The following is a 121,519-nucleotide window of genomic DNA, read 5'->3' on the forward strand; positions in this document are numbered from 1 at the left end:
TCCGAGTGTGTGGTTCTGCTTTGCGGTAGGGACCTGGAGGCTTAGATAGCTGAGGTGATCCTGATACTGTCCCATCAGCTAAAGAAGTTCAGCTGGTGGCTTCATGAGAGGGCCTTTTCCGTGGCAGTCCCATGATTATGGAACAGCTTCCCTGGCAGGGGGGGTGCGTGTGTGTCTGGCCCCCTCACTGTGCAATTTTAGGAGGCAGCTGAAGATGGTATCATTTAGGACTGCTTTTAATTAGTTTTCTCTAGTTACTGGCAGCCTTAAACTGGTTTTTTTTAATTCTGAGTTTTTACAATTTTTATTAGTGTTATTTTATTTACCTTGTAAGCCGCCAACTTCCCGAATGGTAGCAAGGCAGCAAATAAATGTTTTAAATAAACAGAGTCAGGCTAGGATATGGGAAACCTTGATTCAAATACATTCAGCCATGAAGCTCACTGGATGACCTTTGGAATTATGAGGTAAGATGGTGGGCAGTGCTACAAAATGGCTGCCACAGGAGGCAGCGTCAACTGTGTGCACTCGTACACACACGAGGAACGGGCAAGGGGAATATGAACACAGAAGAAGCCCCAGGGGGACTAACACGCACACAGAAGACAACCAAGGGCCAAAGAGAGATTAAACACATTCTCTCCTGGATGTATCTAGAAAACGGAGTGTGTTCATTTTGTGAGATGGCGAGTCCTCTCCTCAGCAGTTCTAGAGGGGAGGTATAAAAAGACTCCTATGAAAGAGACAAGCTGTACATGCGGCACCGAAGAGGTGGAATCAGTCAAACATGTACTGTTTTATTGTCGTTTTTATCAGGAAGTTTGGTCAATATAATCTCCCCTCTGCTTAAAATTTTTACAGGATATTCCGATGCCGATATTTCAAAGAAACTTTTAATCAGTGTTAACCAACAGGTCACTATTAGCTGTGCTAATTTTTTCTCAGTGGCCTGCAAAATTTGTTGTGAAATTTTATGTACAGATTTTAAAATTTAACTATTGGTCATTGGTTGAACCAATTCTATTTTCCTATGACTCCACTATATAGTTATTGTTTCTGATTTGTACTGGTTAACAGGCGGATAAAGAAATTGATTGATTACCATGATAAGGAGTACTCTGGTACTCCCCACCCCACATTGCCTCACAGCGTGATCCATCAATCCTGTTTACAGGATCCTGGATCCTTCTCCAGTAAGCAGAGGGGAGGATCCATGTGAGAAACCCATTTGTGTGTGTGTGTGTGTGTGCGTGTGCGCGCGCGTGAGAGAGAGAGAGAGAGAGAGATGGAAAGTGCCAGCAAGCCATAGCTGACATATGGCGACCCCTGGTGGAGTTTTCAAGGCAAGAGACTAACAGAGGTACTTTGCCATTGCCTGCCTCTGCCACTCTGGTCTTTTTAGAAGGTAGGGTTGCCGGTCTCCAGGTGGTGGCTGGAGATCTCCTGGAATTACAACTGATCTCCAGGCCACAGAGACGAGCTCCCCTAGAGAAAATGGCTGCTATGAAGGGTGAACTCTATGGTATTATACCCCACTGTGGCCCTTCCCCTCCCCAAACCCAGGCTCCACCCTTAAAATCTCTGGGAATTTCCCAACCTGGACCTGGCAACTCTACCTCCTGCGGAAGTGCCTGTAGGCCCCAAGGCACCCACGGGCACCACGTTGGGAAACTTTGGCTTGCTTCCGCCTGCCTCAACCCTGCCCTGGCTGTGTGGGTGAAATGGCAAAAGATTTATGCGATCTGAAGAGAATTTGAGTTACCTGAGCTATCACCAGCTGCAAAATAAGGATAAAACACGGTCGGCCTTCCCTAATGGCATTCCATCTTGATATACCATCCCAGATGAATTACTCCAGCCTTCGGGAGGCAATGTTGACTTAAGGGAATGGGTTTACAGAGAGGATGCCCTAACTGATAAATTTTTAATCGGTAAAACAAAATTTGTCTCATGGTATAAAACCTTCAAAAAAGACCATACTAGAGCATGTTACCTGACTGACATCGCAGTCTATAAGCTCAGGGTAGCATTTACTTCATTACGCTTCCAGTCCATGCCGAGATGCTACTTGGCCGATTCCAAAAAAAACCCATCGATCAGCGTATATTTATCAGTGGAACCTCAATTGAAGATTTACACTATGTTTTACACTGTCCCCTATACCAGGAACCAAGAGGAAATTTCTCACGAATATTTTATCTGGTCTCCATCTTCTGTCCGAGTGTGATAAACTCCCATTTTATAATGGTTGTTGTGGGTTTTCCGGGCTGTATTGCCGTGGTCTTGGCATTGTAGTTCCTGACGTTTCGCCAGCAGCTGTGGCTGGCATCTTCAGAGGTGTAGCACCAAAAGACAGAGATCTCTCAGTGTCACAGTGTGGAAAAGATGTAGGTCATTTGTATCTACTCAGGAGGGGTGGGGTTGAGCTGAGTCATCCTGTAAGAGTTTCCCAGGGTGTGGAATGCTAATGGCGGGAGGCTTCACTGTATCCTGAGGAGGTTCTTTTGCATATGGATTGGTACTTGATGTGCTAATCTTCTCTGCAGGGCTATTGTCAAGGATAGAATGTTTTGTTAGCCTGGTGTTTTTCAGAACTGGCAACCATGCTCGGTTCATTCTTAAGGTTTCTTCTTTCCTGTTGAAGTTTTGCTTATGCTTGTGAATTTCAATGGCTTCCCTGTGCAGTCTGACAAAGTAGTTGGAAGTGTTGTCCAGTATTTTGGTGTCCTGGAATAAGATACTGTGCCCTGTTTGAGTTAGGCTATGTTCAGCCACTGCTGATTTTTCAGGTTGTCCAAGTCTGCAGTGTCTTTCATGTTCTTTTATTCTTGTCTGGATGCTACGCTTTGTGGTCCCAATGTAAACTTGTCCACAGCTGCAGGGTATACGGTATACTCCTGCAGAGGTTAGGGGGTCTCTACTGTCTTTTGCTGATCGTAGCATCTGTTGTATTTTTCGGGTGGGTCTGAATACTGCTTGAAGGTTATGCTTTTTCATAAGCTTTCCCATCTGATCAGTAATTCCTTTGATATATGGCAAAAACACTTTTCCTGTGGGAGACTGTTTTTCTTTGGTTGTTTGCTTCATCCTGGGTTTGATTGCTCTTCGGATTTCATTTCTGGAGTAGCCATTTGCCTGAAGTGCGTGGTTTAGATGATTAATTTCCTCATTTAGCAAGTGCGGCTCACATATCCGTCTTGCACGATCCACTAATGTTTTCATTATGCCTCTTATTCCACCATTGCCTGACAACCAGTTACTTCCAATGGGACAACGAATTCTATGAACAGATGGATGGGGTGGCCATGGGGAGCCCACTCAGCCCAGTTATAGCAAACTTCTACATGGAACATTTTGAAAAAACAGCTCTAGAATCAGCACCCCACAAACCTAGTGTATGGTTCCGGTTTGTGGATGATACATTTATCATTTGGAGCCATGGGGAGGAAGAACTGATGTAATTGGAGTCCAGTAGCACCTTTAAGACTAACCAATTTTATTGTTATTTTATTGTATGCTACAATAAAATTGTAGTCTTAAAGGTGCTACTGGACTCTTTTTGATTTTGCTACCACAGACTAACACGGCTAACTCCTCTGCACCTATGTATGTAATTATATATGTATATATATATATATATATATGTATATATATATATATATTGCTTTTAATGGTTTTGGATTGTGAAGGCCTAAGGCCATACATAATAATTAATTCATTCACTGTATTCATAATAGCTGGACTTAACTGTCTGTGACGCGAATTGGTGGGTAACATGGAGGGAAAGGGGAGGACGCCGCATTCCGCCCTGAGCACCCGGCGGGCTGAAAATTTGGTGGCTGCACAACCCGCCTCTCCTCCCTGGGCGATCAACGCCAGCGGGTTGGAGGCCCTCCAAGGAGGGCCCTCCATGGGCGCCAATGCGCCTCCCGGGATGTTCGGGTTGCTGGGAGGGCCCGAAGGCCACGGCAAGGACGGCGCCCGCCTCTCCGCCTTGAAGGGATCACCTCCCAAAGGCCCCTCCGAAGCCGCGGCCCCCTCCCGCGGCCCCCTCCCGCACTCCGGCTCTTTCTCCCGTGCCTCCGCCCCGCCCCAGAGGAGGGCCCGGCGGAGGGGGCGGCGCCTGCAGGGCCGAGGCCGGCCTCGCCTGGCGCTGGTCCTCCCTCCCTCCCGCCCCGCTTTGTTCCCATTGTGCGCCGGCGAGCAGGAGGGCGGCGCTGCGTCGGGGCCGGGCCGGGCCGGGGAGGGGGCTGCGCGCCGGCTGGCTGGCGGGCTGAGAGGCGCGGCTGCGGGCGGGCGGGCGAGCGCGTCCGGCCGGCCATGGAGGCGGCCTTGCTGCAGCCCCTGGCGGTGGCCGAGGTGAAGGCGGCGGCGGCGGCGGCGGCGGGGCCGGTGAGCGCCGAGCTGGAGGTGAAGAAGCTGCAGGAGCTGGTGCGCCAGCTGGAGAAGCAGAACGAGCAGCTGCGCAGCCGGGCGGCCGCCTCCTCCTCCGCGCCGGCCTCGGCGGGCCCCGGCAGCCCCCGGCAGCCGCGCCTCCTCCCCTCCGCCGCCGCCCCGGGCCAGCCCGCCATGGCCAGCCCGGCGGCCGCGCTCCTGTGCGCCGCGGAGCCCTTCGTCTACTTCAAGCCCTCGCCCGGCCCGCAGCAGCAGCAGCAGCCGCCCGAAGCCGCCGCCAGCGTGCCGCCGGCCACCGTCCTGGACGAGGTGGAGGTGCTGGACCTGCTGCAGGGGGAGCCCGGCGGCGCCCGGCCGGACGAGCAGGAGGCCGAGGAGACCTGGTGGGTGTCTTCCGCGCGCTGCCGCCCCGGGGGGCGCTTCCCGGCCACCCCGCTCCCGGCGCCGCCTGCGCCTCCCGCCTCCCTCCCGGGAAGGCTCCGCCGGCGTCTTCCTCCTCCCCCTTTGGGAACCCTGACGGAGCGATCCTGAGCGGAGTTACTCCAATCTAAGCCCATTGAACGCATCGGGCTCCGACTGGAGTAACTCAGCCTAGGATCGCGCCCTGAGGCGCTTAAAGCGTCTTCGGGGCTCGCGTCCCGCTCGGGAGAGTGCCCGGACCATTACGAGCGGCTCCAGGCTTCTGCTTCGCTTTTGAGTCCGGTCGAGGCCCGCTGGTCTGACTCCAGGCAGCCGGAGGCGCCCCGATCCGCTTTCCTTGCAAGCAGGGCCCGCGGGGCCCCGGAGGCGCGCGTTTCAGCAGGCGTCAAAAAGGAGCGAGGCCAGCTTGAAAAGAAACCCGACGGTCCCTTCTTGCAAAAGGCGGGCGGGGATTTCAGGACTGTGGTCAGCGCCCGGCGGCTGGGCCTTCCCCTCCGCAGCCGCTGCCGGGAGCAGCCGTGATTTATACGTTGCAGTCGGCTGCGGAAAGGCGGACCGTCCAGAGCGCTTCCCAGAGCGGCCAAGGCTGCAGCCCTGATCCTCTGGGAGTGAAACTCTTTCTTCGAGCCCAGCCCCAACCCAGGGTCTGCCTTTGATTTTGGACATTATGCGCCTCAGTGTACCCTCTCAAGGCTGCGCATGATGCACAAATGTCTGTAACCCCTGGAAGCAGCGGCTGCTTCGGCCCTGGAAAGGCAGCTTTGGGAAGGGGTGCTTATTCCTTCTGTCACCTGCCACTGTACTGCTGCAAATCCCCCCCATTAACCATGACACCCGAACAGTTTTCCAGCTATGTGTTTGCAAAGGTAGGGAAGTGTTAGCGAGGGGAAGGTAGCAGAAAAGCAGCTTAGCAGAAGGAAAGCTTGGCTTGTTTGTCATCTGGGAACCTCTCCTAGAAGCAGCCGCTGTTGAAATCTTGGCGCCTCGGTTCCAGCCTCGCTTGTAGATCAGGATCCATTTGAGACAGACGGGTTACAGGAAGGAATAGTGCTGATGTTTAAATGAAACATTTCACGTTGTTTGCAATCATCCAACGTTAGCTCCCTTTCTGATGTGCTTGAGGGTTGTGGGGGGACACACGCTTTTTGGTATCCTAACAATATTTTTATGAATCCACACTACAGCTGTTGCCTGTGAGAACAGTCCTTGTAAAGTTCAGCGCATTTAAACCGGCATTGATTTCAGTGGCATTTGATTGACTTTATGGAAACCACTGGCATTTGTACGTGCTTGTTTTTGGCTGGCTCATGCGCAGTGTGATTAAAAACCATGAATGTTCCCATTGATTTCATTGAGACCTTTAGGTGGCTATTTAGGCTCGTAAAGCTAAGCAATCCTGTAATTGGTGGCGGACTTGGTAATCAACCACCTCTGGAGCATCTGTCGTTCCATTTTTATCCCACCCTTCCCCCATTTTATCCTCACAGGAGTTCCCATGGGATGTTGACTAGAAATGTAACGTTACTAGAAATTTTGAAGCTGCGGGGTGCACTTTTTCCAGAAGAAACACAGGCATCTTGACTGAAATATATGCTATTCATACTTTCTTATGAAACCTAAATTTACCTTGCAGTTTAATTACATAAAAGGCATCATTATGAGTTAACCTATAAAATTATACTATTGGGCATATTTATATAATTTTGAAGAATCAATGCCTTTGTTTTCTACAAGCAAAATTGCAAATATATTGAACGTGTGTGAGCGAGCTGCAAACGGCTGCACTGTTTTGTCTTACACTGCAGCAAAAAAAAAATTCCTTGGGAGTAAACTACATTGAGTATACTTGAATAAGATCTGAGTAGACCTACTTAGGGTGGTGCTTTAATAACTTAGTTTTTGCTACCTGAGAGGTAGGGGGGAAAGAAAAGTTGAAAATAGAAAATGCAGATTTTGTAGTAAAGAGTGTTATTTGGACAGAAACAGTCCCATGCATTTACAACTGGACTGGCAGCACTTTTTTGAATATCATTCCATTTTATAACATCATTGTCTTACATTAAAATCTTCATATTGGACATTTTGAGTAACACCTTGTTTGAAAAAAAAAACATTTCAGTCATTCCACAAGGGAAAAAATAATTTCACAGGCTGTTTTGTTTTCAGACTCTCCAAAATTTCCAATTTTCCCATTGAAAGAAAAAAAGTGTGGGGTGGGGGAGGGAATCAGGAAAAAAATATTTCCTGAATTTTTCCAGTTTTTTTCCTCTGAGCCTTCCCTTCCCATCACAATAGAACTAGCATTTCAAAAGTGGGGGAGGGCGAGTGTTTTGTGAGGGTTATTTTTCTAGTGTTGCCTAAAATTTATAATATTTCCCTTAAAAACTAGGGGGAGGGGAGTCCTCTGGGGAGCAGGTTTTTTCAGGCCCTCAAATCTCTACTAGTGACTGACTCCAGATCATCCAGTTTTTTTATGGCAGAGGAGGATTTGAATCTTGATCTCTCTAGTCTTAGTCTGACACTAACTGCTACACCATACTGCTTGTCATCTGCTTGAAGCTGTGTCAATAAATGATGAACTGAGGTAATGCCTTTAATTTTGAGTAAAAGCTGAATGGGCCATCAAAATAATAGGCCAGGGATTCTCCGTGTGCTTAAGCGATCCATGTATAAAGCTACATGCCTATATACTTAGAGGCAGAGTCTACGTAGAGTTAGGCAGCAGCAGATAGTCCTGGAACTTGGTCTCAGTGGCAAAACGCCGTCCCTTTTCTCCCAATCCCTTTCCTTCTCTACTTACCCACAGTCTGCCTCTCTATAAGCTTGTGTTGGAAGCCCATCTCCAGGTGAGCATGCCGCAATACAGGTATACATTGGAAGAGAACTGAAATGTTGATGGTTTCTCTAGCTGTGTCCTACAGATGACTCTTGTCAAAAAGAGAGGGCCCATTGGTCGAGCATGTCCCTTGGATGCAGAAGGCAGCAGGTTCAATCTTGGGCATCCCCAGTGCAAGGAACGTGGGGTCACAGGGCTACGAACAGGCCCCATGGAGTCTCTACCAGACAGAGTGCATAGCTAGATGGACCAGTGGTGGAACTCTGTATAAAAATACCAAAGGAGAGGGAAAGAAGATGCCCCCAAACCTGAGCTAAAAATAAAGGTGAGAAAGACACTTGCAAGAATACCAAGTTCAATGGATTAGAATGCAAAGATATCAAGTCCAAAAGAAGTATTTTTAAAAAGATATTTATGCTCCACTTTTCTCCTCAGTAGGGACCCCGAAACAGCTTACATCATTCTCCCCTCGCTCATTTTATCACCACAGCAATAACCCTGGGTGGGAGGTTAGGCTGAGAGAGAGTGGCTGGATTAAAGTCATCTAGTGAGCTTCCATGGCAGAGAGGGAATCGAACCTGTGTCTCCCAGATCATAGTCTAACACTCTAACCACTGCACCACACTGGTGCTGGAGCACCTTGCAATCCTCCACCATTAGTATGTCCTCCTAAAGCTCTCAGACCTGGAGTAAGTGACAAATGGCATTCCAAGGATCCTGTCGGGGCATTATTGGCTGGTTCAATTCCAAAATTATGTTTAGTTCAGGGTGTTTTTTTTGTTTTGGAAGGATGTCAGTGTGTCTGTAGTATATTGTGAGGGTCCTCTCACCTGTCCCTCCCCCCAGCTCTATGTTAGGGGGCTTCATGAGACCAATGTAGACATTATGTGAGAGCAGAGTTGTTGAGTGGGCACTAATAGTTTCTGGGGGAGGGGATTTAATACAGTGGTCCATGCCCCTGAGATTATAGGGGGAAGCTTCCACATCAGGAGGTACCACTTCTATCTCTGGCCTTCTTTTTTTAGAATACCAGTAATACTTGGTATGTATATTGCACATTTCAAGAGTTTGCATGCTTTCTTGGTAATTCCTACAAAGCCCTTTATGGCAAGCCAGTGGTATTATCCCAGTATAATGGGAAGGGGGCTGACGTGGAGGGGAGGAGTGAATAATTTAAGGATGCCCTGAAAGTTTGTGGTTGATGAGACTTAAATGGAGAACTGCCTCTTACAGTCCCATCCTATGCGGAGTTAACCCCTTCTAAGCCCATTAGCTTCAGCGGACTTAGAAAGTTGCAACTCCGCTTAGGATGGCACTGTTGGTGATGCCAGATCTCCAGTTTGGCACCCCTTGGAAGTGACTTTCATTGAAATCTGTGGGATGTACTTCTGAGTAAACAGAGAGTGATTCCCCACACGTTGGATAATGCACTTCCAGTCCTCTTTATAGATCATTTGGAATGGATTTTTTTGTGCGCGGAACAAAAAACCCACCTCAAATGATTGATAAAGTGCATTGAAAGTGCATTATCCAACGTGTGCGGAATCAGCCAGAGTCAGGATCAAGCTATAAGCGTGAGGGTCTCTGTCTTTTTCTGCACAGAGGAAGGTGCACTCGATGCTTGCTTGTAACTCAGAGCAGTTCCTCCACTTGCTCACTGATGTGTTCTGTTGATTTCTGTGACACCTAGGGAGTGACCGCCTGGTGCCATTTCATCTTTAAGCATGGGTGTCTTGCAAGGGGACAACATAATAATACTTTCTAAATATAATAGTTGTTAAGGGAGCTTGAATATGAAGAGTTGATCTACTAAATATATTCTAGACCCTCAGAAAGGATTGCAGGCAGAGGATATTTCTGTCTCACATCTGAGCTCTTTCTTTGCTTAAACGTTGTAATTTTGATAGACTAGATTTGAAACAGCTGAATGTCTTCTAGGACGGCTGTTTGATTCCACATTGAGGCCTCAGCATTAAACCTTAGAGAATCATCTCTGATTTTATATTGCTGATTGACTTTTGTTTATCTCAAAGGGTTATCAGTATCTCTTCACAGCAGCTGGTTAGAGCACGGCATTCTTTGCTGTGCTGAGATCTTAGTCTCTTAGACTGTCGTCTAACCTTTATACGCTAATGGGGCTTGCAGCAGAGTAGACATCTAGGTATATCTGAGGTAAACCTAGAGCTTACATTTTTAGTTGATTAATCTAACTAAACCTTTAGTTGATCAATCTAACTAAATCCAGTTAAAAAGGGGTCCTTGAGTAAACAGATTTTTTAAAAAGTTGTTTTAATCTAAATGCTTTTAAAAAATGGAGATAAATAACATCCCATTTAAGGGACAGGGCACTTTTTCTCCAGGCCAGTTGGCAACTCTGTTGAGCAGAATGGTAGTTATAGGCTAGTGTCTGCTAAAGTCTGTATATGCATCATCAAAAAGCATTCCCTTTATTTTTAGATCTATTGTTGTGCTCCTATGCAGATGTAATTGCTTTATGTTCTAGTAATTGTATGAATGCTAATTGATAAGATGTCTTAAGTTGCATGTAGCTCTAGATGAATTCAAGGGTGGATTAGGGGGAGGTGAACGACCCTAGAAAAGGCCCAGCCCCCCCCCCCGCCTCACCATCCTCAAAAGAGGGAGGGAGGGAGGGCCTGCTTGGCCAGCTTCCGGCAGGAGGTGCTGAACTAAGCTGGGCAGTCAGGCAGGATGGGGTTGGGTGGACCCGTTTTGTCCCTCTCTATAGTGAGCCTCTTAGAGTCTCCTCTACACAATACTTTTGACTCATGTTCTGCACATGTCAGGAGGAGACACAATGTTAGCTGGGAAGCATAGTTTTAAATGACAGAGCCTGCAGAGATCACTCCAGAGGGAATAGATTCCCTTAGCCCTCCACTGCCTTTGGTGTCTCCCCTTCCAGAGCCTTTGCCCTGCCGAGGCTTGGTTAATTCAGTTTTAAGCCGCAAAGGCGGCAGGCTAAAGGCTCCGGAAGGGGAGACAGTCCAGCATGCCAGAGACGGTGGAGGGCTATGAGAGAATCCGTCCCCTGTGGAGCAGTCTCCGCTGGCTCTGTCTTTCAAAACTACGCTTCCCAGCTAACATTGCATCTCCCAACACTTGATGGACACACGCCATGGCATCTCGTGTAGAGAGATTTTGAGGTTCACACCCACCCCTCTCTTCCGGTTGGGGTGACCCTGGCAGGTGGTGACCCCTGCGCTCAGGTAACCCCAGTGTGATGGGTTGACCCCCCCCCAAGGCCATCAACCCACTGGGACTCTTCCTGGTGGCCTTAATGGCCAACCCACCCCTGGATAAATCCGTTCCTAACTGAAGATTTACACGAACTGCCCAGATGGCTATTTCTGGGCCTATATGTGACTTACTTGCTCTGGTCTGTGTGACATCCGGGTTTTCAAGTGATGGGATGTCAGGAAGTTTCAGAGTCTAAGGATGGGGCAAGTCATTATAAAAGTATGGAGGCTGCCACTAAACACAGAAGCCCCACAGGAAGTATTTTCCTAGTGTGTAACTACTTGCCTCGCCTGTTATTGTACTGAATGTTTTCCCCACGGGCAGTAACCAGTCATGTGATGAAGTGATGAGAAGGTCCTGAGTAGGGTTGCCAGCTCCACATTGGGAAATTCCTGGAGATCTGGGGGGTGAAACCTGGAGAAAGTGGTGTTTGGGGAGGGAAAGGGCCTTGGCATGGCATAAGTCCATAGAGTTCACCCCCAAAAGTAGCCATTTTCTCCAGGTGAACTGATCTCTGTGGCCTGGAGACCAGTTGTAATTCCAGGAGATCTCCAGCCACTACCTGGAGGATGGCAACCCTAGTCCTCCTGAGAGCAATTTTGTCCGGATCTAGGTTGAGTTGTACTAAGAGAAGAAGGAGAATTGACAAAGGGCTGTAATTTTATGCAGCAGTTCTGCGTTTCTTGTAGCAAGTGGTTCCGTTCTGAGGGAATCCTGAGGCAGAGGGAAGTGGAGCTATCTCCACCTGACCAGACAGCACTGCAGCTGCAATATCAAAGAAAGCTTGCCTTTGAGCATGTGCAGATTTCTTTCCCTTACCATTGAACTGGCTTCCCTTCCCTTGGCTAGGTATCAAGAAACATAACATGATTTTCGGATTGCTTATCATTTTAGTAATTTAAGCACTTGAGAAGTATCAACTCAACTGAGGTGCAGGACAGAAAGGAAAGGACTTGGAGCGCTACACCCTCTAGTGACGACTGCCAGTTCTTATTGACTGCCTTCCTTTGGATGGAGTGGTTAATCTCCAGAGCTATGCTAAATCCTTTGGGGAGAAAGACTTCCTCCAGTGGATGATGGAGGAAGGCTAACAGTGTGAGAGAAAAGTCTTTCTTCATTGAAAGAAGTCTTGGTGGAAGGGAGTTATAGGATCCAACCCCTTCACTCTGGGGACCAAACTACACAATACGCCCAACATGAGTGGACGACTGGTCTTGCTGTCAGATGTACAACTGAGGAACTCACCTTAATTAGCATTCATTTGCTTGCACCGTGGGCGGTAAGAGGGGGTTTAAGGTTTTCCAACCACCCACTTTCTACTTTCACCACATGCCAGGGCAATAAGCTCTGTCCACCTTCTGTCTTTCAAAACTACGCTTCCCGTTCCTAAGGTGAAACCGGCGTGCAAGGGAAACCAGAAGCTCCTTCTTGCCCTCTCGCAGTCAAACGAAGGAAAGCTTTTTAAGGTGACTTCCCCTGAGGTACTTCGGACTACAAGTCCAGTTGTGCACCTGTGACCCAACATGTATTGGGCATATCATGTAGTTATACCCTAAGTTAGGCATACCCAGGTAGCTGTTGGTATTGTTTCCTGAGGTGGGCTGGCTCGATCTTCACACACGGTGCTTGTAAATGAACATCAAAGACTGATTTATTTTAAAATATACACCTAAAATATTTTATGTGAATGGATCATGTGTGAGTGAATTCCGCTTTTGTGATTGACAGAACTCTGCATTGCAGACTTGGTCATGAAGGCCTCTTCATTGTCTTTAAGGAACAGAGGTGTTGGTTCTTCTACATTAGTAGCTATAAATATTCAAAATTCCTGCTGGAAATTATTTGCAAGATGTCGTATGTAATGAAATTATTGCTTGGGGGATATAGAAAGGCTTAAGCTACTGTGAATAGTAAAAAAATATTTGAATATTATTCTGTATAATTTGCAAACCATTAAACTCATGGGGAAGTGATGCAGATTCCATCCTTTGATTTTAGGCTGCAACCTTAAACATACTTGTTAGAAAATGGACAGCGCCATCATAAGCAGAGTTACACCCTTCCAAGTCCATTGAAGTCCGTAGGCTTAGAAAAATATGATTTTGCTGAGGATGGCACTGTCATACCTAGAGTCTTGCCGTAAAGATTGTGATAGGTGTACATCTTTATAAACTCTTAACAAACATAAAACAAAAAAACACCATAAGATAATTTTTTGAAAGAGAAAGAAGCAGAAAACACACAACCTGAATGAAAACTCACACTTATGAGACAACTATCTTAAACTGGATGTAAGATTATTTCTTTGTGTTGCTAAAGGCATTGAGGCAGCATCAGTTTTAGACTCTGGATTCGCAGCTGGAGAGACGGCAGCTTTTAGGTGCTCTGTCACATTTTAGGTGTAAATGAATCTACCAGACCACTGTGGTCATCTTTGGAGGCCCTGCTTCAAGAGCCCCCACCTGCTGAAATTTGGTGAGTGACAACCCTGGAGAGGGCCTTCTCTGTTGTGGCACCAAAACTCTAACTCTCTCTCCAGGGTAGAGATCGGCACAAACCGAAATACAAACCAAAGTTCGTGACGAACCGGGCCAGTTCATGGTTCGCGAACCAGCGGTTCGTCAGAGCCCATTTCTGACGAACCACCATGAACTTTAGGCTGGTTCGTTTGGTTCGTTTTTTGGTTCGTCACTGCAGACAGCCTGGTGCCGATCAATCAGTTTCCAAGGCAACAGGGGATAGACTTCCTGCAGACCTTCTGCTGGCCCAGAAGCGACCTTCTGCTGACCTAGAAGTGACAGTTTGCTGATCTGGATGTGATGCTTTCACGAACCAAATGAGTTTGCAAACCGGGGAAGGTTTGTGAAAGTTCGTGAAATGCGACGAACCACACGGTTCAGTTTTTTCCCCAGTTCATGCCCATCTCTACTCCAAGAAGATTGGCCTGTCTCCTTCTGTTGTCATCTGCTGGTGGGTGAAGACTTCTTGGCATTCTCTCAGTGATCTCCCCTCCCTCCCCAAAGTTTTACTGTTGTTTTTATCTTTTGTATTTAGTTTAAGCTCTGGTTTTACATTGTTTTAATGATGCATCTGTGTACTGGTTTTGATGGTTTTTAAGACAATTTTAATCTGTATATTTTAATTTGATAACTGTCTTGGTAGCCCTATGGGGGCAGAAAAGCAAGATAAAAATCTTGTTAATAAAAAAATATTAAATAATAAATGTCCGCATGGATTTCATTTCTAAAACATTAAACATAGTTGGTAACCTGCATTCAGTTATATTACATGGCATGTATTCAAGCATATAATGAAATCTTATGCTTCCCCTTTGGCCTGTAGACAGTAACACCAAGAATATAATCATAGACCCTATCCAAGATGCATCTTTCATTTATTAATATACGGTGGAAATGGCCATCCTTACAGTGCCCAAGCAGGCATGAGTGGAGCTGCAGCGGGAAGAAACTCCACTCTGTGTCCCAGTTTGCAGTTTCTTTAATCTGTCCTGGAGAATGGAGCATATAACATAACTTAACATTCGATTTATATACCACCCTTCAGGACAACTTAAGGTCCACTCAGAGCAGTTTACAAAGCGTGTTATTATTATCCTCATGACAATCACCCTGTGAGGTTGGGGGGGGGTGAGAGAGCTCTGAGAGAGCTGTGACTGACCCAAGGTCACCCAGCTGGCTTCAAGTGGAGGAGTGGGGAATAAAATTTGGTTCTATTGTCTGCATGTCTATTGTTCTCATGTGGGAGTTTCATCACACTAGATTGAGAGCTACTCCTGGAATTAGCACTATTTATGCCAGTCAGAGTAGATCCTACCCTTATCCTGTTTTTCCACTGAGCAAAGTTTGAAGCCTGCCTCCATCTTAAGGAACATTCCTCCAATGGAAGAGCCAGTTTGGTGTAGTGGTTAAGAGCACGGGACTCTAATCTGGAGAGCCGGGTTTGATTCCCCACTCCTCCATTTGAAGCCAGCTGGGTGACCTTGGGTCAGTCACAGCTCTCTGAGAGCTCTCTCAGCCCCACCCACCTCACAGGATGATTGTTGTAGGGATAATAATAACACTCACTTTGTAAACTGCTCTGAGTGAGTGTTAAGATGTCCTGAAGGACAGTATATAAATCAAATGTTGTTATGTTGTTGTTAAGGTGGAGGAATCCTCCTTGCAGGATGGATAGTTGGATCCACCTTAGAATCTGTAGGAAGCAACCGGTAAAAAAAGCCCCCCCAAAAAGGTATTAGTTCTGCTTGTGTGCAAATACACAAGGAGTTTATTTTGAATAATGAGTTTATTTTGCATTCAAAAGTTACCTCGTTTTTGGCATGGAGAGTAACAAGAACAGAGGGGATAAAAGCAGATTGGCTGCTCTGGGAATGGGTTCAGAAGTCTCTGTTTCCAGAACCAACACAACTGCCCAGATCTATGTTGTTGTTCTGACTTGGCACCGTTTTGCCTGGAAACATGCTTAAACATTGCTTTGTAGGTAACCACCATTGGTGTCGGAGACCAGAATTTGTTCAGAACTGATTTTGCCACACCTGTGCAGGAAACACACTTGTATTGTGATGAGAAAGGGAGAGGAGGGAGAACCTGATGCCATGGAACATTTTAGCTATCCATGCGGGTGCACAAGCCCCTGGCTGGAGCCAGAAAACCTGTGATCTTCCTGTTGCAATGCCCTCGCATCACTTATTTTTCAAATCAACTAAGCTGAACACTGCAGACCTACCTGCAAGAAGTTAGAATGATTTTTTTTAAAGCAAATGTGAAGGGACACGTGAGACAGGTGGGGCAGGACTATATCCTTAACTTGAGAATGTAGTCAGACAAATTCCATTGGGCACCTAGAAATGCACGTGAGGAAAGCAAGCGCTTTGTCCTTAGTTCATGTGGCGGCTCTAGTCCCTACCTTGCTCCAGGCTCTAAACTGCTGTTACGAACCTGGTGTCAGTTAACACAAGGTAAGGAGAGGTGCTCCTCCGTGGGCATTTCGTCACAGAAATGGATTGTGGAGGTAGTTTTAGATTGTTTTGAATGTTGCCATCCACAGCTTTCCCCATCTTTCTTTTGTGCCTCTTACAAGGGGAAGGCACAACATGGCTCACTCCTCTGAGCTGTCTCACCACAAGTAAACTTTCAGGGTTGCATCACTGCACCTGGCTTTTTACACAGTCGAGGATGAAAGCTGTGTTTAAGAGGGAAAGTCCTAATCACGTATGGGCCCTTTACTTGGCAGAGAGATGGAAAAAAGATAAGTTAACTGGGAATTTTATGCCCAGAATCCTGGGGAAACCCATTGTCCTACTGTGCTGGCTTTGTTAATTTCTCAGTCTGCTGTTTTGGCTAGCAGAGGCACAGCAGAGAAAGTGGTGTGCATCTCAGGTGGCTTTTTACCTGTCAGGGATGCTGAACCCTCAGTCTTAGTTAGGCCCTTGGTGGTAGAGAGCACCATCGAGTCATAGCTGACATATGGTGACCCCTAGTGGGGTTTTCTTGGCAAGAGACTAACAGAGGTAGTTTGCCATTGCCTGGCTTTGCAACCCTAGTCTTCATTGGAGGTCTCCCTTCCAATTACTAACCAAGACTGACCCTGCTTAGCTTCTGAGATCTGACAAGATCAGGCTCTCCTGGGCTATCCAGGCCAGGGCAGTTAGGCCCTTAATTGAAACCAAAGTAATAATTAGCTATCCTCAGTTGTCAAACCAATAGCAATTGTTGAAGGACACATGAAACCTTTGATAGTTCATTTTCCCCCCATTAGACTGCAGTCAGACAAGCCACAGTTTTTATGACTTAAGATGCAGTTAAGGGCTTTGTAGAACCTGTACCCAACTTCCACCTTGCTGACTTGTTAAATTGCACTCTGGCTTCCTCTGCAAGTCATTTATTCATGTACAAATCTATGTACATGGTGTCTCCATATGAAGCAATTTTAGTTCCCACTGTAAAATTACATTTGTAATACACATCTCTGGTAGGAAGAAAACTAGCAGTGGAAATACACATTACTAAGTATCTAGGGATGCTCAAGTGAGATTCATTTCACATGTATCCCCTCCAACTTTCCATGCACTCACTCGCACAGTCACACTTCAATTCGCTCCATGTGAATACATTCATGCATTCAATATCCGTTCCTCCTCAACTGCTAAAAGGGTTGCAGTTTCCCTCATATCCATTCATTGAAATGCAGATCTTAACACTTTCTCACATCTTAAATAAATGCCAATTGGCAAGTCAAAGGAGCCTACAGTGCTTGTTCTTGCAGTGAAAACAGCTGAATTGGCTCTTTGCCCTCTGGAGTCACGTGCAGATGCAGTCACACAAAGGGAACTCCCGTGGAAGCGGCATTCGTATGCACCAAGTAAGAACAGCCTGCACGTGAATTGAGGACCACATACAGTCCTGCACTTGAGCATTCCTAAGCACTTTAGCAACGTGTATTTCCACCCTATGATTGTGAACTATGATTTACAGTGAATAACAGCAATTTTGGCCTGAGATGAGCCGTGAGTGTTGTTGTCACACCTGAAGTGGAAGATGAAAATGTGTGCTTCAGATCAAGTATATAAATAATGCTAAAGATTTGTGTTTGTTCTGTTTAGGTTGTATGTTGCGCCTGCTAAAAGTGTCCTGACCCAAGAAAAACCCCTGAGTCCTCTGCAGTGGTGCCGACATGTTCTAGATCACCCGAGCCCTGAGATGGAAGCGGCAAAACGCTCGCTGTGCTTCCGACTGGAACAAGGTAATTGAAAGTATTTGTTCAAGTATTTTGTCAGCTTTTGCAGCTGTTCTTACTGGCTGACCTAAAACCAGCTAGCAGTATGTTGTACTGAGACTGAAGAATCCACTTGGTCTTATACTGAATTGTTTTAGATGCTGTATTAGGGATGTGCAAAAACTGTCCCTTTATTTCTGCAGAGTTTTTTCCTTTTCCACCTCATGGTCTCAGCCATGGAAATGCCACTTAACGTGTTGGATATCCTGGCTTTTCAGAACTGTGGGTATAAAACGGATGCATATCCAACCTTGGATGCTGCCCTTTGCTATCAAGTAGATGCGCACTTTTGGAAGAGTTTATGCGTCCGGCCACTGTGTGTGTATATAGAAGTTGAGTTCTGGATAATTGCCTACATTACGGCTGAGCTGTAGAGCCAGTGTGGTATAGTAGTCTGAGTGTCAGACTAGGATCTGAGAGAACCAGGTTCGAATCCCCATTCTGCCATGGAAGCTGGCTGGGTGACCTTGGGCCAGTCACACACTCTCAACCTAACCGGGCAGGGTTGTTGTGAGGAGAAAATAGAGAAGAAGAGAACGATGCAGCCACTTCAGGTCTACACGAGAGAGAAAGGTGGGGTATTAATGAAGTGATAACAATTTTTAAAAGCTAGAGGGAGCCATCCTAGGCAGGTCTCCTCAAAAGTAAGTCTTGTTTTATGTCGTAATTTTTACTCTCAGGAAGATGTTCCTAGGATTGCAACCACCGTATCTGAATTGCAAATCAAACCTTCCAGATTACCACAGCGTCACCCCTCTCCCCAAATGATAGGAAAATAGGAGGGTCCAGGACCAATTCCTTGAACTAGTTTAGGGGTTTGTTTTAATTAAAAGTAGTAAATTATCAGATAGTTGTACCTAACATGTAGGAAAGCAGAGACATGGCCAACTGTTCCTAGAATAGGAATTTGAAACTGAAGAGCTGCCAAGCAGTTCTCTAACAGATTCTTCACATTGAAGTGGAGATCATTTTACTTTCAAATTTCTTTTGATATTTAAGTGAGTCGGTCTCTTGTGATAATTTTTTTTTTCAGCAATGTCTGAGGGGGTTGGAGCCAATCATGGTGTGCTAACATTCATTGTTATTCAAGTGTTCCTGTTTCCCTATGTCACTTTTTTTTCTTTTTCTTTTGGCTTTCATAGTCTATATTTGCCTCTTACCCCCAGGATGCTGATGTTTCAGAAGCAATTACGGAGCATGAATGCCTCTAAGCTCATTATGAAAATGAGACAATCAAAGGGGGAAATACTCCACTGAGGGGTTTGGGGGCCCTCCCCCTTTTGGTTGTTTAGGTATTCTGACACTGAGTTGTTGTGTTACTAAATAATTGGCATTGTTTGTAGATAAGATAGATATCAATATGGGGCGATAGATCATAAAAAAATAGCTGACTGAGGGCATGAAGTTGCCTTACGTATGGCCCTGTGGGCTAGCACAGTCTTCAGGTAGCCATCTGCTGGCAATCCTACCTGTCGAGGTGGCCCATCCGGCATGGGCCAGAGCTCGGGCCTTTTCCGCTGGGTCCCCTGCTCTGCGGAATGAGCTCCCTGGAAAGGTGAGGGGAGCTTCTACCTTGGAGCTCTTTAGGAGATGCTGCAAGGCCCGTCTGTTTGCCAGGGCTGTTGAGGGGGGATGAAAGGCAGATACCTTTAATGGGGAGCAGGGGAGGGAGGGATTTGGGGGTTGTTATTTTATTTTGATTTTAACTCTAAAAGTTTTTAATCTATTAATGTAAACCACCTTGAACCTCAAGAAAAGATGGGATAAAAGTATTATTTAAAACAAACAAATAAATAAAGCTGAGCCTCCAAACTCAGTATTCTCTCCTCTGTCTGGCAGTAGTTTTCCAGGTCTCAGGCAGAGAAAAGTCTTTCTCAACCCTCTACCTGCAGAGGCTGGGATTTTCGGCCTGTAAAGCCTGTCCTCTGCCATTGATATGTGACCCTAATGAGCGACACTTTACTGTTTGGCAGCAGCAGAGGAACAATGTACTGGCCTGGTGTTCACAACCAACTAGCATTGCTCTTATAGTGTGTGACTCCTTTTCACACTGCCACCCACCATAAACCTCCCTGCTTCACAGGCAGTTCAGGGCAGTCACCATTCACCGCCTGTCTACTCCCTAATGACCCGCCAGAGAGCCCTGGCCCAAGTCTAGAGAGGATCTCCTCTCTCCTCTTCCCAGGGGTTTCACCAGACAGGGCAACTAGTTGCCCAAATTCAACATTCCTCCCCGGCTACTGCCCAGGAGTATTGGAAAAGGGGAACTCTGTGTCTGTTATTGTTATTTATTATTTATTAACAATATTTTTACCCTGCCTTTCTGCCCTCACAGAGCCACCAAGGCAGCTAACAAATTTAAAATATGCTATGAAGGAAATTCATCCTTCCGAGGTTTGTAAAATGAGTACCCAGTTTCCTGGGGGTAAAGTGTAGATGACTGGGGAAGGCAATGGCAAACCACCCCATAAAAAGTCTGCCAAGAAAACATCATGATGTGACGTCGCCCTATGGGTCAGTAATGACTCAGTGCTTGCACAGGGGACTACCATTACCTTTATGAAAGAAATTAAAGAGTAGCCTGGCTGGATGGAGGGAACTCATCACAGGGGTCTAGTAAGAAGCATTGCTTTGTGCAGAAATGATAAGCGTGAAGAGTTTCGAGGATACAGGGCATTTAGCCTCAGACTGGCACTCATGGGCATTATGGCACCTGCCAGCATTTTTCTTGGTGCCCAGTTACTTCTTACTCAAGGCAAAAAGCCAATCATGACTTTCCTCCACTTCAGAGGTGCGTCGCAGGAGCTTCAGAAGAGTCCAGACTATTAGAGTCATCTTAGAGTCTGCAGAGAGCACCATTTGGAAACAATTAGCTCCATCACAGGAGGATGCTTGTCTTGGAACCTCTTAACACTTTGTTGAACTTTCCACCATTTTGCTGTTGGACCAAGTCCCTGTAGCAGCCATTTTGTTGTGGTGTCCACTACCTGTTCTCGAAATTCCAAGAGTGCCCATGGGTTCACAAAGGTTTACCTTGAAGTACGGAAGAGGCCTCAAATGAGCAGGATTACTGAAGTAAGAGCAGAGTAAGCAGGGTGCTAAGAAATGGAGACATGAGGAAAGGAGAGGGTGGAGGCAGCTGAGCACTGGGTAATGGCAGGCTGGATAAAACTCTCAAAAAGTGCTGAGGGACAGGAAAGGGTCATGTGTGATTTATGGGAAACAGATGAAGTGTCAGGGCAGCCAAGGAAACAGCAGACACAGAATTTCACATATTGATTTGAAATAATCACTATGACATTTGGCTGCAGGTCTGGATGGCATTTTGTCCTTATCTGGAAAAAAAAAGCAGTGCAAGATTATGTAAGATTTCAGTTCCAGTCAGACGAAGTAAACAACTTGAAGTCCAAAGTGCAAATGGCAGCAAAGGAAAATGGCAGCAAGGAACTCTCCCAGCATTCCAGGAAGTCTCTTCAGAGGTTGTTAGCACCTTTAATGACATCTGAACTTTAGTAGGGACCCTGACATTTCTGATAGTTATCATTTGCTGCTTAGGGAACCATTACACACTACAAAATCCACGTGTTTTCTGTCATGTCGTATCTCTTCTTTAGCAGACGTAAGAGGTGATCTTTACATATTCACATTAAGAACCTTACAAGAGCAGGAAAACTATATTCCTTATTGTCTCCTCTTATAGATATGGAAATTGTTTGCCAAGCTGGAGCAAAAGCAGTTTTTAGCAGCAGATTTAAAGATACAGAGATATCCAGCGATCACATACAGATATGTTTTAAAAAGCTGTTCTTTTTACATAAGATGATATTTTGAGTCCAAGAAGTAAGACCTATGATAGGCAAAGAGGGTCGGGACGATTAAACTCCATAGCAACAAGTTCCCTCAATGTTTCTAACTACCATATAAACCACTGGTGATTAGAGGGTAGTTAAAATGATGGCCCCATCAACTGGCTAATATTCCATTGCTAACCAAACATAAGTACTGCATCTGATCAGTCATTATAAACAGAAGGCTACATGTAACACTAAGAACAGTCTCACAGTTAGAAAGGATGAGGCAGATCCAAGGGGTCACAGCCCTACATCTTCCTACATCTGCTGTTTGTTACTCTGAGAACTACAATCTTGTAAGTAATGCAAACATTATTCACAAAGTTTTGATTCTGTATAAACTGGAACACACATACATGGACCCCCCCCCCCACAGACACACAAAAACTACAAATGGTATGCAAGTGAAAATGGAAGGTAAAAGAGACCATTCCAAGACAGTATTTTTGGCCAGTAGATGCTTTAATTCTGGTTTTGTGTTGTTTTTAAGTCAACTACCTCCCCAAAAATAATTGCACAGGGCAATGCGTAAGAAAATGAAACCAATACTATAAAACATAATAAAACCGCACAAAAAATCTTTCAATAGAGTATACAAACCAGTTCACAGCCTCAACATTTGCCTAGATGCCACACTGGAGAAATTTGTTCTCCTGATCCCCGTCAGATTTGCATCTAGAATGGATGGAACACAAAGCTAAACTATCTTTGTTGACCCAGGGAGGTAGGCAGCTGTTCATATGGTGAATGATGAAGCTTTAGTTGGTGGATCAGTGAGTGCAAACCTGTTTTACACACAGAAGGTTTCAGGTCCGGGTGGAAATGATTTTAATAACAAGACTGAGAAAGACCTGTCTAAAGCCTTGGAGGGCTGCTGTTATACAGAATAGGCAATAGAGGTCTAAATGGATTCTATGTAAGGCAGAGCTAAATGAAGGATGGTGCACAGTGGAACAAAAAAACACACCCTCAATTAAAATATGTGCTGATAGGAGCTGAACTGGGCGAGACCGAAAGGGAAAGCGATCTTGGGATTGTAGTGGATAGTTTGATGAAAATGTTGGCGCGGTGTGTGGCAGCAGTGAAAAAGGCAAACTCCAAGCTGGGGCTTAACAGGAGAGAAATTGAAAATAAAATGGAGGATACTGCAATGCCTTGTTTTGATCAATGGTGCAACCCCATTTAGAATACTATGTACAGTTGTGGTTGTCATATCTCGAAAAGGATATTGCGGAGCTGGAGAGAGTAAGAAGAGGACAATCAAGATTGTTAAATTGTTGAGGCACTTTTTTATGAGGAAGGGCTAAAAAGTCTGGGACTTTTCAGTTTAAGAACAACACAGCTAAGGGGGAACATGATAGGGGTTTCTAAAATTATGCACAGTGTACAGAAAATGAATAGAGAGAACTTTTTTGGGGCACCCAGTGAAGCTGATTGGCATCAGGTTCAGGGTAGACAAAAGGAAATACTTCTTTACTCAATGAGTAATTAAACTGTGGGATTCATTGCTAGTTAACATCTAGTAGTTGGCCATCCAGCCCCCCGGATTGCTGTTTGGGTCATACAATATGTGTGCTGCTGTCTTTTAGAAGTGGAATTGTTGTATTTATTGACATTTCAATCTGGTTTTAAATTAACATATTTATGTATTTTATATATGTTGTATTCTGCTCTGAGCATGTTCGCAGGGAGAGCGGATTAGAAGCAACAACAGCAGCAACAACAGATGTACTCAGGGCTTTTTTTCTGGGAAAAGAGGTGGTGGAACTCAGTGGGTTGCCCTTGGAGAAAATGGTCACGTGGCTGGTAGCCCCAGCCCCTGATCTTCAGACAGAGGGGAGTTGAGATTGCCCTCCGTGCCGCTTGGCGGCAGGGAGGGCAATCTCAACTCCACGCTGTCTGGAGATCAGGGGGCAGGGCTACCAGCCATGTGACCATTTTCAAGAGGTTCCGGAACTCCATTCCCCCGCGTTCCCCCTGAAAAAAGCCCTGGATGTACTAATAGCCACAAGCATAGATAGCTTTAAAAGTGGCTAGACTGATTCATGGAGCAGTGCTCCATCAATGGCTACTAGCCATGATGATTAAAGCCACCTTCCGCATTCAGAGGCAGTAAACTTCTGTCTACAAGTGCTCGGAGGCAACCTCGGGAGAAGGCATTCGCCTCTATGCCCTGTTTGTTGGCCCTGTTTGTTGAAAAAAAGGTGTCCAGTACTCAGTGCCCAAGAATTAGTAGATGGTGTTGCAGTTCTGATGTATTCTGGGCAGTGGGCAGTATGCCATAGCTGTGGTAGAGCACATGCTTTGTGTAAATAAATGTCTTTGTTGAACCTCTTCTAATTATCAGAAGGGATTTGTACTGAAAGTTCTAATGTAGGAATGTCTGCTTGGTGTGTTGGAATGTTGCTGCACTCGGGTGTCCCTTATTGGAGTGTATCTTCAGAATTTAAAAGAGGGAATGGGACAGAAAGAGCAACTAAGACAAAAGAGCAATTAGAGGCAGTGATGGATACAAAATGACTGGGGATGTGCGTGAAGCCGCTGAAATGTGGCTTTGTTTACTTGGGTAGCAAAATGGGGCAGGGAAGTGCTGTCATAATTATGTAACCACTTTTGGAAAAAAAAACTGGTGAAACAAAGATGGTCTATCACCTCCTTCCCCTGGCAAACATCTTTTGGATATAAAGGCAAATAGGTCGTTCTTCCAGTCCCTTCTAGTACCTTAATCTGAATTAATGTGCATATCTACCACACTCATTCGTAACTGGCAGCAGGGAAATATCTCCAACGCCTACATCGATTAGACTTGTTTCTTGTGGTGCCAGATATCACTGAAAAAAAATCTTACAACTATTACTCTTAGATTAATGATAAACACTTTGCAAATATTTACTTCATTTATACCCTGCTTTTCTCCCCAACAGGGATCCAAAGTGGCTTATATAATTCTCCTCTTTATTTTATCCTCGCAACAGGTCCAAGGTCACTTAGCATGCTTCCATGGCAGAGTGGGGATTTGAACCCATGTCTCCCAGATTCTAGTATGATATTCTAACTACTACTCCACATTGGTTCCTGGTGTAGTGCTTCCATTCTAACTCCGTGGTCATCCGGCATGGTTTAGAATGTGGACTAGTCTTTAATTATGTATTTTTAAGTGTAGCCAAATAATTGAAAAGATGTGCCAGGATTGATGCCTGAATTGAGTGAAATTTTACATTAAGTGATGGAAGACAAAAATCTGAAGCACAGCCACCTAGACTATATGGACTCCCCAAAATACATAAGGATTCAGTCCCACTCCGACCCATTGTGAGTGCCATTGGTTCACCGACATATGAATTAGCTAGACATCTGGCAGATCTCCTGCAGGACCACATCGGGAAAACCTCGTCTTACATCAAAGATTCAGCAGATTTCATCAACAAAATCAGTTCTCTGAAACTCAATCCACAAGACATGCTTGTCAGTTTTGATGTTGTATCCCTGTTTACCAAGGTTCCAGTAAAAGACACTATTGCACTTATTAATCAGATTTTCCCAGAGGATGTAACAGCCTTATTCCACCATTGCCTGACAACCAGTTACTTCCAATGGGACAACGAATTCTATGAACAGATGGATGGGGTGGCCATGGGGAGCCCACTCAGCCCAGTTATAGCAAACTTCTACATGGAACATTTTGAAAAAACAGCTCTAGAATCAGCACCCCACAAACCTAGTGTATGGTTCCGGTTTGTGGATGATACATTTATCATTTGGAGCCATGGGGAGGAAGAATTGATGGGGTTTTTGAATCATCTCAACAACATCCACCTGAACATACAATTCACCATGGAGAAAGAAATCGAGGGAAAACTCCCATTCCTGGATACCTGGGTCATCCGCAAAGCAAACTTTCAGTTAGGTCACAAGGTCTACAGGAAACCAACTCACACTGATCGGTACCTACACAAAAACTCCAATCACCATCCCCGACAGAAAAGAGGCATAATGAAAACATTAGTGGATCGTGCAAGACGGATATGTGAGCCGCACTTTCTCAATGAGGAAATTAATCATCTAAACCACGCACTTCAGGCAAATGGCTACTCCAGAAATGAAATCCGAAGAGCAATCAAACCCAGGATGAAGCAAACAACCAAAGAAAAACAGTCTCCCACAGGAAAAGTGTTTTTGCCATATATCAAAGGAATTACTGATCAGATGGGAAAGCTTATGAAAAAGCATAACCTTCAAGCAGTATTCAGACCCACCCGAAAAATACAACAGATGCTACGATCAGCAAAAGACAGTAGAGACCCCCTAACCTCTGCAGGAGTATACCGCATACCCTGCAGCTGTGGACAAGTTTACATCGGGACCACAAAGCGTAGCATCCAGACAAGAATAAAAGAACATGAAAGACACTGCAGACTTGGACAACCTGAAAAATCAGCAGTGGCTGAACATAGCCTAACTCAAACAGGGCACAGTATCTTATTCCAGGACACCAAAATACTGGACAACACTTCCAACTACTTTGTCAGACTGCACAGGGAAGCCATTGAAATTCACAAGCATAAGCAAAACTTCAACAGGAAAGAAGAAACCTTAAGAATGAACCGAGCATGGTTGCCAGTTCTGAAAAACACCAGGCTAACAAAACAGTCTATCCTTGACAATAGCCCTGCAGAGAAGATTAGCACATCAAGTACCAATCCATATGCAAAAGAACCTTCTCAGGATACAGTGAAGCCTCCCGCCATTAGCATTCCACACCCTGGGAAACTCTTACAGGATGACTCAGCTCAACCCCACCCCTCCTGAGTAGATACAAATGACCTACATCTTTTCCACACTGTGACACTGAGAGATCTCTGTCTTTTGGTGCTACACCTCTGAAGATGCCAGCCACAGCTGCTGGCGAAACGTCAGGAACTACAATGCCAAGACCACGGCAATACAGCCCGGAAAACCCACAACAACCAACAAAAATCTGAATTAAAAAAAATAGTTTCAGGTGGGTAGCCATGTTGGTTTACGGTATAAGAGCAAGATTCCAGTCCAGTAGCACCTTAAAGACCAACCAGATTTTTAGGGTATAAGCTTTTGAGTGTCAAAGCATGAGTATCTGATGAAAGAAGTGTTCATTCTTGAAAGCTTATACACGTGTTGGTCTTTACGGTGCTACTGGAGTTGAGTCTTGCTCAAGTCTAATAGTGTTTCTTCCAGAAGCACAATCCAGGACTAAAAATAAGCCCTTTTCTTTGACCAAACAGGGTCACCAAACATCCTGGCATAGAAAGCTCTTGCATTGGCGTAGCTTGTACAGAAGAAAGTCCAAGATACATCTGGATAGCAGCTGTCAGTTCACCAAAGAGCACAATCCTCTGTAGAGTTATAACCTTCCATGTCCTTTGACATCAATGGGCCTAGGAGCATGTAACACTGCTTAGGATGGCACTGTCAGTTACCTAATGTTGCTCAAGAACTATTACAACAGCTCTGATCTTTTGTAATCCCAGGGCACCATTTTGTAGCTTACACTGACTCTCTGTATGGTATGGTGGCTTTGTATTCATAGAAATCTCCTCTGAGTTTGTTCCCAATATCTCCTGTTCCCACTCTCTTTCCTTTGCCCTTTTCCTGAAAGACCTGTGCGTAGATCTGAGCAAACTATCAGGGTAGGGCTCACAGCATGCCTATGAGACAGTGCGCTCAAGCGATACGTACAGCTGCTTGCCATATGATTTCAGTTTCCAATGAGAAATGTCTCTTTATGAGATGCTAGATCTTTTTAGACACAGCACTACAAGCACTTGATCTTTTTTCTCTTGTTTTTGCCCTGCCTGAGTGTCTTTGCAAGTTATATTTTCATTGTCACACTTCCATGCTTGAGCTGCCCCATCAGTTCTCATCAAATGTTAACTTAGCAGGAGTCAGTGCGGCAAAGATCTTCCTGATTCCAAAGGTTCTTTTGCTTTGGGGAGAATGGATATTTTACGCCTTTGCCCTTTTTGTATGAGAAACTATCAGGAGCATTAGGGAGAGGTGATGTTGCCTTGGTTTTGCCTTTGGGTTATCTTTCCAGCACGCAAAGCAGCGTTCCATAAATTAATGGAGTTTGTAGAAGTTTCAAGAAGTGCATCTCCTATAATAAGTATAGAATACAGTACACAGAACGTTATGGTACAGATTCACCGAAAGAGAATCCTTACATTGGAATATGCCTGAGTTAGGCAAGAAAGTGGTTAAACTGGGATCCTGACATCTGTGGTTAAGATCAAGCCCATTGGGTGGATTGGTTTTAACTCATCATTAAGGAAAAAGGCTGATTTAAATGTTAAAATATATATTTTTATTTTTAGTTGCTGCCTAAACATGCATACTAAAACCCTAAGAACAGTGATTTAAAACTAAATAGAGTTTAGTTTACAGCCACAGAGGATATGCTGTAGTAGTGCATCCTAAGCAGAGTTAAACCTTCTAAGCCCATTGACTTCAGTGGATTTAGAAAGTAGTAAGTCTGTTTAGGATTGCATTGTAAAAAAAATTGTAACATTTTGTAAAAATATGTTTGTTGTTTTTGAAAATTGTAAAATGTGTTCCTGTTAGTTGCTACTGAGTAACCACATGGAAGATACTGTTTGTCAGTCTAGGCATGCTCCTCCTGAGAAAGGTGGGGTGAGCTTAGGCCCGGATTCCAAGATGGATGCCGGCCTTGTGTGCTACAGTTAAAATACAGCAGGCTTATTATACCCTTGACCTTAGGGTTGTGAGGCCAAGTCTAGCAACCAGAGGCACGGTTGGGATAGAGGAGCAAACGTGACGAGCTCACTTCTGAGGAAAACCCAGAAGTGACAGTGGGTAACTCTAGGAAGCGCCAGAACTATGGAGTTTCCTGCAATTTCTAGAGCTTTAACTGTCACTTTTAGGTTTTTTCTGGAAGTGACATCATCAAGCTTGTGTGGGGTTGCCAGCTTCCAGATGGTGGCTGGAGATCTCCCAGAATTACAGCTGATCAGGCCACAGAGATCAATTCCCTTGGATAAAATGGCTGCTTTGGAGGGTGGACTCTATGGAATTATGCCCAGCTGAGGTCCATCCCCTCCCCAAACCCTGCCCTCCCCAGGTTTCACCTCCCAAATCTCCAGGAATTTCCCAACTCAAAGCTGGCAACCCTGTGATTGGGCCACTGCTTTTTAAATATATATATTTTTCTCCACCACTTTGTAAACTGCTCTGAGTGGGCATTGAGTTGCCCTGAAAGGCAGTATATAAATCGAATGTTGTTGTTGTTGTTACTGGAGCGGCAGCAGGCAATGGGAGCTTGGAGTAGGGGGATCCCTGGCCCCACTGGAGGCACGGCAACCCTACTTGACCTGCTAGTGTGGACTTCAGACTTTACAAAAATATTGTTATAATAATAGGTTAGTTTTAGATATGGCGTTCCTTGCAATTTGCAGCCTTGAGAGTTTTTTGTAGACAGGTGATTGGACCTAATGCTAGAAAGCGTTTTGACTGTCCATTGTTCTTTTCTCCTTTAGGCCTGGTTTGTACATGCAAGAGAGAAAAGCAGTGGAATGAACTGCACCCTTTCAGATTGTAGGTGGAGGATTTGAAATACTCTTTGTCAAAAGCGCCATTTAAAAAAAAACACTTGTATGGCAAGCAAAGGTAGAGGGTGAATGCTTTCTGTACCACTTCTCTATTGGCATCGAGGGTTTTCATGCAAAGAAACACTGAAAATTGGACTCTGTTACCTGCAGACTTAAGCCGCAGTCCACTTTGCTGCCTTGTTCTCTTGTATGTGTGAACCAAGCCCAAGTCTGCCCTGCGCTGATCCACAAAAGTGATTAAGCTCAGTTGGAAGCAAGAGTTGGTAGTTAATGGGCAGGTGAGTGAGATGGAAGGGAAATGCCCATGGTAGGCAGAGTCATGAAGATTTATGATGAGTACAGAGCTAGTTCCAGATACTACGTAGTTACTAAATACAAAATACAGTAGAAGGTGACCAAAATGGATCAGTGGATGACTTCTAAGGTAATTTGTCAGTCTGTTTCCCCCTCAAAGTAGAGCCAGTTTAAGGAGATGCCCACTGGATCTCACCAGTGTACAGTTGCCAGTCCCCCAGTGGGGACGGGGGATCCCCCCCCCCACTGTAGCTACCTGGAGTGATGTTGTTGCGCAGCCCTTGGGAGTGCTCCGGCGCTTCAGGCCAATTCGGGGCAGGGTGTGGGAGTGCTCCCGGGGCCTGTGTGAAAGTGTCACTCCTGGAAGTGATGTCATCACATTGCCATCAGGAGCACACGGATGCTTTGTGCGCATGTGAAGGTCTGCTCAAGTTAAGTGGCACGTACCCTCCCCTCACCAGGGACCTACACCAGTGTACCATCTAGTCCAGCATCCTGCCTCACACGGTGGCCAAGCCATTGCTCTGGAGGGCCAACAATAGGGCCTAGAGGTCAAGGCCTTTCCCTGACGTTGCCTCCTGGCACTGCTATTCAGAGTTTTACTGCCTCTGTGGAAGTTATGAGTGCTTGAACTATTTTTGCTGTCTTATGTTTTCTCCATACAAAGAAAAGCAGTCTTTTCATAAGAGGGCAATTAGTTCAGTTTTGACATAAGGTTGTTTTTTAAAAAGATAGCTGAAACATAAAACATTAAAACTTCCAATTTAAATTTTTAAAATCCTATTGGTTGCCAGTTTTTATCCACCCAGTAGTGTGGGGTTGCCGTTTCCTTAGTGGGAGTGGGGGATCACCTGTTCCGACCTTCTGATCCCCTCCACCACTCACCAGGCTAGCAGAGGGGGGGGGAAGGTGGGGAACAGGACTCTCGGGTGCACTCCCAGGGCTGCACAATGATGTCACTTCCGGCAGTGACATCATCACACTGCTCCAAGAGCATTCCTGTGCTTCACAGTGGGCCAAGATCAGGCCGCTGAGAAGCACACATGTGTGTCTGGGCCTGCACGATGACATCAGTTCTTGGAAGTGACTTCATCCTGCAGGCCCATGAGCACACACCCACAAAGAAGAGTAAGATGAATGCCAGGTCCCACCCCCTTCTGCCAGTAGGGTAAAGAGACCTGGCAACCTACAGTAGTGCCATAGTCATCTGTGTGTACTAGGCCTCCCATTTACTCACCCAAGGCAGGGAATTAGTCCCCAGCACCGATTTCCTGCTCCTGAGGAGTGATAGAAAAACAGCCTCCACATAGCGACGCTATAGGAATTGCCGCTAGTCTCTGTGGTAATGAGCATAGAGACTAGGGGAGGCAGCCTAGAGCACCACCCAGAAGTGTTGAGACAGTGTTGGGAACCCAAGTGTATTCTCAGGATCTCCAAGCCCTTTTCAGGCACAAAAGCAAGTTTGGATGTTTTGCGGGTGCCAGGACCTTTGGCTTGGTTTGCTCATAAATGCCTTCTTCCTGCTACACTTCTAGCTACAGTATTTGATGACAGGGGTTGAAAAATGCCCGTTCTATCTCCAGGTTAAGGTACAGCCTGGGGAAATCGAGTCATCATAAACATTTCAAGCAAATGTGGAAGAAAACTGGGTGGTCACGACTGGCTTTGATCTTTGACCAGGGTTGGCATTTGAGATTTGAGTCAAGAAGGGTACAAAGAGTAGAGATGTGGCAACAGGAGAGGTCAGGATTCAACAAAGACCTGTTCTTAGATCTATTTTGTAGTAAATGTTATTAAAAAAAACCTCGCAGTGTATATTGAGAGCTTAGGGCCAAGCTACAAGCGACGAATGACACTTGAACGGCAAGTGAACAGACTCGCATGTATTCCTCCCTGTTCACTTGCACTCCACTTGCACTCCACTCGATCACGTAGTGCAAGTGGAGCTCAAGTGGAGAGCAAGCGGAGCAGAAGTGAACAGGGAAGAATACATGTGAGTCTGTTCACTTGCCATTCAAATGTCATTAATCGCTTGTAGCTTGGCCCATAGTGGCTTGGATTCACTTGACTAGTTGCATGGATGGAAGGATTTCTGCCTGTGGAGCACAGCTTTCTAGCCAGTCCTTTCCGTCTGCAGCCCAAAGGGACCCCTGAAATGCTGCTCATGAAGGTCCCCTGTCTCCAAGGAGCAACATTTAGGAGAATGTTATTGGCTGCACCACAGCAGGCACTTGCCCCAGTATGGCACCCGCCCCATGTTTCAGGAAATTGAGCAAGGCCCTTGCCCAGTGGGGTGTGTGGTTGGCAAGTGGTTCCAGCCTTGGAACAGATGCCCCCAGAGTAACATGAGTAAGCTGTGAGTTTAGGTCTCATTCCAAGGGTGGAAGCAAATACAGTTTTTGGTTGATGGTGAGTACTGCTATAAAACCAGCCTTGTGTAGAGCTAATAAACTAGTCATACATATTGGCAGGACTATTTTTAATGGTGGTGCTAACTGGTACTGAGTACTATCACCTTTGTGCAGGGCGGGGGGATGGACTTCCCAAAGTCCTGAGGGAGGAAATGGTGGAAATCAGTGCAACCTTATATATCGGTACTGGCATCTTTAAAAAACAAACAAACAGCATTTCATATTGGTACTCCTGATCATTGCCCAGGTTGCATTGATAACTAGGAGAATTCGAGGGGCAGGGAAATCTCTTTTGGTGCAAAACCAGAAGCATTGCTGTTGTGTCAAGGTGACACTTTAGAATTCAACCATAAAGTTTCGGGTAAATCCTAGAACATCATTCTGACACAACAGCATCACTTCTGGTTTTGTGCCAGAAGTGACATTGCATGTTCCTTTGATGCCAAAGAACGCCCCCCCCCCTTTCCCCACTACTGGCCTTTTAAGCAACTGCAGGGAACAGGGATTCCCTGGGCTGCCCCCCCCCACTAGGAATAAGACTGAAACTCTTCTACCCCTTCTCCTATTTGTTCAAAAGACTCGTGGCAAGCTTGTGCCAGCAATGAAAACTTGCACCTTTCCTAGGAATTGATGATATTTCCATGTCTGATACCCATGGCTCTAGGGTATGTTCTCACCTCCTTCTCTTCTGCTTCCTTTGCCACAAATACTCTCTTTCTTTCTGTGCCCCCTTCGTGTCATTCTTAGTCACAGCTGCAATAAGAGGAGCTTTGTTCATAATGGCTGTTCCCACAGTAGTTATTGTACAAAATAATGAATGCTCCTTTGGGCTTATATTGTTGACCGCATCTGTGGGTGAAAGCATGCTGGCCATTAACTGGCCTGGGCAAATGATCAAACTGTTACAAAACAGCATCTATTTTTTTAAGAAAAGAAAGAAAGTGGGATCATAAAGGCTTTTCTAAAGCAACCATGTTTGCTATTCCACAGTGACTTATAATAAAATTGTGAGTGCGAGTTTCCCTATGCATTTTCTTCGAGGACAGGTTACCACCTGCCATTTATTAAAAGGCTAAACTGTTTGGTTAATTCTTCCACAATGCAATCCTAAGTAGAGTTCTGCTCTTCTAAATACATTAAAGTTAATTGGCTTAGAAGGGATGTAACTTTGCTTTGGATTGCGCTGTAGACATTGACTGAGCTAAAATGGACCTGTACAACTTGAGAGCTGCTGAGCTGCAAAAAAACAGGAAGTGTGCAAGCCCCTGCATGGGCTGTGTTCTGCCTGATGCCGGCCAGAAAGTAAAATATGATCACTGTTGTTGTGTTATAGTGATTGTACATTTCACTTGAGGGACTGCCATTTCAAAACTCGGTGGAGCTGCAGTTTCCCAGTTCTGTTGAGCTGAACTTTCTAACAAAGGGAATATCCGTCATGGCTGCAGCATTCCTTCTGAAATAAAGTTTGTGTTGTCATCACTTGAGTACTGGCATATTATGGAACCTATCACTATAGAAATTTTACAGGCTCAGGAATTCTCATGTACTTTGTATGGATGGTACATGTATACTTCAGTGTTTTATCAAAGACATGCTATTTATCAAAACTGTGTATTGTCGAAGGCTTTCACGGCCGGAGAACGATGGTTGTTGGGGGTTTTCCGGGCTGTATTGCCGTGGTCTTGGCATTGTAGTTCCTGACGTTTCGCCAGCAGCTGTGGCTGGCATCTTCAGAGGTGTAGCACCAAAAGACAGAGATCTCTCAGTGTCACAGTGTGGAAAAGATGTAGGTCATTTGTATCTGCTCAGGAGGGGTGGGGTTGAGCTGAGTCATTCTGTAAGAGTCTCCCAGGGTGTGGAACCACAAAGCGTAGCATCCAGACAAGAATAAAAGAACATGAAAGACACTGTAGACTTGGACAGCCTGAAAAATCAGCAGTGGCTGAACATAGCCTAACTCAAACAGGGCACAGTATCTTATTCCAGGACACCAAAATACTGGACAACACTTCCAACTACTTTGTCAGACTGTACAGGGAAGCCATTGAAATTCACAAGCATAAGCAAAACTTCAACAGGAAAGAAGAAACCTTAAGAATGAACAGAGCATGGGCTCCAGTTCTGAAAAACACCAGGCCAACAAAACACTCCACACCCGACAATAGCCCTGCAGAGAAGATTAGCACATCAAGCACCAATCCATATGCAAAAGAACCTCCTCAGGATTCAGTGAAGCCTCCCGCCATTAGCATTCCACACCCTGGGAGACTCTTACAGAATGACTCAGCTCAACCCCACCCCTCCTGAGCAGATACAAATGACCTACATCTTTTCCACACTGTGACACTGAGAGATCTCTGTCTTTTGGTGCTACACCTCTGAAGATGCCAGCCACAGCTGCTGGCGAAACGTCAGGAACTACAATGCCAAGACCACGGCAATACAGCCCGGAAAACCCCCAACAACTATCAAAACTGTGTTTATATATAGTAGCCACAACACACATAACAACATGTTTTTATGTCTACATCTCTGGCAGTTCTGACTGCTGTTCCTTAACAGGCAACTACAAGCTCTCCCTTTAAAACCTTCAGTCTGCTCTAAAATTCAAAGGTGTCACAGTTCCAATATCATCACAGTGAACTGTTATCTTGTGGATCTTATTGAACAAGATGTGATCACAGCACATCTGCTAAGCTTTGCCCCTTCACAAAATGCAGAATTATCACAAAGAGGAGGCCACACTGAAGTTATATAACCAACAGGTAGCTTTTGTTACAACCCACAAAAGGAACATCAGGAGGAAATTGTGAAATGAACTGACAGTAGAGTTACCAACCTCCAGGTGGAGCCTGGAGATCTCCCAGAATTACAGCTGATCTTCAGACTACAGAGATTAGTTTCCCTGGAGAAAATGGCTGCTTTAGAGGGTGGAGTCTATGGCATTACCCCTCTGAGGTCCCTGCCTTCCCCAGGCTCTACTCTTAAATCAGCAGGAATTTCCCAACCTGGAGTTGGCAGCTCTGTGTTGAGGATATGGCTCGGACTATAGGAGGACATTTGCTGGATGCCTTTGCACACAGAAACTGGTCTAGCCCGGCCCCTTAACTAGACAGGCCACAAAGGACATCTAGAAGCCTAGAACAGAGCAACCTTAGAGAGTGGCATGAAATGATGGAGTAGCACAGTTGTATGGCCACATGTAGATTAGAAGAGCCATTTAACTGTATAGACAGTGTACTAAGGCCCAGGTGCAGAAAGTGTTTGAGAATGACAGGGAATATCTAATTTCATAGAAGCCAGAAACAGAATTCAAAGATGGGTGTGTTGGTGGAGGGCCAAAAGATACTCATATGTGTGAGAAACCTGTAATCACTAATTTTATATAGTTAAGATAAGAGATAGCAAGAATGAACTATTTTTATATATTTTAAGAAGATGTTTCAAATATGGATAACCTTGTCTGGTATTTGAAGTTCTAAGTTAGCCAAGAACGTGAGCCTTTGAAATGTGGCAGATAGCTATTATAAGCAGACGGTTCTGAAACGGTATACATATGACAAGCTGGATCGATCGGGAGCTTCCTCCTAGAAGGGGCTCCTTGCATGTGACCTTCATATCTTTGGGTAAGATGCTTTTTTGGACTCCTCGATGTGCTGTCCTTAATGGTCTTTGTAGTTGTTATAATGAATGGTATGATTGAGTGGATGTTAAGAATTCTAAATAATCGTCTAATAATTAAGCTTAGAATGGAAGCAAAGATTCTGTGATAGTATTACATGTGTACGATACCCAGTAATGAACCTAAAATGTTATCTTTGGTGTACTTCTTTCCAGGAGTTAAATGATTTGATACAGAAAAGCTAACTAGAATATTAGGGCTTCTTAACTGTTCTCTTATGTCTAAATCAGGCCTGACCAGAGTCATCCAGAACACCTAACTGGCTGTTAGCTGCAGTCATTGAACTGCGAAGTGAAACTCCTCTTCCTAAAAGCACTTCAATCCGGGATGGCCAATAAACCACACACACCTCCCCTAGCTAGGGCTGCCAAGCTCCCAGTAGTGCAGGAAATCTCCCATCCTGAGCTCCCATTGCCCACCACCTCTCCAAATGGTGGCAGGGAATTTTTTTTTAAAAAAACCCAGCAGCATTGTGGGTGCAGTCACTTACAGGGAAAACCCACAAATGACAGCAGGTAGCTCTGCGAATCAGTGGAAACTCTGTTTTTACCTTCTCGCTGCAGTCCCTTTGACCTTGAAAAGCAATTCCTGAAGGTTGGGGGACTCTCCAGAACAGAGGATGTACTATGGGGAGACTGCAGGTGGAGGGGGGAATTGGTGGAAACTGAGGATACCTGCTCTGTCAGGCAGTACTGGGACAGGTAAAGAGGCAGGCCAGTTACTTGTTTGTTTGTTTTATTTGTTCGTTCGTTCGTTCGTTCGTTTGCAATCCATTCGCAGGACTGGCTGACTTTAGATCATTTCATTCCGATTCTGCTGGGGTTGACTAGCCTCTAAATGCAACTCCACCATTTCTTTTAAATTGAAGCATTTTAAAAAAAACCCTCACTAACAGCTTTCTTAAGTGGAAAAGGCCAAGGCTTAGAGGTAAAACATCTGCTTTGAATGCAGAAGGTCAAAGGTTCGATCTCTGGAAACGCCAGTTAAAAAGGGAACAGATGGTGTGAAAAACCTCAGTCCAAAACCTTGGAGAACGGCTGCCAGCCAGAGCAGGCAATACTGACTTTGCTAGACCAATAGTCATTGTAAGTAGTATGTTCATTTTGGTGCATAGAAGGACTCTATCATGCTCTTAAGAAAAAGCATTCTGTGTCTTTATGGATGTGACTTCGATCGAATGCATCTTGATGGAACATATTTCCCAGAAATCTAAGATGCCCCTCTCAGAGTGTACAGATATTTGTTGAAAATATCCACAGCTTATGTAACTAAGAATTTTATGGTGGTCAGAGGAAGAAATATTTATGTCCAGTGGCTTAAAGGGAGATTATGAAGGGGATTAAGTTTGTTTTTAGCACTTGATGAGTGAGCCAGTGTCCTGTGGTACTGAACTCTCAGTTTGGCAACTAACCAAGTCTGCACATATTCTGTGAAAAATCTGGTCAGCAGCACCATTTAGTAGGCACAGTAGCTACTCAGATCCAACTGCTTCATATTTTCTAGTGTCCATTCATTTATTAACACTTTCATTTTTATATTTTAATGTGTTCGCTGTCTCTTCCAGCTTTGAGGGGCTCATAGGACAAACAGGAGAACATTATTGAAAAAAGATAACCTTTTAAAAATCATTGCAGAAAAAGACACAAATTGTGTAAATTTACATCCTGTCTCCTTTTTGTTTTTCTCTCTAAACTCCAGCTTTTTTTGCCCTTTCTTGTTTGCAGCAACCAAAATACTTACATATAGGTTATTGTGTGATTTACACCCCCCCCCCTTCCCCAGCACTCTTTAGTAAGTGAACATTCTGTTGCCAAATATAACCTGAATTCTTCCTCTTCTGTGTCCATTAACAGCTAGCCGATGGCGGAGTCTCTTCTCTTCATCTGTCTCCTCGGCTTTCCCCTATAGCCCTGTTGCAAGGCTCACTCCGTATAGCAATGGCTTTAACACTCCTGCCTTTTCTAAAACCTTCAGTAAAGCAATATTAACACCTGAAAAGACAGGTAATGCTCGCCTTACTAATTTCTAGCGCTGCAATAAGGCTTATCATAAATTCCTATGGAATGTATTCCTGCTATTAGGATGCGTATAACCTGTTACCTGACTGGCCTAGTTAAGATCCACACTTCGCTAGTTATTGTGCTGTCATAATTGCTCATCTCCAGGATTTCCCATAATTTTTCCGTGCCTGGGGCTGAATCACTCTTGACCCTGGTAGAAAATCCTGATTTGTGGAGACTTATCCCTGCATTCTTTTATATGAAACTGGTTCTTTTTCCATTTCCTCATATCAGTTCAGAAATGATTAGCTATGGAGAACGCGGGGAATTTGCTTTCCCTGGGAACCAAGAGATAAAAGACTTATTACTTCAGTGGTAAAATGTTCACCCACATTAGGGCAAATTATTTTGTTCTGTACCAGTAACAATCTGAGCAAGAATCTTAAGGTATGATTGTGGGCAGGCTTTGTGTATTTGTTATCCCAAGAGCTGGGTACCATATGGTAACCTTTTTTAGTCTGGAGAATAAAGATCTTGCTGTTTATCTATTGGAGGAAAGGTATGGCGAACAATAAAAAGCTTTTGCAGATAAAATGGATTGTCGTAAGATACAGGATGGCTAGAATGATACTTAAATGCACAGAAATGCTACCACTGAAATAAAAGTGTTATATGCTGTTTCTAGAGGAAAGAAGAGCCCCGGGGCAGATCACCTTTGATAGGAATGGAATGGATGTGGCCAGGGGTCATTTCGTAGAAAAAGAGCTGGAGGAACGCATTAGCATAACTCATTAGCATATACGCCTCTTGCCATCACCGGAAATGTGTCATTGGCATAGCTGATTTGCATATTCCACACCCCTTGACATCACCTGTCCTGGCTGTTTTGGACCCAATCCTGGCCATTCAGGGCTGAAATTGGGCCCAAAATGGCAAAAAGGGGCTGAAAATGGCCGAAAAGGAGCCCAAAATGTCAGGATCGGGCTGCTGCTGAGCAGGAGAGTGATCCATCACCCATCAGAGGCCTGATCCAGGCCGTTTCAGACCCAATCCAGGACGAAACGGGCCCAAAATTGCCGAGAGTCAGGTGGGCGGGGCCACCTGACATGTGACCTCTTCGGGGAAAATTGTGGGAAAATGCCATTTTATTTGGATAAAACAATCTGGTTCAGAAATTCATATGTCAGGTTGAGCCTCTTGCTTCTCTTCAAAACTAACAACCAAATCCTAAGCAGAGTTACTCGAGTCTAAACCCACTGAGTAACTCTGCTTACGATTTCACTACAAATTTGCTAGCAAATCACTAAAATTAAATTGGCTAACAAACCCAGCTTTTAGATATAGAATCTTTTAAAAAGCTATTGATGATTTTAAAATATCGAATTTAGAAATATGTCTTCAAATGTTAAAGGTATCCCATAGGGTCATCTAGTAGCTAAAGGATATACTCTGTTACTTTTGAACAGGTTGTATTTCTAGAAGCTCCCCTCTCAGCCCACAGTCATCAATAGACAGTGAACTCAGCACCTCGGAGCTAGAAGATGACTCCATCTCCATGGGATACAAACTACAAGATCTCACGGATGTCCAGATCATGGCTCGGCTGCAGGAAGAAAGTAGGCTGCCTCTCCCCTCCTCCCTTTTGCAGCTGCATGTCACTACTTTCACCTTAGGAAAACCACTTGTTCATGACCACATGAAAGTTGCTCAGTTCACACTAAGAGCTATTGCACCTAACTGCAGATGGATCTTCCAAAACGCCCACTATTAAATGTCCTCAAATACTGGTGAGGGAGCAGGCTTTTTTTCAGCAGGTTCTCCCGGGATGTGAGATCCGGCACCTGTGAAAAAAGATCATGTGACTGGTGGCCCCACCTCCGGCGCCCAAAGGCCAGTGGGCCGTCTCCCCGGGTGGAGCTTCTCCCGGGCCACCTGCTTCCCCAGCCTCTTCCCCGGCCTTTCCCTTCCTCCCTCCCACCCTCCCTCCCTTTTTCTTTCCTTCTTTCCTTGCTTGCTTCTTTCTTTCCCTCCCTCCCTTTCTCTTTCCATGTCTTTTCTTCTTCCCTTTCTTTACCTCCCTTCCTGAGGTAAATCTGCTTGGCTGGCTGAAAGGCAGGCTTGGAGGGAGAAGAAAGGAAGAGAAAGCTGCCCTCCTGTTGCTCTTCCCGCTGCTGCCACCACCGCGCCAAACAAGGGGCAAGAGAAGGAAGGAGGTGCGCAGCTGGCTGGAGATGGCAGCGAAGGAGCAGCTTGGTGGGGCGCTGTCCCCTCAGCTGCCCTGCAGGGAAAGGGTCCCCGTCCTGCCCACCAACTTCACAGTGGAGCTGGTGGAGGCAACTGCTGATGTTTAAAGGGCCCTGTTGCTGCTTGCAAGCAGTGGCGAGGCCCTTTAAACTCAGCCCCAAAGCTTTCCAAAGCTTTCCAAAAGCTTCAGAAAGCTTTGATTCGGGATTTCTGAATCATGGCCAGCATGCTGGCCCTGATTCGGATATCCAGAATCTTTCCAGATCGGGTCCGATTTGGGTTATTTACCCAAATGGGAAACCCAAAGTGCACAGCCCTACTCACAACACTGCACCGCTTAGAGGGAACATTGCGCCGGGTAAGGAGTGGGGAGCAAGCCTGAATCGAGGGAGCACTCCATGGGGTGGCTGCACCCTGCGCAATGGCCTCACTTCAGAGAAGCGAGGTCACTTCTGGGAAGCGAGGTCACTTCTGGGAAGCGAGGTCACTTCTGGGAAGTGATGTCACTTCTGGGAAGTGATGTCATTGTGTGTTTCCGGCAGCACATGCTTTGGACACACACATGTGATAATAGAGAGATCCGCCACCTCTTCCCGCCCCAAAAAAAGCCCTGTGAGGGAGTATTACTGCATTGGCACTAGATGTACTTCAAAGAAAAGGAACCTCAAGAGGGCAAAGTGGGATATGGGGTTGTCTCATACATCAGCTAATACCATCTTTTTGGTTTTTTATGGGGGGGGGGGTGAGATTATGAAATCACTAGAAAGGAATGCTGAGAGAGGGATGAAAGATGTGGTATGAGCCTGTGCATCACTCAAATGTCTTTTTTCCTGCCAACTGTTCAGGTCTAAGGCAAGACTATGCTTCCACTTCAGCATCTGTATCCAGAAACAGCTCCAGCGTCTCTCTTCACTCGGGCAAGAAAGGCACCAACAGTGACCAGGAATTTGATCGCTACAGTCTTGAGGATGAGGAAGAAGAATTCGACCACCTGCCGCCCCCACAGCCTCGCCTCACTCGTTGCACCCCGTTCCAAAGAGGAATTCCCCATTCACAGACTTTTTCCAGTATTCGGGACTGCAAGAGAAGCCCAACCTCCCCATATTTCCCTTCAAATAATTATCAGCAGCAACAGTGTTATTCTCCTCAAGCCCAAAGTCCTCTTGAACAGCAACCAAACAGGATTAATGGAGGTAAGACAGGGTACCTTTTCTGGCCCAGGGATCCCCCACCCCAATACTATGGAATCTTCTATATTTTACCTCAGAGATGGCCAGATTTTGTATTCTCATGGGTGCAGTAAAGCTTCACTGTTAAGGGCTTTTGCCTTTGGGCATCAAAGAGGGAAGTAACATGAAGGTGTGGAATCATTTGCAGACACACAAAACACACTCGGCCTTTTAAAATAACTTTATTTTTGTGACTAGTGAAACTGTCAGCAAATTGTATGCCATCCTGTGATTAAAATTAAAGTTGGTGAGGGCCAGAATCAGCTCACAGGCTCCCAGCTGGCCATCCTTAGTTTTCCAAAAATCCCAATATTTAACCTATAGATTTACATTGTCTTTCTAAAAAGAGTATTCAAGAAAACTTACAAAGGCAATTTAATATGAAAAAAATAATGTAAGGACTAATACAAAACCCTGTGTAATTGTGAAAGGTAAAACACCATCAGTATTGCTTAAAAACCTTCCTGCCTTAGCCCTGAGCCTGAAACAGAAGAAAAAGTTTTTTGGACAAAGTAGAAGCCTTAGAATCATTTAGAAGTTGATGTCATCCAGGGCTTTTTTTTCTGGGAAAAGAGGTGGTGGAACTCAGTGGGTTGCTCAGCGGTGTGGAGGGCCATCTAAGCTCGCCTCTGTCTGGAGATCAGGGGGCGGGGCCACCAACCATGTGACCATTTTCAAGAGGTTCCGGAACTCAGTTCCACCGCGTTCCTGCTGAAAAAAAGCCCTGATGTCATCGATGATATCGTTCTTTTTGCCACTATCTGTTGAATTAACCCAATGCAAAGTGACAAGATTTTGGAACCATTTCTCTCTCCCTCCCCACTTTCCTTCCACAGAATCATAAGAGAATGGGTCTGATAAAATATTCATCTGGTTCCAGCATATTATTTTAGTAGCGCGTGACCAGATGGCTCTGGAAACTCATGGAGGCAACAGCCCTTCCCTGTTTTTTGGCCCCAGTATCTGAAAATAGAGGCTGCCTTTGGCTGGCAAGGCTTCCTTTCCTAATCTTTTTCTCATCTCATCTCCTATACTGATGTCTATTGGTCTTTTTATAACATTTTTTAAAAAAATAGTACAGTGATATTTAAATTTGTATGCCTAACAAGAATAAAGAGTTGGGTAGCAGGTTGAGAAGGTGGATAACGAACAATGAATGTGTCTAACCATTAGGGAATGGGAAAAGAAGAAAGAAAAGGGGAATGGAGCTCTGTATAGTGAGTTTCACAGTGTTTCAGGCATTGGTTCACTCAGGAAAATGTCTCCATCTAATGTGTCATTGAAGCATGACTCCATCAGAAGTTGAATTCGAGCGCGATCCTCGAAGCCGGGCCACCTCCCCTGGACACTTCAGGCTCACAGACACAACAACAGCAACAGACATCCACTGACGTTACACCACTGCAGGCCCGAACTCCCGAGTTCAAGTGATCTGCCGGTCTCAGCCTCCCATACTCAGGCTGGGATTACAGGCGCGGCCACCGCACCCAGCTGATGTTGTCTATAATAGCTAATAAGTTGTACATTGAGAGGAGAATTAGATCCTCCGTCAACTGGTGTATAGAGGCAGGATCTTTTGTAGTGCTGTAACTAGAGGCATGACCCAGATTGATCTAACATAAGACCAAATTTGCCAGGACCCTTGAAGCCATTCCTGTGCGATGGACACGAATAAGATGTGCACATTTTCTTCTCTTTACTTTTCCATCCTGCTTCAAGATGATAGGTATCCACTTCCAGCAAAGTTCTTATTTGTGTGTCAGTATCTCTTGGGAAAGAAAATACATTGCCCGCAAAACAGTTTGTCTATTTATAGTTGTCACAATGGTTCTGCGTTTCTGACAAATAGATTCTGGCAGGGTCCTGGCTCAAGTCTGTGCAGTTAAAACTGACTCCAGTATAACAAATGGAGGATTAGGTAAGAGAAGGGATAAGGACGAACGTTTGCATGTCATGTGGCAATAGTGCCCCTTGTTGCTGTGCAGCCAAGCACATCATATGTGGCAAGCTCACCAAACTCATAATCCACCAAGATGAATGCTAACTATCAGGTTCATGCAGCAGATGCATAATACACTTTGTGTGCTTACTGCTTCCCTGAGTTGCAAAACAGGGCGGAAGAGCTGGCGAGCACTTGACAAACACCAGTACATAATGAGCGTGGATGCTAAATGTTGGGCCCACATCCTGGACTCATTTTCCTCAGGCCAAAATCATAGGGGATAATAGAGCTGGGATGCCACCACTCACAGATGATCCTATGATTGGCAACTGGCTTCAGAGTTTTGGGGAATAGTTCCTTTCCTCCTCACTGTTTCCCACAACATGTTTGCAAAGAGTTCTTATTGGTCATGATGGTTCCTAAGAAAGGATGAAAAGTTGCTTTATAAAAGGACTCCCAAAAAGAAAATAGAAAAGAGTCCAGTAGCACCTTTAAGACTAACCAACTTTACTGTAGCATAAGCTTTCGAGAATCACAGTTCTCTTCTTCAGATGCATCCAACCAAAAAGAAAAGAAGGTTTGAAGGTGGAGAGAATGTGTGGCATTCAGAACTTAATGCTTATACATGAAAGGTGATGTTTAATGTGCTCTTCTGTAATTTCCAGAACCTTTGACTACAACAAGGGGTGTGCACCACTAGAGAAAAAAAATCAGGTTTCCTACTTCAGGTTTACCTGAAAGATCAGGAAAAACCCATGTTCCAAAGCAGAAAATGGCTTAATGAAGCGGCAAGCCGAAGCTTAACGAAGCATTCTGAAGTGCTTCTGTTACCTTTGCTTCGGCATTCCCAAATTGCTTCAGCAAATTGGGAATGCCAAAACATCCTGAATCAGGTCCGATCCAGGTTAAAAACCCGGATCTGTAACCCAAAGCGCACATCCCTAACTACAGCTGTTTTCCACACTGATGTTTGCAAGGTCAGAAATTAGTGTGGCTCCCTCAAGCCTTTGTTTCATGCCACTGTCTAAACACTGATGTTTAGGTGAAGAAATATCTGAATCTCAGCCCTTTTCCATCCAGTCTCCTCTTGAGGCAGAACCCGGGGTGGAAAAGACCATCCTGTTGAGTCCTGGCAGGAGAGGTGCTTTCATCTCACATGTCTCTTCCTATATATAGTGAGGAAATAATGTCCATGTCTTGGGAGGACTATATTCTTATCAATTCACTTTGAACCATGCCTGTTTGGAACAAGGGATTGAATCGTGTCAGAAATGGGATGTCTGAAAGCCGCTGTGGAGCTCTCCCTTGGTACTCCCAAAGGTTCTCTGTGAGCAGATATTTTAAAATATTTAAATTGGGGTGCTTCGAAAAAGGTAGAAAATATTATCTTTGCTTATCACTTGCAGTGCTTTAGTGATCACAGCAATAGACAAATGTTAGTCTCAAAATGCTCTGTGTGATGTTCTTTGAAGAACTTACTCCTGCCCAGCAAGCTTGGCATCACTTTGTCACAAAAGAGACAGCGGTATCATTATGCCTACAAAAGTCTTGTCTGAAGAAGGATGCTCTGACTTTCGAAAGCTTACACACACTGAAAATCTTGTTGGTCTCTAAGGTGCCAGTGGACAAAAATCCTGCTATTCTATTGCAGACCAACACAACTACCCATCTAGTTATGCCCAGGGCTTTTTTTCAGGGGGAATGCGGGGGAACGGAGTTCCGGAACCTCTTGAAAATGGTCACATGGCTGGTGACCCCACCCCCTGATCTCCAGACAGAGGGGAGTTGAGATTGACCTCCACACCACCAAGTGGTGCGGAGGGCAATTTAAACTCCCCTCTGTCTGGAGAACAGGGGGCGGGGCCACCAGCCATGTGACCATTTTCTCCGAGGGCAACCCACTGAGTTCCACCACCTCTTTTCTCAGAAAAAAAGCCCTGATTGTGCCTATATGGTCTTCTGTTTGTTTGGACCCTGTTCACATGATTTAACTTTTGTACCAATGAGGGTATCTTCCACAGATTCCAGAGAATTGTCATTTAGTAAGGCGCTGTGAACCCCCCTGAATGCCAATTCTCAAAGTTGTCTGCAAAGACAGAATGCTTAAGTCAGCCATGTGGATACATCTTGTAAATTTTTGAAACTGCAATACCACAGGGAGAGGAACCAGAGAGAAAGATGTTGCTTTTATGTGTGCATTTTTATGTCAAGCCTGTATTTGGAACAGTGGCAGATACAGCAACGAAAACCTTGCTGTGAGTAAAACAAGAAAAGAAAAAGATGCCTGAGTATTGTTCAAAATACTTTCGCCTGGCAAAACGGAAGCTGTAAACACTGTTGATATTGTCTCCAGTTAGTGGATAATTATGCATGGAAGATTTTTAGATAAATATGCTTAGCTGAATCTTTTGTGTACTTACAACAGCTTGTTACATCAATCCTGAGTCACCGAGCTGCAGATATAGTCAACATTATGACTGAATAGCTCGTTATGAATAATTGTATATACAACACAAGCATAATAGCAGGAATACAATGAAATAATTTTTAATTTTTTTTAAAAAGGAAATTGTTCTAATAATCTCAGTTGTGAAGATGCAATAATTCTTAATAATGGGCTACGACAGATCTTGTTAGACTTCTAATGAGTGAAATGTATTTATTCATTTACATGTTTATGTCCCGCTTTTCTCCTTCTCATTTCCTCCATTTTAATCTTCAGAGCCACCCTGTGAGGTAGGTTAGGCTGATATAGTGACGGACCCAAAGTGAGGTTTCACAGCAGAGTGGAAATTTAAACATGGGTATACCAGATCCTAGTCTAAAAATGTACCCCTTCCTGACAGAGGGGAATGTGTGATTTTTCCTCTTACCACAATAGCCAGAAGTGCAAGGAATTATGTGTGGGTCACTACATCTTCTCTCACTGTTTCCTCATAATGTGAATAGCTCTCAAATGGCAGGAAATTTTGTTTTCAAATAAACTGTGTGACACTTCCACCCTAGCAGCGCATCGCCACTCCTTGGATCCAAAAGCGTGAGGGGTTAAGGAACAGAAGGAGATGGGGTGACTGAAGGGAAAGTCTCTGAACCCCCACTTATCACAGGGTTGGGGAGTCACGAGGGATTTCCCTCACTAAAAACAACTTTCAGGGCTGCTCCTCTTTTGCTTGCTTGAGGGCCATTTGCCTCAGTGAGAAGGGCCTACTTGGGCGGTGGGGGGGAGCGTCACAGACCAAAAGTCACTCCCAAATTACAATTACTGCTTTTAGACATCACATGACGGGACTGAGGGCCAAGCTACACATTATGCAGACTTCCATATAAATTTTCCTGGGTCCCTTCAGTGAGGAGAAGTCACTGGAGACAGCAATTGGGAGTTGAGAACCTGTGTGATTTTTCCATATTTTGAGGGAGTATATCAGGTGAGGAGAAAACTGCTGGCACAGAAAGGGTTAAGCATCCCCTCCTCACCTGCTGCTCCTCTGAAGCAACTGCTTTTTGTGGAGACGGGTCACGAAGGTCCTGGCAGGCCCCCATGAATGACTCGCAGTCTGAATTTGACTTGATAGTCACGAGTTGTGTGGGTCTACATTGAAGTGAAATCCATATTATGAGACTGCAAAATTAGCAGACTGTGGACCAATTCTTGTCTCCCTGCAGTGATGCCATTTTGGTACCGTCTGTATGTCAGAGCCATGTAGGTATGGCTTTTCCACAGTTATGGTTCTGTCTTCGGGTATTTATCTGATGTCAAAGCTATTTTGTCTTAATTTTGAGTCTCTCTACATGAGAGATCTGACACATGAAATTGCATCGAGAGATGCAATGTTAGCCAGGAAGGGTAGTTTTAAAAGACAGAGCTGGAGGCTGTGGCTATACACTGGAGCTGTATGAAGGGGCTGGGAAATGCCAGAAGGGAAACTTCAGTCCATTATAACCTCTCCAGGTCCATGCCTGGCTCTGGAAGGCAGCTCCAGCCCATTTCCATTCCTCATTGCCCTCTGGTTGCCATCCCACATAGTTTTAGACTGGAGAGTTGACATTAACAGAGCCTTTGGGAGAGACGAAGATGAAATTAACAAACCCTCTGAGGAGCAACCTCCACTGGCTGTGTCTTTTTAAGCAACACTTCTCGGCTAACATTGCATCTCTCTACACTTGACAAATACACGCCAGGGTGTCTTGTGTAGAGAGACTCTTTAAAAGGTAAAGGCACCGAGTCATTAATACTGACCCATGGAGGGACGTCGCATCACGGCGTTTTCTTAGCAGACTTCTGTTATGGGGTGGTTTGCCATTGCCTTCCCCGGTCATCTACACTTTACTCCCAGGAAACTGGGTACTCATTTTACCGACCTTGGAAGGATGGAAGGCTGAGCCAACCTTGAGCCAGCTATTTGGACCCAGCTTCCGCCAGGATCAGGTTGTGAGCTTGGGCTGCATTGAACCCGGCTTCCAGTCAGTGATTATTTAGGCAGAATACCTCTTAATGTTTGAACCAGAATTATTCTTAGATTCCAGTCCAGGGGTTATGTGACCATAACCGCTTCCTGACATGGGCAATCATTTGGTTTACTACAGACAAACTCCGAAGAAGCATGCCCAACTTAGCCCGGATGCCAAGCACGCCCACCATCAATACCAGCGTCAACTCTGCAGTCACTGTGAGGAACAGTCTCAGCTTCGACTCTAACTTGCATGGCGCTGGTAATGGGATGTCAAGAATTCAGTCTTGTAGTAAGTGTGAAATCTTTTTTAAAAATTTTATTCAGCCTGCTTTTCAACCAATAAGTTTGGTTCATGGCATGAACCTTTACTTACTTACTTACTTACACTTACTTACTTACTTACTTACTTACTTACTTACTTACTTACTTACTTACTTACTTACTTACTTACTTACTTACTTACTTACTTACTTACTTACTTACTTAATTTATGCCCCACTTTTCTGCCTGATCTTAGACTGAAACTCTAAACACTCTAACTAAAGTCAGGGCTTTTTTTCAGCTGGAACACGGTGGAACGGAGTTCCGGAACCTCTTGAAAATGGTCACATGGCTGGTGGCCCCGCCCCCTGATCTCCAGACAGAGGGGAGATTAGAGTGCCCTCCGCGCCGCACGGAGGGCACGCTAAACTCCCCTCTGGAGATCGGGGGTGGGACCACCAGCCAGGTGACCATTTTCTCCCAAGGGCAACCCACTGAGTTCTACCACCTCTTTTCCCAGAAAAAAGCCCTATCTAAAGTACTAAATAAAATAAGAGAATAACTATGGTTCTTGTTATTGTTATAATAAAATAAAACATTAAAAATAAAAAATACTAGAAAAGCTCCTAGCTTTTTTACCACAACTTCTGGGCATGGCTTATGTGGAAGTGCTTTGATGTTGTCTAGGAGCAATCCTAGGAAGGTCTACTCAGAAGTAACTCCAATTTTTCACCAAGAAAGTGTTCTTAAGATTGTGGTATCCCAATCTAACCTACTTCCCAGGGTTACTGTAAAATGCTGCTCCGTTCAGGAAGGGCTGGGTATATAAATAAGCGACATGTGGGCAGAATACTTGAATCAGCTCAACGTGAGTTTCTCTTGCATAAAGTTCCGTAACTCTGTGTTTCTTGCCCTCCTCTTTTAGTCCCTTCTCCAGGACAGCTTCAGCACCGAGTTCACAGTGTGGGACACTTTCCAGTCTCCATCAGGCAGCCTCTGAAAGCCACTGCCTATGTGAGTCCGACAGTTCAAGGAAGCAACAACAGCAACAGCAGCAGCAATAACACGCCATTGCCTGGCACCTTACAGTTACACTCAAACTCTGGCATCCCGATGCCAAACAAGACTGCGAATGCAGGGGTTATAACGCGCAGTGGTCTTCCAAGGCCCTCCTTGGCTATAAGTGGGAGCAGCATACCCAGGAGTAAGATTGCACAGCCAATTCGAAGGTAAGAGTGGTTTTGTTGAAGCAAAGAGGGCATCGTTGTGCGGTGGTCGTGCCAATGTTATCTTGGCCAAGGAATCCTGGGAACTGTAGTTCTCCAAGGAGCAGTAGGGATGTCTAAATGTTCACCACCCTAGGCAAAAGCCAGTTCCTAGGCTGCCTTGGGGGATTCTGGCCAATGCAAGGAACAGGGAGGCTGTAGAGTGAGAAAAAGCATGGAAGCTCAAAGCGACACAAACGTTGGTTCAACTAGATTCGCCAAACGGAGCAAACCAGTCGGTTCCCAGGGAACTCAGCGGCTGGGTGAGGTCGCTGCTCCGCTACCTCTGGTTTATCCTCAGTGGAGACTTGATGGAGCATGGTTCCAGAACCCCACAAACTAGAGAGCCAGTGATGTGTAGTGGTTAGAGTGTAGGGCTAGGATTGGGAAAACCACGTTTGAATCCTCACTCTTGCTATGGAAGCTCGCTGGGGACCTTGGGCCAGTCACACACTCTCAGCCTAAGATCCAGAGGAGTGAGCCATGTTAGTTAAGACTAACCAACTTTATAGTAGCATAAGCTTTCGAGAACCACAGCTCTCTTCGTCAGCCTAAGCTATCTCACAGGGTTGTTGCGGGGATGGAAAGAAGCAGAGGAAAATTATGTAAGCCACTTTAGCTCCCCACTGGAGGAAAGGGGGCATATTTATAAATATAAATATAAATACATACATACATACATACATACATACATACATACATACTTCCAGCTTATGGGCCCCGTGGCGCAGAGTGGTAAGCGGCAGTACTACAGCCCAAGCTCTGCTCATGACCTGAGTTCGATCCCGGCAGAAGCTGGGCTCAGGTAGCCGGCTCAAGGTTGACTCAGCCTTCCATCCTTCCGAGGTCGGTAAAATGAGTACCCAGTTTCCTGGGGGTAAAGTGTAGATGACCGGGGAAGGCAATGGCAAACCACCCCGTAACAAAAAGTCTGCCAAGAAGACGTCGTGATGCGACGTCCCCCCATGGGTCAGTAATGACTTGGTGCTTACACAGGGGACTACCTTTACCTTTACCTACTTCCAGCTTCTGGGATGTTTTTGAAAGTCCATAGTTTGCAGAGTCTGAGACTGGCCACGCCCTTGTTAGTCTTCACATGGGATCTGCTGGTATGTTGTGTTATGACAGTTTCATCAAGGGAGAAGTTCAGGGGTCCATTCTGAGTGGCAATCTAGCATGTGGCCCCGTGGCAGAGAGTGGTAACGCTGCAGTATGGCAGTCCAAGCTCTGCTCACGACCTGAGTTCGATCCTGGCAGAAGCTGGGTCCAGGTAGCCGGCTCAAGGTTGGCTCAGCCTTCCATCCTTCCGAGGTCGGTAAAATGAGTACCCAGTTTCCTGGGGGTGAAGTGTAGCTGACTGGGGAAGGCAATGGCAAACCACTCCGTAAAAAGACTGCCAAGAAAAGTTGTGATGCGATGTTCCCCCATGGGTCAGTAATGACTCGGTGCTTGCACAGGGGACTACCTTTACCTTACCTAGCGTGGTAAATTGGTTAGAGTGTCAGACTAGGATCTGGGAGATGCAGGTCTGAACCCCCAATATGCCACGTAAGCTCACTGAGTGATCTTGGACCTTCCCTTCCCACTCTCTCCACTTAACCTACCTCACAGGATTGTTGTGCAGATAAAATGGAAGGGGAGAGCACGTCAGCCCCTTTGGGTCACCATTGGGAAGAAAAGCAGAGGATAAATAAAATAATAGCATCCCTTTTTTCCTTCCTTTCCTTTTCAGAGCTTCTGTGATCAAATGATCTTGAGCAATGACTGATTGAATAATTAATAAATTAATTTCTAAAGGAAACTACGCTAGAGAGAAATTTAGCAACCAACAAGGTTATATTCAGATCACTGTTTAGCATTAGATAGGGAAGAATCTCTCCCTGAAAATTATTAAATGGAGCACAATTTTAAAGAGGTAAAACCCAACAATTCCTAAAAAACAGTACAAAGAGAACGTTCCAATATTTTATGGGACTTAGGGCCAAGCTACAAGTGACGAATGACACTTGAACGGCAAGTGGATTGAGTGGAGTGCAAGTGAACAGGGAGAAATACACTTGCCGTTCAAGTGTCATTCGTCACTTGTAGCTTCGCCCTAAGTGTCAATTTTGACCCTGACCACAAGAACAGAGGCGATCTGAATATGGAATATGATAAAATCTACCATCCAGTACTTCAGAGAGGAAATGAATAGCATTATAAATGTTAAGGGTTTTGTATTCAACACTGTAAATCCAAGTTAAAGGCACCAGTAACAAGCAAAGAATATGCAACCTGAAAAGGAAATGCAAGCAAAGAGGAAATGCTACAAAACTGCATGTTACACTTTTGAGGAGGGAGTCTTTTTAAACATTGTTTTGTTGAATTTGTACCACACCCTTCTTCCAGAATGTCGTTTTCTCTTTCCAAAAAGCTTGTGGAACTGGATTAACTCATCAGTCTGGCTTGTCTAAAACCACACACTGAGCTTTGTAGCTGAACAAGGATTTGAACTCGGATTTCCTTTATCTAAAGCCCCGGCTCTAGCCAATGAGCCACGCTGCCATCAGCAAGCTGGGATCTTCAGAGGAAGGGGAATGGATGAAGGATCCCACTCTGTAGTCAAGGAGACACCGGATTTCATATCACTGATTGGACAATTTGGGAGTTGGAGATGTCTCTCAGTCGGTTCTTGTGGGAGAAAATTTGGGGATCTGCCCATATCACCTCAGGTTTTTCACCGCACGTGGGAATTCCAGTCACAGACTAGTGAGGCATGACAATATTATCCAGTGATGCAGTGATCATGGGAGGGGGGGCTGTCCATGTTGGGATCAGAAGGTCAGGAGGGAAGGAACGCTGTCACATACTCTTGAAAAATGGTGCCCTCAGCCATGTTCTGAGCCAAGAGGGAAGCCTTGGTAGTGCACAAGCAGGCCTTATGTGAAAAGCCTCAGAAATAAATTATCTTCTGTATGGTGCTGCTCTGGGGCCTAATATTTTATTTTTTATTTATGTCATTTATAGTCCACCTTTCTCGCTAAGACTCAAGGCGGATTACACAGTGTGTGATTAGTACAGTCTATTTCCATAATGCTATGGGGTAAATAAACACAATTTTACAAAGGCGTAGCATTACTAAGAATCCAATAGAGAGCTGAAACAGAACATAAGCAATTCTAGGGCTGACATTAGACCACATAAAGCACAAGTAGCTCATAGGAGAACATATTTAAGACAGCAGGTAGTATATAGGGCAACATAGTGGTGAAGTCTACAGTCTTTAACTCATTAGCAAAGCATCTGAGAGCCCCTCCCTACAATACAAAAGCCTTTTTGAATAATTTGGTTCTGCATCATTTGTGGAAAGCTAAAGAGTGGGGGCTCTACTGACCTCCTCAGGCAGGCCGTTCCACAGGTTAGGGGCCACCACAGAGAAAGCCTGTGTGTGGGCTGCTGTTGATTTTACCCATGTGCAGGCGGGCACCTGCAGGAGACCCTGTTCTGATGAGCTAAGTTGCCATGGAGGAACATAGGGAGGGAGACGGTCCCGTAGTTATGCCGGGTCAAGGCCATGAAGAGCTTTGTATGTGATAACCAATACCTTGAACGGAGCACGGTAGCTGATAGGTAGCCAATGAACTGACTGCAGAATGGGGGTGATGTTCATGCTCCTACTCGCTCCTGATAGCAGTCGCGCCGCAGCGTAATACTGCTAAGGTTTTACCTGAGTACCTGAGACTGCAAAATAGGAGGGGGAGGGGGATTTATCTCCTATAAAACAGGCTATGATGCATGGCCAGTAGGCTCTATGGTTTGGTGGGCCCTGCAGTTTACAGGCTTATCCACAGCAAGCATCTTCCTGATACCCTTGGGGAACTAACTGCACTGCTTTTCCATCTCTTGCCCTTCAAGAGGTGTTGAGAAGCCAGCCTTGCTCCTTCAATGTGTCTTTGGTGCTCAAGTGTTGTAAATAATGCAAAAGGAAGAGAGAATAAAAGAGAATCTAAACCAGCCTGTTTGTGTCCTACAAAACTTGATGCAACCTGACAGCTACGTGTATTGCTGCCTGCCAGGTCCTTGACAGTTGCCAACCCCCTTTTCCAGTCCAAAAGAGGGGGTCCACTCGCAGACCTCCATATAGGGATGATGTGTTTAACTTTGAAGATCACAAGTTGTGTGGGCCAGATTGTTAAAAAATTCAACTGAGCTGGCACACCATCAACTGCTTCCGTGTGATTTCCCTGGAGAGAACTCTGATTAAGTGATTGGTTTCATTCAGCCAAACGCCATTGAATAATTTCACATCCATTTTTAATTGTGTTGATAGCATGATAATTAAGTGCTGCTAATAGTTGGGCTTTGTAATTAAAGCTTAAACCCAAAGGCTAAAATCCTAAATGTTCTTAAGCTGTTTTAATAACCAGGGCTTCCGTGGGATTTGAATGGCTTAATTACGCTCCAGGATTGCCACCAAAATGGGTTCAAGCATTCTTCAGAAAAATTATCTACATCTTCCTTAAAAGAGTAACACGGAGGCATACAGGAGAAGTTTTTTTGGAAGGGCAAGAATTCTTTTAGGTTTTTTATTGGGTTTATTGATGATTTCTAATTGGTTATTTTCTCTTATTGTTTGGGTTTACTGGTTTGCAGGTTGCTTTTAGCTTGGAAATGTTTGTTCTTGGTAGGCTCGTGATTATTATTATTGTTATTGTTATTATTTTCAAGGCTGGTTTAATATAAGAAAGGCTCCTGTTTTCCTTTCTTTTCTCTTTTTTTTTCTTCCTCTTCAATTTGGTTTTCTTTTGTTCTTGTCTTTCGACTGTGTTGTTTTGCTGGTGGCACCGTTTTGTCTTTCTCACTCAGTTGGCCTGATTGGAATTGGGACAATTGGGATTGGGAATGGCAATCAAAAGCCTTCTATGCTGCTGTGGATCTATTTTACAAAAGAAGATATAAGTTTATAAGTTTGTAACTTAGTTTAATACAATTTTAAATTATATTATTTTTAAGCTTTTTCGCGTTACTTAATTTTCTACATTAATAATATTAACTCAATAAGATCTAATTTAAATGTTAGGATAATATAGGAATATATGTAGGGTTTCTTTATATATTATTTTATACCCACACACACAAATATATACACTGGAGGGAAGGTGGCATGGTATAGCCCAATCTTACCAGATCTTGGAATTTAAGCAGGGTCAGTAGTTAGATGGGCAACCTCCAAGGAAGTCTCTGCAGAGGAAGGCAATGGCAAACCACCTCTGCTTCTCATTTGCCTTGAAAGCCCTTTGCTGGGATCACCATACGTCAGTTGTGACTTGATGGCACTTTATACACACAGATTTTATGCTCTTTAATCTGGGGTAAGGTAATGCTTGCTTGACATGCAATCCAAACCCCCTTCTAAACCTATTGACATCAGTGTACTTTAGAAGGGTGTAACTGTGTTCAGGATTAACTTTGAAATCTGCAAAATCATTGGAAATTTTCCCTTGAGGTATCGCAACACTATGTAATATGTAATATAATAATAATATGCATCATGTAATTTGAAATGTCTCAACATCCCCATACCTTTTTATTTAAAAGGAGCAAAAAAACATCAACATGGTTTGATGATAAAGGCAAACATCATCCTTCATTTGTTTATAATGTAAACTAGAAATGCAGATTTGTTCAGAAACAGGGATTTACAACATCAGTGAAAAAAACCCAGAGATCATAGGGGTGATACACACATTGTTTTAAGCATGGACATACAGCATGTTTGATAAACTGTGTGAGTATTGAAAGAAGTGTGTGTTGAAAGTCTTGCATGTTTGCCATTCGGCCTGGGTGATAGATCACAACCCACAACAGTAGGGACTAGCACCTTAACATACTGGAAAGTACAACACACAATTATGGTAGAAATTACCAAACACTTTTCTGAATAATATTTATTCCACTAGGGGCAGTGACCAGCCCCTGGTTGGCGCAAGCTGAACCCTGTTGAGCGCATGGTGGCTTTCCATCCTCCCGGCAGGCTTGGCGTCCTTTCTGCGGGGTCTCCCAACTAGGGGCTGGTCACTGGAATGTGTTCATCGATTGACCACTGCATTTAAGAAGAAAGGAGTGATGCTTTCTCATTAAGAAACATTCTCGGGACGCCTTTCCCTTGGGGGAGTGCTGGTTCATTGTTGTGCATTCCTTGTGTTTATTTGGAATTGAAAAGTAGTAGGCTATTGGCCTTTTGTGATAAATATTATTCATAAAAGTGTTTGGTAATTTCTACCATAATTGTGTGTTGTACTTTCCAGTACCTGTGTTTAGGTGCTAGTCCCTGCTGTTGTGGGTTGTGATCTATTACCTCTGTTACCACACAGTGTTCCCTTCTGTAATGAATTCTAATTTGGCCTGGGTGCACAAATGTTCAAAATGCATTTTTTTGTTTCCCATAAGGAGGGAAGCTGCCCTTGAACATTCGGCGAAAGAAACGGGATGCAGCATTCTGTCCTAGATCAGCGGTTTCTAAATGTCTAAGACTTAAGAAGTTGGCCTTGAAGGGGCACTAGTGTGGCAGCCAAAGGATCTCTGTGGCAAAGGATTCTGGGAGGCCGTTCCAGGATGCACTTCCTCGTTGCATGGCTGGCCGGGCGTGCTGAGCATTCTTCCGAGGCTGTATCTTGCCAGGAAAGATGCCCAATGGCAGACAAATTGCCCTCCCAGTATCTTCTTGAGAAACCCTGATAAGCTTCTGAAGAACCTTAGAAACAGTCGGACAAGCATGAACTCCCAGGGGATAGAATAGGCAAAGTGGAGCAGGGGCGACGCTAAGGAGAAATGTCCTTGGAAGACTTTGTGACTGTTGTAGGCCTTGTTATACACTGCAGAGTACACAGGTCCTGGTGTCCCATTCAGATTGTGGCTGTGGTAGACGTGGAGAAGGGCCTTAATTCTCCCCATGGCTTGCACCATTTCCCCAACATGTCGTGGGCTTGGGTGAAGCTTGCTGGTATGTTGGGAAAGCCCGCAAGCATACAGGCACTGTGTAATGTCCCCTCGGGGTTTGACATTATAATTAAGTCTGAGCAAAGGATAGTCACAAAAGCTATTTATCCCACATATGTACAGTTCATCCATAAAACTCAGATGGGGGTGGGGTTTGGCATTGGGGTCATGGTAGAACATCCGCTTGGCCTGCAGGTCTCAAGTTCAATCACACGCAGCGTCTCAAGTGAAAAGGATCAGGTAGCAGACCTGGAAATGCTGCCAGTCAGAAGAGACTATTGACGAATGGTTGCCTGTGTTGCTGCTCACAGGAGGACGGAGAAAGTCCTTTGCTTTCGTCCTGGCTGATACTAGAGTCAGTCGGTGGCCAGAACCGACGTGTTATTTATTTATACCCCATTTTTCTCTCCAATGGCAACCGAAAGCAGTTTACTACATTGTTTTCTCATCTTCGATTTCATCCTCACAACAACCCTGTGAGGTAGGAGAGTGACAAGTCCAATGTTACCATGGCAGAGTGGGGATTTCAACCTGGGTCTCCCAGATCCTAGTCTAGACTCTACCCCAGGCAGTCTTCAAAAGGGACCTTGTAGCTCACCAGTTGCTGCTGCGTAGCTAATGTATCCCCTCAAAGACCCTGGAAAAGATGGCAGAAATATCTGCTTTGGATCTTTTAGAAGAATGATTAAAGCTTTTATTTCATAGGACTTTTCTCTGTGCTACACAGCAGAGAACTTCACCTCTGGTGCTCTTCCTGGTCTATGTTGTGTTTTTAGGAGTGAACAAAAATCAACATCGTCATCTTAATTTATACCCTGCCTTTCTCCCCAGTGGGAACCCAAAGCAGCGTACATCATTCTTCTCTTTTTATTTTGTCCTCACAACAACCCTGCAAGGTAGGTTAGGTTGAGAGTGTGTGACTGGCCCAAGGTCACCCAGCCAGCTTCCATGGCAGAATGGGGATTCAAACTTGGGTCTCCCAAATCCTGGTCTGATACTGTAACTACTATACCACACTTTGGACGTTTTCACACGTCTTACCGGCCATGCAAAATCACGCAAAACTTCCAGAACGACAACGTCTTCCTGGTGCAATTTCCCGTCATGACTCCAGTTTGTGGCGCGATTCGACGAAAAATCGCGCCAGGAAGATGCCGTTGTTCCAGGAGTTTTGCCTGATTTTGTGTGGCTGGTAAAATGTGGGGAAACGGTCCTCTCACAACAATTAGTAAGATACTGGAGGGTAAAGAATAGCTTGGGCTATTTTTCATCACTCAGAAGTAGCTCTCATTAAAGAAAAGGGACCCCTGCTGTACCCATTACAGACCATTGGCTATCATAACTGCCCTTTATCCTGAGCTCAATCAAAGTTAATACATCTTGTTAAAAATTAGCTGCTAGCCATACATGTTCCATAATAATAGTCGTTCTTGAGGTCAGACCTAACCCAAATGGATGGTTTTTTAAACCGAACAACAGGAAATCAGATAATGTCTTCAACAAAGCGGTGTTCTGTATTTTTCTGGATTAGGGTTGTCTTCTGTACTTCCCTTTATAATGTGGCTTGTTTCTTCAAACAGTTTCCTCCAGCCGCCAAAGCCGCTTTCTTCACTTAGTACTCTACGGGATGGCAACTGGAGAGATGGCTGTTATTGAACGTGAAGAGACCTGAACTGCAGGCAAGAAAGAACGCTGATCCTCTTACCCAGCTGGCTGGGTAACTTGACTGTGGGTGGGGAGAATTGGTCACACGGCAGTTTCTTTTTCTCTGTCACTGATTACCGAACATATGCAAGCCTACATCTTGCACTTCTGTCGTTTGCTTGGAAAAACCACAAGTGTTGTCAAATTAACATTAAGAGTTATTATTTTGACCTTTTAAAATACATCTGCAAAGTATCAGGGGTAGCCCACTTGGGGGCGCCAACATGTGATTTCTGAATGCTTTGTCATAAAGAAGTATTTTTCTGAACAGTTCATCTGTGTACTTCTTTAAAAGGTGATGTTTTAATAAGTTTGTTTTTTTCTTGCAAAGTTTACAAGGTGGATTCTTCTGCTACCTGTGTGAACATTTTTAAGCTTTCTAAGGAACGTTGTTTTGTATTTAATGTGTTTTACATTCACTTGGGCCATAGAATATTAAAATTTTGTCTGTGCCATAAATAATTTTTTTTTAACGCTAAGCACTCGGAATACATCTTAAACATATCTGCCCCAGTTCAGCCAGGGCCTGTCTGCCACAGAAATGGATGTTTTTGTATGAATCCCTCACTGTCTGAGGAACTGGGTGTGGAAATGTGTGCAGTTATTGATGCTGAAAACCTCTGTGGCGGCGGCGGCAGCACAAGGGTGTGTGGCCTTGGTGCTTCTCGGCCAGTGCTTGGGATGACCAGGGGCTTTTTAGCATTAGAAACTCTGCCCCATCTTGAGGATGCAGATAGCTGGATCAAGGCCTCCCGCAGGTACTATAACAGCTACGCTGTATGTATATGTTTTCATAATGTATATGCGTGCTCTTGCACACGCACACACAAATATTCACTTGAAACTGCCATATTTGGAGGGGGGCGGGTTGACCTGAGTCTATTTTCTCATCTTCTTGTTCCAATGTTAATTTATTATCATGGTGGTCTTGAATTTATAAGGAGGGCATATGTTACGTTGCACTTAAAAGAGGCAGTGGTCACGAAATGATCAGATTTCAATACTTTATTATGAAGAATAAAATTGGGGCGTTTTATTAACAATTATGTAGGGGGAGGAACTAATGGGTTTTCACGGAGGTAGATCCTGTTTTTATAGACCTTTTAAAAAACCCAGTTGCACTAATCAGTGATTTCTTATGATGGGCTATGATTTTAATACTTGATTACCACTTGTATTCTACTGATCTGGAATGTTTCAGAAATAAAGAAATCTATTTCAGCAGCCTCATGCTATCCTTGGATGTGCCATATAAAGAGTCTTGTGTTCTTTGTTGCTTTATTTCTTTGGTTGCCTATAGAATCCTAGTGGTGGCATAAACCCATTTTGTCCCAGGGAATAAGATGACAGGCTATCTTAGGTGGTGGGTGGTGGCCTAGATTCTCCATCTGCCCCACTTCCTGGAGCAAAATCATAGGCTAAGCCTTGTTAATGACTCCTTCCTACTTGTGTTGAACAGAGGCAGGCAATGGCAAACCACCTCTGTTAGTCTCTTGCCATGAAAACCCCACCAGGGGTTGCCATAAGTCAGCTATGACACGAGGGCACTCTCCCCCACCACTTGTGTCAAAAGACAGCAATGTCAGGGGCCTAAATATGACACAGGCATTAAAACACATACAGGTGAACAACCTCCCAAGTAGTGGCTGGAGATCTCCCAGAATTACAACTGATCGATGGACTACAGAGATCAGTTCCCCTGAAGAAAATGGCTGATTTGAACAGTGGTCTCTATTGCATTATACCCTGCTGAGCTCCCTCCCCTCCTGCCCCCAAGGCCCAACCTCCCCATGCTCCACCCCCCTCCCCCAATCTCCAGAAATTTCCCAGCCCGGAGTTGGCATCCCTTTGTACATTAGCCTGGCCCATTCAATGCCGCTGGACCCTGACGTGCTAATAACGTCGTACACCTAGGCACTGCCAACTGGTTTAACTGTCCTGCTCAGCATATGGAAATGGAATACTGCTTCGATCAGGTTTTTTTTCTTCACCTCTAAAACTGGCCAGAGATCTGCAGAAAAGGCCTTCAGCCACTCGGCTGCATTTGTGTAAGATAGCTAAGAAGAGCTGGGTTCTCTCAGAACCTCTGTTGCTACTTACTAAGGCGGAGGTAGTTGAAAATCTTGTGTTTGAGTGTCTTCCAGTTCCTTGATTTCAGTGAGTTTAGACTGGAGTAACTGCATGGGATTATAGTGTGTGTGGATTTACAAGGCACACAGTGACAGGTTTTAAAATAATCAACTGAGGCGTGCATTTTTCAGTCACGTTTGCACCCGGAACATTTGGACCTCACACTGGTTTGTGCCACTGGTGCAAGCAGACATGAGCATGGCAAGAAGTATTTTAATATCTGCAGGAGTAACGAGTATATATGTGTCTAGCATTCAAATGTTACCTGCCCTTTAGAAATTCAGAAGTCCCAGCCTCTATCTTAAACACCGAGCTTCAGACCTGGACTATTTGAAATCCTAGTGAATCTTGGAGCACGCAGAGAGTGAGAGCCTTTTCCTTATTATTGAATAACAATAACAGGCTCAAGGAGCTGGTCATACAGGCCATCTGGTGTGGCTTTCTCAGCGGGATTTGGCTGTCCCAATCACATCTCTTTTTGGAACTTCATCACTGAGGCCGTTTTCCCTCCTAAAATTCTGTAGAAGCAACGCATAAGCATTCATAAGTAAAAAGAGGCATGCGTAGGAACTGCTGCTATGGCCAAATTATCCCCACTGGACACACACGACTGTTGTGGGGGAGGGAACACCCACATGCACCAGCACCTGCGTGCCCATAGATTTTATTTTATTTATACTCTGCCTTTCTCCCCAGTGGGGACCCAAAGCAGCTCACATTGTTTTCCTCTCCTCCATTTTCTCCCTCACAACAATCTTCTGAGGTAGGTTAGGCTGTGAGCGTGACTGGCCTAAGGTCACCCAGTGAGCTTCCGTGGCCGAGTGGGGATGCGAACCTGGGACTCCCAGATCCTAGCCTGATACTCTAATCACTCGAGATCTGCTGAAGGTCAACCAAATTAAAATAAATATTGCAATACAATAAAATGTGCACACACGAAACAAAAACAAGGCAGAAAGGAGGGGAATCATTACGGGAACGCCAGTGATTTTCTAATCAGACTGTGAATTTGAGAGGAATTTCAATCTCCTGAAGTCCATTCAGCAAAGGAATTAAGTACAGGATGAGAACCCAGATGCTCTTGCTAAATATGAAATCTCCCACCAGAGTCTGAGTTATTGTGAGATGCTTGGCTTTGGGGGATTGTTTGTCACCCTCCAAGCAACCCTGCAGTGCCAACAGGCAACAGGCAACGGATCCTTCCCTCTGCTTCATGCAGATGAATTGGCCACACATGGAAGTTTCAAATGCTGACAAGCTTTACTGAGTAGAGCTTCCACAAAGACAGAGCAGGAGCAAAGAATGCATTCAAAGTACATTCAGCTTTGCCCAAGAGGGCACTCCCTCCTAAGTACCCAGTTTGCCTGCCTCTGATTTTATTCCAGGACTCAATCAGACAAATACTGAACACAGCACACACACAGTTGGCTAGCATTGTGGGGTTTAAAGGTCACATTCACACAGGTAGCTGAGCTCTAACTCCCTAGGCTGTGTGCTATAATTTTATACCCTCTGAATTCAACTCTCCACTCCTAAATGTATTTTATTTATTTATGTCATTTATATTTCACCTTTCTCACTGAGACTCAAGGCAGATTACATAGTGTGAGATTAGTACAATGGCAAGGACAAGGGCAGGCATTTCCATACAGTGTCAAGAACATTTCCATAAACAATGTCATAGGGTAAATGAATACAAGTTTACAAAGACATAGTATTAGCAAGGATCCAATATGGGGATGAAGAATTGCTGGAACAGAACATAATCAATTCTAGGACTAACATTAAACAACATGAAGCACAGGTAGTATATAGGAGTACATATTTAAAGCAACAGATGATATGTAAGGCAACATAATGGTGAAATCTATGGTTCCTAACTCATTAGAGAAACATCTGGGACCCCTTTCCTACAATACCACCCTCTTAGCTGAGAAAAAAGGCCTTTTTGAATAATTCAGTTTTGCATCGTTTGTGGAAAGCCAGGAGGGTGGGGGCTCTCCTGACCTCCTCAAGCAGGCCATTCCATAGGGTAGGGGCCACCATAGAGAAAGACCGTGCACAGGCTACTGTTGATTTCACCCATGTACAGGCTGGCACCTGCAAGAGACTCTGTTCAGATGAGTGAAGCTGCCATGGAGGGACATCGGGAGGGAGGCGGTCCCGTAGGTATGCCGGGCCAAGGCCGTGAAGAGCTTTGTATGTAATAACCAATACCTTGAACTGAGTACGGTAACTGATAGGTAGCCAATGGGAGTGATGTTCAAGCTCCTGCTCACTCCTGATAATAGTCGAGGCACAGCATTTTGCACCAATTGGAGCTTCCTAGTTAACTTAGATGGGAGACCAATGTATAATGCATTACAATAGTCAAGTTTCGATGTGACCATAGCATGGATCCAGGTGGCCAGGTCAGCTGTGTTGAGATAAGAAGCCATTTTCCAGGCTAGAGTGAGATTGTAGTAAGCGTTTTTTGCAGCTGCCTTAACTTGTTTTTTCTAGTAGTAGCACTGGATCCAGTATAACCCCTAGGCTCTTAACTGAGTCTGCAAGGGTCAAATGAACTCCATCGAAAGTGGGGAGTACAATGTTTTTCAAGATCTCTGACTTCCCAACAAACATCTGTTCAGTCTTGTCTGGGTTCAATTTTAATTTGTTGTTTTTCAACCATTTCACCACAGCTGTCAGGCGGTGATCTAAGATTTCCACTGCGTCCTGTGGGGACCTAGATAGCGAGATATAGAGTTGGGTATCATCTGCATATTGATGACATCCAACTCCATAGCTGCAAATGAGTTCTCCTAAAGGTTTTATATAGAGGTTGAATAATATGGGAGATAAGACTGCATCCTGCAGAACCCCACAAGATATTTCCCGTTCTGGAGAAAGCTGATCTCCAACTGCAACCTTTTGAGTCTGCTCTATGAGAAATTATTTAAACCAATCCAGGGCACATCCTTTGAGGCTCACTTTTGTTTCTAAACGCCTCAACAGGATGCCACGGTCTACTGTGTCAAAAGGCTGCAGATAGATCCAGGAGGAGCAATGAGGAGGCATGGCCTTTGTCTATATTCAGACGGAGATCATCCAGTAACACTACTAGTGGATCTGCAAACTGATCTGCAAACCAGGGCAGGTCCTTGAAAAGTTCATGGTCCGTGGTCCATGAAATGCAACAGACCACGGTTGACAGCCCGTGTTTTTTCCCCAGTCCGTGCTCACTCCTAGTCATCACTTAGCTAACCGCACATAAAAATTTCATATTAGCTAAAGCAGAACTTTTCAGTTAAGTTGGTTCACAATTTTTAAAAAATATTAAATACAAGGAGAAAAAATTATTGCATATCTGTTCAAACTAAAAAAAAATTACACATAAATCATAGTAATCTAAATACATGTAAAAGGTCTCCTTTGATTTGTATTCCAATATTCAATAAATATCCACATATTTACATAGGAATGTTCAAGTTGGTGTACAAGTTCTAGATTATTTGGTTTATGGCACTGAAGTTTGTGTGAATATATAGCCTGTAATATAAATTTGGTTGGTTTCTAATGCTGACAGTGAGATCTTAACACCCTGGTAAGCCTGTTGAATTCACTGGGACCAAAAGGGTCTAACTTTGTTTAGGATTGCACTGCGATGTACCTAAATATATATATTCTTTAAAGGGATGAGAAGCTCCACTTGGAAAACCTGGAAGCTGACAAATGGAGACATTCCAGGAAGAGAACCATTCTTAAAAATCTGCAAATTTTTAGCTATATCGTTCAAGGAAATTAACTCTGCTTGGTCTAAATACTCTCATTAGGATGTAGCCACACAAACATGTTTTTTGCAGGGTGAATGCGCCCATCACGCATTATCCAGAGTTCCAGGCCATCTAAAACTTTATCCCTTGCCAGCGTCAGCCTTGATGAGGAGAGACTTAATAGAGGGGAAAAGGCCAGCGGCCTGTATGAGCTATGGTTGCCAACTTCGGGTTGGGAAATTCCTGGACATTTGGAGGTGAGGCCTAGGGAGGGACCTCTGTAGGGTATAATGTCATGGAGCCCACACTCCAAAGCAGACATTTTTCTCCAGGGAAACTGGTCTCTCAAGCTTGGAGCTCAGTTGTAATTCTGAGATATCTCCAAGACCTACCTGGAGGGTGACAACACAAGTTATGAGCCCATACTAAAGGTATCCGCAATCATTATTTTTTCCCTGCAAGCAAAAACTCTAGTATTTTGAATGATTCATCATGAATGCCAATCATAGGGCAACCCAAGCTGAGCCACTGCAAGGGCCCACATGGCTCAAGCCATAATGAGTGAAGTACAGCGCCAACATTAGTTTCTCCCTTACAAAAAGAAAGGCAAAACTCATTTCTAACACCAGCCTGCCTGCCTGCCTGCCTATCTATCTATCTGGCTGGCTGGTACTGCTCATATGACTATTGCCTTAAGCAGAGATTAAAATGGGAAGAACTTTACTTGATATCATCTCTCTGATATTTAATTATTGTCCCTATATATTTTGCCACAGAAAGAGTAATGGAATCATTTGTATCCCATATTAGGTCGTTCCATATTTTTAAGTAGAAGAATGATTAAGCTAGCTCTCAACTCATTAAATATGGGACACTCTATAATAAGATTTTAATGGTTTCAATTTTATCATATGAGCATCTGCATGTTCCGTTAGCGTATGGTACTTTCTTGTATCTACCCTCCAAAACTGCCGAGGGAAGGGCATTCATTCTTGCCAGTGTAAAATCTATTCTGAGCTTTGGTACTGTCAGATGATAAGAATACTTGGGCAGTTGCATCAGGAGGGCAATTCCTAGAGTTGAACATACCCTCAGTGCCCTAACAGACGTACTAGTAACGTCCAGCTTCCTGACACACATTTCTATTTGCCAATCTTGGCCACTAGATGGCCCCCTTTGCATGTGTAAAGTTGAGCTTCCTCCGTCTGCTGATACGGGAGGATGGCAGGTTTGCAAAGAAGCCAATCTATCGACGCGTGTTGACGAAGGAGCCCAAAATACCACCTCTGCATTTACCTCTAAAGCAAAGTTCTTTCTTCTCATTCCTGGTTTTGCTGCAATCAAGCAAATCACACTAAAGGCAATTTGATGGTGAAGTAAATGGTTCAAAATAAAGCAATACATGTGCTTAAATTAGGCTAAATCATGCCAACACATGTAGCAATAATAAGCGTGCATGCGAATGCAGGAAAAGTATATTATCTATGGTTTAGTGATCATTTTGCTAGAACATCAAGTTGGCAACCTCCAGGTAATGTCTGAACTCCTGGAATTACAACTGACCTCCAGACGACAGAGATCAGTTCCCCTGGAGATAATGGCTGCTTTGAAGGGTAGACTCTATGGCATTAAATCCCACTGAGGTTCCCCCCATCTCATCCCTCACTCTCTAGTTTCACCCCCAAAATCTCCAGGAATTTTCCAACCTGGAGCTGGCAACCCCAGCTTCAGGTTTTGTAATTCTTGGAGATTTGGGGGGTGGACCAAAGGAAGGACCTCAGTGGGATATGATGCCATACAATCCACCATCCCAAGTAGCCATTTTCTCCAGGGGAACTGATTTCTGTAGACTGGCAGTCAGTTGTAATTCCAGGAGATCTCCAGCCACTGTATTGTCGAAGGCTTTCACGGCCGGAGAACGATGGTTGTTGTGGGTTTTCCGGGCTGTATTGCCGTGGTCTTGGCATTGTAGTTCCTGACGTTTCGCCAGCAGCTGAGGCTAGCATCTTCAGAGGTGTAGCACCAAAAGACAGAGATCTCTCAGTGTCACAGTGTGGAAAAGATGTAGGCAGGTCATTTGTATCTACTCAGGAGGGGTCGGGTTGAGCTAAGTCATCCTGTAAGAGTTTCCCAGGGTGTGGAATGCTAATGGCGGGAGGCTTCACTGTATCCTGAGGAGGTTCTTTTGCATATGGATTGGTGCTTGATGTGCTAATCTTCTCTGCAGGGCTATTGTCGGGGATAGAATGTTTTGTTAGCCTGGTGTTTTTCAGAACTGGAAACCATGCTCTGTTCATTCTTAAGGTTTCTTCTTTCCTGTTGAAGTTTTGCTTATGCTTGTGAATTTCAATGGCTTCCCTGTGCAGTCTGACAAAGTAGTTGGAAGTGTTGTCCAGTATTTTGGTGTCCTGGAATAAGATACTGTGCCCTGTTTGCGTTAGGCTATGTTCAGCCACTGCTGATTTTTCAGGTTGTCCAAGTCTGCAGTGTCTTTCATGTTCTTTTATTCTTGTCTGGATGCTACGCTTTGTGGTCCCGATGTAAACTTGTCCACAGCTGCAGGGTATACGGTATACTCCTGCAGAGGCGAGGGGGTCTCTACTGTCTTTTGCTGATCGTAGCATCTGTTGTATTTTTCGGGTGGGTCTGAATACTGCTTGAAGGTTATGCTTTTTCATAAGCTTTCCCATCTGATCAGTAATTCCTTTGATATATGGCAAAAACACTTTTCCTGTAGGAGACTGTTTTTCCTTGGTTGTTTGATTCATCCTGGGTTTGATTGCTCTTCGGATTTCATTTCTGGAGTAGCCATTTGCCTGAAGTGCGTGGTTTAGATGATTAATTTCCTCATTGAGAAAGAGCGGCTCACATATCCGTCTTGCACGATCCACTAATGTTTTCATTATGCCTCTTTTCTGTCGGGAGTGGTGATTGGAGTTTTTGTGTAAGTACCGATCAGTGTGAGTTGGTTTCCTGTGGACCTTGTGACCTAACTGAAAGTTTGCTTTGCGGATGACCAAGGTATCCAGAAATGGGAGTTTTCCCTCGATTTCTTTCTCCATTGTGAATTGTATGTTCCGGTGGATGTTGTTGAGATGATTCAAAAACCCCATCAATTCTTCCTCCCCATGGCTCCAAATGATAAATGTATCATCCACAAACCGGAACCATACACTAGGTTTGTGGGGTGCTGAACAGTCTCCTACAGGAAAAGTGTTTTTGCCATATATCAAAGGAATTACTGATCAGATGGGAAAGCTTATGAAAAAGCATAACCTTCAAGCAGTATTCAGACCCACCCGAAAAATACAACAGATGCTACGATCAGCAAAAGACAGTAGAGACCCCTCACCTCTGCAGGAGTATATTGCATACCCTGCAACTGTGGACAAGTTTACATCGGGACCACAAAGCGTAGCATCCAGACAAGAATAAAAGAACATGAAAGACACTGCAGACTTGGCTTTTGTGGCAGCCGTTTTGTGACCCCGTGTCAGAATTCCAGAGGTGGCCACAGGCTCAAAGAGTTGGGGCCTCTGTTCTATGATGCATCATAAACAATGCAGAAAGTGAACTATGAAGGTAGGTAAAAGACAATGTAGTAAAAGTAAGATGATACGCTCAGAAATACAGAAGGCAAAAAAATGCATTGTGCCTGCAAAAAGCGACATCAGTTTTGTACAGTGCAAGGATGGTTCATTCTTCTAATATTCCAATATTCAAAAAGGCTTTTGTATTGTAGGGAGGGGGTCCCAGGTGCTTCACTAATGAGTTAGGGACCATAGACCTCACCACTGTGTTGCCTTACATACTATCTGTCGTTTTAAATATGCGCTCCTATGAGCTACCTGTGCTTCATGTGGTCTAATGTCAGCCCTAGAATTACTTATGTTCCGTTTCAGTATTTCTTCAACTTCTTGCTAATACTATCTCTTGTAAACTTGTATTTATTTACCCTATGGCATTGTTTATGGAAATGTCCTTGATACTGACTGTGCTGATCTCATATTGTGCAATCTGCCCTGAGTTTCAGTGAGAAAGGTGGACTATAATTAACATTAATAACAATAACAATAATGATAAAGAATTGTTAACATTGTGCCATACATATCTTCCTTATGTTCTCACAGTGTATTCTTTATTTTGAATCTTCTTCTGGCGGCAGCATTAGGTCTCATTAAGTTCAACGGGATACACAGTAAGCGAGCCTAAAGTCTTCTCAGAAGATGTCCCGTTTGTCATGTCTGTACCCCTACATCCATGTCATTGTTCTATGTGGTGAGCCATTGCTAATGCTGTACCTTAATGTCATTTTGCAAATGCTCTGACCATCACTTTCGTTTCTCAAGCATCCTGAGAACACAGCTGTCTTATCTCCTTCCTTTGAAGCTCCCAGAAGTGACCTTGCACTGTCTGAAATGTGACAGTTTACTCTTATGCCTTTTGTCCTGTCTAAGCTGATGTATAAACCCTGAAAGAAATTCCCAGACCCTTTCCGGCGCAAACCTGTGGTCTAAGTGGGAGGGGGGAAATGAGTGGGTATTTAGAGATGTACTTTCTTCAAGTTTCTATTCCTATCAAGGAAGCGTGTACTGCTTAGATGCTTTCCTGCTTCTGAGTAATTCTATGGACATATATATGGAAATGATTGGATTTCTGAATAAAACCATTTAACCAAGAGCTTGGATTTCTTGTTGCAATGGTACGGAGATCTGTCTACCATATCCTGTCACCTATAGCCTGACACTGTTATTCATTGGCCTTACTCCCAGGAAAGTCTCCTTAGGATTGCAGCCTAAGCAAACATTACTGTGATTCAGTAGTTCCGACTTAAAAGCTGAATGAAGGTTACTATTTTGTGTCAGACAAATTTAATTTTGTTTAATTCACATATAAAAGTGGGTCATAACAAAGGGAGCCTTTGTTTGATAGCAGATCTTACAGTGTTATTTGATTGTACAAATAGCTGGCAAACATCACATAAGCCCTATGGGAGAGATAAGAGTCAGAATTGTAATAAGATAGACACACTTGTTATCAAATAATTCAAAATCTACCATTGTCTTCAATAAACAGCGGCTTAAAAGGTTATGAAGCCATAATCTGCAGCCAAGAATGACTTAATTGTTATGCACACACACACATTCTAGAAGGCAGTCTAAACAAATTAACATCGTAACCCTGACCAAGGTCACTTCCACACGTCCTTAATGAGACAGCCTGCCAACGGAACTCTGGCGGATTATCTCACTCATTACACATGTCATCGTTTCCCATACACAAGCAGGTCATGAATGATGATCTCGGTTTTCAAACATTTTTTGTGAGACCTGTTTTAGTCTGTTTTCATTTTTGATGCCACCTTTTCTGCACGGTTATCTACTGTATCAATGCATGTAGAGACTTTTTTGCGCTTTTGAAGCGCCCTCCCACAAATCTCCAACCCCTCCTCTCACCATTACCCCTCCCACACATGCGTCTGGCTCACATGCGCAATTGTATAATCCCCCCCCCTTTTTTTAAAGGTCCTTGAGCTATTAATATCTATGTATATATATTTTTTTATAATATTTTTTATTTTTCAATATCTAACATACAAAACTACTACATACATACATAACCTACAAGACAGTAACTACAAAAGACTACAATAGCACAAGGGATGGGAAAGAAGGGAGAAGAAAGAGAAAGGGAAGGAGGGGTGGAAAAAGGGGGAAGGTGACCTACAAACACTAAACACTACATTTCAATGCTTTCCCTTCATACTGCCATAGTAAAAAATAGCTTAATAAAATAGTGACGGAGTGGTTGATCATACAAATTACAAATTACAGTTCAAATTAACTTTTTCCCTCCCCTGGGCCTCGGGCGCAATTCCCTCTGCGCAGCTACCGCCGGAGCGCTCATTGCCTCCCCCCTCCCTTCAGGCTTCAAATCCTCTTCTCTTTGCTTGGTGTCTTGTCCAAATTCTGAATTTTTATCCACAAAATCCCTTAGCTGATCTTCCGAATTAATCTTGTAAGCTTTATCTTTATAACTAAACCCAATTCCTTCCGGGAGTAGCCATTTGTACTTTATATCCCGTTCCCTCAAAAGAGCTGCCAACATCTTGTATTTAAATCTTTTCTTCCGCACTTAAAATGGAACGTCCTTCAATATCTTGACTTTATTTCCCAAAGTCCAATTCCGCATTGTATGAATTATATAGGATACTGTCCCGGACCCTCCTAGATGAAAACTAGATAACAATCTCGCGAGGCAGCTGCCGCTTCGTTGCATATTTTGAAGATGCCCGACGGACTCCCAAAATGGCGCTTTTCACTTCTTCTTTAGTTGCCCTTGCGGGTGTCGCTAAAAGTTCCGAGGCAAGATCCCATAAATCCTCTTTTTCCTCCTCTTTAACATTCTGGAGACGCAAAATGGTTTGTGTTCGCTCCACTTGCAATCTGATCAGCTGATTTTCCACCAACTTTAATTCCCTGTTCGCTGCTCTCGTAAGTGACGCACTTTCCCGGGCAGACTTCTCTGCCCCCCCGCTGCTTCTTTAATGGCTTTCACATCGCTTTCAATTAAGCCCACCCTTTGATCTGTTTCATTCAGCTTGTCAACAAAGGGTTTTATGGCTTCCATAACCGCTCTTTTAACCAGTTCCTCAAGCGTCTCGCCCCTCTGCAAGGCCGCCGTAACTGACTTGCCAAGAGAAGGACTCTGCTTTTTTGCTGCCATTTTAGGGGGGGGGGGGAACCGCCAATCTTCCGAGACTCTATGAGGGGGGAAAAATCCGAGTCTTCTAACCTTCAGACCCCACCACTCCTCACATGCGCTTGTAGTAACAGAAGGGATTAGCTTACTTGCAGGCTTTCGCCTAATCCTGCTCCTTGCCGTTTTCCATAGCCCGGCAGCACACTGGGTGCCGCGCTCGTCTGCCGGCCTCCATAGGGACAAACGGGCGATTTACCCCCTGCCTCGATCTGTCAGAGGGCTCTTCCCGCCGCGTCCCGGACTCAGACTCCCTGCCTGAGAGTCTGGGGGCTAACCTTTGCAGATCAGCCGCTCGGCCAGGTGGCTCGGCCGCTTCCTCTCGGACCTGCCGAGAGGAGCGTCCGACATGGCTGTGAAAACGAAAACGAATCCTGCTATTAATATCTATGTATACAAAGGGACTCATACTGGCGCGTGAGCACCATGGGCCAAGGCAGAAATTAACAATTCAGAAGAGAGTTACAAGGGAGATAAAGTATCTTGAGGCAAAATCATATATGGAATGGCAGAGACAAAGAGCTATTTCATTGAAATAAGGAAAGAGATTGCAAATAATTGAAAAGATGTCAGAAAGAAGAGGCAGGGGAAATAACTCTTCATCTCATTTACTGAGGACAAAACAAAGATAACTGTTTTAATTAAAAACAAAATATATTTAGGCTGCACTACAAGCCACTGTAGTCAATGAAATTCCCATTGTTTTTAATGGTGTTGGATTGTGTTCTTGGGAAACACGTTAGTTACATTTTAAGCAGGACTTAGGAGGCTCAGAACTTTTTACAGTGAATTTTTCAAGAGAAATGTTGGCAGTAATTGGCTGGGCATTGCTTTAGGAAAGGGATAGAATAATAATAGACCCTGCCAGAGTCAGATATTAGACTCTGGCTGTTTCCACGTGTCCTTAAAGGGACGGCCCACTCACCGAACATTGGCAGCCTTTCCCCTTGACTCCAGATTCCTGTGACAGCAATGACAAATGCATTTATGTAGTTCTTTCTCCTATGTATTGTAATCCCTGAAAAGAACTGAGAAATCATTTTAACAGTAATTTGGGGTGTGAAGTGCCCCCTTCTGAATGTGCAGCTCTTTGAGTTTTCCACATAGGAGGGAATGAATCACATGCCTCCTTCTAGTCTTTATCAACATTTATATTAAACAATTAATTTGCTCCACCTCCACCATAATGCAAACTGCAGTCCTTGCAAATAGACCCTGAACATATACCTTATGTGGCAATTTCAATGGCAGGCATTCAAATCTTCTTTGACGGGCAATCTCTCTTCATTAAATAAATACATCCATGAACAAAGCCACCTGAATAAATTATTGACTAAATGATTTTTTTTTAAAATTCATAACTTCTCTGGCCCACCACAAGGCTGGCTGTGTTGCAGAAATCATGCTATAGTCTTTGAGAAAACAGGAAGCTGTGGTTAACCAACTAGTACAACCACTCAGCAATTGACTGCTGAGGCACAGTGGACAGAAATTCAAAATAAACTAAGTGGGATGGGAATCTGAAGTGTATAGAAGTGTTGCCTTCCAGTGTTCCTACCCTGAGGGCCAAACTAGACCGTGCATAAAACACATGCCTGCCCTAGTCCTCTCCAAAACATCTAAGCAGGGCTTTTTTTCTGGGAAAAGAGGTGGTGGAACTCAGTGGGTTGCCCTCGGAGAAAATGGTCACATGGCTGGTGGCCCCGCCCCCTGCAGCGGGGAGGGCAATCTAAACTCCCCTCTGTCTGGAGATCAGGGGGCGGGGCCACCAGCCATGTGACCATTTTCAAGAGGTTCCGGGACTCCGTTCCACCACGTTCCAGCTGAAAAAAAGCCCTGCATCGAAGACATTTACCTGGATCCTGACAACACAATATCATGTTTCTTTTTCCCTCCCTGGCAAAACCCAAAGCAGTTCAAGCAACAGTGGAGGAACGCTGACTGTAGTGAGATGAGCACATAGGAAAGCTGTCCTAGAGAAGATGAAGGAGAAAATGGACATGCTGTTGCTGTTTTGGTTTGCAACCATAGTTATTTCTTGACACATTTAATGAATGTATATCTTGCCCTTTTAATTACAAATAACACTTGGCTAATATGGACTGAAAACCTCTTTCTGAAGGTTAGTTCATATATATCCCCTTGATCTTTCATAAGCTGATTAGTCAAGTGAAAATTTGCAGTCAAACGTGTGAAAGTGTCTATTGGAAATTACTATGGTCGATTCCAGATGAGCAGAAATCGCGTTTCTTTAGCGATTATATTCGCTTACCGGCCATCCGTTTCGTTTCGCGTTGCAGTGTGTGGTCCCATCGTGTTCCGTGTAGTCCCGTGTAGTCCCGCTCCCGGCTGCTCACACGGGCAACTGCAGTCGCCGGGCATTGGTTGCTTTTTTCCCGTCACAGTTGACGTCGGGGGCCCTCGTTGGCCCGTGTTTGTTTTTTTTTTATTTTTTTGTTACGTATTTTGCGCAGCTGCGCAATTGCGCAGCTTTGCGACCACGCTACGTCAACTGGCTGGCGATTGGCCGGTCAACTCGACCCACAAAGTTCTTAGGAAGAGTATTGGTTGCCGATTCTCTTCTGGATTCTCTATCATTGTCTTAGTGCGTCGTGAGCAGTAGAAGCTGACATGGCGCCCGAGAGAGAAATTTTTCTCATGATGGCTCAGCTGGTGATTCTCCTGCTCCAGAGCTCGACAGCGCTGTGCCAAGCACATCTGTGGCACATTATGCGGAGAAGAAGGGCTGCCACACTACTTTTCCATTGTGGCAACCCGGCCAGAACCGCTCGAAGGGCCGCTTTGCGAAGATATCAGCTTCACCAGCGGTGGTATGCACTTGCGCACATTAGAGAACCGCGGGACTGTTGGGTCTATCCCCGCAGCTGGGACTGGTGGGAGCGCATAGTGTTGTGTGTTTGGGACGACCAACATTGGATCCAGTGCTTCAGAATGAGCAGGGGGACCTTCATGGAGCTTGTGGGTGTGCTTCGACCAACCTTGGAACGGCAGAGTACCAACATGCGTGAGCCCGTCTCCGTGGAGAAGAGGGTGGCCGTGGCAGTATGGTGCCTTGCCACTGGAGCATGTTACCGCGTCGCGGGGGACAACTTCGGTTTGGGGTTATCGACTGTTTCGGATGCTGTGCTGGAGGTCTGCTTCGCCATTGAGAAGGAGCTGCTCTCCAAGCTGGTTTGCCTCGGGGAGGAGGTTGGAAAGGTGAGTGTCATTGCCAAGTAGGCTGTTCCCTAATGAAATCTTTTTTTTTTATCTGCATTTGCGCAGTAGCGATATTTAGAATTTCGAGCCATCGCAACAATGATTGGCCAGTCCACGCCCGCAGAGATTTTTTGGGTGTGTGTGGTTTGGTCATGTCGTGCGTGGCCGACTCGGGGTCTAGACTGATCCTCTTTTCCTTGCGTTTCAGATCATGGATGGGTATTCCGCGCTGGGGTTCCCCCACTGTGTCGGGGCGATAGATGGAACTCACATTCGCATCGGTCAGCCCCGGGGGAGGCCGGACCAATATGGAAATTGCAAGAACTTCTCTTCCATCTTGCTCCAGGGGACAGTCGACCACACCGGACGTTTTGTGGACGTGGAGGTGGGCTGGAGTGGCAAGAATCACGATGCCTTTGTCTTCCGCAACTCGGCCATCTGTGCGGCAATGGACACTGGAGTTTTTGTCCCAGGAAATCCGACCCTGACTGTGAACGGTGTATCTGTGCCACCACTGATGATCACTGACGGTGCGTATCCAATGCGGCGATGGCTTATGAAGCCTTATGGGAAATTCGCCATCACGCAACAGCAGAAGTACTTTGACCGGTGCCTGGCACAGGCTAGGAATAAGGTGGAATGCAGTTTCGGACGTCTGAAGGGGCGCTGGCAATGTCTCCTGCATCGACTGAGGGCCAGAGAGGAGAACATGGTGACAATTGTGACTGCATGCGTGATCCTGCACAATTTGTGTGAGGCCAAAGGCCATGGCGTGCTGGGTTCATTGCGGGATCCCACGCCTTTGACAATGCCCGGCGATGGTCTGGAGTTCGGGGAGAACAACCGGGGAGTGTTGGAGGAGGGGAAGGAGGTCCGTGATGCGATGGCGGCATTCATGTATGCAAGGGACAGGCGGTGATGCTCTGGTTTTCCTTGTGGGCCCCGGGAATGTGTGACCAGCAACGGTATCTTTTGCAATGCAGACTCTTTGGTGACAATAAAGATTTGATTTATGAAATGATGGTGGCCTCGCAGTTATTACCAGTGACCAACTGAGCGTGTGTGGGCAGCGGCATTCTGGGGGTTGGAAGGGGGCCCCATTGCGGGGATCGTTTCTGAAGCGGGAAAAGGGGGGGCATTTCATCCATCTCACGCAATTGTATTATTCGCACAGACTAGGGGGGAAGCGGTCTCGTTTGGTGTTGTTAAGCGTGCGGGAGAATATTTGCGGCTCCTGCGACTTTTGAGTTCAGAGGAGTGATGGGCGGTCGTATATAGTGGGGCTGTTGGGCTGACGCATTTGCGCAGATACGAAAATGTGGTCAATGCCAGTGGCACGTTTCGACCCCGCTATATGTCTGAACAAAGTTTCAGCATTGGCGAAGGGTGTTCTACCCCCCTGATCGCAGGATGGAGGGTGTCGATTGCATGATGTGTGGGTTGGCCGAACGGTAATGTGAGACAACCAACTATTAACATTAAAAGAGTGTGTATGGGTTATGCAGGGATGGCCGTGTGCCGCCTGATTTTCACCACTTCGATAAGCCACAAAATGGCACCGGATCATTTCCGCTCCCCGTGAGATGGCGGCATTCGATCTCCGCATAATAACCCCCCCCCCCGCGCCTGTGGCGTAGAGGGCAATCCGGTGCCTACACGATATCTTTGTTTGCTGTATGGCGTTATCGGACAAAAAGCAGTTTTGGGATAAAAGAATGTGGTCGAATTGTGCAGGGTTGGCTGTGCTAATATATGTTCGCCGGTGCGAAAAGGTGCAAAATGAGAGCCAGTCCTTCTGCAAACCCTAAAATGGCCGCTCTCAACTGTCCAATCGCAGGCCTCCTAGCAAAAAGCAGTTTGAATTTCGGGCATGCTCAGTAGCGTTCCCGCGCATTTACGCAGCCCCGCAAAAGCCAGAGCAAAAATGGCGGCGACCAAGGGGCGCTTCTGGAAAGACCGGGAGGTTGAGGCGCTCCTTGACCTGCTTCTGGAGAGTGGCAAGGCGGCTCGTATCATGTGCAGCAGCCACCTTCCCACAAAAAGCCTCTTCTCCAGGGTCGCCAGACAGCTTGGCGCGAGGGGTTTCCCTTGATCCGCAGACCAATGCCGCTCAAAATTCAAGCGGATCAAGGCGGACTTTTTCGGGGCCCTGGAACACTGGCAGGGGATCCCTCGGATGACTGCGCAGCCGCCCTACTTTGCGCAGATGCGGCGCCTTTGGGAGCAGGCGAGCCGGTCGAGTTGGGAGGACCGGAGACACGCCGGTAAGCAAGATGTGGGGGCATGCAAGGCCTGGGGAAAGGAGAGGCTTGTGTGGCTGTGCGTATCATCGCGCTAGCGAGATGTCACCAACCCCTCCCGACCTCCACCAAGGCACGAGCCTATCTCACAACGGGCCTCCATAAGATGGTGCCACCACCCACCCCCTTTTGGCAGTGTTTCCCATGGGTGAAAACAGACAGGCTGGTGTGGCTGGGAGTGGCACGCTGGATGCACACTGCACCCAGACTTCAAGGTGTGATGCCACACCTGTCATCCCACCCCACCCCTAGGCCGAAACTGTTCCGTGTTCGAGGGGCCATTTCATGGACTGCTGAAAATGCTGGTTTTAGCCCACCATGTTACCACTGTTCCCGGGAAGTCACGAAAGACTGGGCTCTCTGGCCAGGGGTGGCATCTTGCGTGAGAACCGCCCCGACCTTCGAGGCCACATCCCCATGAAAAGAATATTGGGTTGAATCCAGCCAGTTCCAGCCCCCTCCCCCAGTCTCACCCAATTCCCTTACATCCAACAGTGGCCATGCCGCATGGCTGCAGAATCCCCTGGATACCCATTTTTGTGTTCAAAAATGACCCGGTCTCCCTTTTTCTGCAAGCAGAGAAGCTGCTTGAATCCACTCTATAACGTGGAAGAGCACTCCCATGCAACAAAAAATGTGGTCAGGAACATATCTCCGCATTTATATCTCACCGTGTCCACACCTCACTACTAGTCCGCCACGACAAGGACCAAAGTTTGTAAGGGTCCATTATAGGCGGGGTCAGTGTGGCTTGAGATTGCTATTCTTGCATTGTCCATTCAGTGCATAGTGTGTGAATGTTGCACCAAAGCACTCATAAGTTAAAGGCCCCAGAAGCCATCCATTAGCCTTACAAGGAAAAACATACACGCTGGCCTGCATAGGGTTGACAACTCCATCTCCAACCTGTGCCCCGACCCTCCACCACGGCCAAAGCTGATCCCACCGTGTGAGACGTGATGGACCTCTCGTTCCAAGGGCAATTGTGCACAGTCTGTGGGCAATATATTGGTGGGCACACACGCACCCCTCTGATCTCCCACGCCCACAGAGATGGCTGGCAAGAGTAACCACCTCGCCGCCCATTGCATTTGCAGCAGTCCAGAGGGGGATAGAGCGCGCAAGGCCACAGGTGCACGAGGAGGAGGAGGAGGAAGTAGAGGAAGCGAGGCCTGTGCGGGAGGAACTTCCCCCACCTGCTGTCGAGGAGCAAGAGGAGGGTGTGCCCGAGGGATTGGAGGCACCACCAGAGCCACTGGCCGAGCAGCCCCAAGGTAGGTGCTGGCGTGGGCACAACAGCAGCCACTGCAGGCCGCTTCTGGAAACCCCCGGGGAGCGCAGGACATGCGCCACTCCATGCGCTGGCATGAGTGGGCACACCTGCACAGCGAGCGGTGTCGGCTGGACTGCCAACATCGGAAAGATTAACTCCTGCGGTGTGTTGTGTCCTACTGTATTGCAGATGCTGGGATGGGGAGAGACCTGGCCATTCGGGAGGCAGCTCTGGGGGAAGACCCTGGCGGCAGGCGTGGGCCACAACAGAGCCGGCTGCGCCGACCTGTGGTGGAGGCACCACCAGAGCCACCGGCCGAGCAGCCCCAAGGTACGTGCAGGCCTGACGTGCATCCGCCACTCAATGAACAGGCAGTATGTGTCTCACCGATCAATATAACTTTATTGGTTGAACACCCAACATTTGAAGGACAACTTCCAGAGTCACAGGCCACGGGCGGGGGCCACCCGGGCACCGCCAAACCTCATAACTTGAACCTCATAACTGTTAACCAAACGTGACTTCAAACCAAACAGCATAACTCTAACCAGATCAAAATTGCATGAATTCTCAACCGACAGGTCACCCCATGCTTTGACTGCACACTTATGACTAGCCCCAATTTGTTCACAGTGTCTAGCGTTGGCGAGGCTCCACCAACAAGCGCGCCCCATGAAGGCCCCTCTACCAGCGGTATGTCAGGGCCACCAGCGAGCAACCTACAGGGGACGGACAACGTCCTGAACGCCATTGAGGCACTGGAGGGCCGAATCATGAACACCCGTGAGTGAGTCGGGCTTTGGGTTCGGGCGGGAGTGTGGTGAGGCCGAGGTGTTCATCATCTGCTTGGTTTTTTTCCAGTGAACAATGTGCAGAGCAGACTTGACACCGTGGAGCGCCTGCTCCTCTACCAGGGAAGGAAGCATAGGGCGCTTGAGAGGCGTGTTCGGGCACTGGAGCAGCAGTTGTCCGCACAGCAGTCGACTGCAAGGGAGCAGTGAGATGACGGGGGGGGGGGGTGTTTCCATTCGATGCCTGTTGCAGCACTTATTTGTTGAAAAGTAAAGTTTTTGGGTTTGTTGAACGCCTCATTGTCCCTGTTTTGGTGCTTTGGTGGGAGCCGGGAGTGGGAATTCATGCTTTTGAGAAGGGCGCCTACAAGGTGAGGCGATCCCTGGACCTGCCAACACAGGAGCGTCTTGGCACACCTTGCCTCGGCTGAGGAGGAGGGGCAGGAGGCTGGCTGATTGTTCCCTCGTCTAATTCTCCCTGAGCTGGCGTCGCAGGCTGGGTGTTGGTCACTACCGGTACAAGGGGTGGCCTTTCTGGAGCGGGCGCCACCGGTTCCTGTCGCCGGAGCATGGCCTCTCCAAGTGTTTGCAGCGTGCTGACGGCTGCACGCATCACTTCCAGGTTCTGGTTCCAAGTGCTCTGGAACATTGCCTGCTCCTGACGAGTGGCCTCCATGAACTCAGCCCGCCACATCTGAGCCTCGGACTGCTCCCTCCTCCGCTCGGCAATCTCCTCGCGGTGCAGATCGGCTGCCTGGCTCATCATTTTCTCGGCCACCTCGGTGCTTCCCTGGGTCCTCCGCTTACGGTGCCTGATTGCTGAAAGACGTGTGCCAGGGGACAGCTGGGCAGCGGCAGCGGGAGGGCCTCCTGAAGGGGAGAGAACAGCAGCAAGGTCAAGGCACCAATCAAGTCGAGGCCTCCCCATTTCCCAGTCTGGGGGGGGAGGCACAGACCTTGGTCGGCCAGCCGTAGGGACTGATGCCTCCAAGGCCCAGCCTCACAATGGGGGTCACTGGGGTACCTGGTAAGCCGCTGCTCGGGGAGGGTGGGCTGTTCTCCTTTCCAGAAGTGTCCTCTGCACCACTGGCAGTGCCCGCCTCGGTCTCATCTGCGCAGAAGGCAACATTATCAGCGGACTAGGGAAATACTACAATGGCTGCCCCACAGAGTGCCCACCCTACAGAGTGCCTGTGTCCCTGAGCCCACACCACCCTCTGCCCAGGCCAGCCTGGGCAGCACTTGCAGGGGATTCTCTCAGGGGCAGTGGGCCAGAGAATCACGGTTTGGCCGGGGGGGGGGCCTGGCCTGTGCCCAGGGGGGGGGGGGTTCAGTCATGGCTGCCAGGAAGAGAGCCATGCAGCACCAGAGAATCACGGCATGGCCTGGGGAGGGGACAGTCTGGCCCGCCCTACAGAGTGCCTGTGTCCCTGAGCCCACACCACCCTCTGCCCAGGCCAGCCTGGGCAGCGCTTGCAGGGGATTCTCTCAGGGGCAGTGGGCCAGAGAATCACGGTTTGGCCGGGGGGGGGCCTGGCCTGTGCCCAGGGCGGGGGGGGGTTCAGTCATGGCTGCCAGGAAGAGAGCCATGCAGCACCAGAGAATCACGGCATGGCCTGGGGAGGGGAGAGTCTGGCCCGCCCTACAGAGTGCCTGTGTCCCTGAGCCCACACCACCCTCTGCCCAGTCCAGCCTGGGCAGCGCTTGCAGGGGATTCTCTCAGGGGCAGTGGGCCAGAGAATCACGGTTTGGCCAGGGGGGGGCCTGGCCTGTGCCCAGAGCGGGGGGGGGGTTCAGTCATGGCTGCCAGGAAGAGAGCCATGCAGCACCAGAGAATCACGGCATGGCCTGGGGAGGGGAGAGTCTGGCCCGCCCTACAGAGTGCCTGTGTCCCTGAGCCCACACCACCCTCTGCCCAGGCCCGCTTGGGTAGCCCCCACCCGGCCCCTCACCTGTTCCTGCCAGTCCACTTAAGGTCGCGTCAGGATCATCCCCGTGCTCCAGGAGGTCTTCTTCCTCGAAGCCAATGTGCCCTGTTAATGGAAAGAGGCCAGCATTCGTCAGAACGGATCTCCTGTCCCCAAGCCCGAATGGCCCCCCACAACAGCATCCCTGACTCCACCCCGCCCCCACCTACCGCTTGGGAAAGGGGTCGACGTCCTAAGATGGTCTGCATTGATGGTGACCAGGTCATGGCTGAAAAGCTCCTCAGAGCCCTCCAGAAGGTCCAGCGGGTCTGGCCTCGTCCTGCCCTCCACCTCCAGCACAATACTTCTTGCAAGCCGCTTTGGGTTAACACTCGCATCCCCCCTCAGAATGCTGTCGAGCTCCCTGAAGTAGGGGCAGGTTGTAGGCGCGTTTCCAGATCGACCGTTGTGTGCCATCACCTTCTTGTACTCCAGGCGCATGTTTTTGGTCTTCGAGCGGCACTCTGTAGCCGACCGCTTGTGGCCCCGCTCAGCCATCTGCCTCGAGATTTTCTCGAAGTAGTCCAAGTTCCGGTGGGTGTTTCTCAGAGCTTCCTGGATCTTCTCCTCACCCCAGAAGTGTAGGAGATCCATAATCTCTCTATGTCGCCAGGATACTCCCCGCTTCCCAGCAACTGCCCCCCCCCGCTGGCCATGCTGCTCCAAATACCCGCGTATGCAACAAACACCGGCGTTGGCTGCTGTGCTTGCGAGTTGGGAATTCTCTCGTCCCCAGGATGGGGCCCCTCAAAGCTCCTCAAATCAGCGCGCAAGGGAGTTCAGGTCAAAGGTCGACAATACGTGGCGTGGCGGGATTCTTTGAGAGGAACAAAATGGCGGCAGCACTAAAAACGCGTGTGGGCCGTAATGGCAGAGGCGAAGAAGCGCAAGTGCGCCTTTTGAGATGTTTCGCAACATCGATAAATGTTTTCTGGGAAACAAAAAAAATTTCCAGCCCCACGGAGAAACGCAAGAATGGAAATTCCTTGCCGTTCCTTGTCGAAGTGCGCATTTTCGCACATCGACCAACGCATTCCCGTTCTTGCACAAATTGCGCCCGGTTTTTAAAAAAAAAATGGCCTCGCCATCGGCCGGCAGGGGGGAAAGGGGCAGGCCTCTGAGCGGTGACGGGGCGTCGAGAACAGTGCAAACCCATACTCGGATGTTCACACCGGCAGCCTATATCACGCAACAAGGCGCCATGAAGCGCAGGTAAGATGGGACGGGATATGACGGGTGTGAACGGGTTTGAACGGCGAAAAAGCGAAAGCACTCGCTTTATTAGTGCCCATCTGGAATCGGCCTATATCTGACTGGTCACAGAGTGATTTAAATCCCCAAGAGCGCTCCTGCACTTCTCAGTGGGCCAATTAGGGCCCCAATTGGGCCAAATCAGGCCCGTTTGGGACCCAAATCTGCCTTCTGTAAAGCGCGCACACACTCCCTGGCCTACACGATGATGTCATTTCCCGGAAGTGACATCATCACAGAGGCTTAGCAGCACACACGTGCTTTGAGCAGATGACAAACCAAAAAAAGGTGAGTGCTGGGTCTCCCCTCCCACTGAGAGGGTAAGGGGACCCGACAACCCTAGTTTGGACAAACCAAGCTATTTGCTTATGTATCTGCAAATAGTTCATTTTAGCGCAAGCTTTGGTTGTGCTCATAGAATTCTCGATGTCCTCTCTGCTCCCACCCCCAAGGGAGCTCTCCCATTTTAGCAAGCAAGTAATATAAATCTTGCTGGATTCACAGTGAATTCTGTGGGATCCTCCCATTGGGTGAAGTAAAAAAGATGAAGAAAATGGGTGGGAAAGAAATGGTTAAAGATAGGCCAATGGAACAATTAGATAAGGATATGCACACAAGGTTCTGAAGCCAATATATACTAACGTAACTTTGAACTAGTATATGTGCAGTGCTAAGTCACCGTTCATTCATTCATTCATTCATTCATTCATTCATTCATTCATTCATTCATTCATTCATTCATTCATTCATTCATTCATTCATTCATTCATTCATTCAATAGTCTGCCTTTCTCATTGAGATCCAAGGCAGATTACATCATGCAAGTCAATATAATCAACTGCTAGAATATTCAATGAACAAAAATGCAATATGATCAACAGTGAAAGCATTCAATGAACAAATACAAAAGGGCATGGGTTGCAGAACTCTAAAAACAAGCATAAATCTGAACACAAAGAGGCAACATTTTTGAAACAAAGAATAAGGAATTAAGCATGACATCTTTAATGGTGTGGAAACTATTCAGTAGGAGCACATCTACATCAGCAGTCAGTCCCCAGTAGAATAGTCTACAGTCTCTGTCCCTTACCAAGGGAGCCATTCTTATGGCATAGCCCTTTTACTGAATTAAAAAACCCTGCTGAATAATTCAGTTTTGTGGAAAGCTGGGACAGTGGGAGCTTTCCTGACTTCCTCAGGCTGGCCATTCTATAAGGTGGGGGCTGCCAATAGAAGTCATGTCACACCTTTTATGGAGTGGTTTGGAAGGGAAAAATGGAAACTGCTTTGCGTGATTGGGGAAGGGGCGTGGTTCAGTGGTAGGTAGCTCATCAGCTTGGTAGTTCCCAGTCTGAGTAGATGATACTGAACTTGAAGGATCAATGAGCTGATTCAGTATAAGACAGCTTCATGTATGTGTGAGATCTTCAGTCTTAGAAACATAGAGCTGGTCTAGAAATAGATGTGTCCAGGACTGAAATATTCTTCCACTGGTTTCTGAATCCTGCAATTTCTAATGTCAGATTTGTGTCCATTTATTCTTTTACATAGGAAGGGCGCTGGTTTGTTTGTCCTTTGTAGAGATCCAGAAGGAGGATGTTGAAGTATGATGTCATATCTCACACTGGAGGATAAGCCCAAGATGGTGCAGCCGATGTTGGCCGTTTCCCCACAGTCTAAAAATAGCACAGTACTCATAGAATGCGGCTGGCTTCTGCGTGCAGTTTCCGATGCCACCCATTTACAAAACACCCTATAAACGCCATCATCTCTGCCTGCCTCCGTTTTGAAAACGGGTGACAGCAGAAATTCCGTGAGGAAGCTAGCAGAGTTCCGTGAGTATCGCGCTATTTGTAGACCGTGGGGAAACAGCCATTATCAGGTTCTTCAATAGTATTGCCTGGTTGTAGATGAGGACCATCTTGGTTTGTTGCACAGTCTGGTACCTGAGTTTATTGATGTCTCCGTTAGCCTTTAGTTGCTGCTAAGAAGCTGGTTTCAGTTAGCGGATCTGTAAGCCAGGAATGGTGAGCCTGGAAGGATTAGCCCGGAGTCGTGACTCGCGCAGAAATGTCACAGGCAGATTTCTCTCTGAGGACAGGTAATCCCGCTGGCTTCTCAGCATCAGTACTGATTGAATGGTTCAATTACACTCAGTGCAGAGACGTGGCTGAATTATCCAGCCTAGCACAAGCTGAAGGGAGGAGTGACGGCCAGAGCTGTAAGTGCAGTAGTCACAGTAGGCAACCTCTTCTGTAGGCGGGTTACTTTGGCCTTTAATTATTTAACGGCAGCGCAGCAACTGCTTCCTTGTAGCACATTAGTGTGCCCTGGCATGCCATTTAAGGATTATCATATTATTCAATATTCTTCATTCAATTGTCTCCAGTGCTGTTATGGCAAAGAGGCTGCTTCTGACAGCCATTAGCAAACTCTCCGTGCCCAGCAAGGCCCGTCCTCAACAGAGAGAGGGAGAGAGCAGGACAAAACAAATTGAATTGCCCTGAGGATATATCGTTAAACGATGAGCCCACGTGCCTCTAGAGGTTTTAGGATGTGATGGATGATTTTGGGGTCACCGGATGCGGCAAGGAAAATGGACCCAACAGGAGTTGCTCGGCACGAATCCCACTACTTAGAGGAAGCCAACGCCACCCTAACAAGAGCCTTAATATTTTGTACTCTCAACTAGAGAACCATTCTCGATCCAGTCCTTGATGATGTCTTCCATAAAATGCAAAAAGGTGTTCGTTTTTCAAATAATGGAAGGCAAACTTATAATGTGCCATATGGGGAAACATGAATATTTATGTCTGGGAACGATAAGACACCCACAATCTTGTTACTGCCTTATTAGAATTTGGCAGCTCTTTCCCATAATAGCTCATCTGTATAGCCTGGCAACCAAGATATTAGTAAATCAATTATATTAATAAGTTTTGGGGTGTAGGAGGCAGATTTAGAAACCACATCTTCTCCTCTCCCACAAGAAATTCTAATTATTTCGTTATATTAATGGGGTGACTTACTGGCTTTGACTTCATTCGCTCAAAGTTTAAAAAAATATATTATTACGTTAGCTTTCTATTTTAAACTCCCATCTCGAATACCCATTTGATTCTAATCCATCCATTTAAGGTTCATTTTCATGGCCTCATGAGTAATCCTAATCAAATTGACCATCAGAGGTAGAATGGACAGTTGAATCCCACTTTGAGTGTTTTCCCAGTGCAAATGTGAATTGTTCTTGTCATCATTAGATGACTCTAAACCTAGAAACACTTACTTTGGAGTCACCCTGTGGAAATCACTGGAATTTACTTCTGTGTAAACATTCATAGAACTGGGCTGCAAGTTTTCTTGCAAGATCGTTTAGAGTTTAAGACACAGAACTTCTAGAGTACTTAGAAAATATCAACATTGGCATCTGATAAGCTAAACAATAATGTGTTGTCCTAAGTCCAGTAGCACTTTAAAGACCAACCATCTTTGCTGGGTATAAGCTTTCAAGAGTCAACCTCCCTTTGTCAGATATGGTTATCTGAAGAAGGGAGCTTGACTTTTGAAAACATATCCCAGAATTCTTGCTGGTCTTCAAGGTGCTACTGGACTCCAGTCTTGCTCTTTTACTGCAGACCAACATGGCTGAAACCCTCTTAACTATGAATGTGTATAAAAAGCATATAGAAGGGGATATCTGGGTTCAGATCTCCACTGTACCATAATGCTTACTGGACGACCTTGGACCAATCACTCTCTATCAGCCCAGTCTACCCAAGAGTGTTGTTAGGAGGATAAAATGACAGCGAGAGAGAGACTAGAGCTCATCGTGGGCACCTTCTCCTTCTATATAGTTCTCACAAAAATCTGATCCATAAAATGGTTTCATTTGCTCAGCACAGGGCCAGATCGACGGGGAGGGGGGCAGGGGGGTAGTCTGCCCCCAGCGCCGCCAAAGAGGGGGCACTGGGTGCAGCTGCCAGCCACTGGGAGCATGCGGGCGGCTGAACGGAGGGCTGGGAGGCTGCCCACACCATTTGCCTGCCCTGCTGACGGCCAGCCGCACCATCAGTGGGGCAGGTTAATGCCATGGGAAGCCTCCCAGCCATCCGCTCAGCTGTCTGCCACTGCCAGCTCCGCAGCACACCGTGTGCCGGGGCAGCTGGCTTGCCACACAGGTGGCACGCCTCCAGCCCCCGTGTGATGACATCATGGAAATGACGTCATCACGCAGAGCCAGGCATGCTGGGGGGGGGAGGCCGGACTTGGGTTGCCCTGGGCGCCGGCAATCCTAGATCCGGCCCTGGCTCAGCATCTTGAATTTGAACACATGCCCCATAGTGTTGCCAGGTCCCTATACCCTCCTGCCAGGAGAGGGAGGCCTGGCACTTACTTCATGCTGGCAGCGAGGTCTGCTTCGTGCAAGTGCTTTGGAATTTGTTTTCAATGAATTTACTGCAACAGGATTTTTGCAAAAGACAATAACTGATTGCGGGCCATTAATGCAACAGAGAGGCCTTCAGAGCACTAACACATACTGATACACAGCAGAGAGAGAAAAACAACAAGAGGTAGGTTGAACTGCAACAGAAAACATTCAATAAACCCTAAACACTAGAGAATGCTCCACAGCTCCCCAAGGAAGTGGACTAAACTAATTTTCCAGCCATATTTACAGTAAGTAGACTCTTAGCAGGCTGTTGTTTCTCCAACATTTTTCACCCAGAAGTTTCTTTGCCTGAGGAGAAAAATGCTTAACTGTGGGAAAGAAGAGAGTTTAGCACCCTTAGTTGTGTGCGCCCTATTTGTTCTAAAAACAATTAATTAATCACCAATAAGTAGGGCAGCCCCATGTTTGTTTGGTTTTTTTCCCCATTGTATCCGTTGGGGCAGACTCATATTTAACAAGCCTTACATTACTTATTTTTGTATACCCTTATTGATACCCTTTTTAACAATTGTTAGGCGTTTTTAATGCCACCTCTCCAAAGAACCTGCTTGATGAAAAAAGACATTCAGTTTTGTGGTTTACTGTTGCTTTTCAATCCCAAACTTTTCTCAAAACAACCAAACAAGAGATTTGGCGTGCCTCGTGAGGGAAAGATTTCAACTGCGCATGGGCTGCTATAGAAAAGGCCCTGCTCTGTGGTCTAGTCAATCTCATTTGTTCAATTGGGGGTTCAAGATGTCACTCCTTAAGACCTTGAAGAATATATGGTACATATGGGGAGAGGCACTTCCTAAAATATATTGGGTCTAGGCCGTTGACGACGTTAAGTGGCCCTTGACAAGGCAACTATAGCCGATTATAGAAAAAGCAGTATATGTTTCTGCAGGGCCAGGTCATGCTTGTGCCCAACAGGGCTGTGCAGGTTAAAAAGCTTCTGCCTCAAATGTTGAAGAGTTATTTATGCGTAACCTCACTCCCTGACATTTTGTAGCTGGCTTGGCCTCCTGCGGCAGCCATTTTGTTGTTGTCCCCAGCACCCCATGTCAGAATTCCAAAGGTGCCAACAGGTTCAAAAAGCTCTGTACTGGGACCCCACTTCTAGCACAAACACAGTGCAATCTGCAGCCCTTCTTCCTGCAGTGGCGTTACTAATCCTGCACTGTGTGACTCCCACCTCTTAGGCCGAGGCACTGACCATTGGCTATGGCAGTGTTCAGTGCTCTTCTTTCAAAAAAAATAATGACAAGGGGTTTCTTTTTCAAGCTTCTGTCCCCAAGGACATTGGCAGCATTAAAACATAACATATTTTTAGCTGGTGATAAATGATAGCAAGTAATGACATTTTACATGTATCATCAAGTGATTAAATAGGACCCATTTAGCATAGGCGAGAACTGACTGTCATGACTGCTTTGATAGTGATATTTGTCACTGAAGACAAATGACAGCTTTCAAAAACACAAATTCATGATGCTGGAGGTCTAAAAGAAAGCTTGATCCCAATAGGGATGTGCGCTTGAATATATCTGGTCCAAATATATAACCGAAAAATTCCTTACCAGAATTTTTCAAGTATATTTTGGTATCTTGATGCTATTTGGGATTTTTGGGATACAGATTAACTGGTTCTTGAAAAATCTGGATTTAAGGCTTCCAGGGCTTTACAGGACTCCTTGGCAATAGGTGGGAGGAGTGAAGCTCTCCCAAGACAATGGGATCATAAATTAGGGGGAGCACTTGAACTGTTTGCCCATTTGTGCAATTCTCTCATCCCTCCATAGCTGCCGGAGCATGGGCAAAGAGGACTACGAACAAACAAGCAAGCAAGCAAGCAAGCAAGCAAGCAAGCAAGCAAGCAAACATTGTCAGCTCTGTGTTTATTATTCTTAATTATGTTAACTTGTGCATGGTTTATTATTCTTATTGTTACTGTATTATTGTTCACTGTCTATTTTTCTTTTGAAATAAAAATTAAAAAAGAAAAAATAATAAAACATCCTATTGCTAAATTCCCAAAACAAACAAACAAACGGTATGCAGCTACACTCATTTTTTTTGTTGCTGATTTTTGCCTTGGAGTAATGCTTGCCTAGGAAGAGCTTTTGTTCTGTGCCTGCCTGCTGGACATCTTCAGGACAGATTTTCTAATTTGTTTGTTTTCTTTTAAAACTTTTAAAAAGTTGAGGGGTGGCTTTTTTCTTTCTGGTTCTTTTAAATGTAGATCTTCTTAGTCTTGTTTTGTGCTGTTTTTGTTCTCTCGTCTTGTTTTGGAATTGCTTTGCACTTTCTCTGTTTTAAAAGTTTAAAATTTTAAAAATGCTAGAGGGGGAGAATTTGCCCAGTTGGTTAATGTTTTTAAAATTTCATCTCTTTGCATTCTTCTGGTTCAGGTTTTACAGCTGTTCTTCTATAGTTGTTTTAAAGATCTTTCTGTGTTGTGTTTTTGAGGGAGTGGTTTTGTGGAGTTTTGAGGTGTTCCTATTGTTTTTTTAAAAAATGTAATTGTTACATCAGGTTCTGAAGAAAATTGCTTGGTGAGGTTTTAACAGAGGTTAACTTTAGGTGAGGGTTTCAATGTTTTAAAAGCACAGCATCAGTTTGGCATGGATTCTCTGGTTTGACATCAGTTCTGTTGGGCTTGTTGCTTCTGTTTGCATCTAGAGGCTTTTAACCAGTGGTCGCTCCTGTTTGTTTGGTTATTAATTTTGATTTTTTTTTCTTCATGGGAAACAATGGAAACAAATAGAATGGCTGGGGGCACCTCGTTCAGGGGTCTGTAGAAACTGGACTCCTTGGTCCAAATGGCTTGAAATGGGGTGGGGGGCAGGATATACCATATTAAAGATAAGTAAAAAAATAACATGTACTCAAGCCTAGCATATAACTGAATGGCACATAATATAGGAAAGCAGGTTTGACCCTGATCAGTACCTGGATGGAAGATCTTCTGGAAATCCAGTATTTGCCATGTTGAGTTTCACGATGGAAGAAAGGCATACTATAATTATTATTAAATAAATAGCACCTGCAAGGAACGCAACACTATCATCAGATAAAAATGGCTTGGATCAGGGCTTTTTTTTCTGGGAAAAGAGGTGGTGGAACTCAGTGGTGGAGCTCAGGACCACACAATGACATCACTTTGGGTCAGCTGGAACAAGGGGGGAGTTTTTAAAAGTTTAAATCACCCTCGGCGAAAATGGTCACATGGCTGGTGGCCCCACCCCCTGATCTCCAGACAGAGGGGAGTTTAGATTGCCCTCTGCGCTGCTGAGTGGCGCAGAGGGCAATCTAAACTCCCCTCTGTCTGGAGATCAGGGGGCGGGGCCACTGGCCATGTGACTATTTTCAAGAGGTGCCGGAACTCCATTCCACTGCTTTCCAGCTGCAAAAAAGCCCTGGTTGTGTGCTTTTTTTCCTAAATTCATTTTAATTTAATTCAAAATTGCAACAAAAACCCCTCATTGGATTTCACAGAGCTGACAAGCAATAACTTTTCCCTGTTTCCTACATGCCTGAGAAATCTGGTGTGGCTTTTTAGGGTGGCTTTGCATATTAACTGACAAGGATATGATTTGATGACAGATACACCAGCGAGCCAATTAGAAAACAAGGTGATTTGTCCTGGGGTCTTCTGAAGCACTTCCGGCTCTACTGAGGTGGGGGAAAGTCAGGATTGGTTCTTTGTTTGGGGGAATATATGCTTTGAGGAACAAAGAAATGGACACCTGGAAACATATCAGTGGACACCATGGTACTCCCTGGTACTACATATCCTGGATCCAGGCTGAAAGTTAGCTCAGACCTGCCACTAGGTAACATTAACACGCCTCTTCATGCCCCAGCCAGAGCTGGCATCCCATTCTCATTGACTCAGAGAGACTTACAGCCAAGCTACAAATGACGCCTTACACAGGTTGGACACTTGTCAGGTTACTGCAAGTTTTGATGGGAAATGTAGGCGTCCTGGTTTTACAGCTTGGCTCTCCATTACGACAACAACAAAAGGGAAGCTCCCGGAAACAACACGTGAAATACAAACTGGAGAGCAATGCAAATCGTTATATATCAAAATATTTATATAATTAAAGTGCAAAAGTGCAAAAGTGTGCAACACAGTTTACAGAATTTTCACTCGAATAAAGTGGTCCGTCGCAAAGAGCAATCACAAATTCATATATATACACAATCAAAGGTGGAGAGTGCGCAATCAGGGGAAAGGCAGTCCATGTGTCTAGAAATGGAATTAATAAGACAAAACTAGCCAGGACTAGGATGCCTACGTTTCCCATCAAAACTTGAGGGAAGCTGACAAGTGTCCAACCTGTGTAAGGCGTCACTTGTAGCTTGGCTCTTACATTGAGGACATGATTTATTTGTTATTGGAGTTCATATCTGAAGACTGTGATAAAGAAAAGCGCTGAATTTCTCCATTCCTCATTGAGGATAAGTCATTACAAAGCACAAAGACAGGAAAGGGGACAATAAATTCACACTAAGGCAGGAAGAGAGGCAATAAGTTTCATGTTTCCCTATTATCCCAGGAGGAAGAGAGTCAGAAGGGAGTATCTGACTACAGTTCCCATGAGTCTGTATTCTTAAAGGTGCAGACCCATTATCTAACATTCTCTAAGGCTAATACACAAACTTTCTTATCCTGCTATAACAGCACACTACATTAGGGAACATTACTGTAGTCAATCAGACAACAAATAGGCATATGTAAAGTGAGCCCCATGTTATCACTGTTTTGTATACACAGTTGTCCGCAATGTGCCACAATTGTTTGCCTGAATTCCCTTCACTGTGAGTAGATTCCTCGCAAATCTTATAGCAGAAGTAACATGCCGCTTGAGTGAGAAGTCATTAATAATGTCATTCTACTTCGCAGCAATACCCTAGAGGTCCCCTTGAAACACAACCTCTTGGAAAGTGGTCAGATAACAACTGAATTTCATGGCCTTTTTATTTGAGTATTGCCATGTAAATTCTCGACTCGGTCTGCAAACATCGACACACGCCTGACTAAGAGCAGAACCACAAATGACAAAAGGCACAGATTGGACACTTGTCTGCTTCCCTCAAGTTTTGATGGGAAATGTAGGCAGCTTGGCGGAATGTTGGACAAGTGACAGTTGAAAAGTCCATTGGACAGCAGTCAGAGAGCGAAGCTGCGAGACCAGGATGCCTCCACTTCCCATCAAAACTTGAGGGAAGCTGACAAGTGTCCAATCTGTGCCTTTTGTCACTTGTGGTTCTGCTCTTAGAGTAAATCCTGCCATTCAGGCTCATGTGCACCAATGGAAACCGTAATACTGATGGAATGCCCATTGAAATAATTCCTGTTCGCAGCATTTATACAGTTTGACACAACAGCGAGCCCAATTGACATCTTTTTAAAAAGCCTTTTACTATTGCAGTGAAAAAACGGCCTTCTCTTTTGCCAGCATGTCTTACAAATTGAGTCCCACAGGAGAAACTGGACTCAGGTTCAATGGCGCACCTTTCAGTAGAGACAGTTCACGCCATCCAGCTGAGAGTGATTGAGAGAAGAGAAGTCAGGTGATGTTCTTGCACATGGCTGGCCCTTGGTCACTTCTCAGTGAACAAACCATTTCAGAGTTTTGATTATCTTCATCCTGAGAATGCTTTCAAAAGAGCAGCCTTGTTAGTCTGTTGTAGCAAAGTAAAACAGAAGTCACGGGGCACCTTTAACAACAACAACAACAACAACATTCGATTTATATACCGCCCTTCAGGATGACTTAACACCCACTCAGAGTGGTTTACAAACTATGCCATTATTATCCCCACAACAAAACACCCTGTGAGGTGGGTGGGGGTGAGAGAGCTAGAAGCTGTGACTGACCCAAGATCACCCAGCTGGCTTCAAGTGGAGGAGTGGGGAATCAAACCCAGCTTTCCAGATTAGAGTCCCGCACTCTTGACCACTACCCCAAACTGGCTCTCCTTGCAACAATCCCATAATGCAAGTCAGTAATATTGAAGATGGAGGGGGTGCACAGTCTGACAGACAGACAGACAGACAGACAGACAAGTTAGCAAGCGATTTTATAGCAAAAATCTTCACTTGAAGATGGAGGGGGTGCACAGTCTGAGAGAGAGAGAGAGAGAGACAAGTTAGCAAGCGATTTTATAGCAAAGGCAAGATCTTAACTACCTGAACTGGATACATACTTGCTTGTTCAGCAGCTCAGAAGCTCTGCTACATTTTCCATGTAAAGCACCACTTTTCCCTTTAAAAATGGGAAAACAGGCTTATTTCACAGGGCAAATATGGCCAGGCCTAGAAGGCATGTAACGTAGTAGATGAAGTCAACCCGCTTCCCTCCTCCCCCAATAAATACATCAGAATTAGTAAGTAACAATAACATTTGATTATGACTGAAGAAACAGCTGCCCTAAAAGTTTTCAGAGGTTTATACAAAGTAATACTTGTTTGATGACAAAGTCATGATCCTTCATGTTGGTTCTGAGAGTCCTACAATGGTTATTGTCAAAACAGGACTGTGATTCTTAGAACTCAAAGCAATGGTAAAATTTATGATCAACTAAAAATAGTCTTTTTAAAGTCACAATTCTCAGGATTTATATCATATAAATTATTATCAATACAGAAGAAGAATATGTAAAAAGACAGGTTGACTTCTATTGATAGAAAAATAATGCTGAATTAAATTTTCAAACATAAATGGGAAATATTTTTGCAGCTGTCTGTCAAGCACATTATTAGTTTTACAAAGATCAAAACAGTACCACACCATTCAAGCTCCAAATTCATCAAAATTCAAATTCATCAAAAGTTAAGACTAACCAAGCATGTTTCAGCGTAAGTTTCCATGAGTCAAGCCTCACTTCTTCCAATTCATAATATGAAATGAAATTTTTACATGGACATTTATAACCACAGTCATAGGACAAGGCAGGGGGCAGAGTGTGGAGGAGTTTGGGCACAAGGGGGCTTGTAGTAAGTCATTCTGAATGAGTCTAGGGCAGTTTCCACATGTCCTTATAGGGACGGCCCACTCACAGAATGCTGGCAGTTTTCCCCCCTGTGATTCCAGATGTCTCTGTTTGCAAACCGCTTGCAGGCTGCTTGGTTTCCCCTTTTTTTGGCACCTTTTCTGCATTCTTGGGCATGTGAATGGTTGAAGCGCTCTGAGGAATCGTCCAATCACAGCCCAGCTCCTCCCCCCAAAAGGAGGTGGGCAACGATGATGAAAGTGCCCAACCTCATTTCCCATATCACAAGATAAGCACTTTGGGGGAGTGTATGTGGAGGCTGCATTTTCAGAGTGACTCAGCAAAACACACAAAAAATGGGCAAAGAACAGGAAGGACTGGGAGTGTGGAAACAGCCTCGGTGTGGGGGAGTGGAATTGATGTGGTGGTTGTTATATGTAATGAAAGATGAATAATAATTTTGATCTTAGGATCCAGTGGTATTTTACTGTATAACATCATTAATTAACACTGCATTTTGCCAAAATAGGTTAAGTTTCAGGAATGCCTAAATATATCCACCACTTCTGCATGTCAGTCACTTATAATACAAATATAAACCTATGTTCACCCTAATTATCCTTTCTATTTCAAATGCCTCTTTTCCTTATTAACAACAATCAGGCATTATTATATCAACTAGCAACAAAGCATGTTGTGGGACTCCCTCCTCCTCCATCACTGATCCCAGCTGGATGAAGGCAGCGGCGGGGGGGGGGGGGCGGGCATGGCCACCTCCTCTTCGCCTGATCCTGGTTGGGTGAATGGGAGGTAGGCACTGCCTCCTGCTCTGCACCTGATCCTGGGTGGGTAAAGAAGGGACAGGCATTGCCTCCTACTCTGTGCCTGATTCCAGCTGAATGAAGCGGGGAGGGCATTTCTGCCTGCTCCGCACCTGATTCTGGCAGGTTGAATGGGGGGCAGGCATTGCCTCCTGCTCCATGCCTGCTCCAGGCCAGGTGAAGGGGGGTGGGCATTGCCTCATGCTCCGCTCCTGATCCCAGCTGGGTGAAGGGGGTGAATATTGTCACCTTCTCCTCATCTGATCCCTTCCGGGTGAAGGGGGAAGACATTGCCACCAGCTCCACTCCTGATCCCTGTGGGGTGAATCTGGGGGTGGGCAGTATCTCCTGCTTTGAGCTTGATCCAGGCTGGGTGAAGGGGGATGGGCATTTCCACCTGCTCCGCTCCTGACCCCAGCTGGGTGATCGTGGGAGGCGAGTATTGCCACCTACTCCACTCCTGATCCCAGCTGGTTGAAGGTAGAGGCTGAGTATTGCCCCCTGCTTTGCTCCTGATCCCAGCTGGGTGAAGGCAAGCATTGGGCATTGCCACGATGGCTCTGATAAACACAGGGCAAGTCCAAGTTGGTGTCATAAAAGAAAAGGGAGAAATAAAAAGCAGAGTTCTTGGCCAGATCTGTACAAATGCTTAATGAGGAGCAAGAAAGAGGAAATTGCAAGTTAGAATAGCCAGAGCCAATTATTTTACTGTGCATTACGTGTCCAGCATGTATTCCACAAAGGCTAATGGGCAAAACGTACCTCTCTGTATAGTAAACAGTGTAATGGAGGGGTAGGGAATGCAAGTATTGTTATCTTGAGTCAAAAGCGATGGGGTCAGCTTGATGGCAATTTGGGCATCATTTATCAAGGAGGACGGTAAAAAAAAGACTCCTGTCACTAAACAAAAATTAAATCTGCCGTTTGCCACAATGAAAATGCCACTTCAGCAGAGCTCATCCGATTGCCGTTAAAGCACTGTTCAGAATATCGACATCATTATGATCAAATTTATCAGTGGCTCTTGTGAAGGAAGCAGCACTCTACTTCGGGGGACTCTGACCTAGCCAGCTTTTTAAATCTTCAATCTTTTAGGATGTACGTACCCTGATGCTTTTCGGTAACAAGCATCTCTCCTTCCTTGTGCACTGCTCACAACCTGGGCTGCTGCCCTCCTGCCAAAAACGTAGCCTTTATCCCATTAATAGCACCCAGACATCTCCTGCTGAGCGAAGGGCATCTCCACTGACAGCTGGGCATGTATGGGGGGATACATCCCCAGCCCTGTGACATAAGGACTGAGCCCAGTCACCCAAGTGTCCTGCAAGGGAAAAGAGGTGGCACCCAGCCTACTTGAATCAAGGCAGTACCCAGCCCACCTAAGCCCTGCCTGAGGCAAGGGGGAGGAGGAAGTGCCTGTTAGAAGTATTATGGTATTTTATATATTTAGTTTATTAACTTAGCAGAGTAACATATAGCAGAGTAATTTAGTCAGAAGCGTTTAAACCCTCATAAACGTGCATTAATTAATCCTCAGACAAAATTCATAGAAAGATAGAACTTACAGTTTATTGTAGCAGATTTCTCCATAGCAATATCTTCTGGTAATAACAAGGGAAAGATCCTATCTAAAGAGTTACATTCTCTAGGCTAATACCACGGCCTGAAACTAGGCAGCGAGGTTGTAGGTGCAGGTTTGTGGACAAAGAGAAGGGCTCCATGAGGAGCATGGTGGCTTTGCGTCTTTTCTCTTGGAAGAGCATGAGGGAAGGTGTGAAATCTCCCAAGAGGCACAGAGGCAAGAGAGGAGGAGTCAGTAGGCGTCCCCACCTTAGACAAGAGAGTGGCAGATTGCTAGACTTATACATTACATTCAAAGAGACATGCAGCGCCCCCCAGTGTCCAAAGGCAGGCTGAGTCGCCTATTCCAACAGTGCCCTGCCTAAACCCCACCCAAGGTAAGGTGAGGGGTGGTGCCCAGCCTGCCTGTGTCCCATGTGAGGTCATGCCCAGGGTAGATCTTGCTGCTAAATTAAAAAGTGATTGAAGTTAATGAACAGTCTTCAAGGACAACCCCAAGTAGAATGCACTACAGCAATCTAACCTGAAGGTGATGAGAGTGCACCTCACTGTGGAAAGATAAATATGGCCTCCTAGCCAAATCTTTTAAAATGAGGAATTGCAGTTTGACGATGTCCGAGTCCTTTTACACCCAGCAGGAAACATAAATGTAAAGCGGAGTTAAAAGCCACAAAGTTACTGTGCTTTGGTTAAAGACATTCATACATTTTATAGTGACTTTCCTTCAGGTTAGAAAAATATGATGGTTATTATTAGCTCGCTATTCTTGCCACGTAGTTATCCACACTTTCATTTCAGCTGCTATAAAAATCATAGCTTTAATGCTTTACGAGATCATAAAAGAAATGCACGTTGATGGAGTCCCTGGAGAACCTCTGGAATCCTGATGGAACCATTAAAAATAGTTCTGGTTCCTATTTATTTATACTTAGACTTGTCACCTTGCAGTCTGGAGACCAGACATAATCCTTCGACTCCCCTACTAAAGTTGACTGACAAGAGCAATTGTGTCTCCTTCCACCCCTTCCTTCTGTGGTCCTGTCATACTGTGTAGCACACCTGGAGATGGATGACAGGCCAGACAGGGAATGAGCAGAAGAAAGTAAAGCTATCTTGTCTTCCAGGAGAGAGATTTGAAGGACCCTGAGCTGTATTCTAAGGGCCAAGCTACAAGTGACAAATGACACTTGAATGGCAAGTGGATTGAGTGGAGGGCAAGTGAACAGGGCGGAATACACTTGCCGTTCAAGTGTCATTCGTCACTTGTAGCCTGGCCCTGAGTCATTCTGCTCAGCCAAGTGTGAAGCCTTCCTCTATCCTAAGGAGATTTCCTCTACCAGAAGAATTTCTTCCTTTTCCTCTGGAGAAATGCTCTTTGTTCTGGAGAAATGCTCTTCGTTCTGTAGGAAAGCTCTACACTTAACTGAGAGCCAAGCTACAAGTGACACCTTACACTGGTTGGACACTTGTCAGCTTCCCTCAAGTTTTGATGGGAAATGTAGGCATCCTTGTCTTACAGCTCTAATGGAGAGCCAAGCTGTAAAACCAGAACGCCTACATTTCCCATCAAAACTTGAGGGCAGTTGACAAGTGTCCAACCTGTGTCAGACGTCACTTGTAGCTTGGCTCTCAGGGAAGTACTGAAATTCAACCTTATGTCTAGTGTTCTAGGTTGCAAAGTCCCCATCTTAACATCTAGGCCCAGGAGTGAAATAGTATCAGGCACAGAGAAAGGGCTGGTATTCAAACACTAACTGGTTCTGTGTGGACTATAGAGGTTAGAAATGGTATTTCTCACGTGGCAAGCCCCCACTGGGGCACAGAAAATGACTTTTGATGCTGCTGAGAATTGTATAAACTGTCTGAGATACAGCTTGGAGGCTTGCAGATCAAATATAACGGGTTGGATCCAGCCAGCTGTTCTGCTTAATCTCTCCAAATTCTCCTCCTTACTACAGCTCCCACCTCATATGGTTTTTGTCCATGCAGGTCATATGATTCCCAGTGTAGCCTTTTTGGGAGGTAAAAGGTGATCCCTCCTTCCTTTCTCATCAGTGAACAAGTTGGTTGTATCCATCGGCATATTTATGCCTCTCCTACAGTCGTTTGTTGCTCTGGATCAATGGAACTGACTAGAAACCTATAGATTAGAATTCCAACACAAACTTAAGAAATAAGTTTCCACATGAATTATCCAAACAACATGGAAGAGAGCTAAAGTATTAGGATGTTTCCAGATATAAACTGTGGGCTGTATATAAGTTTTACTCTTCAGCACAATGAGTAAATTTGGATTTCTCATCTTAAATGAGGCTTTCACCATATCTCAAAAAGATTCCTCTCTTACATTGTTGTTGCTAAATTTGCTTAAAAATAAATAAAATTGCCATAATTTCATCAGTCAGTGTGTCAAAGTGTTATACCAAATTAAAAGTAATAATTTTTATTTAACAGCTATTTTCCTACTATTTCTTATAAAGTTACTATTCTTGCAACAAAATACTGCTTCTTTAGATGTATCTTTTTGGCCATTTTAGATGCAAGGCAATACGTTTTGGGTAATTAACTATTCAAAATGTGTCTTTTAATATATACCATTTAACCGAGTCAGTTCTGTTATGCTTAATATTCTCTGCTTCGAACGAAGAGCAATTATGCAAATCAAAAGAACTTTTAAACTGTAATCTTAAGCATATCAAGTGGAAGCAAATTTTACTGAAATCAATGGAACTTTTTTTTGCTAAGTACATTTCTCCAGTTCAATGGATGTAATCCATCTGCTAGTACTGGAGTGGTGAAATTGTCTTCTTTTGGAAATAACTGGCTAAATACAGCACCGGGGTAACAAACAGATGTATAATTGTGTGCATTGCTTCAAGCATCTATATCCATCTCGAGTATCAGAAGTGTGCACACAGTCTTCTGTTCACTGGTCTTGGGGTGAGGTTGAATGCGATTGAAACAGGTAACAGTACACACTTAGCACAGAGTCCAGTAGCACCTTTAAGACTAACCAACTTTACTGTAGCATAAGCTTTCGAGAACCACTGTTCTCTTCGTCAGATGCATGGAGGGTAAGAAGAAACTGATATATATAGGTGGTGAGGGGAGGGGGAGTAGATGCAAATCAGTTTGCTTCTGATAATGAAATCAGTTACTTCTGATAATGAGATAACCATTCACAGTCTCTATTCAATCCAAGTCTGCCTGAGTCAAATTTACATATGAATTCCAATTCAGCAGCTTCCGATTGGATTTTGTTTTGAAAGGTTTCTGTTGAACTACAGTGACCTTTAAGTCCTTGATAGAATGTCCTGGTAGATTGAAGTGTTCTCCCACTGTTTTCTGGATGTTGCCATTTTTAATTTCAGATTGATTTCAGTAACTGATTTCATTAACAGAAGCAAACTGATCTCATTATCAGAAGTAAACTGATTTGCATCTACTCCCCCCTCCCCTCACATCTATATATATCTGGCCAGTTTCTTCATACCCTCCATGCATCTGACGAAGAAACCCGTGGTTCTTGAAAGCTTATGCCACAGTAAAGTTGGTTAGTCTTAAAGGTGCTACTGGACTCTTCACTATTTTGCTACTACAGACTAACACAGCTAACTCCTCTGGATCTAGTACACACTTAGGAAGAGTATACTGACAGTATTAATACTAGTTGCATTCAGACATCACAGTAAACCACGGTTGAATGACTGAATGAAAGCTGCCAAACAAATTGTGGTTTGTTGGTGAGTACAAAACTGGAATTCTAAATCTCAGCTTGTACCTTGCTTGTAGATTACAGTTAGTGTGTTCTCATTATGTCTACATTCAAAAATCTTATCTTGTTTAATAATCCCCTATCCTCTTAACCTCCTGGTTATGAAGTCAGCAGCACTGAGCAGCAGAAAAACTTATCACAGATCTTGTCTTAGGACATGCCCACCCTCCATTCCTCTGCTCTTTCCCTTTCCGCTCCTGGGTATCACTGGGTATCATGGGACCTGCACAATGTCTCCCCAAGCAAGTTTGTGTTATTCCAACCTCTCCCATACGGGGATTTAAAGACAGCAGAACAAAAGAGCTCACATCTCATGGTTTTCTTGAGGTGGTCAACATACACAATAGAAATTGTTCCACTCAGAATATTGCTACGCTCAAGAGAGTTCTCAAAACACTTACTGCCATGCCTTCCTCCCCATAAAGGAGTTCCCATTTCCAACCCTCCCAGATGACAGGTGAGTGAAGTATCTGGTCATGATCATATGTTTCTGAGAGAAAATAATATTAAGGACAGTGGCAAAGGACAAGAGAAAAAAGAGAGATAAAGGCTGTATGAGGTTTATTTTGTTTAGGAGAAGAAGTTTAAGAGAATGCAATCAAGCAGCTAGACAGGAAAGGTGGGGGGTGACTAGCCAAAATTGGATTTGTAGAGAAAGCTCCAAAGAAGTCCAGAGGCTCGGCTTATGGCTTCCCTGCTCTTTTCTGGTGGCCAGCGAATAGTAAACAGTCTGCATTTGAAGGGATGCTTTTCCAGCAGCCAGACAACTCAGGAAAGCAAAGAATAACACCAAGGGATTCTACCTGCAGGCCTGGGAAGGAGGCAAGTAGAAAGTCAACTGGGGTTTATAAACAAACTGTGGCCTGTTACATACGTCTGGTAAACTAACCAAGGTTTGTGCATCAAACTGCATTTGAAGTAAATCATATTTGAAGTCTTACAGTAATCTGTGTTTAATATTCTGAAAAAGAGCAAGCTGCAATTTTTGCAACATAAAATAGTGTATGTGAAAAGCCTGTAGTTATTGGCTTTCTCTTCTCTGGAATTACAACTGAGTATTGTATTCACAGATGTGTGTATGGACCCCAAAAAACATCTCTGGAAGGTAAGGGTGGGGACATGGAATATAGCCTCCTGTTGGGGATTCGGTTTCGTTTTCGCGGCCATGTCGGACGCTCCTCTCGGCAGGTCCGAGAAGAAGCGGCCGAGCAGCCTGACCGGGCGGCTGATCTGCAAAGGTTAGCCCCCAGGGCTCCCAGGGAGGGAGTCTGGGTCCGGGACGCGACGGGAAGAGCCCTCTGGCAAATTGAGGCAGGGGGTAAATTGCCCGTTTGTCCCTATGGAGGCCGGCAGACATGCGCGGCACCTTGCGTGCTGCCGGGCCATGGAAAACGGCAAAGAACAGGACTAGGCGGAAGCCTGTAAGTAAGCGAATCCCTTCTGTTACTACAAGCGCATGTGAAGGAGTGGTGGGATCCGAAGTTTAGAAGATTCGGATTTTTTCCCCCTCGCAGAGTCTCAGAAGATTGGCGGTCCCCCCCCCCTAAAATGGCAGCGAAAAAGCAGAGTCCTGCTCTGGGCAAGTCAGTTTCGGCTGCCCTGCAGGGAAGAGGCGAGTCGCTCGAGGAATTGGTGAAAACATCGGTTATCGAAGCCATAAAACCCTTTGTTGACAAGCTGAATGAAACAGATCAAAGGGTGGGCTTAATTGAGAGCGATGTGAAAGCCATCAAGGAAGTAGCGGGGGGGCCAGAGAAGTCTGCTCGGGAAAATGCGTCACTTATGAGAGCAACGAACAAGGAGCTAAAGTTGGTGGAAAACCAGCTGATTGGGCTGCAAGTGGAGCGAACACAGACCATTTTGCGTCTCCAGAATGTTAAAGAGGAGGAAAACGAGGATTTAAGGGATCTTGCCTCGGAACTTTTAGCGTCACCCACGAGGACAACTAAAGAAGAAGTAAAAAGCACCATTTTGGGAGTCCGTCGGGCATCTTCAAAATATGCAATGAAGCGGCAGCTGCCTCGCGAGATTGTTATTGAGTTTTCATCTAGGAGGGTCCGGGACACTATCCTATATAACTCATATAATGCGGATTTGGACTTTCTGGGAAATAAAGTCAAGATACTGAAGGACATTCCATTTTTAGTTCGGAAGAGAAGATTTAAGTATAAAAGGCTGGCAGCTCTTTTGAGGGAACGTGGCATAAAGTACAAATGGCTGTTTCCGGAAGGAATCGGGTTTAGTTATAAAGATCAAGCTTACAAGATTAATTCGGAAGATCAGCTAAGGGATTTTGTGGACAAAAATCGAGAATTTGGGCAAGACACTAAGCAAAAAGAAGAAGATTCGAAGCCTGAAGGGAGGGGGGAGGCAATGAGCGCTGCGGCTGTAGCTGCTCAGAGAGAACTGCGTCCGAGGCCCGGGGGGGGGGGAGATTTAATTTGAACTGTAATTTGTATTTTGTAAGATCAACCATTCCATCATTACTATATTAAGCTTTGTTTTTTAATTATGGCAGTATGAAGGGAAAGCATTGAAGTGCAGTGTTTAGTGTTTTTAAGTTGCCTTCCCCTTTTTTCCACCCCACTTCCCCCTCTCTTTTTTTTCCTTCTTTCCCTCCCCTTGTACTATTGTAGTTTTTTGTAGTTTACTGTTTTAGATGTTAAAAATAAAAAAATTATATATATAAAAAAAGAATATAGCCTCCTGTTGGGAGAGAGCGGATTTCCCCATGCCATCCTCCTCTGTTGACCCTTCTTCTCCCAGGATGTTTTATGCCCTGGTAGAGAGAAGAAACAAGCACTGCTATCATACATTACAACTTTTCTTTATTAGGGCTTAAAACAGCCACATGGGGTCATAATTCATTGGTGAAACCAATATGGTAGGAGAGCTAGTACCCCATTTTTGAGTGCCATGTTCTCAATCCATATTGCCCCCCCTCCCACCAGTAGCTTTTAAGCAAAATAGCACACCTGGAGTCTCAGCATCAGGTATAGTTTGGCAAACAGTCCGTAAATTGCTGGCAGAGGGAAAGCCTTGTGTGCTGTCGCTGCCAAATGTGGTGAGGAGCAGAGGCAAGTGAGAGCCAGAAACAGATAAATAGGAAGAACGAAGAAAAGAGGAGTAGGAGCTGAGACATAGGGTGCTAAGACTGTTCTGAGCTGAGGGGAAAGGAAAGAGGCATGGCGATGCAGGAGAAGGAGAATGCTAAAAGGTGTGGAGAACAAAAAAGGGGGCCATGAAGGAATGGGACTGCAGAGAGACCTGTTGTTAGGGGGGAAAGAGAAAGGGGAAGTAAGCAAGAGATGAACAGCAACACCGCCGTTGCAGAAACAGAAACCGAGAGAGCTGGAACCAACCATCTTCCAAGAAGCCTTCTTTCAACCTGCATGCCTTTCATCCAATGAAAGAACCGCTTAAGTTGGAGGAAGGCACTTTGGATTGGAGGCAGGCTTCAAGCATGAGCCAAAAGGAAAGGTAGGGTATAAACAGGGCTTTTTTTCAGCGGGAACGCGGTGGAACGGAGTTCCGGAACCTCTTGAAAATGTTCACGTGGCTGGTGGCCCCGCCCCCTGATCTCCAGACAGAAGGGAGTTGAGAGTGCCCTCCTCGCCGCTGCCATGTGACCATTTTTGCCGAGGGCGATTTAAAAACTCCCCCCTGGTTCCAGCTGACCCAAAATGACATCATTGGTCCTGGGAGCATGCGTGCACTTTGCACATGCACATGTGGTACCAGGGGCACCACCTCCCGCCAAGAGTTGCCCCTGTACTGGCAACCCACTGAGTTCCTCTTTTCCCAGAAAAAAATCCCTGGGTATAATCAAATTAAACAAACTTTTCTCAATGTGCAAGGATAGGGGTAGGATCCACACCAATGATAATAAAGAGGTGGAGGTACAGACCTTTCGTGATGCAGAGATAGAAAGGGAAAGAAGCAATTCAAGGTAGAGAGAGGAGTTCAGAGGAGAGCGAGAGGCGTTAGGGTTCAAAAAGCAAGGACAAAATGATTATTTGGTCCATTTTTATTCAGCCTTTCCTCCAAGGAGGTCAAAACAGAGTATGTTATTCTCTCTTCCCCCATTTATTTTCACAACAACCCTGAAAGGTAGGTTAAGCTGATAGAGAATGACTGGTCCAAGGTCAAATAGTAAAGTACATGGCAAATGGGGATTTGACAACAAAAAAGGGGGAGAATAAACACAACCCTGCAGAAGAAGGGTAACCAAAGAAATTAAAACAGGAAAAGTGAATTAAATAGAACTACAAATATAATGCAAATAAAACACTGGTTTTAATTCAACAGATTTAATTTAATTCAACAAATAGAAGTGCAAAAGTATGATTAAAAACAGCAACAGTGTGGTTCAACATGTAAGTACCATATCCTTGTATATACACATAGTAAACTTACAAATAGTCAGGATTTGAATCTGGGGTTCCCCAGAACTTGTCCAATGATCTGATTGCCACACCATGCTAGCTCTCAAGCAGATGATGAGCTAAAATTGTAACAAAATTATTTTTACAGTCAATATAATTATACAGGCTGGTCAAATGTATTAAAAAAATATAAAACAGGCCTTCTGTTATTTTAGTTGTGCATATTTAGCATAAACTTTGGCCATTTCCACCTGTCCTTAAAGGATGGCCCACTCACTGAACGCGGCTGGCTTTTCTCCTTCACTCCACACGTCTCTGATTTCAAAACAGTAGCTGGTTGTTTGGCTTCCATTTTTTCAGCGCGCTTTTCTGAGAATGCACTTTCCCGCACTTTACCATGTCCCTGAAAAGGTGCCAACAAAACAGAAGCCAAACAGCCTGCTACCGTTTTGAAATCAGAGATGTGTGGAGTGAAGGAGAAAAGCCAGCCGCATTCAGTGAGTGGGCCATCCTTTTAAGGACGTGTGGAAATGGCCTTTATTAAGAACAAAAAAGGTACATTTCTTTAAAAGAGATCACACTGACACAGCATAAATGGCACATTGCTCTTAAGCAGTTGACTTGTTCTGGGGCAATCATGTTCGAATTCTCTGCTACAGACTATAAAAAATAAAGTTGACTAATTTTGCATTCAGAGCATTTAGGCAGGTCAGGATTTTCTAGATGTTGCACTTTTTAAAATGACGAAGGCTGGCCAATTCCATCATGATATTATTTGCTGGATGCTTCCTGTGCTCATCCACTCATTTACATGATGGCTAGCCAGTATTTGGCCAGCTGCAGAACGAGATGAATGCAGCAGAACGTTTGATAATGTTCCCCAACGAGTCAAAGCCAAATTAATTAAGTAATGGTTTATTATAAATAGAGAGTCCAGGGCTAAAATTCTCAGACTCAAACACTTCTATCCTTCAGTGCATGGAAAAATATGTAGGACAAGTTTGATGGATCGAACCAGTGACTTTGTATCCCACCTAACATTTACACAGATTGAAGGGGGTAGGGGACGAATTACACCAGTTTCTCCCTCCTCCTGCAAACCTCTAATTCCCCCTGAAAGTCCCCCTTCCACCTAGGAGCAGCATTTCAGGAGGGTGGAAATCAGAAAGCCCTAGCCAATGGTCCTGTTGGGTGGTATCCAAGCCAACATTAACAGTTTGGGCAGATGAGCGATGCTGCTGTGGTAGAACAGAGGGAGAGATGCTGTCCCATAGATAAGATAGCCCAAGGCTGTGAAGAGCTTTGTATGTGATAGTCATTATCTTGAATTGAACTCAGTAACTGACAGGTAGCCAATGACAGTGGAGTAATATTCAGGCTCCTCCTCCTCACTCTCAATAATAACCAAGCTGCAGTGCTCAGCATCAACTGCAGCCTCTGGGTTAACTTAGACAGGAGACCTATGTACAGTATCAGGTGAGGTAGTGGTCATATTAAACAAACAAATTGAGGAGGAAGGAATGCCTGTAAACTAAGAACCAAGCTACAAGTGATGAATGACACAGGTTGGACACTTGTCAGCTTCCCTCAAGTTTTGATGGGAAATGTAGACGTCCTGGTCTTGCAGCTTGGCTCTCCGACTGCTGTCCAATGGACTTTTCAACGGTCACTTGTCCAACATTCCGTCAAGCTGCCTACATTTCCCATCAAAACTTGAGGGAAGCTGACAAGTGTCCAACTAGTGTCAGTTTGGCTGACACTTGTTTTTGGCTCTAAGACAAGACTGAGGTGCTTCTGTGTCCAATGCACTCTATATAAGCAATCAGGGATTGGGGAATCAGGAAGATCTGGAAAGGGTTCGTTGTCCCTAAAGGAGCAGGTTTGCAGCTTGTTATGCTGTTGCATCTGGTGGTGGGAGCTCAAGTCTCTTGTAGCACTTTTAGCCAACTTTGGCCGCTTCCACACGTCCTTAAAGGGATGGCCCACTCACTGAACACTGCCGGCGTTTCCCCTTCACTCCACATGTCTCTGATTTCAAAATGTTAGCAGGATGTTTGGCTTCAGTTTTGTCAGTGCCTTTTCAGGGACCGCGGGAAAGTACATTCTCAGAAAAGGCGCAAAAAAAATGGAAGGCAAACAGCCTGCTACTGTTTTGAAATCAAAGATGTGTGGAGTGAAGGGGGAGAGCCGGCAGTGTTGGTGAGTGGGCCATCCCCTTGAGGATGTATGGAAACTTCCTGTGGCAATCCTTCCTCAAAAGATTTCATCTGTCCACAGATATGTATGTTAAGATCACCTCCAGCTTAGAGCGGAACCACAAGTGACGAAAGGCACAGGTTGGACACTTGTCAGCTTCCCTCAAGTTTTGATGGGAAATGTCGGCAGCTTGGCGGAATGTTGGACAAGTGACCGTTGAAAAGTCCATTGGACAGCAGTCAGAGAGCCAAGCTGCAAGACCAGGATGCCTCCACTTCCCATCAAAACTTGAGGGAAGCTGACAAGTGTCCAACCTGTGTCAGGCGTCACTTGTGGTTCCACTCTCAGACTACTGCAGTGCATTCTATATAGTGACTGTTCAGAAACTTCAGTTAGTTCAAAATGCAATTGCAGGATTGTTCACTGGCACACATTCTCAAGCTCACATTTCAACAGACTTGGACAAAACGTCACCAGCTGCTCGTTCAGTTTCAGACACAATTCTTCCTATAAAGCCATGAATAGAATCTGAAGGATTGCTTGCTCCAGTACAGTACTACTTGTCAGTTAAGATCTGTTCCAACATTTGGAGATTGGAAACCAACGTTTCAGCTGTACCACTTCAGACTGAATGTTGGAGTTCACAGAACTCCGTTCAAAAAGTAAACCCCTTCACTCTGAAAACCATGGCCCTGCTTAGTTTGAAGTACGTGCAACTCTAAAGTAGAGGGTGGAGTGGGACTGTACCATAAGAACATAAGAAGAGCCCGTCTGCATCAGTCCAGTGGCCCATCTAGCCCAGCATCTTGCATTACACAGCAGCTGATCAGTTATCCTGGTGTGCCAACCAACAGGGCATTGGGGCCAAGGCCTTCCCTGGTGTTGCATCCCAACACTGGTATTCAGAGGTTTGCTACCACTGGACATGGAGATTCCCCTTAGGGCCAAGCTACACATGACGAATGACACTAGAACGGCAAGTGGATTGAGTGGAGGGCAAGTGAACAGGGAGAAATACACTTGACGTTCAAGTGTCATTTGTCATGTGTAGCTTGGCCCTAAGTCACCATGGCTAGTAGCCACTGATGGATCTTCTCTTCCATGAATCTCTCATCCCCCCTTTTAATGCTGTCTACACTCATCGCCATCACTGCCGTGGCAGTTAATTCTATAATTTACTCATTGAGTGAAGAAGTATTTTCTTTTATCTGTCCTGAACATACTGACCATCAACTTCATTGGGTGCCCCTGGGTTTTAGTATTCCCCAAGAGGGGTGAATATTCTCTTTATCCACTTTCTCTACTCCATTTATAATTTTATAAACTTGTTTCATCCGTCCTTAGCTGTCTTTTTTCCAGACTGAAAAATCCCAGACTCTCCAGCCCAGCCACATAAGAAGGTGGTTCAACCACTTAATAATCTTGGTTGTCATATTCTGTGCTTTTTCCAGCTCTACAATATCCTGTGTGAGATATAGCACACCACACGTCTGTGCAAGGGCATGATATAATATTGGCTGTTTTATTTACAATCTTACTATGTAATTGAGTAAGCGTGTTTCAGACAACTCACTTTATACCCTGGTGCACCACCAGAGGGTGCTAACATGGAAGGAAGCCTAGGCAAGGAATCATGTCCCTCCAGAAAACGTGCCATGGTGGGAAGCCCAGGCTGGGAGAAAGATGGGAGCAGATGGCAATGCCCTTCTTCCCTCACCCAGCCAGAATAAGCAGCAGAGCAGGTGACAATGCCTGCCCTCTTCAACCAACTGGATTAAGCCACTGAGCAGGCAGCAATGCCCAACCTGTCTTTCACCCTGCTGGAGTCAGGAGCCAAACAAGCAGCAATGCCTGCCCCCCCTTCAACCTGCTGGAATCCGGAGCATAGCAGGTGTCAATGCCTGCACCCCCTTCACCCAGCTGATCCTAATGTTTTAAGACATTAAAGTGATTTCACAAGATTGCACCCAAGTAAATAGCAGAACAGGTAGTAAAGCCCGCCACCCACCTTCACCTGTCAGGATCAGGCACAGAGCAAGAGGCAATGCCTGTTCCTCCCCTCACCCAGCAGGGAGCAGGTGGCAATGCCCACCCCGCTTCACCCACCTGGGATCATTCTTGGAGCAGGTGGCAATGCCAGCCATAGTCAGGCACAGAACAGGAGGCAATGCCCCCTCTTTACCTGGCATGTATCAGGCATGGAGCAGGTAGCAAAGCCCACCACCCCTCCACATGGCTGACACCAGGCAGATCAGGCGTGGAGCAGATGACAATCCCCACCCCCCCTCCTTCACCAGCTGGAATCAGTGATGGAGGAGGAGCAAATGCCTGCCTGCCTGCCCTCCCCTTTCTAGAGCCCGTTGTACTTTTTCCCACAATGAGCTTTGTTGCTAGTCACTAATAATCCTGAACATGGAATTTACCTTTGCATTGCTGCCACTCACTGAGCTGACATTTTCATCGAGGTTTCCACTACAACCTCAAGATCTCTTTCAGTTTTCAGTCTCAGACAGTTCAGAATATATTTAAAATGAGGATTTTTGAACCAATATGCATAACCTTGCCTTGAAATGGATAGACCAGAAGCTAAGCAGAGTTTGCCTTGGTTAGTCATTGGATGGGAGACCTCCAACGAAGACCAGGGTTGCAGAGGCAGGCAATGACAAACCACCTCTGTTAGTCTCTTGCCATGAAAACCCCACCAGGGATTGCCATAAGTCAGCTATGACTTGAGGGCTATCTCTACCACCATTATGCATCACCTTATACTTACTACTAACATTGAACTTCACTTGCCATGCTTGCCCACTCATCCAATTTAGAATGGTTCTCCTGTAGCTTTTCACAATCCATCTTGGTTTTCACCATCCTGAATAGTTTGATACCATCTTGTCCACTATACTGCTCATCCCCAATTGTGAACCATTGTTGAATAGGTCTTCATAGGACCTACTGCTCACTTCCCTCCATTGCAAGAACTGTCATTTATCCCTGTACTCTACTTCTTGCAGTTTAGCTAATTTTAATTCCGAAGAACACCTGTTCTCCTATCTCATGATTCTAAGCTTACTCAAGAGTCTTTGCTGAAGTTCCTTGTTGAAAGCCCTTTGGAAGTCCAAGTACATAACGACTGCAGTCTTAAGGATGTTTTCCTGGGATTGAGCTCCATTGAATAACATAGGACTTACTTCTTAGTAGACCCACTTAGGACTGCCCCCAATGTTTACCAGATTACTCTTATCCACATGCTTATTAACCTGCTCAAAGAAGTCTGAAAGTTTGGTGAGGCAAGACTTTCCTTGCAAAAGCCATGCTGATTTTCCCTCAACAGGATCTGTTCCACAAAGTGCTTAGTAAATCTCTCTTTAATAACAGTTTCTACTAATTTGTCTGGAACAGCTGTTACGCTAACTGGCCTGTAGAGAGCCAGTTTAGTGTAGTGGTTAAGAGCGTGGGACTCTAATCTGGAGAGCTGGGTTTGATTCCCCACTCCTCCACTTGAAGCCGGCTGGGTGACCTTGGGCTAGTCACAGCTCTCTCAGAGCTCTCTCAGCGCCACCCACGTCACAGGATGTTTTGTTGTGGGGATAATAATGACATACTTTGTAAACTACTCTGAGTGGGTGTTAAGTTGTCCTGAAGGACGGTATATAAATTGAATGTTGTTGTTATTGTTGTTGTTGTTGTTGTTGTTGTTGTTGTTATTAATTCCCTACATCCCCACACTGCATTCACACTATTGAAATTTGTCCCATAGGAAAATGTATGGAAGACATAGCATAGACCAGACACAAGTTTACCACTTCAGTAAGAAATAGGTCCAAACCAGCCACCAGAGGCAATACCAGGAAGAATATATTAAAGGAGTAGCAAGATGAATGAGCAAAGCAGATTCTGAAGGGACAAGCTGCATCTAACATATTAAATCTTCCCAAACCCAGGCAGATCTGTATTTGACACTGGTGCTCTGATCCTAATGTCTTAAGACATTAAAGTGATTTCACAAGATTGCACCCAAGTAAATAGGTTTAAGATTGCAGGTTAATTAAATCTCTAATTTAAGATCCTGTTTAATTTTTTTAAAGCTATAATCTGCAGGTGCTGCCAAATTGCAAACCTTCCTTTCTGCTTAGAGACAAATAATGGAAAAAATTGCCTTAAAAAGCAAGACAACCAAAACTCAGCAAGAGAAGCTTTCCTCCATCTTAAGGAAGAACAAAAGAGAACTTCATCCGTTGAATTTTTCCGTGTTGTTTTATTTATTTAAAACATTTCCACCTCCTTTCTCTCATTAAAGGAGGACCAAGGAGACTTCCAATTTTTTTTTAGACCAGATAACCAATTGATTCTGACTCATTATTTCAGAGCGGGAAATGTACATCATTAGGAACTTAAATAACAGCAAAAAATAACAGAGGTGGCTAGCCAGTGCTGACTGCCCTTGCTCTGCAGTGAGTGAGAGAATGAGGCGAGCCTTGATAGGCATTCTCCTGCTGTTCCTGCATGTGGGGCCCCAGGTGTCCCACACAGAAATTACCAGGCATTTATATGTCCGGTATTTTCACTGAGTTTTCCCTGGACAGTCCAAGAAAACACCGGACTATCTGGGTGAAAACCGGACACCTGGCAACCCTAGCTGAAACTGGAGCAGAACGTACCCAGTAGTTTTATTGAGAAAGACTCCTTAAGCATCAAACAAATTCCACTAACAGCCAACATAAGCAACTGGCTTTTGCTGGTGTGGGAGTCCAAAAAAGGTGGGCATGGTAGTTTTCCGGGTGAACACCCTTCCCCCCCCCCATGGCACTGCCTACAATTAAGTCCACAGTACTCTGTTGAGAAGACTATATCACCTGTCCTGCAGCTCTTAGAAGCATCTAGTAGTCGGCAAAAGTAATGTAAGAATTAGACATCGGTTGTAGTAATGATTTGTCTCCTCTCTTATTTTAACTGGTTTCTTAACATTTCTGGTAAAGGTCTGTGTGCTTGTGCATAATGTTGAGAAGGGTTTTCTGTATCTACTTTGATGGTATAATATACAAAATTAGAAAAGAGAGAACAAACGAAAAGCTCAGTGCTAAACTGTCCGGCCTAATTCATCACTAATACTTGTCAGAAATGCCCATATTTACTCAAAAGGAAGACAACCCTAAATGTAAGCCAACCAGTTTGTTGTTGTTGGACATAACTGTAACATATATAAGCCCCCGTTCTTTTTATGGGGGGAAAACTAGTTTTGCATTCTAGTAAATAAAGTACTTAATTTTTAAAAGCATGGCATTACCCACATCACAACAGCATTTCAAGATAGTACTATCCTCTGTTCAAGAATGAGATTAATGCAGAAGAAAATATACGCCCTAGGCAATGGTACAGTGCGCAGAAGGAACTGAGTTGTAAATTGGCATTCTGGATCATTTTCTTTGGAAAAAGCCTCCATGTTGTAGAGGCCTACCTGGTTCAGTCCCTCACTTGGCCAAGAGAAATGTTATTATTCTGCCAAACTGTTTTGAGTAAACCGTTTTGTGACTACTCCAGTCTTATCAATAAGGGTTTCTTTCTTTTCTTCTGTATTGATTTGTTGTTCTATTCTTTTTATTGTTTCCATGGCTGCACTTTTCCTGGGTGTTGGGCTGAAGACCCAGGATAACTCCTGCCTGAAGAAGCTGTGAACATCAAACCATCTTCTAGCCTAATGGAGAGTTCTGGAGAACTTGAAAGTTTGGACACTGCTTTGGGATACTTTGGATGGTCCTGATTAGAGATGGGCATGAACCGGAAAAATGGTGGTTCATTGCGGTTCGTGGTTCATTGTGTTTCACGAACCATGAACCACAAACCGGCATGAAATTGCCCGGTTCACGAACCAGTTCATTTGGTTCATGAATACGTCACTTCTGGGGCAGCAGAAGGTTTGCAGAAAGCCCATCTCCCCATTGCCTAGGAAACTGATTGAACGGCGCCAGGCTGTCTCCAGTGACGAACTGAAAAACGAACCTAACAAACTGGCCTAAAAATCATCACAGTTCGTCGTGGTTCATCAGAAATGCCCTCTGACGAACCACCTGTTTGCGAATCAAAAAATGGCCTAGTTCATGACAAACTTTGGTTCATATTTCAGTTCATGCCCACCTCTAGTCCTGATAAAAGCTATTACACAACCTGTGTTTAGGGGTTTCTGCGGACTGACAAAAGCTACCTATAATCTCTGTCTGTTTGGGGGGAAATACAGAATTTAGCCATCAGAAAGGAATTCTTTACCTGGAGGAGGTTGATCTGGAATGGGACATTGCTTATAGGGGTTTCTTGCTGCTCCTAGGTAATATTGCACTGTTTGTCTTCCATTGATCCTTTACTCAGTTCATAATCTAAATTAACCTCTAGTTTGAATCAATACCACATTTGCTCTCAGCCTTTTAAGCAGCAAAAGCTAATGTGGTGCAGAGTTAGAGCATAGGGTGAGGTCTGGGAGACCCAAGGTCAATTCCCCACTCTGCCATGGAAACTTGCAGGATGACCTTAGGCCAGTCACGGTCTGATCTACTTTACAAGGCTGTTGTGAGGATAAAATGGAAAAGGGAGAACACAGTACACTGCCTTGAGCTTCTTGATAAAAGGCAAGATAAAAACATCCTAGACAGATAGACAGAGTGATCTGTTTAATTTACCAGTTTTTTTTCTCTCTTCACCCCAGAAGGCTTTGATGCAAGCTGAAACCTGCTATGTCCATCATATTTCATCGAATTAAGTCTAAATCGCATCCTATAAAAGCTGCCAAACTGAGGCTGTTCCGTTAGCACTTTTCCTCCCTCTACATTTTTATTTCTAATATCCAGCCTAATGAGAAGAATTGAAAACTTGTGCACTGTTTTATGATACTTGGAATGGTCCTAATAAAAGGCATTACCTAACTTTTGTTTTTTTGATAGTTTTGTCGCTACCAGGCATCACAATCTATGTTAATGGTGAAATATTTTAATCTTCCTTATTTTCTGGAAGCTACTCTGAGTGTCTTTGAGGGGTAAGCCATGATTTAAAAAAAAGGAATTAATAAAAGAATTGAAATGAACCAGTGAGTCTAAAAGCCATGTTAACACTTCTCTTCTGATGTAAGTTGCAAAGAGAGTGGAATCTGGGTGCCAAAAACTCTGCTAATACTGTACATGCACATTATGTGCTAGATAGTAGCAGATGGTCTTTATGCCTGACTTTATTCAGTAAACTTAATCCTTTAACTATTCTTTGAGCGGGTACAATTTTTAAGCCAGAAAGTTGCTGTGTGACCCCCCCCCCGCTTTTGTCTTTGTTTTTTTCTTGACCAGCCTGCCTACCTAGCAATCCTCCCTCCCTTTCCTTCCCCAGAGCATTCCAGCCTTCTCATCTATGAACTTCCTTCAAAGCCCCCTCCTTTTTGCCTCAGTTGTCTTCTATATCTTTTCCTTCCAGCATCTTTCCCCCTCCTCACCTGTCCTTAGGTTCCTCTTTCTAAATTCATTCTCTGAGCCCTTTCTCCAGATGCTTTACCCTGTCCCTTTGCTTCTTTATTTCCCACAACCCCACCATCTTCAGCCGTCCCCATGTTACTACTCATCCCAGTAATGTTTTAATCTCAGCTAAACTCACTGCTTTCCTTTCCTTGAGAGAAGGTAGACTACAGCTTCTGACAAAGGGAACTTTGACCCTCGGAAGCTTATATCCTGGAAACCTTGTTGGTCTTTAAGGTGCCGGTGGACTCAAATCTTGCTCTTACACTGCAGAACAACATGGCTACCCACCTGTAACTACAGCTTTTTTGTTCCCAGAGCAGATGAACATTCTGTGATGTCATTCTCCATCATCCAATCAACGCTAGAGGCTTCACTGCTGTACCCACAATTAGAGATGGGCACGAACAGAAAAAAAATGAACATGATGTTCGTTGTTCGTTGCCATCCATGAACAGGGACTCATGAACAACCATGAACATGGCCCTGTTCACGAACATGTTTGTGGTTGGCTGTTCATGGGGGCCAGCAGGCTCTCCTCCAGCCATTGTCCAAGTCAAGATCCCTACCGCACCACTCCCAGAAACCTGACCTGAGCAGACACCAGAAAAGGTACCAATAATAAATAATAGCTTGGCCCCAGAGCCTGGCAGCAGCCCTGGAACTTGAAGGGGTAGATCCCTACTGCACCACTCCCAGAAACTTTACCTGAGCAAGCAGCAGGAAAGGTACCAGTAATAAATAATGGCTTGGCCCCAGAGCCTGGCAGCAGCCCTGGAACTTGAAGGGGTAGATCCCTATCCCACCACACACAAAGAAAATTCAAGCTCCAATGCACTCTCTCTATCAAAATGCCAACAGCAACTGTCTCTCCCTCTGCACTGTCTGAAAAACCAGAGCCTCCCTAGTAACAAATTTGGAGCTCCACACTTGAAAGGAAGACCTGCCTATCAAGCTAAATTGGGCTTAGATTGGGGTTTCCAGGACAACAGCAGGAGTTCAGATAGAGTTCAGACAATTCCTGCCTAAGTTGCCAAGGGAATTGATTGCAGGTGCCAGACTGTCTGGCTTGACAAACAGCAACAAAGGAGGGTTGCAATGACCACCTATTCGTTTAGAATGGGGCCTCATGAACAGCTTGTTCGCGAACAGCAGATTGGACTGTTCGTGGCTTTTTTTTTGTTCGTATTGCTGTTCGTGCCCATCTCTACCCACAATACCATAAAAAATTATTGTGAATACCATGCGCTTGACTTAGTGTTTTGCTGCAGATGGCAAATCTAATAATCTGCAGAATCTTGTGTCCTGACATCATTACTGAAGCCTGATGTCAGGCTTTTGCTTGGATCTACACCACATACATTTGCATGGCAATGGAATAATCAGCAAGGGAGCATATATGTTAACAGTCCCGGCTGCTGACATTTTAAGGGCTGTTTCAGCAATCAAGCAACAAATTTCCCACCCCCTCAGGGCCAACCTACAAGATGGTCCTGTTGTGATGTAAAGCAGAGGATAGCAGCCAATCATGCATTCAGATGGGATGAAATTTACAACCAGCAAAGAGAGATGTAAGTTGGTCGAGTTACAATAACATGAGAGGGTTGAGATCTGAGTGCATGCTTTGGAAAATAAGCAGCTCCATACAGGAGATTTAGATTATGAGGGGGATAAGTCTGTATGTAGGGCTGCCAAGGAGGACAGAGGAGAAAGTGACCATATAAATAGGGGAGAAACTCAAGTATCAGTTCAGCCCCATATGACTATTATATCAATTGCAGATGTGTGAGTTTTTTAGAGTGATACAGAAACCTAGGTGAATATAGTGTAGCAACTAGGATGAGTCTGAGTTCCTTTCTAAGCATGAATAATCCAGTCTTCAGACTTTCCAGCAGTGAACCTAATGCTATGGGGTGGTCTTTCTGAGAAGGTCAGGAAGGCAACTATCCTCAGATAGTTCAAGACCGAATTGTTCAGAAGGACTTTTGCAGGTGGCTGGTAACAACAGTAATAAGCCCCTTTCTCTTGTTCAGAGATTCACCGTTTGTTGTCAGGATTTATCGTTTTTTTAGAATGGCTGATCGGAGTTTTCGTTAGGAGCCGCTTTGGGGACAAAAGCATGTTACACATCTTAATAAAGAAATATCCATTTTGAAATCTAATGAACACAGTCAAGTTATGATTGCAAGATAACTATCCTTAGGGCCCCACCAAAAAATCTGAACAAAACTGCACGTGTCCAAAGAGAGCCTCGTAGGGCCAGCTCTCCAGCCAAGCTACCAAAGTGGCTGCTTAAGGCAGCACAATGAGAGGGCACTGATCCATCCCAGGATCTCAGCTCGTTCCTAGCCATCAGCAACACAGGAGGTGATGGACGTCACCATGGCCAGGCAGGTCCACACACATCCTCTGTGATGGGTGTATATGTGGACGTGGTGACAAAATGCCTTGAACCAGCCCCATGGCCCTGTCCAGTATCTTGCCAACATGTTGACCATCTGTTTAGCAGGGAGAACCCACCTCCCCATTACTTCTGCCAAACATGTTATTGTGCATGAGGGCCCAGCTGCTGGATGTGGCTGGACAATCGTGTTTGCATGCCAGATGTCCCATCCAATGAAGGAGACCCATAAGGAAGCCTTTTCCCATGTGAGGCTTGCCTCCAGTTCCGGGGTCCCCAACCTTATTCAGCCTGGTGGTGAGCACAACTACAAAATGGCTGCCAGAGGAGGTGGAGCCAACAACAAAATGGCTGCCACATGTGGCAGAGCCAACTACAGAACGGCAGGGAGTGAGGTTATACAAATCTAATAGTAACTCTTCAACATTTCAGACAGAAGCTCTGTTTAACAAGATGCCTATGATGGACTCCCCTCCCTTCACTCTCCCCACCGAGAGGCAGATTTTCCCACCAAATTTCAGTTTCCCTGCTTTGACTGAGTAACCCCAAGAAGCATGTTAATATTTCTGGTTTTAAAAGTCTGTTTGTTGCACCTTGACACACAGATATAATTATGGCTTTTTAGCCCAGCCCAGGAACTTGATGGGGAAAAACAGGAGCCCTCTTCCTTTTTGTTGGAAATGTCACTACAGACTGTATAGCATTCAAAAAGAAATAACTTTATTTAACAGGCAAGGACTGAGTACATGTAGTCAGGGGATGGAAGTATGGAGGTAAAATTTTGTTGGTATTACAGAATATACTTTGTGTAATAGGCAAAATTATTTTCATATATTCTTATTTTCATATATTCTTTGTTCTTAACAGGAAGAAGTGTTTTACTTAGTAATTTGGGTAAAACAACAGTGTTTCTTCAGGAAGCTTCTTATAACAATTCAGATTTTCTGGAGTTAGTCACTTTCTTTGTGAACCAAACTTGCTCCTTTCTTGAAACTAGAGGATATTTCTATCTTCTGAGTAGTCTAAAACCATTTCCCCTTCACAACAGACCCTCAGCCAAACTTCCTTCAAAACTGGGCAGAAATTAATCTTCTTCTTCTCAAAAGATATAACCTCTCTTCTTTTTGCCTCGAAAGGGAGTCTCAACCCACTACCCAATTACTCTCATCAAAATACTCTTCCAGTTCTCTGGTATCTGTGTAAAGCATACTTCAGCTTATGCTGACACTTATTCTTTGAATTCTTAGATAGACTTCTTCTTCAGGACAGTAATGCTACAGTTAAGGCAAAGGAGTCTTCTCCCTTCACTATAAGGTGAACCTGTCTACTTTTCTAGTCAGACTCCCAGACTCCAAAATCCTGTCAGAAACCAATTGACTGTCTTGAGACTGGTTCTAATTGACAAATCAGAGAAAAGGGAGCAGCCTGTCATGCAAGCTCTCCTTTCTAGGGAATGGTTAACCCTTCCCCTCCCAGCTCTCTGATTTTGATGCTCTGTGGAAACCTGCTGTTAAGTGCAGTCCATCACAATGCCTCTTAAAATAAACATACTGTTTTAAAATATTTCCTTGCATACACACAGCTTACCTTCAGTTTTGCAGTAAAGATCCTTGTGCTGTAGTGGCAGCTGCTGCTGCAGCAACTTTTTAAAAACCTGTACAGCCAATCAGATCTCCAGTGGTCAATTGGAAGCCCTGCTGGACAAAAGCCTCTTGTTGCCCTACCCACTTTCTATAAACACTTGGTGGGTGCCAGGAAAGGTATTTGTGGGTGCCATGGTGCCCATGGGCACCACGTTGGGGACCCCCTGCTCTAGCTTGATCAGGGCACCTGGGAACAATTCTGAAATTAGTTTAAGTATGGGCAGCATAGCTGATGGTATTCGCTAAGCCTGGTTGGCCAATATGATGGCTGAAGGTTCTTGGCTTGCAACTGGAAGTGCAACTTGAATGGAGACAACAGCTCTAGAGGTGGAAAAGGGAGGAGATGGCAGATTGCTGTCTCTAGAGGTAAGACTGAAATTGTTTCATAATTAAAATCTTTGTGTGTGTGTGTATTTAAATAATCAGACCCTTTTGCAAAGTTGTGAACAGCTACATTAATTCATTTTAGATATTGGTTGACATCCGAATGACACCCGTATTTTAAAATCATACATAAATTACAACGTTGAAGTCATTTATTTTTAGGCTATTTAATCGACCTGGATGGTTCCAGAGATATTTTTAACAGACCAGCTTGTGCTATGTTACGTCCTAGTGCTGGTTGCCATGGAATAACAATGACTTCTCGTAACCAAAAATAAACCTCCGATAACAGTGTATTAATCAGGAGAGAAATACAACTGAAGCAAACAACAGACTCCTCTGCTTTTACAGCTGTATCTTAATCCAGTCCTCAGGAGAAAGCTAGCCGACTGCAACATGAGGGTGTTAGCATAATACACCGACCTTTTATTTCGTAGTTATAGCCCCAGGAATCTCTGATCTGAGAACTCCAACCCAATTTTTTGAACCCTTGAGTTCACAGCATGTCAAGGATGGGTGATGGTTTCTCAGTACTGTAGCGCCCACCACTTTCTTTATTATATTGCATGGGTTTGGGAAGTTATGACAATATGCCCCAAAATGAGTTGTGGTGATTCAGCAGAGTTAGGAAGTAAGTTACACCTTTTTCCTTCTAAGGATACTGAACACAAATTTGTAAGGAGGGTGCTGCCTCCCGCTATGGCAGGAGGCCTTTCACCAGCAGCTACTCTAGCCTGCTGCTGCTGCTTGAAGTGGCAGCAAGAGGGTGGATTTTAAAACCTGTTGATGTCCTCTATGCTGCTATTTTACTTCTGGGGGAAAACTGGAAGTGATGTAGGATAGCTCTAGGAATCACCAGAAACTCTAAGGTTAGATTATGTGAACCACTGTATGTCACTTGCATAATTTTCTTCAGAAGAGTCATAGCAGCACAGAAGACATCATGCCCTCCATGTCAACCCATCTGCTAGATGCTAAGTAATGATAATGATAATGATAATGATAATGATAATGATAATGATAATGATAATGATAATGATAATGATAATGATAATGAATTTATCTACCGCCCTTCAGGATGACTTAACACCCACTCAGAGCAGTTTACAAAGCATGTCATTATTATCCCCACAACAAAACACCCTGTGAGGTGGGTGGGGCTGAGAGAGCTAGAAGCTGTGACTCACTCAAGGTCACCCAGCTGGCTACAAGTGGAGGAGTGGGGGATCAAACCCAGTTCTCCAGATTAGAGTCCCGTGCTCTTAACCACGACACCAAACTGGCTCTCTGCCTGGAAGTACTGCCTGGAAACCCTCTTGGAAAAGATAGAGTTACCTACAGACTAATCCTGAACACAGTAATATCTTTCTACAGCTGTTGACTTCAATGGACAAAGAAGGGGACAACTCTGGTCAGGATTGCCCTGACAGTCTTTGTTTTTGAGGTGAAAGTGTCAGAAGCAAATGAGCCCAGGGCTGGTTCAAAGGAGCTGAAAGAGTTACCAAACTTCTGTCCAAATCTACTCTGACCCAGCAGGACATTATCCCAGAGGTAAGGGAGTGCGGGAGACGGAGAGAAAGCTGGGCAGTAAGACCTTGAGTACAGCAGTAACGTTTATTAAGTTCACATCAAGGAAATTCAAAACCTCGTTGTAATCCACTCATATGCAGGTTTGCCTCTATACACTCCAAAGCTCGCTTTAGGCGCAGTTGATACAATTCAAACTGGCAAACCCTGACAGGTGGAAAAAGAGATTCTGCACCTCCCTTGCCCTTTGCTGGCTTTATACTCCTTTGTGTCTCAGGCTCTGTGTGGTCCGCACCCTTCTCTTTTCTAGGAATGGAGTAGCAACCAGCCAGATGCCAGTGGACGGCGCCACAGCTTTCTTGGGAGAGCGGCCTTCTGTTCGGGACAGCCTGGTGAAAATGTCTCCTTTCTCTCTTATCAGAAGGGTGGAGTGGGCTGATTCTGGACTCTTGGTGGGGCCTGATTGATGGGTGTCTTCAGTACCTTGGCCAGAGATGGTCAGCACAAAATAGCCAAGCTTCCACTATAGAATGGCTCAGGTAGAGTATGCAGTTATGAACACAACGTCCCTTTATATTCCTGGCAAACTGGCCATGTTCCATGGCCTTCAAGTGGACACACAATCAGACCCAGCCACACTCACCCGCACATTGATGCTTTCAGCCTAGCACTCAGTGAAGGAAAGATCAGCTAATAATATGAAATACAAGTTAGCATTGTGCATCGGTTAAAAGAAAGCATAAATCCAAGCATGGATAATTTTAAAAAGCATAAATTCAGCAAGCCCCATCAGTTCAAAACTCCTAATTTCTCTCTGAAATATCAGAAGGTGACTTTTCGACATGCTTCTGATAAAGGAAAAACGGCCTATGTGTTGTAAGTTATGTCTTGGAAAACAAGTAGATGAGGGAAGGCAGCACATTGCAGTCTTATCTTTAAAAATCATGTTTCTCTTCTCTTACAAATCTGTGTTCACTGTTGACGCCAGAGACTTCAAGGATCTCTAGACAATTGCAATAAGGGAGAGCTTCTCATTCCATCATTATGTTGCATCTACGACCCGTGCCGTGTTGTCCACCACGAGCGGGAAAAGACAAGGGTTCTAGAGTATTGTTCAATATGGGTTCCACTGCCCTCTGCTGGTAAATGTGAAAGAAAAACACCTCCTCTAACTTCACTGACACAGTTTATTGCAGTAGAGAAGAGCAACAGTCCAGCAGCACCTATAAGACTAACAAATTTGTAGTAGGGTATGAGCTTTTGTGAGCCACAGCTCATCTCAAATGTAAATGTTCACTGCAATGAGTTTTAGTAAACAGCCATTCATGTTTTCCTGGTGTTACAATCAAAATAGATGACAACCACAAACATAATATATGGGTGAAATCCATGTTGAAAAGCTGCAGGAGCACGTCAACATGCAACCTGACCTAGTCAGTTCCCATTATCCATAGGGCATAATCCGGTGTCCCTCAACCTTGTTGAGCCTGCAAGCACTGTTGGAAATTTGAGAAAAGGCCATGGATACCACCACAAAATGGCCAGCATGCGAGGTGTGGCTAATTTCCAGATGGCTCCCATGGGGGCAAAACCAATAAAAAATGTGGGGTGGTTCTTTGCCAAGTGTTGTCCTACAGTGAAGGCAGATTATTTTGAATGGGCACTCCCTGCAGAGGCAAAGGCAATGCTGGCAGGACTCTTTTGAATAACTCCCTGCACCAAAGAAGTGGAGGGAAGCCAGGATTGGTTCTTGGCTTTGGCACAGAGGTACTGTTTGATTTCAGAGTCCAACGGGGAGGATTTACTTTCTGTATGGCCTGAGAGAGAGTTCCAATCTTCTTGAAACCTAGGGTGGGGTGGGGGAGGGTATTTAGTGAACAACCAGGAGTAGATTTCTGGCAAATTTGGTTGAGTTTGCTTGAAAAATTATTCCCCCCAGCACCCCCCCCCCAAATATAGTTTGTTATGTATTGGACTAGCTTCAAGGAAAACAGGGCTGCTCGGGTAGCCAATCCTATTGGGAATTAGGGTTATCAGCAACCAATCGTTTCCCCTGGATAGGAGCCAATCGTGGTCGTGTAAACATGTTACCTTTTGTTTAGTGCATGCAAATGAGGGATCCTCGTACCTGTGTTCTTATTGGGGAGTTACGGAAATGGGGTGGAGTTGGAGGTGTATATATCTGGCTCCCTCAGGAGCCACGTTGTTCTTTTTGCAAATAAAGTTACTATCATGAGCTGCCTGGCTAACATCACTTGAGCACAAAGCTCAATATTTAATATAGTTTACCCCATTATTCCCCATAGGGAATAATGACTGGATAAATTTAGGATTCTCTAACCAGACTAAAGAATCTGACTTGAATTTCAGAGATACCAAATTTTTTTGGTATCCCTGAAACCTAGATCCGGATCACCTGTATTTTGGGGGTGCAGGGTGCGGGGTGCACACCTGTATATTTCATGATAGTTTAACATAGAGTTTAAGAGTTTCTCTGATACCTCCCCTTCTTGTAATATTCCCTAACCATTCTGTTGACCATCATTTACTTAATCTCTTGTCTACTAAAGAAAATTATACTTCTTTGACTATCACTGAATATATTTTGGCAGCCCTAAAAATTAGAGCCAACAGTATTAATTCATTGGTAGGATAACTACCAAACAAGCTTGTTATTTTCTTAAATTTTAATATATATTATTTAAATAGAAATATTTATACTTCTTTGAATTTGGGGTTTTAATCCCCATCTGTATTTTGTACTACTTGTCTATATGTCATGTACCGTGTAGACTTCTTTGAAATGGATGTTTGTATGAGATCAGTGTTTCA

General features: G+C 45.1%; 1 protein-coding gene across 2 annotated transcripts; it reads left to right on the top strand.

Annotated features, from left to right (window-relative positions):
* The first annotated feature begins 4,320 nt into the window (after positions 1-4,320).
* SLAIN1 (SLAIN motif family member 1) lies at positions 4,321-57,694 on the top strand. Of its 2 annotated transcripts, XM_054974227.1 has the most exons (8): positions 4,321-4,778; positions 17,529-17,668; positions 37,394-37,543; positions 39,007-39,156; positions 40,630-40,977; positions 47,540-47,695; positions 48,593-48,896; positions 57,491-57,694. In XM_054974227.1, the coding sequence occupies exons 1-8, from the start codon at positions 4,321-4,323 to the stop codon at positions 57,564-57,566; spliced, it is 1,782 nt and encodes a 593-aa protein (XP_054830202.1). In that variant the 3' UTR covers positions 57,567-57,694. The 2 variants fall into 2 exon arrangements, with proteins under 2 accessions (XP_054830202.1, XP_054830203.1); XM_054974228.1 differs by lacking the exon at positions 37,394-37,543.
* The last annotated feature ends 63,825 nt before the right edge of the window (positions 57,695-121,519 follow it).

The sequence above is a fragment of the Eublepharis macularius genome, chromosome 3 (assembly GCF_028583425.1).
Source record: "Eublepharis macularius isolate TG4126 chromosome 3, MPM_Emac_v1.0, whole genome shotgun sequence".
Classification (NCBI taxonomy): domain Eukaryota; kingdom Metazoa; phylum Chordata; class Lepidosauria; order Squamata; family Eublepharidae; genus Eublepharis; species Eublepharis macularius.

What these genes read in the sequence shown, in the direction of transcription:
- SLAIN1 (XM_054974227.1), top strand. Translation starts at nt 4,321, where the DNA reads ATGGAGGCGGCCTTGCTGCAGCCCCTGGCGGTGGCCGAGGTGAAGGCG. An exon ending in CAGGAGGCCGAGGAGACCTG is followed by an intron (nt 4,779 to 17,528) that starts GTGGGTGTCTTC and finishes TGTTCTGTTTAG; the next exon opens with GTTGTATGTTGCGCCTGCTA. An exon ending in ATTAACACCTGAAAAGACAG is followed by an intron (nt 37,544 to 39,006) that starts GTAATGCTCGCC and finishes ACTTTTGAACAG; the next exon opens with GTTGTATTTCTAGAAGCTCC.